Genomic DNA, 121,896 nt, shown 5'->3' with positions numbered 1-121,896 from the left:
AAACCCTGGAGGAAAAATGTGATTGTCTTTTAAAGGAAGAGGAAGAGAACTGAATTGATATGCTCATCCTTTCCCAGCAAAGTACTTTTCTAGAACATTCTTCCTCTGTACATTCAGCCACCTTACAGGCACATTGGGGCAGCCCTATCTCTTTCACCCCAACTTCCCCTTCCTCAGGCAGACAGTGAGTGGTCTCTATGTAAAACTCCATGTCTCCCTCTGTTCAGGACCATTCCCAGTAACCCTGGAAATCTCTCTTAGTCACGTCTGCACTTACAGATCTCCACACAGACTGGTGGCATTGGCCACATGCTGGAGATTTAGGAGAGTGATCACAGCACAGTTAAGCACGCTTCCAAGACCTCCATTCACTGCAGCACATGCTGCCTTCCTCTGCCCTGACACTAAATCAACTACTCTCATCCAGGACTATGTTGCTCCCAAGAAACATGAGCCAGAGACATTTAGGACTGTCATCATTGAGGGCCAGAGCAGGTGCTGCTAAGCATCCTACAATGCCAGGGACAGCTCCAGTCACAGATTCACCCAACTCCAATGCCAGTCATGCAAGGATGGTTAATATGACTTGGTAAGCAAGCCATGCCTGGGCTGGTAAAGCATCACTTCTAGATATGTCTGTGACAGCATCTCTGGGAAAGATTAGCATTTGATTCCATAGACAAAGTAAAGAAGACCCACACTCTAATGTGGTGGACATCTCTGATAGATCCTGGTCAAACTAGCAAAAAACAATGGAGAAGGATGGGTTTTTTCTCGTCATCCGGGACCTCCATCTTCTACCCTCAGACTTCAGGCTTTTAGACTCAGAATAAATTACTTCACCAAAGTTTCCTGGGTCTCTAACTTGCCTATGGCAAGTTATGGGACTTCCATAGTCACACAAGCCAATTCCATACTACATTCCTTCTTCTAACCCTTACTGTATCTCCCATTGGCTCTGTTTTCCTGAGAAGCCCTAATTGATAGAAATGTCCAGGTTCATATACCTGTTCTAGTTTCTCCTTTGGATCCTAAACCTCATATTAATCCCCATAAACAATGGGAAAGACAGAAAATTTGAAAAGGCATTGCTAGAAATGGACATTATCTTCCCACAGAGATTTATAAGCTAGCCAAAAAAGTATAGGTCAAAATGACACTGCTCACTAGTTCTCTTTATGGTTTTGTAATTGTTTAAATCATGTTTAAAGCAAAATGTTAAAAATCATCTGTTCTCTAAAGATGATTTTACACATTCCTAGTCTTCCAAGTATCATCTAAACATTTTCCACCTACATACGTACAACGTTAGCTCTTATCCAGATTCTCTTCTGATCTATGTCTACCGGACAGCTTCACCTGGGTGAAAGTGAGCATTTAAAATTTGGTTCGCACACTGAACTCTTGGTTCCCATTATTTCCCCTGGATACAGTGCTGGTACTTACTGTTATCTTCCTCTCCCTCTATGACTGTCACCCTCAGTCCTCTGGCTTTGTGTATCCTGTCTCATTCTTCCCTCTTTTCTCAGCAGCCTCACTAGTGTATGGGAACATATGTATGCACACACATGTACATACATGTCTACAACCCTACTATCTTTCTCATCTCAATGGCTTCCCCTTCCCCAGCTTAACTCAAACTCCAAGTTTCTTGGATTTGTGTACTTTCTCCTAGCCAGTAGAGTGGGCATTATGTCTGTGCTCCATCTTTCACACAAGATTCAGAGTGAGCCTGGCCACAGTGCCTTGTGTCTATATACTGTAGCTATTCGAGAGATCAGGAGGAACTTGCCTTAAGGCAAGCCTGAGTGAAAAGTTCATCAGCCCTCCATCTCAATCAGTAGCTGGGTATCGTGATGCATCCTTGTCATTCCTGCTACATGGGAAGCTGATATCAGGAGGGTCACTGTTTCAGAGAAGCCCAGGCAAAGAAAAGTTCATGAGATTCCATCTCAGTAGAAGAAGCTGAATATGATGACATACCCCTGTCTTCTCAACTATAGTAAGAAACATAAAATAGGAGAAAACCTATCCAGGCAGGCAAAGTGGCTTAAAAAGCAAGACCATAGCCAGGTGCTGGTAGCTTATGCCTGTAATCTTAGCTACTTGGGAGGCTGAGCTCTGAGGATCCAAGCTCAAAGTCAGCTGAGGCAAGGAAATCTGCAAGACTTTCTCCAAGTAGATACCAAAAAGCCAGGAGTGCAGCTGTAGCTCAAGTGGTGAAGTGCCAGCCTTGAGCACAAGTGCTCAGCAAAAGCACCCAAACTGAGCTGAAGCCCCGGGATTGGAAGAGAGAGAGAGAGAGGAAAAAGAAAAAGACAAAAGAAAGTATGTGAGAGTCTTAATCTCTAATTAATCACCAAGAAGCTGGAAGAGGAGCTGTGACTCAAAGTGGTAGAGCTCTAACCTACAGCATAAAAACTCAGGGATAGTGCTCAGGCCCTGAGTTCAAACCCCAAGACTGGCACAAACAAAAAAAGAAGCAAGACCTTACTTCAAAATAACTTATACAAAAGGGCTACAGAAATGGCCAACAGTAGAGTGCCTATCTAGCAAGCCCAAAGCCTCTAGCTTAAACTCTAGCACTTCAAAGAGAGAGAGAGAGAGAGAGAGAGAGAGAGAGAGAGAGAGAGAGAGAGAGAGAGAGAGAGAGAGAGAGGAGGGAGGGATCTTAACAGATAAATAAAATAGGTACTCAGCTGGAGATGCAGCACATTATCTAATATGGTTCTATGGTTCTCAACCCCCTCTATCCCTGTACCCCCACTTCATTCCTACCTCTACTGCATGGAGTCTTTTGACTTTGGCTTTGTTTCAGGGCCAGGAAGCCATTAGCTCTTTCTAGACTCAGAAACTTTGCAGACACTCTACTCTATAGCCTTCCCTGGCTCTTTCCCTTGCTGAAGCCCATGGCTTCAGGTCTCACCAGGAAGACACTAATTGTGAGGCACTTGGGTGTGTCCCTGCAGGGCTACTTGCTAGACATTGCTTCGTCCTCTCATTCTCTCTTTCCTCCAATGGCTCCTGGAGAGGCATGAGGTATCCCTCTGCTTTTCTCTCAGCTAACAGCATAATCCTTGGCTCCTAGCCCTTCCCTCACCTACCTTCCAGGCCCCAGAGTTGAACAGAGAAAGCTCTTTTCTACACATAACTCATAACAAACACGTCTGGTGACAGCCATTTTGTCCTCCACTTTACCTAGTCCTTTAATGAGTTACTGAGCACAGCCTTCCAACCATTTGCTCTTTGTCCCCACTGGCTTGAGTGTGTTGCCACTGTGGCTATGCCTATCTGCTTATCTGCTTGCTGGTTCAGCAGCCAGGCTCTCTATGGGCTTTTTCTGTGACATTCTCATTGTGGCTTTGTGCTCCAGTAAAACTTTGCCAACTTGGGCTTTCCTAAAAACCTGCCTATATTCTCATTGGGAGGGCTATTTCATCCATCTCAACTAGCATTTCAGTGGGTTAGGGTGAAAGAAGGTGGGTTAGGTACTTAAGGATGGATGATTATCTGGCCCTAAGAAATCCCAGCTACAGTTTTAAAGCTTAGTTCTGAGAATGTGCAGGCACCCCTGGGGGGTGGGGTGGTCTGTCAGCAAGGGCAGGAGCCACCACAGAATGGAATTTATGGGGCAACCTAATGGGACTGACAACGTGAAGTCAGGGCTCTTTTCAATAATAGAGATAGAAGATAAGTAAGTCTGTGTAAGAAAGATCGGAGCTGCCAGGGTTGGGATCAAATACACTCACCAGAATCGGTCTTTCCAGGAGCCCAGAGACAAGCTGGCCCACTGGCCTTCTCAAGTTTGACCTTTATCACCACCAAAATTAATATTTAACCAGTACACAGGCAAAAACATGCAAGGCCAGAGAAAGGGGTAGGTTCCAATTTACAGAGAATAACCGGCCCAACCACAATCTTTCCAGTAGCTTTTCCCCAAAGCTGGAGGATTACTAAAAGGACAGTGGACCAGTGAAGAAAGCAAGTAAGTCTCTGGGTCCATACTTTATCAGATGGTCATTGATGGAAATGGCGCCTCTTGACTCTTCGGGCCCATGTTACTGAATGGTTGCCAAAAGGCTAACTAAAATCCTTGTTGTTATTGGTGGAACGTTTCTGGGATTCACAGAGTTTTCAGGTCTGTGGGTACACATGGCATAGGTGGTTGTGCTCACATGAACACACACACACACACACACACACACACACACACACACAAACACACACAGAGAAGCAATCCCACATAAGTTATTGGGAAAGATTTCATGCCTGTGGCTCAATAGCAAGTATAAATGAAATGGATTTTCCTTTACCATGTATCACCATCTTGGTATAAAATGGTTGTGTGTGTGTGTATGTGTGTATGTGTGTGTGACTATACTTAAACTTAGGACCTCGCACTCTCACTTGGCTTTTTCTGCTCAAGGCTGGTGTGCTACCATTTGAGCCATACCTCTACTTCTGGCTCTTTGTTGGTTAATGGGAAATGACAGTCTTATGGACTATAATAACATTGATGGCTCTGTGAAAAACTCTCTCCTATTGATATATGGGATAGTCCATTCAAAAATAAATTACTAATCTACCCAAGCAGTGTGATTCTGAAGATAATTGAGATCTTTTTCCCAAAACTTCAAAGTTGACTACAAACTCCATCAGAACACATAATCTTTGAGAAGAAATCATGGGTTTGTATGAGGTACAAGTTACAACAATAATCGGAGTGTTCAGGTTATTCTAGTCTCTGTCTTTATCTCTAATCATAGCCTCTATTCAAAAGTGGGCAAACTAAGACAGAAGAGGTAAGAAAGACGGTGAAATCAGAACTGAGTTTGTTCTTACCTCATGGACAAGCACACTGTACTCTAACATTCTAGGTAACTTGATTTAACTATGAACTTACTGGATCCCAGGCACTGTGCTCACTTCACAAAATGGCTCATCAGAGCCCCTTGGAGATAAAGGGGGAGACACAGGAAAGACATGACTATGGATTGGACAGGAAAGTGATGAGGAAATAGAAAGTTCCAAGGGTGGAGCAAGGGCACAGCGAAGATAGGGAAGGCCAAAACTGGATGTAGGGTGGGATGTGTTACATTTCCCAAGGTGATGGGTAGAGTAACGTCTTCAAATCAATCCAAATTGCATTGTCTTCTAGGAAGGTATTCCCACTCAGGAAGCTAAGGGCCAGAGGATTGCAGTTAGAGTCCAGCCTATGCAGGAAGGTTTGTTAAGACTCCATCTCTAAGCTATCCAGAAAAGACTGCGCTTGAGGCTTGTGCTCAAGCAGGAGAGCATCAGCCTAGCCAGTGAGAGAACCTGAGTTCAAACCCCAGTGCCACAAAAGAGAGAAAAATTCTGAATAAGTCTATAATAATTACATAAATTGAATAGGTTCATAATAATTATACAAACTAATTCTTTAAAAACATGTCTTCAATAATAAAGGAAAAGCACAAATGATTTTGTGTGATTTCTAACACTCTTCTAGGGATTGAAGGATTCCAAATTTCAAAAGTATGCAAACTGTTTAGAGAATCAAACCTAAGAGACTCTCCTTGGATCCATGTAAAGGAATCTAGAATCTGATACTTGTAAACTCAGGAGAACCAGGCTTTTGTGTTATTGTCGTTGTTGTTATTTTTTTTTTTTTGGAACCATCCTGGGGCTTGAACTCAACATCTGGGTGCTGTCTCTGAGCTTTTTTGCTCAAGGCTAGCACTATATCACTTGGGCCACAGCTCCACTTCTGGCTTTTTGATGGTTTATTGCAGGTAAGACTCTCACTTTCCTTCCCAGGCTGGCTCTGAACCACAGTCCTCAGATCTCAGCCTCCCTAATAGCTAGGATGACTGGTATGAACCAATGGCACCAGCCTAAGGAAATCAATTTTCAGAAGGATAACACAGTTTTATTTATAAGACAGGTGTGACAATTGTACCTAGAAGGTTAGTGCATCATAGTTTTATCTCAAGGATGAAAAGAATTTTGAAAATTAGAAACTTCACTAATGTCATCATTAATCAGCTTTCAGTTGCTGTTGCAAAATACCTGAGTTGATCAATTTCAAAACAGGGAAGGGTACTCTTTGGCTCCCAGTTCTAAAGTTTTTCTCTCATGGTTGGTTGTTTCTGTTTCTTCTGGACCTGTGGTGAGGGAGCTCATCCTGGCAGAAGATCACATAGCTGAGGAAGCTCATTTGCCTCAGGGCCAGGTGCAGAAGAGAAGAAGAAAGAGTGAGGATACAAATTTCCCCATCAAGGGCAAAGGTCGAGTGATGTGACTTTCACTAGGCCCCAGCCCTTTTAAGGTTCTACCACTTTTCAATGGCATCGCGGGCTGGAGAAACCAAGCCTCCAACACACAGGCCTCTGGGGGACATTCTAGATCCAAACTGCTGCCAGCTATTTATCACAGTGGCAACTGAGATGCGGGAGAATACATGGCTTTCTTTTTCAGTGCAAAAATGCACTTGGTGAACTTAAACAGTCATTAATTATAGAAGAATTTTCAATCCAATGCAGCAATTAATCGTGAAATGTTAGAAACACTCCATTCAACAATGTCCTGGAAGGATAGGAATGCTAGAATGGTGCCAAAAAATGGATGAGTTAAGTTCTCGAATCTTTTAATAGCCATATTATAAAAAAGAAAACTCATGTTTATACTACAACAGAATGAAAATAGACCTTTTATGATATAGCAAAGCAAAGTGTAGTCTTATACTAAAATTATACAACTTCATGGAGAAAATGTGTTCACTATTTCAGTTTTCAGATTGTAAATTCATCACAAAAGTAAATTACACACTCATTTGCTCTGCAGCATTAGTTGCATTTCTTTAATTTATGCTTTAGCTAGTGTATATTAATAATGTGATCTTTCTATACATGTATCCAAGGTAATATGAGCAAGTTCACCTTTCCCTTATGTTTCTATTATTCCTTTCTCTTTTTCAAAGTGTTTGATGGGTTTCATTATGCTATCTACACACATAAGTGTGTGGGCACATGCATGTGCACGCACACACACACACACACACACACACACGGTGTTCTTTGATCCTCTTCTTCTCCCTGTCCTTTCCTTTTTCCTCCTTCCCTTACCCCACTGGCTGCTGATCTCCCTTTGACAGTCCCCTTTTGTATTCTTGTTCTATCATCATCATCATCATCATCATCATCATCATCATCATCATCATCATCATTTGAGGTCTAGATTCTCCAAATGAGTGAAAACATGCAATGGTTTGTTTTTTGAGGTTTCCTTATTTCAGGAGCTCAATAGCCATGTTTTAGGGCTGGCATGGCAACAGCTCAGGGAGAAAGAACCAAGGTAAGAAATTAAAAGAACTAAAATAAGCCACATTGTCACAGTTCACAGATAATAGTTTTGTTCACTCAGGAATCCACCTGAATCAACAAATAAGTTATTATAACTTTTAAGAGATGATAGTTAAGTGGCCAGGACAAGGAACTGTATATAAAACTCTGTTGCAATCCTACATGTTTGCAATAAACAGTTACCTTCTTTGATTACCAATCAAAAAGAGACCTATTAACATGCTCATGAGAAATCACATTTCTATTTCTGAAAAATACTTGCTTGCCTATGGAGTTATCTTTTTACATCATAAAAGTCCATCCATGGGCTTCCTTCTAGTTTCTAATATCTATAGTTTAGAAATGAATATCTATAGTAAGGACAAATATACTTGTTTGTCAGACTTTCATGATTAGCTCAAGAAACAAATCATATCAAGAAATCTCTCTGTCCCAACATGATGAAAATAGGCTCCTCTGTGTTCTTACAAAGCTTACCTTTCACGATCAAGGCTTTAATCCATCAAAGCTGGCTCTTTGTTAATAGTATAAAGAAGGGATTCAACTTCAGATTTTCCCAAGTGGACAAAGGGTTGTTCTAGCACTTTTTCTAAGCCATCTTCTTTTTCTCTGTTGGTCTCCAGTACCACACCTGATAATGTTCCATATTTGATGGGGAGGGTGGATTTTCTCTAGGCTCTGTGTTCTGTTTAATTAGCCATGTCTGTATCTACACCACACAATATAAGCAGCATCATTGTAGTCATGACTGTAGAACAAGATGCTCCATCATCTCCATTCTCAGACACATGCTGCCTTTCTTAAATATTTCTGCTTTTCTATTTATATTTCAAAGTCAAAGACCCATGTTGAGATTTTGATGACAATGGCACTGGCTCTACTTGTAAGAATGAGGAAAACTGAAGCATTCGTTACAGTAGATGCTCTTAAGAACTAGTGAACATTTATCTCCATTTATTTAGGTCTCCTGTGTGTTCCCCAAAATGGCTTCATGCTTGCATTATTTAACCCCTATATATCTTTTACTAGATTGTGTTTGACTAGTGGCTTTTGTTTGTTCTGTTCTAAACTCTAACTTGTGATCAAGACAGGATTGGAAAAAACACAAGGCTAAGCCTTGTAGTTGGCAAAGGTAGATTCTAGCCTAGACCTGAAGCCTGCTGATGCTATACCCACCTCATGCCTTTCACACTACCTCCCATCTTTTCATTCTCTGTCTTTCTCTGTCTCTCTCTCTGTCTCTATCTCTGTCTCTCTTTGTCTCTGTGTGTGTGTGTGTGTGTGTGTGTGTGTGTGTGTGTGTGTGTGTGTTGATAGCAAGGCTGGAACTCAAGACCTGGGCACTGTCCTTTAGCTTTGTAACTCCAGGCTGGTACTCTACTGCTTGAGCTACATCTCTACTGACTTTTTACTGGTTAATTGGAGATTAACAGCTTCAAGGACTTTCCTCTTCAGACTGGCTTCAAACCATGATTCTTAGTCTCTTGAGTGCTAGAATTACAGGCTTCAATCACTGGCATCTTCCTTCTTTATTTCTACTCTTTATCAATCTCATAATTACTGATGCTCTCCCGTTCTTGCCCACTCAAGCTTCAATTTCTCTCTCCAAGCATGAGATTCTAAATACATACCTGAGTCAGGTCTGTGGTGCTCTTCAGATTTGTCTCGGGCCTCACTTTCCATCCAGGCATCTAACTATGTCCCCTACTTGGCTTCAAAATCAAGGCCCTCCTTTCTGGCTGTGCCATTATGTTTTATTTTGTTAAGTAATTCATAAAAACATTAAACGTTTGCACAATAATGGGGTAGCATATAATTATTTGACACATGCAGGCAGCGTGTCACATTAAATTAAGCATATCTATCTCCTCAAACATCTCCTAGTTCTTTACGGTGCAAACATCCAATATCCTTTCTCTTGGCTTTCTGTGAAACACAATATATTGTCTTTATCTTGGTGACCATCTTGTGTGGCAGCAAACCAGGGTCTCTTGCTGTCATGGAATTGTAACTTAACCCTCACATTCCTGCCCCCCCCCCACTTCACATCCAGCCTCTGGTAACCACCGTACCCCCACCCCTACTTCTGTGAGGTCATTTTGTTAAGCTCTTCCTATACATGAGATCACAGAGTGGTGAAGAGACAACATTTGCAAAATTATGCACCTGACAAGGAAGTCATGTCCAGATAGTATAAGTTACTCAAAAATGCAAGAGCGGGCTGGTAATGTGGCTTAGTGGTAGTGCTTGCCTAGCATACATGAAGCCCTGGATTCTATTCCCTCAGTACCACATAAACAGAAAAATCCAAAAGTAGTGCTGTGGCTCAAGAGCTACAGTGTTAGCTTTGAGCAAAAAAAGAAGCCAGGGACAGTGCTCAAGCCCTGAGTCCAAGCCCCAGGACTAGAAAAAAAAAGAGCAAGAGGAAAAAAAAAAGACCTGATATATAAAAGGTAGATATCATTAATCATGAATGAAATACAAGGAGGCAAAGCCATGGCAAGCCATTTCCTCCCTTTGCCTACTTCACTTTACTCTTCAAAGCTAGCATTGGCTGATTCACACTGATTATTCTTCTACCTGTCACCTCCAACCTGCAATGCAACATGGCAGGTAGACCTGGCTATACCCAGCCGACACTGGCCTTGTGCTAAAGATGGTGCAGGGTGCCCTATAGGGCATATCTTGGTTCTGTGACCTACAGACAATTTCTTCACATCACTGGGCCAGTGTCTTCATCTGAACCATGGGACTGATCATAAATAAGAGCTACCTCCTAAAGCAGTTGTGCAGGAAAGATGGAGTCCAGGTACAAATGGATATGGCAGAGATACACAATGCAAGGCACTCTTGATACAGTGGAAGATTTACTTGGTGACTAGAAATCTGGCTCCTTGTTATGTCCTGAGTTCTTGTGCAGAGGTAGTGTTTATCAGAGCCTTGGTCTGGCTGGGCTATAGGTGCTTTTTCAGAGAGAGGGGGACTGGTCCTGCTGGTGTCCTGTATATACCTGATTACCTCCCTCAACTTCCAAGCTCCTGGCCAATATCACTCTTCCTCAAAGGGTCATTAGCCAGGGAAAGTCTGGGCTGCTGTGCCTTAAGAGCTCTGGAGACATCTCTCTGTCCAGTTTGTGCTCCAGGCCTCCCCAGCAGCTGGCTGACTCAGTTTGGAGGGTGAGCCAGCCTCCTGCTGTCCTTGTTCCCCTGGTGGTGGCTCCAGGCATGGGGAGCTCCTTTGTGCACAGAATGACCTAATCTCCTTATAGCCATTGTAGTCCTAGTGCTTGCTGCCTGAGCTGCAGTGGAAGGAGCCTCTCTGGCTAGCTGGGCAGCATCCAGGATCCTTGCCCATGCTACCCACCCTCTAGCTCGTCACTGTGCAGCCCTCCCCTGCTGCCTGGGAGTGGCTGCCTCTGCCCCAACTCCTGCTCCTTTAGAGAGGTGCTGTTTTAACTACAAAATGGATAGTTATAGGGGATTTCTTGACTCTCAACTGTACTGACACAGTGTGGGTGTGTACATGTACGATGCTCATGGTGTGCACATTGTGTGTGGTATGTGTGCAATCAGGTATACTTGATGGGCATGTGCTCACACACGTGTCTATATGTGTGCCTGTGTGAGTGTGTTAAGTTCCTATTGAGCACCTACATGCTGTTTGTGGGTGCTTATATGTGCATCCACGTGTACATTTTCATGCACATGTGTGTACATCTCTGTGAGTATGTATGTGCTTGTGTGCCCCATCACACACATGTGTTTACATTGTGCTTTTCTATGCATTGTGTGTCTCCAGGCACATGCACTGTGTCTCTCCATGCATATGTATGCACCTCTCCTTGTGTGCAGCTATGTGAGTTGTGAAAGTGCCTATGTGTATACATGCATGCTGTGAATGAATGTTTATGTCTACATCTGTGTGTGCATGTGTGTTCCTTGCTGTGCATGCATCAGGCCCATGTGTGTACTTCTCTATCTGTATGTGTGTGCCTCTCCATGCACATGCATTTATTTGCATTTGTGTCTTTCCATGGATTGCATGTGCTTTCTATGCACATATGTGCACCTCCCCATGCACATGCGTTGCATCTCTGTGCTTGTGTTTGAAGTCAAGGAGGAGAACCTGCAGTGTGCCGCTCTTCTGAATGGATCATGTTTTCTGCTCTTTGCCCTCTGCAAGCCACAGGCTTCTTTGCCAAATTCCTGGAACGCTGTACAGCCCTTAAAGGAAAACCAAATGTGGCCCCTGGAATCTTGCTGACCAGCCAGTGGGCAGGCACTTTCCTCATTAGTGTCCAGTGAACAGAATAGAGACAGACCTGGCAAGATCAACAAGAAGAAAACAGACTTGTGCCAGAATGGCCCTGGGTTCAAATCCCAATCTGCCCCAAGGCTTTGTAGTCTCACTAAGGACCAATAGACTAGGTACCATGAGCCTCTCAGACCTGTGTCAGACGGGCTCCCAGCAGCCCCTCTTGGAAGTAGCAGACCCTGAGCAAGGCTCCTTATGGACCACACCAACCCCATCTTCATCCCTGGAATGGAGTCTGGGGTTTCTCAGTTTCCAGGACAATCCCTGAGTCTGTGTCTGCACTCTGACCAGAAACACCCAGGGTCCATTATCCCAGCGTCTCCTCAGACCCCACATTTTCCTCTTCTCTCCTGCATCCCTCTGGGCTCTGGGAGGGTGCTTATATCCTGTGGGGGCAGGAGGCTGGGAGATCAGAAGATGCTCTGAGTAAATAACGCCAGGCAAGCCACGCTGATTGGCTTTGGGAGGCAGACACTTGTCTGCATAAATGGCAATCGCATCCTCTGCCTTTCAACTGTCACCGAGGAGGGGAGAGAGCACAGACAGAGAAAAAAGGTGACTCCCAGCTGCCTGTGAGTACTTCTCTTTGTCCTCACAGCGTCCAGCTCCTGGATGGCTGGGTCCCTGGGGTTAGGGTGGGAGTATACAATGGCTTCTGGCTGTGTTGATTCCTTGTATATTAGTGGGAAGAAGACACTGCTTGCTGGACACTCGCAGCATGGACAAGGGGCAGAGCTGTTGTGGGGGAACTTTCTAAGAAATGAGACTGTTGCTTACCTTTTCTTTTTTTTATCTTTGAGGCATCTCTAAGCAACAAGTCCACCAAAGCATCAGAAAATGTTGGATGATTTTCAGTCTTATTCTTTGAGTCTGGGCTGTAAGCTGACTCCTTTGAATCTGAGCACCCAAGGTGGCAGAGGGGAATGAGAAGGAGGGTGTGCTCTGCAGGTGGAGGAGCGATGAGAGGTCTTCTCAAAGGGTTGTAGTAGAGCCCAGGCCTGATCTTATCAGAGACAGGCACATAGTAGCTGCTCAGGGAACTGAAGTCTGTCCTGAGGCATTGGAAATGCTACAGAATAGTTTACAGCGATCTCTGCACCTTGCCTCATTTCCCAGGGAAATTCAGGGAAAAGACCTGATTTTCCCCTTAGGTAATCTTCTATTTCTTCTTCAAATAAGCAGTGGTTCCCCTCCCAGAGAGAACCAAAGTACCAAGAAAAGCTGGTCCTCTCAGAAGTTGTCAAGGATGCCGGAGAGAAGCAGATCCTGTTCAGATACACCCCCAAACTCCAGCTGGCAACCTGGGGGTTCCCCCAAGAAATAATAAGGAGAAATAAAGAGCAATAAGGAGGGAGCAGGAGAAGGGTGTCTAGATTTTTTGTTGCTGCTCATGGGGCTTGAACTCAGGGCCTGGGCATTGTCTCTGAGCTTTTATTCTCAAGGTTAGTGCTCTAACACTTTGAGCCACAGTGCCATTTTGGGATTTCTGGTGGTTAATTGGAGATAAGAGTCTCATGGACTTTCCAGCCCAGGCTGGCTTTGAACCATGAATATTCATATTTCAGCCTCTTGAGTAGCTAAGATTACAAAGGTGAGCCACCAGTGCCTGGCTTGTCTGGATATTTTTGAAGGAGTCAAAAATCATGGCATTCACTAAGCCTCCTTTTCTTCTTTCCTGGTCACATGGCAGGTAGACCCTGGCTCCCAGCCAGTGTCGAATACAATAGTGAAAACTTCCACATATCCCAAGCCATAGCTAGGTTCCATTTATTGGCTATTCTGTGAGCTGTTGATTATTCTGATGGTTTTGCAACTACCATGCTCCTAGCTCTCTGAAGTCATTGTGGGTCTGGGAGTGGTTTTGGAAAATGCTTTGTGGAAATTAGGTGTGTAGGTATTTCAGAAGAGCCACTCTGGTGACTCCCTTAGGGCTTGTGGTGTCTCTAGAGGAACACACAGGAGTATGCAAATGCACTCTGCCTACCCATGGAGCAATGGTTGGCATGGGCTCAGAGGAAAGGTTAAAATCCCTCTGGGTTCTGAACGGCAGCCGAGGGCCCACCAGCAGAAGGAAACAGTAGCCTTCCACTTTGGATCAGTAGACAAGCCACTTGCTCTCCAGAGTCTATTTCCTCTCTCTCTGAGAGGGGTAACTGTATGATTCTGCAGAGCCAATATACAGACAGGGAACAAAGACAGGTGCTTGAACCTTGCTCCCTGGGCAGTTTGCTCCCATTGAACACTTTTTATGAGGTGGGAATAGATCCTTCTCTAGAATATCAAACAACCACAGGGTTTGTTCTGCCTCTGTTTCTATGGGGAACCTCTCCAGATGTGAAGAGGTAAGTTGTAGGGGTACAGCCATCTTACCTGAAGCAACAATCTCCTTCTCTCCTGTGTGGGAATGGGTAGGACCCCAGAACTGTTCTTGGCATTGCAGACATTATATCCACAACCCAGGTAAGAGCTGCTGTTTAAGCCTGTGGTTGAACCTTTGACTCACAAGCTATGGTGATAATAGAGGATAGCCAAGCCAAAGATGTAGGAGAAGAAGTTGGCTTTAGAGGGAGAAAGGATGCCCCCACCCATGAACTTGCTGGTTGTGTTGCCTTCGTATGACTGATAGCAATTTCTTTCAGGGTTTTTTGAGAATGTTAAATGAGCTAGTACATACCAAGTACTTATAAGATGTCAGACAAATTTACTTGGATTCTTATTGTCAATATATTCTCAAAAATAACTTGGAGGATCCTCAAATGTAGTCTTCATAGCAATAGTGATGAGAGGCTAGCAATGCACATAACAAGGCATAAAATACCAGTCCTGGTGGCTCAAGCCTGTAATCTTAGCTACTAAGGAAGCTGAGCCTTGAGGATCTTAGTTTGAAGCCAGGCTAAGCACAAAGCTGGAAGTAGTAGAGGTGTTGCTCAAGTGGCAGAGTGCTAACCATGGGTAAACACTAAGCTAGAGAAGGAAGCCCTGAGTTCAAGCCCCAGTACTGACATGCGCACGCACGCACACACACACACACACACACACACAATCACACACACAATCACACAGTCACACAAATAAGGAATAAAATCAATTTATAATGAATGGCAAAAAAATCAATGTTTTTGGTTCATGGGGGAAAACTGATTTTCTTCAAAAAATATGCTGAAGTATACCAAGTAAGCCTCACACCAACTAATGCCAGGTATTTATAACAGGTAATAAACAGTGTGACATAGTCACAACTTGGCAACTGGCTGGATCACAGCAGGAATAGCTTCCAGTTTGCAGACAGGACGAGGGGTGGTGATCACTTATAGGTTGGTAATATGACTTTTAGAGTATCCAACGAGGCGGAGAATGAGGAGGAAAAAGAAGGTGACTAGGAAGAAAAGTCTTTCTCGCCTGGGCAACTTTTCTCCTGGTAATCTACAAAGGAGAAAAACTGGGATTCTTTGGTTCTTATTTAAACTTAAAAAATAGTGAACCCAGGCATCAGAGGCTCATGCATGTAATCTTAGCTACTCAGGAGGCTGATTTGAAGATTGTGGTTTCATCAGCCTGAGCACTAAAGTCAGTGGGACATATCTCCAGTGACATGACAAAAAGCCAGAATTGGCACCGTGGCTTAAGTGGGCCAGCCTTGAGCACAAAAGCTCAGGCACAGTGACCAGGACTCAAATTCAAGGCCCAGGAGACACACACACACACACACACACACACACACACACACACGAAAAACACGCTGGGCACTGGTGACTCATGCCTGTAATCTTAGCTACTCAGGAGGTTGAGATTTGAGAATCACAATTCAAAACCAGCTCAGCCAGGAAAGTTCATGAGACTCTTTTCTCCAATAAACTAATGAGAAAAACTGGAAGTGACACTGTGGCTCAAGTGGTAGAGCACTAGTGATAAGCATAAGAAGTTCAGGGACAGCACCCAGGTCCTGATTTCAAGCCCTAGGACTGGAGGAAAAAAAGAAAGAAAGAAAGAAAAAGAAAGAAAGAAAGAAAGAAAGAAAGAAAGAAAGAAAGAAAGAAAGAAAGAAAGAAAGAAAGAAAGAAAGAAGAAAGAAAGGAAGGAAGAAGGGAGGGAGGGAGGAAGGGAGGGAAGAAGGAAGGAGGGAGGGAGGGAGGAAGTTGGTCAATATGAACAGAACATGATTAAGATTCAAATTTCAAATGAGAAATCTCAATTTTTAATTGGACATTGAATGGAAATGTTCAATTTTAATGTTAACTCTGACAGAAGAATTGGAGCTACAGAGATGAGCACTGATATTCATTCACAAAGCTTCCATTGTGGTGAACCTTTTGTAGTTTCTAGAAAGAAATTTGGCCCCAGACAAAAAACGAACTGTGGTCCTCCCACCTTATGTCCTGAGGAATTAGGGTCCTTGAAGGACAGCATAGGCCTGGGTTCTGATGCCGTGCTCTGACATCTTGACCTTGTGTGCACACCAATCAGACCTGGGAATGGCCAAAGCTGGGATATGAACTCCTTTCTTTGTAGTTGTGAACTCCTTTCTCTGCAGTTATACTGGCAGAGATGGGATATGTTTACAGAAGTCTGCATATTGTATAACTGTATGCAGGGGAAATGTCAAGTGCTAGAAGGATCCTAGTAAATATGTATATTCTCATTGCAACTATTTGAATTTCTATGGTCAGGGCTGAGTCAGAGGATTTTCAATGCTTCAGGCATTCTGGTTTTCTTTTGAAATTGTATGTGTTAGGGATTTTTGCAGTCTTTTGGACTGAATTTTTGATATGACTCCATGCCATACAGATTTGCAGGTTAGAAGAATATTTAGAGGGCATTGTTTATTTTTTTTCAAATTTTTATTATCAAACTGATGTACAGAGAGGTTACAGTTTCATACGTTAGGCATTGGATACATTTCTTGTACTGTTTGTTACCTTGTCCCTCATACCCCCCACCCTCCTCCGCCTTTCCCTTCCCCCCCCGAGGTGTTCAGTTCACTTACACCAAACAGTTTTGCAAGTATTGCTTTTGTAGTTGTTTGTCTTTTTTTACCCTGTGTCTCTCGATTTTGGTATTCCCTTTCAATTTCCTAGTTCTAATACCAGTATACACAGTTTCCAATATACTCAGATAAGATTACAGAGATAGTGTAGGTACAACCACAGAAAGGTAATACAAGAATATCATCAATAATAGAAGCTACAGATACACATGGGACGTTGAAAGTAGTTACAACTGTGATATAACAATTGTTTCCATAACGTGGAGTTCATTTCACTTAGCATCATCTTATGTGTTCATAAGGGTATAGCTATTGGGCCTTGTGATGTTCTACTATGACTTGCCTAAACCTGTACTAATTATTCCCAATAAGGAAGACCATAGAGTCCATGTTTCTTTGGGTCTGGCTCACTTCACTTAGTATAATTTTTTCCAAGTCCTTCCATTTCCTTACAAATGGTACAATGCTGTCGAGGACATCATTCCTCTACTGGGGCAGAGATCCACCAATACAGCCAATGCCAGTCAGACAGGAGAAGGAGGTTTCCTGGGCAGAATGGGTGGTGGGGGTGGGGAAGGGAGGACTCATTGCTAAGGTTTTGTGGGATTTCCTCTCGAGACCAAGAATGTGGTTTCCATCCATCCTGTAGAGGCCAGGGGCATAGTGTTAGAAATAGCTCAGGATGTTGGAGTATCACATAGGAATTTGGACACCAACTTGAAAGGAACTTAGCAAGGCAAAGCTTACTTCTGCAGAAGGGTCCTCCATCAGCCACAAATTTGGCAAGCAAAGACAGGACAGGCTGTTCCTTTTTATCCCTAGTCCAGCAGCCCCCACTCCTCTGCACATATTGGCTGATCTCAGTTTCACAAAAGGATGTGGCTTAATTAACAGAACATGCAAGGAGCTTTTAACAGGATGCCTTAATACAGTGCAGGGAAAAGGATGCAGCTAAAATGTAATCAACAAGGGCCAAGCCACCTGGCCAAAACCCAAACTTTTTCAGACAATCCTCACAATATTAACAGAAAGGAAAGCAAAGTACTTTGATAAAAAGAGGCTTTTCTCACAATGGATAGAGAAATGACCTGTTTTGAGCATCTGCCATGTAAATTATTAGCGATGTGGGCCTGGCTACTTGGGCATTTTGCAGATTAGAAACGGAGGTGCAAAGCAATGTTTGGGCTTCCCCACACCCTATGTTGAAGTCTCATTCCAAGGCAGAGTGACATGAAATGGTGCTCAGATGATGGAGGTGATCCTTGAGGATGTGATTAGCACCATGTAAAACACCTCAAAGTGAGACTCACCTTTTCCTACACACTGTGAGGAGTCAGAGGTCTGCAGTGCAGGACTGATGAACCCACTCATGATCCAGCCTTCCAGCACAAGGGACTTTGGGGTTTTCAGGCTATGCAGGGTGGGCTACCTCGAGATCACCACAGCCCAAATGGACCAATACAGGGGCTTGGAGGGCTCACCTGGCTTGGCCATGATCACACATCAAGGACCGGCTGTCCAAGCCCATTCACTACTGAGTTTCATTAAAAGTGAATATTAGCTGGATGTTATTGGATCACAATGATAATTCTAGCAACTCTGGAGGCAGAGATCTGAGAATTGTGATTTGAACCAAGCCCAGGCAAGAAAGACTCTGAGACTCTTATCTCCAGTTAGCCACAAAAAGCCAAAAGTGATGTTGTGGCTCAAGTGGTCGAGCACTAGCCTGCAGGGGAAAAGCTAAGGAACAGCACCCAGAGACCGAGTTCAAACCCCAGGACTGCAGGAATAATCATGTATATTTCTTTGCAGTTGTGGCACCAGGAAATTTCTGTGCCTTCACACAGCCCTAGGGAGCCCTTGTGGCTCAGGGGAAGCTGGGTTTTTCTTTTCAGTCCTGAAGCCATCTAAGGCAGGCTTTCCTCAAGCTTCAACAACCTGTGAGCAGTGGCACTTTTTTAGGAATTCTCTGGGTCTGTGTTTGAGGCTTGTCCCTCCCCAGTGCTTTGTGAGCAAAGTTGTTCAAATCCAGTACTAGCCTGAGCCTGCTAGCTATGGGGTGCTGGTTACAATGCTTAGCTTCTCTGTGCCTCAACCTTCCCACCTGTTGAAACAAATGAGTCTCAACAAGGAAATGTAGTTTCTCTGGTTGTCTACCAAAGACATATGTTAAAAGCTTGTTGGAGGTGGCAGTCTTTAGGCAGAACCTTTAGGATTCTAGAGGTCTTTAGGTCATTTGGGCATGCCTTTTTGTTTTTCTTTTGTGTGCCAGCCCTGGGGCTTGAACTCAGAGCCTGGTCACTTGGCCCTGAGCGTTTGTTGTTCAAGGCTCAAGGTTTGTTGCTCTACCACTTGAGCCACTGCTCCACTTCTAGCTTTTTGATGGTTAATTGGAGATAAGAGACTCACAGACTTTCTTGCCTAGGCTGGCTTTGAACTGCAATCCTCAGATCTCAGCCTCCCAAGCAGCTAGGATTACAGGCATGAACCACTGGTGCCTGGCTTAGAGCATGCTTTTAAGGGGAACCGTGGGAGTGTGGTCTCTTTTCTGTTTGCATCTTAGCTCCTCAGGTGACTAGTTTGCTCCATGCTAGACAGTCTGAACAAGGGGCCACTCCATTCCACTGGAACCTCCAAATTCTTGAGCACAAAGATCATCTCAGGTAGTTCATTGTAGTCACATGAGGCTGACCTACACACAGGTTATTATGAAGATTAAATAAGAGAACACATGTACAGATTTTATATAGTACTGGGCATAGGTAATTTCATATAAACAGTAATCCTTTTGCAACCAATGGAAGAGTCATTCTTAACACCCAGATTTACATTAAAGTAATAATGTAAGAAAGGGGAGAGTGTGTGTATGTGTGTGTGTGTATGAGAGAGAGAGAGAGAGAGTGTGTGTGTGTGTGTGTGTTAGTAGGTACACAGGTTTAATTTGTTATTATTGTTTGTTAGTCATGAGGTTTGAACCTAGGGGCTGGGCACTGTCTACTTTGAGCTACAGCACTGCTTCTGACTTTCTGGTGATTAATTAGAAATAAGAGACTCATGGACTTTCCTCATGGGTTGGCTTTGAACCATGATCCTAGAGAGCTCAGCCCCTAAGTAGGTAAGATTACAGGCCTGAGCCACCAGTGCCTGGCAGGTTTAGGAACAATTTGATATAAAGGACAAAGCCAGGCTTGAGCCTCAGCTTTACTACTAATCAGCTTAAATATCCAGCAAGGCCTTGTATTTCACTAGATTTCAAGTTCCTCCTTTGTAGAATGATGACAGAAAACAGTGTCCACCCAACAGAGCACTGAGTTAAAACTACCACCCTTTGATCTCTGCCTGCAGATCCAGCCCCCTACCCCTCCTTTCTGATTCTTGTGGGCTGTTTCTAAGGCTACCATGACCCTAGGTTTCAGGGAGGGTTTTGCCAACTGTAAGATTGATGGAGGGCAGAGGGCAGCCCCTGCTCAGCCTCCTCCTGATAAGGTGTCTGGCCTTGGCCCTAGGAGCAGAGCCAGCTGTGGTGCTCTGCCCTCTGATATAGTGGGGAGGGGAGAAAAGGGGTGTGCATGCTCAGAAAGTTTCCTTATCATCCTCTTACCTGAAGTGAGAGGGTAGGATGGAAAATTCTGGACATTCCCCCTATTTCTCCCACAGCTTCAGGCATCTCTCAGAGCACTTATTTTTTTGGTTACTGTGACTTCGGCTTCCACCCATGTTCCTGTGAACTTTCTCTTTCTGCAGTTGTTAAAGCTCACGTGTGGGTCCTCAGACATTTTTTCAGTCACACTGACATTCCTAAGAGCTCCACAGGAGCTGTAAGTGGCCTAGTGGAACAGCAGACTGAGAAACAATCCAGAATGGTAGTTAGATATGAGTACAGGTCTGAGCTTTAAAACTGTTCTCCACTTCTGGCTCCGATCTAATGAAAAGGATGCACCCATTGGTGTGCCAAATCTGTTAGTGTGAACCAAATCTCCATGAAACAACACTGAACCCAAAGTTCCAGAATTTCCACTTTGCAAATGAATGCATTGGTGGAGCCCCACAGCAGAAATGCAAGTAAAACTATGTCTCTGAACAGGAGCTGTAGAAGATGACTTCTAAAGCTAGAAAATGAGGTTCTTTTGCTCAGTTATTGTTTTACTTAAACTTTTTTAAGATATGCAGAACTGTTTCAAGCTTATAGAAAAACTGAGCAGGAAATAGAGAAGGTTTCTTTATATCCCCTCTTTCCTCCCAACAAGGGCAGCCTCTGCTTAGGGCAGCACTCCAGGGAGATATTTCATGCATGCTTGGGCTTTGCAAACTCCCACAGGAAGCCTTCACAAGGTCAAAGGTCACAGTTGATGCAGAAGTACCCTTGACCTCAGCCTGTCTGTATATACCCCAAAGCCTTTCCCGAGCTGGTTTTGATTATTCCTACACTTCATGGTCACCATCAAAAAATGCTCCCATAAAGTTCCTTCATAGCATGTTATGTTCTTGAACTGGGATTTTAAGACTTAAACATAACTTGGAGGATTTTTTCTTTTTTAGACCAAGGAATCAGATAGGCATTCTTCCAATTAGTCCAAATCTTACATGGCTAAAAACTTCTATGGTTTGATTGGAAGCACACCCAGAGAACATGTTGATCGAGAAGCCAGGATTTATGCAGATATGCTCAGGGGAATACAAAGAGACACAGTTCCTCACGGTCCTGGGGCAGGGGCGGCGGGGGGGGGGGGGTGGGGAGGTGGGCAAATCTGTGGTTTGGGAAATAGAAATTATGGTTTCTTTCCTTTTTAGATAAATACCGAGAGAGAGAGAGAGAGAGAGAGAGAGAGAGAGAGAGAGAGAGAGAGAGAGAGAGAGAGAGAGAGAGAGAGAGTCAATGCAATTGTTTTCATCAAGATAGGAAAGTTTCCAGAGGCACAAAATCTCCAGGGTCCCAAAGTTTGAAGTAAACCAGGCCCTGTGTGACATAGAGGACAGGACCATGGACAGATACAGATACAGGGCACCTGGGATGGTCTTCCCTTTTGCATGCCAGGAGCTTTCTCACCTGCACTCACAGTGGTGCCTGGATGGTTCTGGAACTTTCAGATTTACAGTCACCAACCAAAGCTCCTTATCCAGCTCCCATGGAAGCAGAATTCCCAGTCCACTTATAAAAACATACCCTCTATTGGACTTTGGTAAGGTTCAAGACAAATGGCAATGTATGGAGTCCAAGGATTACAATCTTCATGCTACAGGGAGTGAAGACTGGGGCTCAGGGTGCTGGAAATGATCAGAGTCCCAGAACTGCAGCAATCTGTCATAGTTGCATTCTGATTGTCTCTGTGATTCTTTTAGTGGCAGAGATATGACCAGTTGGTGGATTGGCTCTAGAGCCCAATTCGCTATATAGCAGTATGCTGGTGGCTCCCACCTATAATCCTAGCACCTCAGGAGGCTGGGATCTGAGAATCCCTGTTCAAAGCTAGTCCAAGAAGATAAATCTGGAGACATTTATCTCCAATTAGCCAGAAAAATTCAGAAATAGGGGAGTGGCTTAAGTTGTAGAGCACCAACCTTGAGCAAAGTAGCCAAGTAAGAGCACAGCTCCCTGAATCCAAGCCCTATTTCTGGTACCAAAAAGGTTAGAAAACTAAAGCCATTCATTCATCTTCCTTCCTTCCTTCCTTCCTTCCTTCCTTCCTTCCTTCCTTCCTTCCTTCCTTCCTTCCTTCCTTCCCTCCTTCCTCCCTCCCTCCCTCCTCCCTATCTTCCTTCCTTCCTTCCTCTTCCTTCCTTCCTTCCTTCCTTCTTTCTTTCTTTCTTTCTTTCTTTCCTTCTTTCTTTCTTTCTTTTCTTTCTTTCTTTCTTTCTTTCTTTCCTTTCTTTCTTTCTTTCTCTCTCTCTCTCTTTCTCTCTCTCTCTTTCTTTCTTTCTTTCTTTCTTTCTTTCTTTCTTTCTTTCTTTCTTTCTTTCTTTCTTTCTTTCTTTCTTTCTTTCTTTCTTTCTTTCTTTCTTTCTTTCTTTCTTTTTTTTTCTTTGTCCTTTTTCCAGTCGGGGGATGGACTCAGAGCCTGGGCACTGTCTCTGAGCTTCTTTTGCTCAAGGCTAGTACTCTACTACTTGAGCCACAGTGCCACTTTCAGCTTTTCCTGTGTATATAGTACTGAGGAATGCAGCCCAGAGCTTCCTGCATGCTAAACAAGCACTCTACCACTAAGCCACATTCCTAACCCTCATTCATTCTTATTCAGCAAATCTCAGCAGCACTTCTTGGGCTCTAGTTCCTCGGGATTTTTGTTGAAGAACTTACATGGGGTATCCTCTGGTTAGCAACAGATTTCAGTGGAAAAATTACAATAGAAAATAAAGTCATGTCATGAGTAAGGGGTGATTGGGAATTTGGAGAGAGTTCAGGGTAGTTCCTAGCTTCCTGAAGCATGTGAGTTTGGAGGTGTGCTCTGACTGCCATTGGTGCAAGACAATGTGGAGCCAGAAATCCAAGGCAGTGACTGACTCACTGTGCATGACAAAGACTGCATGTAAAACCTGTGGATGGCAGCTGTTACTCCACAGATCAGGTTATATCAACAGAAGCTCTTTCATCGACTTGGGAAAGCATAAACTATCACCATCATTGTACTCTACACCTCTTAGCTAATATTTGCCCAGCTTGAAGGCACAAATGATCAAACAGCTCCAAAATGAGCACCAAAGTCTCCATGGGTTTGCACCAGGCACCTTCTGTAAAGGTCATGATGGATAAGAATCCGCAAATAAAAGACAGAGAGCAATTTATAAAATATCAACCAGGTATCATTGTACAATTTCTCTGGGAATGCTTCTTTGATGGCAAGTTGGTATGTATTTATTTCATTTGCCACATTTTGGCCATGTTCTCTTGTTCCCATGAGAAAGAGGTTCGTGTGGCTCTGGGAAGCCAGTGTATCTTTCTTTATTTTGTTCAGTTCCTAATTCTTAGGCTTTGGTGTGCTTCAGAGGACAAATATAGCTTGCCAGCATATTTACTTAAAAGGCATTTCTAGAGTGTAATCTTAGCTACTCAGGAGGGCTGAGATCTGAGAGTCAAGGTTTGAAACTGGCCCAGGCAGGAAAGTCCATGAGACTTGTACTTCCAGTGAACTACCAAAAACCTGGAAGTGGAGCCACAGTCCCCAGCTGATTATTTCTATTTTGTAACAGAGGTTAGGTGATTATCTAGTAAATGAGGGAGCTGGATTCCACTTCAGATCACATGAATTCCCAGGGCAGGGCCTGGGTTTTCTCCCAAGGCTCCAGGAGCCTCAGGCCCTGCTCCTGTGGGGATGCTGCTCTGAGGAATGAGCACTGGTAAGCTGATTACAGATAACTTAGGCCCCTACCAAATGAAACATTCACCCTATATGTCTATCAGAGAGTAAATCTCATGTATTGTGGAGGGAAAAAAAACCCAACTTTTTTGGTTTGGAATAGGCAACATAGTGCTTCTTCTCCTGGAGGGCACAGACCAACAGCCTAGCTTAGAAGGAAACAGGTCTAGTTGCCTTCTCTCAACCTCAATCATGCTCTTCCCTGCAGGTCAGTGTAGCTACCTTCATCTCAAAGGCTTGTCTCTGTCAAATGGCTAGGTAAAATGGCAGAGGTTGAACTTGGCCAGTATTTGTCAACAGTGTTAGAATGGGTCATGGATGTCATTGTGTTTTTCTGTGTCTTTTTTTTTATGTCAGTCCTGGGGCTTGAATTCAGTGTGTGGGCACTGTCCTGGAGCTTCTTTGCTCTAGGCTAGTGCTCTACCACTTTGAGCCACAGTTCTACTGTTGGCTCTTGGGTAGTTACTGGAGATAAGAGTCTCACGGATTTTCCTGCTGAGACTGGCCTCAAATTATGATCTTTAAATCTCATCCTCTTGAATAGCTAGGATTACAGGCATGAGCCACCAGTGCCGGGAGGTCCTATATCTTTTATCAATGTGAAAAATGAAATTAGGAGGAGCCATGCTGTCATCTATGCTGTAGCTGATGAGGAAAAGGAGGATTTTTGTATAGAATGCTAATCTAATATCATGTCCACCTTATCCAAACATGGAAGCCCCCTGGTTGAGGGTTGAATGGCCTCTAGGGTAGAGAACCCTGCCCAGGTGGCCCTAACCTATCTCCTTGCTTGGAATTGTGTGCTCTCTAGTTCTGAGGCTGTACAATGTTTTGCAAGCAAGATTTTTTTTGTCTTTCTATCTCTGACAGATCCCAATCATCATGAATGCAAATGAATTTCGGAGGAGAGGGAAAGAGATGGTGGATTATGTAGCTGACTACCTGGAAGGCATTGAGAAATGCCAGGTCTATCCAGATGTGGAGCCTGGCTACCTGCGGCCCCTGATCCCTGACACTGCTCCGCAGGAACCAGAGACATTTGAGGACATCATCAGGGATGTTGAGAAGATAATTATGCCAGGGGTAGGTGTGTGCTTAAGGTCACAGAACAGAGGGGTGTGTGCTTATGTGACACACACTATGACCCATGCAATGTGTGTTATTTTTACCAAATCCTTACAAAAGTTACATTGCAGAGAACCCTTTCTCATTTTGGGGGGGGGGTGCGGATTTTAAAATTGTTATTATAATGGTAATGTACAGTTACAGAAGTCAGATGAAGAATACATTTCATTGGGAAAATGTTACCCCTTCCCTCTCTCTCACTCAGTTTTTCTTTCCTGTCCCCACCCACAAACTGTATAGTTCATTTTCAATATAGTGGCTAGTGGGTACCAATGGTGCACTTGTTTACCCTTTGTCCCTCCATTTCTGTGCCCCCTCTTACCCTTCCAAAGACAGATAAATGAACAAGCCAAAAAGAAAAGAAAACAGAAACAACAACAACATAGAAAAATAACCTTGTTTCCATTTCCTGGAGTTCATTTTGATAAATATTATTTTTTATGCATAGCGGTATCTAGACATTGCACCTTTAAATCTTTCTCACATATGTTTTGCAAGGGAGGAAACGGTGGCTCAGAGAGATCAGGCGATCCACTAGTAAGGACAGAACCATGATTCTAACTCAAACCATGTTAACATCCAGGGCAGGGCTTGGACTTTTCTCTAAGGACTTCAGAGACTCAGGCGGCCCTGCCCCATGATAAAGTTTATGACTATAGTGTTCCATTAAATGCTGAGTAGAAGAAATGAACCTCATGTTTGCAGATGACTCAGTGCCCCCCTTTTTGTTTGTGTGTCTGTCAGAAGGTGAATCACAGGTACGGATGGAGGAAAACACTTCATTTTGTTTAGTGTGACCAACATGGTATTCCTTCTGCCCCAAGGGTACAGAGCAGCCCAGTCAGAAGTAAAAAGAACCAGTCACTACTGCCGATCCTCAGGGGGGCAGAGAGTTGGCACTGAAATGTCACTTCCTCCTTCTGTCTTTTCAGGGTAATTTTCTGTCTAAAAGGCTGTCCATTAACCTGCTTTTGTGAGTAAGCTGGTCTGGTCAGTCAGGGCATTGACAGGGTAGTCAAACCTGCCAAGGGGGCCAATTCACCTTCAACAGATACTGTGCAAAGTCCCGGCCTGGCATTGCTAGGAACTGGCAGGTTGCCCGCCTCTGCCACAACACTTCTGTGGTTGTAAAGTTGATGAGAAACAAGCACATGCCATGCAGTGCAGGACAGATCTGGCATCATTACAACTCTCTTGCTGGAAGCTGGTGGGTGAATCACGCTTATAACCTAGCTACCCAGGAGGCTGACATTGATCTGAGGATCATAGTTCAAAGCCAGCTAGGGCAGAAAAGCCTGTGAGACTCTTATCTCCAATTAAACAGCAAAAATGCTAGAAGTGGAAAAAATGTGGCTTGAGTGGTGGAGCATCAGCCTAAAGTAGAAAAGCCAAGCAAGAGTGCAAGGCCCTGAGTTTGAAACGAAACAAACAAAAAACAAAAACAAAAAACAAAACCTTAGTTTCTTCTTTTCAGACAGAATGCAAAGGCCCCATAGTCTGGGGCCTCTGAATGGGGCTGGGCCTCAGGCCCTGAGCTTCAGAGTTCACAGCCTTCTCATTTTTCACCTTCCAGGAGATTTTCCACTGGTATTTATGCTTTGAGTAAGCACAGGATTCTGAGCTTGCCAGAAAGCTGTGCAAATACACCAGGCTGCTCAGCATAAAGCCTCCATACAGAGGAGGGGAAGTCAAATGTCAGGTAGATGAGGAGTCTGGGGGATAGGAGACTAGAAACTGCAGACTTCCTGCTCAGATTACACTCTGCAGAGCAGAGCTGGGAAACTGGCTATGGAGCCAGGCCCCTGGATGGCTGTCCCAGCTTCGCCTGCTGCTGGCTTGTGATTGATGGCAGTGAGACCAGAGCAAGCATGAGGCCTCCCATCTCCAACCCCCTCTCCCAGTCCACAGCTGCTCTCACTTTCTCCAGGTTTCCAGGGGCAGGGAGGGAGGAAACAGAGCCGGAGGCAGTGTGGGGCCTCTAGGGCTGCTGAGAGAAGATGAAGATGGGGCCTGACCTTCCTCTATGGACCCTGGGCACTGTCTTCCCGGGCTTTTTCTTTCACTAAAATATGCAAAATTGCTCTTTACAAGTGCCACGACATAGATGAATTCAATAATAGTATAGGTGCTTTTTTTCCCCTTTGACCTAAAAGTTCACTATGTCTTCTGGGTTTAAAAATAAAGCATTTTCCTGGCCTCTAAAATGCTGTAGGGTCCAGGCCAGCTGTGCTGAATACATCATCCTGTCGGTGCGTTCCCTTGGGGCCTCTGAGATTCACCAGCACTCACCCTACCTCAACCCTCAAGCCCAGCTGCTTGGCGTTCTTTCTTCCTTCCCTCCTTTCCTCCCTCCTCTCCTCCCTCTCTCCCTTTTTCACTTTCTTTCTCCTCTCTCGTTTACTCTATCTCTGTCTTCTTCCCTCTGTTTCTATGTGTCTTTCTTTTTCTCTGTCTCTGTCTCTTTCTTGGTCTCTCTCATTTTTCTTCCCTCTGTTTCTCTCTGTGTCTTTATCTCTCTATTTCTGTGTCTCTATGTATTTCTCTTTGTTGTCTATCTCTGTCTTTGTCTCTCTGTGTCTCAGTCTCTGTGTCCCTCTTGCTGTCTGTCTCTCTTTCTCTCACTCTGTCTCCTTCTCTCTTCTCTCTGTATCTCTGTGTTATTCTGTCTTGACTAGTTCTATTGTTCTCTTTTTTGTTTCCTTCTCTGTCTCTATTTGTGTCTGGGTCTGTCTTTCTCTCATTCACTCTATCTCTGTCTTCTCCCCTCTGTTTCTCTCTGTGTCTCTCTGTATTTTTATCTTTTGTCTGTCTCAGTCTCTTTCTGTCCCTCTGTCTCTCTGTCTCTCTCTGCATGTCTCTGTCTCTGTCTCTCTCTCTCTTCTTCTAGTCCCCTCCCCTTGTCCTTTAGCTTCTCCTCTGTGTCTGACCAGGGTGCAGCACAAAGGAGAGGTTCAATGCCTGTGAGCTAAAGAAGGTGTAAGTCTACAGTTCAGGCAGGAGACAAGGCAGGGGGGCAGTGGTCTGTCTATGGGACAGAGAAGGGGAGAGGTCTGTGGGACACAGAAAAATGCTAGGCTGGAAGAAATAGGAAAAATACAGGGAAGTGTGGAAGAAATAGTGAGACTAAGTATACATTTGGGACCTAAGTGAAGAAATTTCAAATATCAGGCATTTAAAACAAGAAAAAAGACTCCTAAGAAAGTACATTTCTTTTTTTTGAAAGTACATTTATTTACAGAGCTTTGGACTCTCTCATCCTCTGGGCCTTCTGCTGGAAAAGTACAATCAAGTCTCAAAGAATGCCTTTTAAATGATATCCTCTAATATTAGAGACATAAGACAGTACTGTATCATAACTCCATAAAAGTGAAACACATTGTACCTGCTTTATGACATGTAGTAGTGACTGTGCTCTATCCAAACTGATGTCACTCAAGAATGTGTTTATCCAAACTGATGTCACTCAAGAATGTGTTCTTTAAGGTGATGATTGAGAAGCTAATAATAAAAGGAGGGGGGCTTGCTCATACCCGAAATCCTAGCTATTCATGAAACAGATCTGAGGATTGGTTTGAAGTCAGCCGGAGCAGGAAAGACCATTAGTCCAATTAGACCAATTAGTCACCAGAAAACCAGAAGTGGAGCTGTGGCTCGAAGTGGTAGAACGCTAGCCTTGAGCACAAAAGCTCAGGGACAGAGCCCAGGCCCTGAGTTCAAGTCCTATGACCAACTAAACAACAACAACAACAACAAACAAACAATACAGGTAACACACACACACACACACACACACACACACACAATTTGTTAGAGCAGCTTTGAAAACACCAAGCAGGTTCAATGCCTTCCTTTGATCAGAGGACTGGGCTAGATACTAAATCACTGTTGTTTTAGGAGACTTCATTTCCTCTAAGCTAGAAAATACCAAGCATACCAATAGTCAGCTGACATGTTGTAGTATAGTGAAATAAGGTTTAGGTTATCAGGAGGTATGGGAGGAAGGTGAGAGATGCCTGAAAATTTGGGAGACTAAATCTAAGTCAAGGTCTTGAGATATCGAAAGGAGCTTGGGGCGTCCTAAACAGTGTGCAGCCAGACTCCCTCACCTGAGTAAATGCTTCTTCTCTCTGCAGGTGACCCACTGGCATAGCCCCTATTTCTTTGCCTACTTCCCCACAGCCAGCTCATACCCAGCTCTGCTCGCAGACATGCTGTGTGGGGCTATTGGCTGCATCGGCTTCTCCTGGGTGAGTATCCCACTGGTCCCTGCATGGGAGGCGGTCCCTATGCACATGGGAGAGGAGGAGGGGGCTGCAGGGCCTGTGGACCATGAGGGCCACCTTAGAAGGGAAGGGCTCAGACTGAAGGAGGTTGCCTCTAGGTTCTAGAGTCTAGAGGGAGAGAAATTCTGACTAAAAGAACACACACACACACACACACACACACACACACACGGGGCTTATACACAGATGTCACTTCTACATAGATGCCATTTCTACACAGATGTCATTGTTTTGTTTAATGCCAATACTGGGGCTTGAACTCAGGGCCTTGCACTCTCATTTGCTTTTTTCTGACAAGAGTAGAGCTCTACCATTTGACTCACATCTCTATTTCTGGCTTTTGGATGGTCAATTGAAGATAAAAGTCTAATGGACTCTTCTGCCAGGGCTGGCTTTGAACTGGTATCCTCAGATCTCAGCCTCCTGAATAGCCAGGATTACAATTGTGGGCCACCAGCATCTAGCTAGGTTTCATACACACACACACACATACACACATATATATATACACACATATATACACATACACATGTGTATATATGACCTATTATATAGGTTATATATCCTATATGCCCTATATGTATTTATATATTATATAGGTTATATATAACCTGTATTTCTATCTACATATCTATGTATCTCTCTATATATAGGCTAAGATATATATATATATATATGCACACACATGTTATATATAGGCCAGGATATATGCATATAGATTATATACAGGCTAGATTGTGCGTATGTATATGTGCGCATTCTTAGTTTGGATAAAAATCACAAGGTCACAAAGTTTCACAGCCCAAGCCTCAAGGCTGAGAGCTAGAAATATCCCCAGAGGATGTTTTGGCACTCCCAAAGCCTGAGCAACCAACTTCCAGCAGGTTGTGCCTCCTGGAGGGAGATGAAGGGAAGAAAATCCACCTACCAACCCAGCCCTGTGCACAGAGATGGAATGTCTGGAAATGGACCTAGCACTTGCCTGCATGCCACCCATTCCTTCTTCTGTAGGATGAAATGCCTAGAAAGGTCCCTGCTCGGAAGGTAGTCCTCAGACCCAGCCCAACACTTCAGGAGAGACCGATAACTATATGTGGAAAACTTGGAATCTGGTCCCACTGGCTGTCAAGCATCCTGGGCTGCCCATCCTTTGGGGACTTCTTCAAGGCTAAAGTCCAGAATTCTTAGGAGCTAGTGCACATTAGGGTATTGGCTCATGTTCAATGAGGGCCTTGAGGAGCAGGAAGAACCATTAGCTTTTGAATTCATAGCACCAGCTGAGTTAGGTGCTTCGCCCACCTGGACCTGTTCTTCAAGCTAAAAGTCATCAGATGCTCAGTGAATAGGACTCACAGATGCATGGGAAGGGAGAAAAAATACAACCACCCTGACTTCTGCCACAGCTGTCTGCGCTGCTCTTTTGCATGCACTCAGGGCCTCCTCCGCTTGGTGGAGCTGGTCTGGGTGTGGCATTATGGCCTACGCTGAGCTCAATACTTCTAAATGATATTACCTTTTATTAGATATTACAGCAGGCTTTGTGGGGCTCTGCTGACTTAGAGCCATCTTCTCCCTTCAGGGTGACTCAGTATCGATCTGTCATTGTGTCTGCCCTTGCCTCCCTGTCTCAGAGCCTGTCTTGTTTGATACCTGTGGCTTTTCACAGAGAGTGCTAGGTCTGTTGGCTGGAGCTAGAGCTTAACCAGGCTGGACTAGAACCTACCACAATGGTTGATCCAAGCAACAAGGAGCAAGCCCTCATTTTCTCTTGCTGGCAACACATTACCAAATTGATATGCACAGATAGATATGAGAATCTGTTGGTCGCCATGGGACTCCTTAAAGATAGATCCAGATGCAGACAGAAAAAGTTAACCTTTGACCTCTGTGTGCACTGAGAAGGGGAGGGCCCTCTGGGTAAAGTTACCAAAATTGTTATTAAAAATCTACTGTTATAGTAAGGGTAATGTATAGAGAGGTTACAGTTACATATGTCAGGTAAGGAGTACATTTCTTTCTGGACAATGTCCTTTCTCTTCTAGGGGTTACCAAAAATTTTAATTTGAGATATGAAAGCACATGATGCTTACTTCCTCAACTCAATACTGGGCACTTTCCATTCCCTTAAGTCCAGGGAGGAAGGTCTACCAGCTTTTCTAGCTCCTTCTATAAGCATACAGATGAATGTGTGAGCAAGCATGTACCTGCCCAATAGAGCAAGATGAAGGAAGTTTCTTGGGATGCCTGTGTGCACCTTCCAGCTAATTCTCCCATGCCAATCTTGGTCAAGGAGTGCATGACTGAGATTTGCTTCAGGCATACGAGGCCCATCTAAGATTGAGTGACTTTAATCTGGGATTTAGTGGAAGGTTACACCCTATTGCTGCCCCCACAATTTTGCAACACCTAGCCCCTTGCTCCAGCCCCAGCCCCTAGAGAATGCATGGCTGTCTCTGCATAATGGGTGGATGACATCTTGAAAGACAGTTAGGTCATAGCTCACCTCCTGTGACCAAGTTTGTGTGAAGGTTTGATGAGGATGGTGTGGTCACCATGTCTGTTGGGGCCCATGGAAACATACGGAGCCTTGCATGCAGGTGATGCACTGCTTCCTGTCACTGAGCTGGGGAGTACCCAGTGGAAAGAGAGGGGGCACATGCTCTCCCCATGAAGCTCTCAGTACTGCTTGCCTGGAGTGCCCCTCAGCAATGAGTTGGTGCTGTGAGGAACTCAGCCTCACAGTTAAAGCAGAGTCTTTGCTGCCACTGTGGAGTTGGGGGAAACCAGAATCCAACATTGTCTGTCTTCTGCTGCTAGAACAAGACCACAGACTGGGTAATGTCTAAGCCTTAGAAATGTGCCCAACTCTTGATCCTAGAGGTCAGGAAGTCCATGAATATGGCACTTGTGCCTGGCAACAAAGGTCCCTTGCTGTGTGAAAATGGGGTGGAAGTCAGAGCACTGTGACATAGGAGTTGGGCTAATCTTCTACCCTTCATGTTTATATCTGACTCACTCCCTCGATGGCAGCCTTAATCAGTTCAGGAGGGAGGAGGCCCCAAGGCCTACTCAAGGCCTACCCTTCAAGGCTTCATCTCTTAATTCCCTGTCAATGGAGATTCTGTTCCCAACACAAGAATTTTCAGAGACTCATTTAAACCATAGCAACCATGGAATTAATTCCTACTCATGGGTGTTAAGTTGATCACAACAAAATCATCTCACATTTTTAGTGTGTCAGTACTGGAATTTAAACTCAAGCCTTGAATGCTGTCTTCCTAGCTTTATCACTCAAGCCTAATAATGCTCTACCACTTGAGCCACAGCTCCACTTCTGGCTTTTGATGATTAATTAGAAATAAGTGCCTCATGGACTTTCCTGCCCAGGCTGGTTTCAGATCTCAGCTTCCCGAGAAGCTAAGACTATGAGGCATGAGCCATCAGCACCTGGCCTCTCATCTTTTCATCCAAAGCAGCCAGGAAACTTAACTCTCTCTTTCCCCACAGGCTGCAAGCCCAGCATGCACAGAGCTGGAGACAGTGATGATGGACTGGCTTGGGAAGATGCTGGAGCTGCCAGGGGCATTTTTGGCTGGCAGTTCTGGAGAAGGGGGAGGAGTGATCCAGGTAAGGTGGTACAGGGTGCAGGAGAGCATCTTTCTGGTAGGCACAGGCTCCACAATGGGCCACAATGGCAAATGGAAAAGTGGGTGCCTATAGTGCATCTTGCTGTGACCTGATATTTCTTCTAGAGAAGAAAGCTGAGCTCTGGAGAAACCCTTGGTGCTGGAGTTGGCAGGATGCAGGTATGGCTGTCTCTCAGTAGCTACAACAGCACTCGGGTCTAGTTGTGGCTGAGAAGAGTAGCTGTCCCAAAGCCGGGAATGGAAATAGAAACACACAACATTAATATTGAGACCTCCATAGTGGGCAAATATCCTTAAGTCGTTTCAGGGCACATTGAAATATCACTATGACACTATGAATTAGGGGCATATTTTACACATGAGGGTATCAGATAGCTTTCCTCTTGACTCCCAGGAGGTAAGTTGACAGATTTCATATCTTGTGACACAACAACTACAGGACAAGTGACAGTTGTGCCCATGCTTTGATGGCTGTAAGTGCTGCTTGTCTGTCAGCCAATAGTTTAGCCAAGGATGCTGCTATTTACCAAGAATGCTGTTTCTATGTGTACACTTCATCCATTGTTTTTTTTTTTTTAACTTAGGCCTGGGCACTGTCCCAGAGTGCTTTCACTCAAGGCTTGTATTCTACCACTTTTTAGTCAGAGCTCCACTTCCAGTTTCCTGGTGGTTAATTGGAGATAAGAGCCTCATAGACTTTTCTACCCTGGCTGGCATCAAATCACAGTCCTCACATCTCAGCCTCCTGAGTGGATAGGATTGCTGGAGTGAGCCACCAGTGCCTGACTTTTTACCTTGGAATATAATGTGGAGAATATCTATGTGATCAGGCTTATTTAAGGGAATAAGACAGCTCCACATGGTAGTCATGACAAGTTCCCCATTCTACCTGATCTGTAGGACAAATGTCTTTGGGATGAGTTGGACTTTATGAATTTAAAAGGTCTTTTGTTTTGTTTTGTTTTTGTAAAATGGAAGTAGAACTATATTCATCTACCCTCCTCTCTCACATCCTTTTTCTCATGTCAAGTTAATGGTCACGCCCGTGACACTGAGCACTGCTAACTTTGGAGCAAAGGGCTTTTTTTTCAGAGATTGTCTTTCGGACACTCTGACTAAGCAGTGATGGCTGCACCCCTTCAGTGGGTAAGAACACTAAGTCCATCCTGGACAATGCTTTTTATGAGATCACAAATTCAATTAGGAAACAAGCTGTCTGGTGTCTCATCCTGACACTGTGGCTGCTGTAACAAATTACCACTACTGTACATATTCAAGTGGCTTCACAAAGTTTATTTTCTTACATTTCTGTAGGTCAAAAGCTAGAATCAAGGTTGATACCCAGGAGACCCAAATGGAGAATCTATTTTCTCACTTCCTCCAGCTTCTAGAAGCTTCTGAAAATCCTTGGCCTTTGATTCTGTGCTCCTCCATTCTTTTCGTCTTGTATCTCCCAGATCCTTCTTTCATACTCACATCTTCCTGTGACTGCAGATGAGAAAGTGTGTCTCTACTCTTAAAGGCTCACGGAATTAAATTGGGCCCACTCAGATAATCCAAGATAATCTCCCCAAGTCAAAGTTCTTAATGTAATCACATCAGTGAAGTCAACTTTTCTTTATAAACAGTCAGTTTCTAGGTATGGAGACCTGGACTCTTTGGGGGTAGAAGTTGCATTATCTGGCCTACTACATTATGCATGTATCACCTATCTTTAGAGATTCGAATTAAGCAGGTTTTAGGTAAGCCCAGGGATATGAATTCCAAGTCAGTCTGATGTAGGTGTCCCTGAGCAATGTTTCCTGTGACCAGCAGGCACTAACAGTTGGGCTCAGAATCCTTCCCTCTGTGAGCTCAATTTATCTCTCCCATGCTTTGGTTATCTCACTTTATCATACATAAGATGTTAGAAGTAGAGAGCTGGTGAAAATGAAATATTAGTTCTATTGCAAATAAAACATCAGTGGGATGCTGTGAACCATACATTAAAATATCACAGTAAGATGTTCTACTGAAGTGATAGCTTCTTTTTGTCAGAGGTTATACAGCATGGCCAAGAAACACACCACACCTACGTGTCCTGGCTTGGAAAGGGGCTTCATATGTCCTCAAAAAGCAGCCAACTGCTGAGGAGGCTTCTGGGCTCTGGTACAAGGACACTCCTATCATGTTTATCGATAGAAACAAGCTTGACTGCCCAAAGGGGAAGAAGACAGCCAGTCAAGGCCTGGGAGACCCATCAGTGTTGCCTGCAGGGGTGTGGCTATGAGTTCTTAAGTAAGGACTGGTCTGGCCCTAATGGTATATGTAGTGCTGGAAGCACTTTCACTTACATTCTGCCATTATCCACTTTTCCATTTGTCCTGTTCATTTTGGTTTAAGATCTGGCAACCTGAGACTCAGTTTTTCTTACAATCTGGGGGAACTTTTCCTTCATTTTCATCTTAGTTACTATCTGTGGCCACTTCTACTCTGGTTTCAGGTGCTTCAATTCTTCAATGCAGATTTGGATGCCTCTTCTTGAATTTCTCTCTTAGGATACTTTCCTTTTCTGCCATTTTTCTCTCTTTGTTTTTGACAAACAGGTCTTATAGTTTCCTCGAAATCATTTCAATTTTTCAGCATAGCCAATTTATTTATCTTGGTTCCAATATTTCACTTGGAAAAAGTATCACCCTTTCCATTTATGGAAACTGGACATTCATTGTAAAGATAGAAAATACAGTGATAATATTTGTCATAATTCCTCCCACTCCAGTGCTACCAGTGTTATTTCAATATCTATATGTGTGTATGTTAAATTCAGAAGATCAATATTTACAGAATTTTGTAGTGTTTTATTTTATTGTACTTTTCATTGTTTAAATATTCATTGAGAATAATATTACTGTATGTTCTCCTATGATGTATCATAATGTGTAAATCAATACCTAGGATATGATGTTACATTAAATTTTTTACTCTATAAATAACATTTCACCCTTTAGGATGAGAGGCAAATACCTTCCAAGATAAACAGTTTCTGGGGCTGTCCTGGTGATGTCTCTTGTTCCTGATTTTGTTCCAACATCCATGCTCCCTGCAAAATCCAAGCCAATTTCCCACAACCACCAAAGGGAACATTTCTGAGTCTGGATCTCATAAGGAAAGCAATTTCACATTTAGTTCTTGGTGGTACCTCCAGACGGGTCCTCTAGTTTGACACTTCTCAGAGTTTCACCAATTGACACTGTCAGTTATAGTAATGACTACTTTCCTTTGAACATCTATGAACTTAGCTAGGTCTAAGCCTATTTCTTGTACTTTCTGTCATCATTCTTTTCCCCCAAATATTTACTGACAGTCTTTTTGCACAGGGAGGAAATTGAGAGGCAGAAAGGTAAGATATCTAGCCAGCCAGGGACAAAAGCTTACACAAGATAAGGTTAGTGAGTAAGATAGAGGAGCATTGTGAGTTACATCAGCTCTCTGGGTTTAGAGGTGTGCCTGCTATTATGGGTTAAAGAATCTTTTCAAAGATATTGCTATTATCAGAAGTCCTCGCATTTGAGTAGAACTGGTCCTGGCATCTCTCTACCTAGGCTTTAGTACAACCTCCCTATAAGCCAGACTCACTCGGTTTTGCTAGCAGGAAAGCAAACTGCTAGGACAGTGCTTGCAGTAGGAGGCTTGCCCTTCCCAGATGATAAGGCTGATTGTCTGTAATTTGTAAGGCCCCAAAAAGCATCAAGCCTGGTGACAGCCCAAGAGCCAGCCTGCCTTATCGATCCACTCAGAGCTGTGATCACAGCTGCCAGGCAGGCAGGCACGCTGTAATGACGTCTGAGCCAAATGGCAAATCATTGTGTGGCTAGACAAATGTGGCCTACAAAAAAAAAAAAATAGTCTCTTAATTGGGTTTGAAAGCTCTTGTGGATGAAAAGCTGCCAATTTATCTCCCCATGTGACGTGACACTTGGAAAAACCAGAAGATGAAAGGACCTTTCTGCTCATGGCTGTTTCCTTGCTCAGTAGCATCCTTTCCTGCCTCTTAGCCGGCTTGCCATGGCAACCTTTGTCCCCTGAAGCAATAGCACTGGCCATCATCTCTGCTCTCTTACTAAAGAATCTTCGGCTTCTCCATTCTTCCCTCAGTAAAGATCTGCTTCCAGCAAAGTGCAGAGAGATCTCCTGGCCTTTGTGCTCAAGTTCGCTGCACCCTCTTGGCTGCTTCAGATCTATTGTGGTTTGAGTACTCTAGTGATGATTTCTTTCATAGGCCTTTGTTACTATTGTTAAAAGTTATTTTTCTTGACCAAAGGAGGAGACTTTTCTCTGAGGATATGGCCAATGTTGTTCTTCTCCCATCCAACAAACAAACAAAACACAATAAATTGGCATGGTGATTCAAAGGCATTCATCAGACTGGTTCAGAGGATGAACAATGCGGTTCCAAGGTTACAGGTATGGAAGCTGCCATCACAGCCACAGTAGTGTTAAGGGTGAGAGCAGGGAGCTGTGCCTCTCAACTTGTTTTTCTATTCTCTCTTCCAATGGTGGATCTTTCATAAGGGAATGGGTCTTTATTGCTCCCTTCATGGGAATAAGTAGAAGTAAGCCATGAAAAAGGAAGAGTGAAGTGGATAGGAGCAATGTAAAATACAGTGCCTGAGCTGGGTGCTGGTGGCTCATACCTATAATCCTAGCTACTCAGGAGGCTGAGATCTGAGCATCATACTTCAAAACCAGCTTCGACAGAAAAGTCTGTCCAAGAAAAGACCCTTAACTCCAATAAACTACTCAGAAAAAGCCAGAAATGGAGCTGTAGCTCAGGTGGTGGAGCAATAGCCTTGAGCACGAAGTGGCTCAGGAACAATGCCCAGGCCCTGAATTCAAGCCCCAGGACAGGCCAAAAAAAAAATGCAGTGCCTGTACTTAGAGAGCTTGGATTTCCTGTTGAGCTTTACCATACATATTTCCTTCGCATGGTCTATAACTATGTCTAAAAGCCCTGCTTATGAAAATATAGGCTGAAGGGAACATAAGGTCCATTTTAGATGCTTAATTAAGAGGATAATATATAGATATATTTGAACTCATTCACTATATCTAGGAAAACATGAATAAATGATTTTATTGTGTGTGTGTGCATGTGTGTATGTATGTGCACCCACACCAATACCGGGGCTTGATTTCAGGACCTTGTCTGCCTGGGCTAGCTTTGCATCTCAGTCCTCAGATCTTAACCTCCAGAATAACTCAGATTACAGTTGTGAGCTATCGGCACCTTGCCAGAAATAATTTTATCTTTATGGTCTGTTCATTTCCCCAAGGGACGTGAGTTGGTTCTGAAGAATAAGTAAAAGCAGTGGAATGGTAACTCAGAACGAACTAAGGGTCCATAAATGTTAATATGTGAGCATTTTTGCATAATTATTTCATTGTGTATTTCTTTTCTGGACCTCTTTCATGTTCAATAAATACCTAACTTCTTTTATTTATTCTTTCTAATGTTAGCTCTGGCTAGTTGGTAGGCTTCTTCTGGGATTTGCCTAAGAAGGGAGCTATAGCTGGGTGCTGGTGGCTTACACTGATAATCCTACCCAGGCCAAGCAGTAAAGTCCATGAGACTCTTATCTCCAAATAACCACCAGAAAGCCTGAAGTAGAGCTGTAGCTCAAGTGATGGAGGGTCAGGTTTGAGTGAACAAACTATAGGATAGTGCTCATACACTATGTTCAAGCTCAAATACTGACACAAAAAGGGAAGAGGGGAAGGAGAGGAAGGAGAAGGAGGAGGAAGGAAAGAGGAAAGGGAGAGGAGGAGGAAGAGGGCCGGGGAGAAGAGGGAAGAGGAGGGGGAGGAGGAGACTGAGGAGGGGGAGGAGCAGGAGGGAGCTGCACACAATGTAGGGAGGCCCATGCCATCAAGCCAGCCAGCATGGGTTTATTTCCCACTATGGTACTTTCTAGCTGCCATTTTGGGAGAAAATTATGGAATCCCTCTGAGCATCATTTCCCACACCTGAGGACAAAAATAATTTTAGAGCTTTTTAAAAAAAGAACAAATTAAATGAATAACATGGAGTGCATTGAATCCATACCTCTCAGCCACTCTGAACCTCAGAGGGTAGATTTTGATTTGCAGAACAAACTGTTGACAGGAGTTGCATTCATTTGCTAGGATTGCCTTAACAAAGCATCAGAGGTTGCGTGACTTAAACAGAAACTTACTATCTCTGAGATCTACAGGCAAGTAGTTCAAGTCCCTTCCAAGGCTTCTTCCTGGCTTGCCTGCATGCAGCTGCTTCTCCCTATAGTTTCAAGATAGCTTCAAGTTCTCTGTCCTTGGTGGGGCTAATGATGGGTGGATAATTTTAATTTGTTATCAGCACACCAGTGAGATTGGATTAGGGCCTACCCTAAAGATCTTCTTTTAACTTACTTATCACTTTCAAGATCTTTTCTAAGTACAGTTACATTCTGAGATAATATTGTTTAAGGCTATGATTTGTGAACTAGGGGTGGGGACACAATTCAGCCTTCAGCATTAGGGATTAAGCAAACTCTTACACAACAATCTCTCAAGAAAAGTGGACTTCATTTTAAAAACAAATACAACTTGCTCAATGGATATGTTCACAGAGCTTGTGTGGCTGCCCTAGCCAGCCTCCTCCAATGGAGATGAAAATCATAGGCAGGAGAGGAACACAGGAAAGCATCCTACAGGCCTGGTGTACACTATGAGGTGTGGGTGGTTCACACCTGTAATCTTAGCTACTCAAGAGCCTGAGATCTGAGCATCACAGTTTGAAGCCAGCCTGGATTAGAAAGTCCATGAGATTCTTAACTCCAATAAACTACTCAGCAAAGGCTGGAAGTAGAACTGTAGTTCCAGTGGTAGAGTTTCAGGCAAAAAAAAAAAAAAAATTAAAGGACGGTATTGGGACTTGAGCTCAAGTCCCAGTACTAGTGTACCCTCCATGCACACACGTGTGCACACACACACACAGTGGAATAGGTCTTCACAGATCTTGGATAGTTTTTGAGTAAAAAGAACCAATTTATCCTTTAATAGCTTGCATACTGATCACTTTGCTGTATTTTGGATTTCATTTTGCTCTTTCTCTTGGATTTAGGGAAGTGCCAGTGAAGCCACTCTGGTGGCCCTGCTCGCTGCTCGGACCAAAGTGACCCGGCGGCTGCAGGAAGCCTACCCAGAGTTGACACGGGCGGCCATCATGGAAAAGCTGGTGGCCTACTCATCCGATCAGGTGAGTGAGCTGGGGTCGGGGGCAGCCTGAAACCTCATAAGTTTTCAGGATGTGAGTTCTAGCCAAACCCAGCACCACTTCACAGCCCAGAACAGTTTCAAGGCTAACTAGGGAATAGATTTGAACTGATTCTCATATGGGAACTCGATAGAGCAAATAAACAAGAAAATGTATGTCTTAGTGCCCCTCCTACCCCAACCCACAATTCATTTGTCACCATCTTCACCAGCATAGACCAACAATGTGCCCACCTGTCTCCCCTTCAGAAAAAATGGATGTGGACTTGAAGACCTGACCTCAAATCCAGCTCTGCTATATTAAGTTTTGTGTTCTCAGGCAATCACATAATTCTCAGACCCTCTGTTTCTTTACTCACAAACAGGGATAAAGCTCTAGTTCCTTTTTATAGCTGCTTAGCTTCACTTATGGCTGTGCATGAGAAGAAAATTTTAAAGTGCTTTCTCAGGACTGGACATGGTGGTACACACCTGTAACCCTAGCTGCTTGGGAGGCAGAAATGGGAGGATCATGCTCCATGTTCAGCCTAGGCAAAGTAAAAGGCCTTGTCTGGAAAAGAAATTAAAGCAAAAATGACTGAAGGTATGGCTCAAGCAATAGAGCACTTGCCTACCAAGCACAAGGCACTGAGTTCAAACAGTATCATTAAAACAACGTGCTTCGTATGGTTCAGAAAACCTTCCACCTAGTATGATTCCACTGGTTAACCCATGTGAAAATGGTAACCAATGACAACAAAACAGAATCCAGAACTGTGTGAGAAGGAGCAAGTGGAAGAAAGATTGATTAGTGAGAATTCCTTAGGGAACCTGCTCAAGAGGACACAGAAAGAACACAAGCTGAGCCAGCTGCAAGAAATTGGATTCCACAGGGAGTCACTGAGCTTTGCTAACATATTTATCTTCGGTGGATTTTTATGTCACCCATTTGGACTGTAGCAGTTTTGTTCCAGTTAATACTTAGCCTACAATAAATATGATATCTCTGTATTCTAATTCCATTCTAGTTATACACAAAGAAATTATTCATGTGTGTTTACATCCCCTTTGTTTCTCAGAAGGCTTTACAAAGAAAAAGCAGAACCAAAATGAACATATAGGTACTCAGGTAGTAAGTGTGGAGGTAGGCTTCTGTGAAAGCTCAGCTCTTCAGAAAGAGGCCTGGTGATGTATTCTCAACTCTCCCAAGGATGGAGGATTGGTAGCACCATTCCAGATCCATAAGAGTTTGGAGTGCCAAGAGTGTAGGAGGGCCTGATGGGCTATACATCCACCATTTCTTGATGGACACTCACTGCAATCACCTGTGAGGAGTAAGGCCTGCTATGAGGAGACAAATGCAAGAATGTGGTCTCTGGTGGAGGGATGGGGGAGGTCAAGTTCAGCCTGGCTCAGAGGCATTGCTGAGTCCGCAGGTGAATTGTCCAGTCTTTGGGCCCAGTATTGTCTCAGCCTTTTTGTATGTGTACAGTTGGTCCTGTGATAAGCAAAATCCTGGGAGGCAAAATCCCTTTGTCAGAAGAAGGTTTCTTCCCAGAGGAGAGGGAAGCCAGGAGCTATGGATCAGCTAATACCCGCTGCAGCAGCTCTATGTGGGTAACACAGACTGCATCCAGAGGGGACACTGGAGCATAACACCAATAGTGGGGGGTGCATGCAAAGAATTCTCCTATAGAGACAGTTTGTATTCCTGTTGTCCCTGCTTCCCAGGTCTCCCATCTATAGCCCTACAGGCTCCTGTGACTTTCTAACTCTGACTGCCTTCTCCTGAGTTGAGTTTGGCATTGCCTGCCAGCATGAGTTGCAGGAAGCAAAGGGTCAAAATGTTCATTGTACCTGTACAGACTCCTCACCTCATGTATCCTCTCAAGTTTGAGATGTTCATGAAAAGAACAGTTACCTTCATTGTCATAAGGTGATTTCATGGCTGATTCTTCAAACTAAATAGGCAAAGAAAAGGAATTGTAGTTTGTCTTCTATGTTTCCACCCCTACCTGGCTCAGATTGTTTTACACTACTGTCCTTTAAAAGAAGTGTTTTTTTATTTTCTTACTGGGCACATGAGACTACAGAGGGTCACTGTCATTCAGTCTTACCTGCAAGGGCTGGGGCTTCCAATCCAGTGGTCTTGAAACCTAGCTTCAATGTATTGGGACCACCACCTCTGCAGTGACCTAGAGAAAATCATGCAGCAGCAGCCATACCAGGTCCCAGGGAGGATCAGGCCAGAGATAATGAGGGTGGGGGCTGCAAGGAGGGTAGCAGTGATGCTCATTGCACCATCTCTACAGATCCTGCAACCTCAAACAACTGCATCTGTAGTGCACATGTGCAAGTCTTTTATCTAGTTCTTCTCTAAACAATACAGTAAAATATTTCTGTAGAGTTTACATTGTGTTAGGCATCATAAATAATTGAGAAATGATTTAACATATACAAGATCAGCTCAGCACAGGTGGTTCACGCCGTCAATCCTAGCTACTTGGGAGGCTGAGATTGTTGGGATAGCCATTTGAGGCTAGCGCAGACAGAATGAAGTTGTCAAGACTCTCAATGAAGAGAGCTAGATGCCGTAGTGTGTGCTTTTATCCTACCTTCCAGGAAGCTTCATATAGGTAAATTGTACCCAGCTGTGTGCCTTGGCAAGAAGTGAGACTCAATCTCAAAAATAACATGCAAAAGTCAAGGCTATGGGGCTCAGTGGTAGGAGTGCCTGCCTAGCAAGTGCAAAGACCTGAATTCAAACTCTAACACTGCCTAAAATCAATAGATGATAGATAGATGGATAGATAAATAGACAAATAAAGCACACATAATGATGCTATAAAACTTTGTTTTATAGAAATCACTTTGGCATTCAATGATTTTTGTATCTGCAAAGGTCTTGGAGCCAGAACCTTACAGATACTGAGGAACAAATGAATTTACTGAGCATCTATTCACTGAATTTGGCCACCAAGCTTCCCAAGCAAGAGACAGAGCCTGAATCAGAACCCAGGATTTCCAAGTCTATCTGTGGGGTGCATTTGTCAGGGTCTCACTGCTTGTCCTTGATGCCAAACAGACTCAGAACTTCACTGATATGAACCTGGCACTTGATCCTTAGAGTGCTTTATCCATCAGACTTAAGAGCAAGATCTCAGGTGAAAAGAAACAAGTCTAGGAAAAGGGAGCATCCTGAAGGTATAGGGAGAGAGAGGAAAGATCATCTTCAGGGTATTCAGGGACTCAAATTCTGATTTATCTCTTTCAAGGCACACTCCTCTGTGGAAAGAGCTGGATTAATTGGTGGAGTCAAAATAAAAGCACTTCCTTCAGATGGCAACTTTGCCATGCGTGCTTCTGTCCTGCAGGAGGCCCTAGAACAAGACAAGGCAGCCGGCCTGATTCCATTCTTTGTAAGTTCAACAGCATTTGGTGTGGGATTGTGTGTGTGTGTGTGTGTGTGTGCGTGTGTGTGTGTGTGTGCATCCATGAGCATGAGCATGCATTTGAATGTGCCAGCCAGAGCTATGTTTCAGACATCTGTGATGGCCAGACATGACTCCAATTACTTTCCGTTCCATGTACTTTCATCTCAGGCACAGTCACCAGAACACCCTAGGGTAGAGGATTCTGCTAAACCAAAGCTTGTCAGAGGGTTACCAGGTTGATCATCAAGGGACAGTGTGGTAGATGCATTAAGTAATAATGAATGTACAACCAGTGAACGAAATTAAAACTAAAAATCCAACAGGCTTTCCTGTTGATACAAAGACTTGTATCAACAGATACAAGCAGATACAAAGACTTGTCATTTGTAAGAAGCTCATTGCAAATAAGCTGTGACCAATATCAGGCACAATATCTAAATAGCCAAACTGGTTTTCTTGTGCCTGATACACATTTTCTAGTAGAACAGGCGGTTAACATTGTACCTCTAGCATTGAAAAGAGTTTCCAATTCTAGTGAGGAGAAAAAATGCAAAATGTATGAAACTAGTGCCAAATAGAGTCACAAGAAGCCAAATATAAACACAAAATCAATTCTGATACCCTAATAGTGAAATAATTGAAAATTACTTACTGTGCTATGTTACACTATAACTGTAATTTGCCTACTTCTTTTACACAGACTTTGAAGATTAGTGGCTTGAGGGGGATTGGACTGAAAATTGTCATCTTTCCATTTCAAATGGTCATCTTAACAATCACATTGTTAGGAAACACTGTCTTTATGTCTAGGATGGAACTTGCCTGACTTTGTCTGATGTTGCAATGATTACATCAGATTTCCATTGTTGGTGTTTGCATGATGTGCTTTTCCATCCTTTTTATCAGCATTCCTGCTCTCATACAGGAAAATCTCACAAATGTAGCATATGACTATCACTCTTTAAAAATTTAAATCTGCTGGGACTATTACCTTTTTAAAAATAATTTGTTTTGTCCCAGCCTTGCCTTTACTTACTTATGTTTATTTTTGCTGGTCCTGGGGCTTTAACTCAGATCCTGGGTGTTGTCCTTGAGCCAATTTGTCCTTAAGGCTAATGTTCTACCACTTGATCCACAGCACCACTTCAGGCCTTTTTGAGTAGTTTATTGGAGATAAGAGTCTCACAGGAACTTTTCTGGCTTTCAATCAGGATCCTCAGATCTCAGCCTCCTGAGTAGCTAGAATTACAAGTGTGAGCTACTGGCAGCTGGCCAATATTGAAGTTTTTAACTTATTACTTAGAAGTAATGGCAGACTCCCTAAAAATTGTAAAGTTAGCATACTGGTATCTTTAAATGTTTTCCCCAGTTATTATTGCCTACATAACTAGAGTGCAATATCAGAACTAGGATACTGGCATCTATTTGTGTTTTGTAGTTCTTTATCTGGTACCAGGTTCATGAAACCATCCCTTCCACTGGACTTTTGATGTATTTTGTCACCACCAGGTCCTGCTTTCTGTGACCTCCTCAAGTCACCTTGTTTCCCACCAATCTGTTTTTTGTTTTTTGTTTTTAATCCTGCATGTCCTTCATTCTTGTCATTTTGAAAATGTTATATAAACAGAATGATACAGTATATGAATTTTCTAATTTTTTGGTTTCTTTTGGTTGTTATTTGGAAGTACTGGTGTTTGCCTAGAGGACTTTGTGCTTACTAGATAGGCATTCCACCACTAAATCATGGCTGTAGCTCTTTGGCCCTGGTTACCTTTGGGATAGAGCCTATCTTTTTACCAGCCTGAACTGAGATCATTGTATTTAAGGTTCCTATTGTAGCTGAGATAACACACATTTGTCACCATACCCAGATTTTTCTGTTAAGGTAAGGCTCTCTGAGTTGATTATTTATTTATTTATTCAGCTTGGGTTTTCCTGGAACAGTAACCCTTTCAATGTCAGCTTCTTGAATAGGTGAGATGATAGCTGTGTACTACCACTTCCAGCTATTAGTTGAGATGAAGTCTCCTGAGCATTTTGTCCAGGCTGACCTCAAACTATAATCCTCTCCATCTCTGCCTCTTAAGTAGCAAGGATTACAGGAGTAAAGCATTCTTGCCCAGCTCCTTATGTAAAAGTGTGAGATTAGAGTTTCTTCTCTTGTAAACCTATTACCTTGGAGATTCAAGTTGCTGTATATGTTCTCCTTTCTGTGGATGCACCATAGAGATTTGGTATCACACGACTTGTTTACTCATCCATCTACTGAGTTGTTTCTTTTTTGCCTATTACCAGTAAGGTACCTGGGGATACTAATGTATAGGTATGTGGGTAGAGATATATTTTCCTTTCCATGTGATGTAGACTCTAGAGTATACTTGAGGCTTATACTTTAATTATATATATCTTCAGTGTTTTAAGAACCTGACAGTATATTTCCTAGGGTGGTTGTATTGTTATATGTTCCTACTAGCAACAAGCTATTCAGATTTCTGTGATCTCACCAGATTTAGTACTGCCACTAATTTTTTATTTTAATTATTTGGGTATATGTATAGTAATATCTCTTACAATCATAATTTTCATTTCTCTGGTAACTAGTGATGTCCAACATCTCATGTACTTATTCACCATTTTTATGCTTTCAGTGAAATGTCAATTCACTTTTTCTGTCCATTGTCTACCTGGATGATTTAATAATTTTTTTTTTCTTTTTTTGGCCAGTCCTGGGCCTTGGACTCAGGGCCTGAGCACTGTCCCTGGCTTCTTCCTGCCACCTGAACCACAGCGCCCCTTCTGGCCGTTTTCCATATATGTGGTGCTGGGGAATCGAACCGAGAGCTTCATGTGTTGGAGGCAAGCACTCTTGCCACTAGGCCATATTCCCAGTCCTAATAATTTTTTTAAAGTAACATATTAACTTTGTTGGAACAGTTTCATAACATAAAGTACAATTTCCAAATATATATGCTTTGAAAATGCTTTCTCACAGTGTGTGGCTTGTCATTTAATTCTCTGAATGGTGTCATTTATTTCTAATTTAAATGATGCCCAGCCTTTCAGTTTCTTTCATGGATCCTGCCTTTTGTGTTAAATGTAAAAGCTTACTTCCTAACCCAATACCATCTAGATTTTTCTCCTATGTAATCTTCTAGAGGATGTATAGGGATTTTTATGTTTTAGAAGTAGGAAATTGAAAGGGAATACCAAAATTGAGAGACACAGGGTAAAAAAAGACAAACAACTACAAAAGCAATACTTGCAAAACTGGTGTAAGTGAACTGAACTCCTCAGGGGGGGAAGGGAAAGTGGGAGGAGGGAGGGGGGGTATGAAGGACAAGGTAACAAACAGTACAAGAAATGTATCCAATGCCTAACGTATGAAACTGTAACCTCTCTGTACATCAGTTTGATAATAAAATTTTGAGAAAAAAAGTCTATGATTGGGGCTGGGAATATGGCCTAGTGGCCAGAGTGCTTGCCTCATATACATGAAGCCCTGGGTTCGATTCCCCAGCACCACATATGTAGAAAATGGCCAGAAGTGGCGCTGTGGCTCAAGTGTCAGGGTGCTAGCCTTGAGCAAAAAGAAGCCAGGGACAGTGCTCAGGTCCTGAGTCCAAGGCCCAGGACTGGCAAAAAAAAAAAAAAAAAGTCTATGATTTACTTTCATTTAGTATTTGTGAAAGGGGTTATGTCAGCATCTTGACTCATTTGTGTATGCACACACACGCACACAGAAATCAGGCTTGTGCATCTCTGTGTGTGTCTCTGATAGTTGCGATGTCCAGTTGTTGAGAGGCCACTTTTGCTCATTTGTTTAAGATAGATGACTATAGGTATGTGCACCTATTCAAACCTATATGTCTCTTATACCATCTTGTTTAATGCAGGTTTATTTATTTATTTTGCTAGTCCTGGGGCTCGAACTCAGGGCCTGGGAATTGTCTCTGAGCTTCTTTTGCTCAAGGCTAGCACTCTACCACTTGAGCCACAGCTCCTTTTCTGTTTCTGTGGTACTGAGGAACTGAACCCAGGGCTTCGTGCATACAAGACAAGCATTCTACCACAAAGCCACATTGCCAGCCCTACAGGTTTATTCTAACTTGAGTGAGATCAGACTTCTGATATTAAATTCAAAATAGTGTTGTCAAAAAATTTTTGAGTCTTTTAACTTAGTAAAACTCTGGAATCAGTTTTCTAAGTCAACATCTATCAATATCTCAAAGGTGCTTTAGGTGAGATCACATGAACTTTATGGATTAAGTTTGGAGAGGTGGTAACTCTGTGATGTTAATTATGTGTCCTAATTATGTGCATGAAACATCTCAATACTTAGTTAGATCTTTTAAAAACTGCTTTCATATGGGCATGGATGGCTCATTCTTGTAATATTCAATACTTCTGTTGGGAAGCCAGCCTACAAGGAAAGTTTGTGAAACTCTTATCTCCAATTCACTAACAATAAATCTGGAAGTAGAGTTGTGGCTACAGTCATAGAGCACTGGTCTTGAGCAGAAAAAGCACCCAATCCCTAAGTTAAAGTCCTAGTAGCAGCACAAAAGAAAATACTTTCTTCAGAATTGTGTAGTTTACTTCATAAAAACCTTAGAATTTAGATTTATACTTAAGATTTCTTTCTAGTGCCAAAGTAAATAACATTTTTATTACAAATTCTCATTTTTATTGCCAAAATATAGAAATAATTAAATTTTGTCTTTTGGCCATGTATCCTGTAGCTTGCAGTATTTACTGATTAAATCTAGAAATATTGGGTTTTGGTTTTTGGTTAATTCTTCAGAATTTTTTTTAATTCTTCAGAATTTTTACTTAGACAAGCATGCCATTGCAAACAAAGGAGTTTAAATTATTAATTCCCAATTTGCATATCTTTTTAGTTTATTTTTGTTATTTGAATTTTCTCATATCACATATTGTGACTTGGATCTTAAATGCAAATGTGTTGAAGTCTTGTAGTAGTGTTCAGAGGTGGGGCTTTTGGGAAACCATTGGACCAAAGCGTTCTGATTTCAGCTATGAATTAATCCACTGATGTCTTCACTATCAGATGGACTGGCAGGACGTTCCTAGAACCTGGCATATCTTGTCCCTGGTTCCTTCTTCCTTCCTTCGTTCCTTCCTTTCTCTCTCCTTCCTTTCTTCCTTCTTTCCTTCCTTCCTTCCTTCCTTCCTTCCTTCCTTCCTTCCTCCCTCCCTCCCTCTCTCCCTCCCTCCCTCTCTCCCTTCCTTCCATAATTCACACACTCTCCCCTTCCTTCTTCTTTCTCCCCTCCTTCTTGCCATCCCGTCCTTTCTCTCTCTGTCCTTCTGTCTTTCTCTCTCTTGTCCCCCCTCCTTTCTCCCTTCCTTTCTTTCTCTCCTTCCTAGTTATCACAAGTCAAGGGGCTCCTATCTACTTCCTCCATGATGCCCTGCCTTACCAAAGGTGCAGAACACAGAGCCAAATGACCATGAATATCTCCAAAACCATGAGCCCAAATAAATCTCTTCTGCTTTTAAATTATTTCTCTCAGGTATTTTGTCACAGTGACAGAAAGCTGACTAACACATTGACTAGACTCCTAATAAAAATGTTGAATAAAGTGGTGAGAACAGGCATCCTTGCCTGGCTATTAATCTTAGCAGAAAGATGTCTCATTTCTCACCATTAAGTGTGATGTTGACAGGAGATTTTTGTAGCAGTCAGTTATCAAGTTCCACTGTGATCTTAGTTTCTTAGACATACTTGCCTTTTCAGCCACAGATAGATGTTAGATTTTGTCAAATGCTTTTTTCTGTAGCTATTCATAGAATTACATAATTATTTCTTTATCTACTTGATATGATATATTAATTTTTTCAAGTTCTGAATCAGACTTTATGCCACTTGATTTGGAAGTACATTTCTTTTTGTGTATTGTTGGATTTAATTTGCTAATATTCTGTGCAAGAACTGGGCTCTGTATTCGTGACAGATGTACATTTATAGTTTCCTTTCATGCAATGTCCTTGCCTAGTTTGAACATTAGGTTAACAACAGCCTCACGGAATGAGTTAGAGATTTTTTTTGTTCCTATTTACTAAGAGAGATTGGAAATATTTGCTATGATTACTTCTTCAAATATTTGGTAGAACTCATCATTGAACCCAACTGGGCACAGTGCTTTCTGTTTTCCCATGTTATCAATTACTAATTAGTAAAAATTTAACTGATATAACTGAAATGAGATTATCTATTTCTCTGTGTGACTCTTTGTAGATGGACTCAAAGGAAGTTTGTCCATCTGTCATTACATTTTCAAATTTATGGTCATTAAGTCCATTTATTATCCTTTTACTGTGTGCGGCATTGGTAGTCATGGTTTCATTTTTATTTTTGATGGAGGTACTTTGTGTCTTCTCTGTCTTTTCTTAGTTAACTTGGCTAAAGTGTATCAAACTTACTGATATTTCAAAGAACCAACCTTTTCTCCGTTAATTCCCTTTTTTCCATTTTATCAAATAACATTTTTATTTGCTTCTGCTTACTTTGTATTTAACTTGTTTCTTATTCATTTGTGAAGATAGTTTAGATTATAAATTTTATATTCTCTTCTTTTTCTAATATATGCTACAGTGTTTTCTAAGCATTTCTTTTACTAAATCCACAAATATTAGTGGGCTGTGTTGTTAATTTTCCTGAAGCTGAAGTATTTTTAAACATATTTTGATATGTAGAACTACATTGTTTGACAATTGTAAGAGTTTAGAGATATTCCAGCCACATTTTATTATTCTTTCTAGTTTAATTCCACTATGATCTAAAAATTATATTTTGCAGGATATGCATTTTTTAAAATAGTACTGGAGTTTGAACTCTGATCCTTGTGCTTGGTAGGCAGGAACTCTTACCATGAGTCACATCTCTAGCCTTGGTTTTTACTCATTATTATTATTTTTTTTATTTTTTTTGGCCAGTCCTGGGCCTTGGACTCAGAGCCTAAGCACTGTCCCTGGCTTCTTCCCGCTCAAGGCTAGCACTCTGACACTTGAGCCATAGCGCCGCTTCTGGCCGTTTTCTGTATATGTGGTGCTGGGGAATCGAACCTAGGGCCTCGGGTATCCGAGGCAGGCACTCTTGCCACTAGGCTATATCCCCAGCCCCTTTACTCATTATTTTTGACATACAATGTTGCTTCTTTCCTGGGCACATATTTGGATAACAGGTATCTATCATAGCAACCAGCTCTCTTCATTGAGAGATTGTCTTGGGACCTGTTTTCTCTCTTGGCTTGCTTTCATTGACTATCCCAACAATCTTAGCTTCCCAAGTAACTAGGATTTCAAGGATGAGCCACTGTGCCTTAATATACACTCATTAAAATTTGTTGAAATACGGGGCTGGGGATATAGCCTAGTGGCAAGAGTGCCTGCCTCGGATACACGAGGCCCTAGGTTCGATTCCCCAGCACCACATATACAGAAAATGGCCAGAAGCGGCGCTGTGGCTCAAGTGGCAGAGTGCTAGCCTTGAGCGGGAAGAAGCCAGGGACAGTGCTCAGGCCCTGAGTCCAAGCCCCAGGACTGGCCAAAAATAAATAAATAAATAAATAAATAAAAATAAAAAAAAATTTGTTGAAATATATCTTATGGCCCAGTATGTGGCCTATTTTGGTGAATGCACCATGCATGCTTGAAAAGATATGTATTCTTTTCACATTGCATGCAATATTTTGTATATATGAATTAGAGCCACTGCTCCTTTTACTTGTTTGTTTGTTTGTTTTTGCCAGTCCTGGGCCTTGGACTCAGGGCCTGAGCACTGTCCCTGGCTTCCTTTTGCTCAAGGCTAGCACTCTGCCACTTGAGCCACAGTGCCACTTCTGGCCGTTTTCCATATATGTGGTACTGGGGAATTGAACCCAGTTCTCTTGCCGCTAGGCCATATTCCCAGCCCCCACTGCTCCTTTTAAATTCCACTACACTTTTGCCCATTTTCTGCCTATTGGATGCATACATTTCTGATACAAAAGTATTAATGTAAAGATATATTATAAGAGTGGGTTCATCTATTTCTTTTTGCAATTCATTCTATCTCTGCTCCACCCATTTTGATGCTTTATTGTTAGGTACATGCAGTTGTAATGTTCCCTTGGAGAACTGACCCTTTGGTTATTATGTAATGATCATCTTTTGTTGTTATGTTGCTCCTACATGCCTTCAGGTGGGTGTTTAAAAATAATTTTGATATTTAAGATAAAAGTTTTATCTTAACCACTTTCAGGTGTACAGTACAGTGGTGATAATGCATTTATATTTGAGTTTCTAATGAACATGGATCATTCACACTATCATATATCTGAAAAGTCTGTGGGAAAACCATTGTAAGTTAGGAGCCATCTGTGTGTATGTCTGCTTAGGTATATAATGTTAGCTTTTAGATAATAATTGCTAGTCCATTACTCTAAAAGCTAATATTGTAGCCTTTTTTGCAATTGCATTTTTATACATAAGAGACAAATGCATTTTTAAATGGCTAGATTATGTGTGACAATCACCACTCATCAATCTCCAAAACTATTTTCATCTTTCAAAACTGAGACTTTGCACTCATTACAGAATAGCTTCCTGTTCTCCACAGCCCCTGAGAACGGCCCTTCTATTCAATATCTTTCTTTCTCCTTTGTAATACATATAAATGGACTCATGTGATACTCATCTGTATGACAGGCATACTTTGCTTAGCAGTGTTTTTATGGTTCTTCCATGTTGTAGAATATACCAAAAGCTTCTTCCTTTTTAATGCTGACAAATAAGTGAAGATATCTGCTACTGTTGCTGCTATTTTTTTTCAGTGTGATTTATAGAATTTCCTCTAGTTTCTAGAATTACTGTTTTGGTTTGTGTTCAGTTTATTTACGGTAATGAAATGTTTTCAATTCATTTGTCATTTCCTTTTGTGTATGTTCTACACCTAATTTCTTGGTTGTTAACATAGGGATTACATTTAATATCCTAAAGTCATATATTAAAATTTGTATCCAGACCAGCTTAATTTAAATAACACAAAAACCTGGTTATTTATCTCTCTCTCTCTTTCTCTCTGTCTCTCTTTCTCCTTTTAGTTGTTTATGTCACAAAATTAGATCTTTATGCAATGTGAGTCCAAAAACATATGCTAGTCATTTCTTAAAATATAATTATCTAAGTTATATACAAAAATATGAAATTGCAAAAAAAAAGTTATACTAGATTTCCAATAAATAGTTGCACACTTACACAGATGGTCTATGATAAATAATGGTTCAACTTATGATTTTTTTAACTTAAGATGATTTCTAGTGGAAAACATACTTTTTTTTTTTTTTTTTTTTGCCAGTCCTGGGCCTTGGACTCAGGACCTGAGCACTGTCCCTGGCTTCTTTTTGCTCAAGACTAGCACTCTGCCACGTGGGCCATAGCGCCACTTCTGGCCGTTTTCTCTATATGTGGTGCTGGGGAATTGACCCCAGGGCTTCACGTATATGAGTCAAGCACTCTTGCCTTTAGGCCATATTCCCAGCCTGAAACCATACTTCTGATTCCAAGTTTTCACCTTTCTATTGGTTAGTGTTTTGGTATGATCTTCTCCTATGGTCCACCTAGCAGCAGGTTCCAATCAGCTACATAGTCATGAAAAGAAACAACTCTTACCCTACAATGTCCCATGTGGATAAAACTTAATATTTCATGGATTCAGTAACTGGGTCTGTTAATTACTTGAATGCAAAGTTTGGGGAGTACAGTTCTCCCTCTAGGACTCTGCTAGAGGGAGCCTGGCTTGTTAGAGGAGGTGACAACTTCCTTTTGATGCAAGTTGTCATTGAAGTAGAGCTGTCTACCATGACTGTTGGGTTCACAGAAGAAGCAAAGCTTGAACTACAGACAAAGGTATAAAGGTATAAGACTCATTGGAGTTGGGAGGTCTTAGTGTCAGTAGAAATGATGAGGTGGCACATGAGGTATACTAGAAGGTCACAGGGAGGGAATATACCGACATTAAAGGTGGAGAGAGAGAGAGAGAGTATGTGAGTGTGTGTGTGTGTGTGTGTGTGTGAGAGAGAGAGAGAGAGAGAGAGAGAGGAACCCTCGAAAGGGGACTGAAGAAGAACTGTTAATGAGGTAAGGGGAACCAGAACTGAAGCTGAGATCCAAGTCAGAATGCTCCAAAGGCTGGAGATATATTAGTTAATTAATCACTTAATTAATTACCAAGAGTAATTTATGATTTTCTTTGCAATTGATTTACTAGACTATTCATGGGTAAAATTCAGATTCCCTTAGATGAATGAGGGAGTGAAATAGTAAATAAATTCCTTTATAAAGAAGTTTTTGTGTGAAGGGAAGAAGAGTACACTGGGAACTTTAATGGTATACATTGGGCCAATGGGAAATGTGCAGAAATGAGATATTAGTGTGTAGCATCTCTTACTATCCACATGGGGTATTGGTTCCAGAATGCCCAAGGATACCAAAATCTGTGACCACTCAAGTTCTTCCTATGAAATACCATAGCATTTACATAAAATCTTCAGACAACATCTTGTGCACTTTAAAGCATCTTAACAGTACTTATGATACCTACTTCAACATCTCTGTGTCTCTTCATTCACGTGTATTCCAGATTGCACTATGTCCAAAAATTTTCTTGGAACTTTCTGGACTTTTTCCTAGGTGTTTTCTGTTTGTTTGTTTGTTTGTTTGTTTTGTCCATCATGGGGCTTGAACTCAGGACCTGGGCACTGTCCCTAAGCTTTTTTGTTCAAGGCTAGTACTCTACCACTTTGAGCCACAGTGCCATTTCTAGTTTTCTGGTGGTTAATTGGAGATAAGAGTCTCACAGACTCTCCTGCATGGTCTGGCTTCAAAATGCAATCCTCAGATCTTAGCCTCCTGAGTAGCTAGGTTACAGGATTGAGCCACTGGTGCCTTTCCCTAGCACTTTTTAAAATATAATGTTATCACTACTATTAAGGTATTGTTCAGAGGGTTCTCATCTCCCAATTCAGGTAATGTGCACATTTCTCTTTCTGGCAATGTCCCTTCTTCTTTTGCTTTCCCCAGTTCCCCCCCCTACTCTTGCCTACCAGTTGCACAGTTTATTCTCTATATAGTGTATACTGAATAACTCTGGTATTTTTTAAATCTGACTCTGATTATATCCCTGAGTACCAAACTCACAGATACAAAGAGGCAGCTGTATTCACATGCTGGTGGAGGAGAAATTCAAGTACTGAAGAGAAGACTTCACCTTCATTGACAGAGCAAAGCCAATTTTTATTTTCCTAGAGAAAGATGCAGGACTGGATTCATACACTGTTAGAATTATTCTCTAAAGGCCCAATTTGCAGAAAATATTAGAGGACAACATTGTCTTTCTGCTGACAAAAGCCAAAGGCATGAGCCAATCCTGTGTACTGGAGCAGAGGGAAGGTTCATAATTCACCCATTTGTGCTTTCATGTACTCATCAAACATTTGTTAATGTATTAACATTACCTGTGGCTCACTGGCCCATGTGTTAGCCCTGGGGATGTGAGAAAGTCACGATCCTTTTATTCTTGGAATGGTTTTTGGTGTGGAAAACAGATGTGTTCCCAGTCTTTGCACTATTCAAAGCGACTGTGTGCATCAGCAAGGGTAATAGATGCAATCAGCTCTTTAGAGGGGATTGTGGAGCCTGTTGCTAAGATACAAAATAGAACTTGTATCCTAGAGGATGTACAGGCAGGTGCTCTCAGCACATTGTGTTTCTTGTTAAAAGAAAAGAAAATTGTGGCTCTTCGGAGATGTGAAAGAGCACAGGATATTAGAGACAATGCAATCAGCTTGTTATTTTAAATGAATAGCCATGGGGTTATACAGCTGGGGTCTACATTAATGGGTCTATATGGGAAAGGAGTGACTGTGTAAGCTTTGCCTTAGTGCTCAGAGGTTTCCCGATGGTCATACCTATGTGCATTTGTAATGACCACTTGCTCCCTTCTGGGACTCAGAATCACTGCCTTTACTACATCTCAAAATTCAAGACCCACCACTAAGCCATGGATACATTTGGCCAAGTCAGAGCCAGGAAAGCTGAATCTTTGTTCATCCATCAATTAGCTTAGTCTTGTGATAAAGTCCCCCCGCCCTTTCCCCCCTCTCTCCTGACAGTTTACTTTTCAAACAAGCCAGATGTAATCAGGCTACAGACAAAAGGCAGAGCCTGTCAAGCACGTGTGCTTGAGGAGAGAGGGCTGGAGGAGGGAGCAAGGACAGTAGGGGAGGAGGTCATGTAAGCTCTGCCATCCGTGAAAGGCAAGGCCGCAGACTCTGCAGACTAAGGCCTGCTCAGCCTCCTGCCCCCCTCTCCCCAGCACAAATGTGATTAAGCCCCTACAGAGCACACTGAAATCAGGTTAGCGACACTGAGCAATGCTGAGCCTGGGTAATCAGAGCCCAGAGTGAGGCAGGTGTTAGGTTTAATGTGGCTTCTGAGAATTAGAACAAGCTGGCTCAGTGGCACATGGACATGTCATTTAGAACACAGTTCACACAGCCCCCTGCTGCTTCGCTAGCCTGGATCCACCCCAGCTTCCTCTTGAGCTGCAAAGCACAGGGACCAGCAGCAAGCACTCTGACATGGCTTGAGGCACTTGGTTCTCTAATTGGTAGTTGAGGGCCTGGGGGCCAGGTGAGGCAAGATAGTAAGAGGTATCTAAACCCAGCATCACACTTGCTCTGTTCCTGCCCTCATGTGCTCATGAGCAATTTCCCACCTCTGCATAATTGTTGGCTTAGGCCAAGTGCACAGTAGGGGTTATGGGTGCCTGTCGCCCCTAAAGTCATTGTGCTGAGTACATATAACTTACAAAAAGCTCATAGCAGCAAACAGCAAGTGCTCAAAAATTATCACCTGTTTAGTCTCTCAACCCAGGCCACTACCAGGATAAGAGATTTTATTCTTTCTCAAACTATGTTTCCTGATCACTTACATAATTAATCTAAGAATAAAGGCTTATATTAATCAAAAATCCAACTGAGGAAATAAGTAGTAATAGTATTTGATGGACGTCATTCAAGATGTTCATTTACACAAAGATAAATGGAAAGCAATTTTAACAAGAGGACATTTAATATATTTAATATGCATGTACTTTTTTGCATGTGTGCTAATACTAGGGAGTCTGAACTCTGAGTCTAGGTGTTGTTCTATAGCTTTTTTTTTTTTTTTCTAATCCTGGAGCTTGGACTCAGGGCCTGAGCACTGTCCCTGGCTTCCTTGTTGGTCAAGGTTAGCTCTCTACCACTTGAGCCACAGCACCACTTCTGCTTTTTCTGTTTATGTGGTGCTAAGGAATTGAACCCAAGGCTTCATGCATGCAAGGTGAGCAATCTACCACTAAGCCATATTCCCAGACCTGCTCCATAGCTTTTGTACTCAGAGCTAGTGCTCTGTTGATCTCAGACTCTTGAGTAACTAGGATTATATAGCCATGAGCCACTGGCACCTGGGTACATGAACTTTTGAAAACAGAAGTATCTACCTTAAGTTCAATTAGCATTTAGCAGAGAAAAAGATGAAACTGGAAGAAATGCTACAGTACAAACATCATTTCTAAGAAATTGGTAAAAATGAGAAAATAAAATAACCAACAATACTGATGACAAGTCATTCTACGGTTACTCTTGGTTTTTTCATTTGTTTGTTTGTTTGGTTGGTCACGTGGCTTAAACTCAGGGCCTGGGAAATGTCCATGAGCAATTTTGCTCAGGTGTAGCACTCTATCACTTTGAGCCACAGCACCACATATTGTTTTCTGGTGGCTAACTGGAGATAAAATTCTTACAAACTTTCCTGTTTGGGCTGGCATTGAACTGAGATCCTCAGATCTCAGCTTCCTGAGGAGGTAGGATCACATCATTAACTGTTTTGTTTTGTTTTTTAAATATCATCTTCACTATCCTTTTCATAGCATAGACAAAATATTTTACCAGTCTTATGTTTACCAATTGAGCTAGCTTGGTTTCTCAAACAAAGCATTTTGATAGCTAATTAAAGATCAGGATGAAATTGTAAATACCAAGGAAAGGTCACAGGTTAACCAAAATGACAGTGTCAACATGAAGCAAGCATGAAATGCTGGATTCATGGAGTGAGGCTCCTGGCAGTGATGTGGAGAGGGAGCTGAGGGCTATAGGAAAGGGAAAAGGTGAAGATTATTAAAGTTCACCACTTCTACCTTCCATACTGGGCAGGACCTATGTCCACTGTTAGTAGTATAAGGAAGCCAGAGTGTAGAAACTTGTCTGTACACCCAGTCTTTTATTCCCTGAAAACACTATCTAACTGTGTCAGTGCTGCCATGGATCATTTATGTCACTGATGCTTTTTGTTAAAAAATCATTTTGGGGTAGGCCTTACAGATCTTGGAGGGAGGACCTGACTCTGCAATTCAAGCCAGTTTCTCCAGATTCAAAGGTTCCCTTATTTTATTTTTATTGTGTTTTTTATAAAGGTGATGTACAGAGGAATTACGGCTAAATAAGTCAAATAATGACTACACTTCTTTTTGGACGATGTCACCCCTCCCCTTGGATTCAGTTACTTTTTAAAATACCTTTCATATGCAAGTAAATAAATGCAAAATTCATACCCACCATCTCCAAAACTCTCCTACTCTGGGTTTCTGTCCACCTGCCCAAGTCATCTCATAGCTGGGTACCAAACAACTACAGGCAGCCCCTACAGCTGTGCCCCAGAGCCCAACCAAGCAATCTTAAGTCTGCTTAACTTGTCTCATCTGTAACTTCCCATGAGACCATAACAATGGCTCCTAATCACATTTTCCCTCTCCCCTCTGTCTTCTGGTCTGGTACTCCATGGCATGTCAAGTACCTTTGGTAACTGCAAATAACAAATTACCTTTATATGTATGTATGTGCTAGTACTACGCCTTGAACTCAGGACCTCTCCCTTTCACTTGGCTTGTTGATGAAGGCTGGTGGTCTACCACATGAGCCACAGCTCCACTTCTGGCTTTTGGCTAATTAACTGGAGATAACAGTCTCATGGACTTTTCTGCCTGGGCTTCAAATGAAGGTCCTCAAATCTCAGCCTCCTCAGTAGCTAGGATCACAGGTGTGAGCCACTAGAGCCAGGTGACTAACTCTCCTTATTGGCTATTATTTCCTGGTCTCTTGGGCTCCCCATACCTGAATAACAATAAAACCCATCCTTGCAAACAGTCTGCCTCACTGGGATTGAGGATAGCCCCTTGGAGGCTGATTGTGCTTGGCACAGCTCAGTGATGCAAGAGTCTGCCGGGACCCAGCCAGCACCTCCTCTGGGACTATGTCTTATGACTAGGCATGGGAAAACTCTGGTCCTTGGCAAAGGCCTCTGTCTCTGAGACAGTGCCAAGAACCTCCTTCAACACAGGCCACTGTGGGAGCAGCAGTCTGGGGCAGCCAGACTACCCACCCACAGCAAACACCAGGCTATCCTGGCAAGAGCATTGTGACCCTTACCAAGAGGTGAAGTGGGCTTTCAGGTCACCAGTGAGAGAGAACCTGCCTGGAGTTCTTCTGTGTGAATTTGTCAGTGTCCAGCCTTATGTGCTGGTCCTATAGCATAGCTGAGAGCGTAGTGGGGGGTTCATCAAGTCACACTAAATGCACCACATTTCATACTCGTGTCACATCTGAGAAGGTTCATTATCCAGACGGACATGACTTCTGCCAATCAATTCAACTCTGCTTTTGTGAACATAGCACGTTGTTTAATCATTTGGACAGAGTTTCAAGTCAACAAATATGTTTCCACATCTATTCTACAGCCAGCACAGTACAAATTTCCAGCAATGATGAAGAAATAACGCCCAGAACCCTAGTTTCAGAAGCACAGTGGGCCTGGAGGGAGAGACAGTAACTTGTGTGGGGACCATATGGATTATTTCCAGTATTGTCTCAGTGTCATGATGTGCTCAAAGGACAAAGTGCCTCAGTTCCCCATTACATGTGACACATAGAATGCAATACCGTCTTGGGACACCCATTTATGTTTTCAATATCAGTATTTCATTTTTCTCTTTTTCCTTCCTCCTTCCCTTCCTTCCTTCCTTCCTTCCTTCCTTCCTTCCTTCCTTCCTTCCTTCCTTCCTTCCTTCCTTCCTTCCTTTTGTGTGTGTGTATATGTGTGTATATTTATCCTATAACAGTGATTAACATACATATAAGGGATTTACCTTTTACCTGTGCACATGCCAACATGAGGCTTGAATTTAGGACCTTGATAACTTGTTTTTTTGTTTGTTTGCTCAAGGCTCATGCTATATACCATGCAAGCCACATCTCCACTTCTAGCTTTTTCCTGGTTCATTGGAGATAAGAGCCTCAGATCTGACTGCTTGAGCTGGCTTCAAACCTTGATCCTCAGATCTCAGCCTCCTGAGTACCTAATAAATATTACAGGTGTGAGCCACAGGTGCCTGGCTCACTAATGCTTTCTCATGAATCTTTGAAAGGTTAAAGTTAATCTTTGGAAGCTGTGTCATTGAAGAGGAAAAGGACAGCAAATTAAAACTAGTGAAAGTCACTGTTGGACTCTGTTGGGTGTAGTTTTAATGACCCTCAAGCATGTTCTCAGAGGATCTTTCCACTGTGCCTAGGGCAAGCCCAGCCTTGATGGAATGTGCATCACTTTAGGATGTGTTGGTTCTGTGTTCTGTGTAAGTACCCCCCCGCCACGTACATACATACACATATACCCCCCCACCTATGTACACACATATGCAGACAAAAACACACACACATACAAACACACCCCAGAGTAGGAAAAAAAATGCCCCAGGTCCTTACGTCAGGGTAGGAAGTATATCTTTATATTCAACAGATATATTTAATAAACTAGAAGGCAGAAAACCCTAACTTATTCATGAGAATTTATTATCACACATGGTTTTTATCAAGTCTGCTAAAAAAAAAAATCAAACAAAGAAATTTGGGAAACACTGAAAACTGAACGATTTTATTCAGAGAAGCCCTTTGTCCTTTATTGACATCAGTTGTGATTAAATTTGTCATCAGTTGTATTTAAATTGTTACGTGACTTTATTAAGCATTTCCCAGCCCTTAATTTCATGAAAATACCATATGCAAATGGGACCCCCAAAAGCCTGATGAACATTATGGCAATTTCTCCAAGCCAAAAAGAGTCTAAAAATGTGAGATATGTGGAAGGAAAGCAATGTCTGTAGCACAAGATGGGCAGTGAGAAGTGAACCCAGTACCTGCAGTGCAGCACTGAACTCTGCATCCTGAGTTTTGGGAGCTTCTCCTCAGTGAAGATCACCTTGAACCCCGTCCCAGGGAAACTAAAGGTTAATGTCACAAGAATAGCTATCCATGTGGCTGAATGCTTCATTTTTCCCAGAGGAGCCATCCGTGAGGAGGAGTTCCCCATTTCTAACCTACTAGCTCCGGTTTTTGTGCACAAATTTGTTTCTCTAATCTAATAGGATGCTTTTGCCTGAGGATTAAATGGGTTTCTGCTCCATATAGATTTTCATGAGCACCTTGCTGAACACCTGGCCTTAGACTGGTGTGTGTGTGTGTGTGTGTGTGTGTGTGTGTGTGTGTGTGTGTGTGTGTTTACCCTATAACAATGATTAACATACATATAAGGGATTAACTTTCACCTGTTTTTGTTCTCCAGGTAGTTGCTACTCTAGGGACTACATCTTGCTGTTCTTTTGACAACCTCCTAGAAGTGGGCCCGATCTGTAAGTACTCATTCAATTTTCACTTGAGAAAAGGTTCTTACCACTAGAGAATTTGGCAAACCTTTCTATTTGTGTTGTCCTCCTACTCATTCAATTGATATTACAGTGACATTCCAAACTCTTTTTATGTGATGACAAAACCTCATTGATTTCAGTTGCCAATTTTTTTTTATTTTTTATTTTTGGTGGCAGTACTGGGGTTTGAGTTTGGGGCCTTGTGCTAGCTAGGCTGGTATGATAACACTGAGCTAAACTGTAACTCCTTCTCCAAACATGTTGAGCTAATGAAACAGGAGCCGAGTTTAACTATGCCAACACACTATTTCTAAGGGAAAAAATATCCCAAGAAATACCACAGTGATATAAAACTGTAATCCATATTGGCAATAAACTCTTGAAAATTTTAGAGAACTACCCTCCCACCTAAGTGTTGAACATATATAATATACACATGAAATGAGAATTACCTTTTTTAAAATTCAGTCTTTTGGCATATCCTCTCAAAATCTTATTAGGAATTACAGTGATGTGCTACATAACCTTTCCACGGAAGGTGAATCACATAGAGGATGAAAGTTGGCACAGCCTGTGTATACAGTTAGCTGGTACACCATCATCTTGATGTAGCATCAAGGTTTGCATGAATCTGCTCTATATATTTAAAATGACAAAAAACACACCGAATAACACATTTTTCAGAGTAGATCCCAGTATCAAGCAACCTGTCACTGTACAGATGCAGTTAAGCAAATTGAGATTTAATAGCAAAGGGATCATTAAAAGTTGCTTCTCCTCTTCTTCGGATGATTTCCTGGTTAAACTCACTTTCTCCATCCCTCAGTCGGGTCACATGGGTTTCTCCTGAAAACTAGCATTCTGTGTTTTCAAGCACAAATAGTGGCTGTATTTCTCCAGTATAATATTTAGCATGAGGCTCTGGGAACTCAGAGCTGTCTCTTTAGACAAGACAATTCCCCTTGGGCACCCAGGACACCCAATCAATGAAAGTGCCCCTTCTGTATTCCTTAGGAATGTGAAAGCTCCAGGTAGAGCTGTCCAGAATCAGTTTCTCAAACCACACATCCATAGCTTGTGCCAGACGTAAGGCCCACCTGATTGGCATTCAACTCCATTCTCAACCCACATGAGCCACACAAGTTTCTCACCTCTTTTAGCACTGTCATCTATTCTCAGAAGGGACCCTTTCCAGCAGCTGGCAGAGATAGTTACTGCAGGTCCTCTAGCATGATGGCAGGGTCTAGCTTTTGGTGACTGAGAAGCTATGACCCAGTCCAGTCCCAGCTGTATACCTTAAATTCTCACTTCCTTTTACCTTACGTGAAAATTGGAGAGAAAAGCATTACTCTTATTGGGAAAATAAGATTCCCCTCAGAGGATGTTTTGGAGGTGAGTTAATGCAGGGAAAAATATTGCTTATGTTGCAAAAGATGGATGCTATTCATCTGCTGTAAGAAAAGCAGGGGGCACAGACTTGCCATTCTCCCATGATTTTGCTCCACCTGATACATGCAAGTATCTGTAATTATGACTTGCTGGAGGTGGCCTCACACAGTGTGTTGAAGAGACACGGAAGTAGCTGGCTGCTGCAAGACTGTGCTATTGGCCTCATTAGCTCTAAACCTTTGCCAGCTGAGTCTAGCAACTTGAAGTCCCTCTGACTCACATATCAAGCTAAGGACTGAATGTCCTGGCCAGCAGCCGGCTGATGTAATTCCCCCAGGCTTTTGGATTTAAAGGGCTGAGGTCTTCTGCCAGATAGAACCCAAGAGGCTGCAACCCCCTAAGCCCAGTGCCAAATGCCCACGGGAGCAGGGTGATGACAGCCAGCGGGTGGCCGCTGACATTCAGAGTACCCTAGTGATGGACACTCAGGCCATTGTGCTGTCCTGAGTTCCTTTATATTGGTGGGCCTGGGGACTATGGATAGACTCTGACCTATACTATGTTTAGATTGCAGCCCAGAGTTTGTTTCTGGGGCTGTTGGGGGGGGGGGATCTGATGGGCAAATGACAAAATTCTTTACTTGATGGCCAATATTGAAACTTGAGGATGGTACACTAACCTTTGGTAGTCCCTTCATGAGTCTTTTTAACCCACTTTCCCTCTATCAAAACTTTTTATTTAACTGTAGTCAAACAGTGTCATTCAATACTAAGCAGCTCAAACTGAGAATCCTGAGTTGATCTTATCCAACAGAACAACAGAAATAATCTATTGCAGTAATGTACTCATCATCCATTGATGAAGTGATTTTCTTCAAATTTTTGCTTTGGGAAGTATAGGTTCATTTTACCCCTTTGAAAATCATTCTCCACAATCCAAGGTATTTGGAAAGTAGAGATGAGTGAGACCAAGGTTCAAAGGCAGCTTGGTAAAAAAGTTAATACAACCACATTTCAACAAACCTTCCAAGTATGGTAGTAAAATACAGAGGTCAGGCAGATCATGGTCCAAAGTCAGTCCTGGGAAAAATCTCAAGACACTGTTTGACAAACAACTAAAACACAAAAGGGACTGGGACATGTATCAAGTGGTAGAGCATCTGTCTGTCAAGCACAATGTTTTGAGTTCAAATCCCAGTATGACAAAACATAAACAAAGATAAAAATATGATTCCCCCAGGCCAGTTGGCCTGGTCCCCTAGAAGGGAAGGTGTTCTTGAAATGAGGCTGAGGTGCAACTGGATTATTGATGACCGTTAGGATCGATGAGCGCAAGCAGGGGAACAGAATAAGGTATTGGCTGAGCAATGGAGATGGATTCTATCTCTGGGAAAGGAGTGTGGTGCTGGGCCAGGAGGGAGGCAGGAGAGGGGCAACGAGACCTGTTGCTACCATCTGAGGAAGTACTGAACAGATACTGTCTGCTGGAGGCCAGGACTGTGGAGGATGCCTCTGCCCTCTCAGCTCTCTCAGCCTGACCTCTGTGCTAGGTGTGTACCTGGCATAGGCAATGCCCAGTGGTGGCCATGGGGTCTGTGTTCACTTAGCTGCCAGATGTGTGAAGAGGTGTGGTTTGGCTAGAAGAACAAGTGTGCTACTACCTGGCCACCTATAAAGTTGGGAGCCCAGAGCAAGGATGCTGGCTTCCCCATGGGATCAAGAGAAGCCCATACAAAGGCCACCTCTGGGGGGTGGCATGATGCACCGGTAATTTCCCTTCTATTGGAGTTTTGAGCTGAACTCGAAGATGGAAAGGGATGCAATCTCCTTCCGGTGCCCTGGCTTTTGGCTATCCTTGTTGTGTCTTAAGCTTGTAATACAAACTTCAGTCATCTGCTACAAGATTCAAAAAACTCACTGAGAACTATGCTCACACAGTCCAATGAAATACACCAGGAAGTGGGTGCTAGAAAGGAGGGGTAAAATCAAGAGAATAAAGAGAAGAAGATGGGGAGAGTACAGTCATAAAATTCAATGCATGCTTGGTGACAGTGGTTCATGCCTGTAATCCTAGCTACTCAGGAGTCTAAAATCTGAGAATTGTAGTTTTTTATTATCTTTTTAAATTTAAATTTTAAACTTACTTATTGTCAAAGTAATGTACAGAGGGGTTATAGTTTCATATGTAAGGCAGTGAATACATTTCTTATCAAATTTGTTACCTCCTCCTTCGTTTTTCTCCCACCTTCCCCCCTCCAGGTTCCCTCCCCACCCTACCCCAAGCTGGTTTACAGCATACTCTCTTCTAAGTATTGCTGTTGCATTGGTTTGCCTTTTACCCTTTGTCTCTCCATTTTGGTGTTCCCCTTGTATAGTTCCAATAAATGTACATACAATACCCAGTGTACCAAAGTCAGTTACAGTGACATCAGGGGTAAAGCCATGGGGAAGATAGACAAAAGAAAAAGACATAATTTCATATGGTACGTTGAGAATAACAACAACAAAGATAAACCACTTATTTCCAAATCTTGTAGTTAATTTTGCTTAGCATCATCTCCCCTATGACCCAGAAACCCCGCTTTTGGGCATTTACCCAAAGGATTACAAGCAAGATCACACACTAAAGCTACAAGCACAACTGTGTTTATCGCAGCACAATTTGCCATCGCTAAAATATGGAACCAACCCAAATACTCCTCAATAGATGAATGGATCAAGACAATGTGGCATATATACACAATGGAATTCTATGCTTCTATTAGAAAGCATGACTTGACCCCATTCATGAGGAAATGTTAAGACTTGGAAAAAAATCATATTAAGTGAAGTGAGCCAGACCCAACGAAAGATAAACTCTATGGTTTCACTTATTGGAAACAATTTAGTACTTGTCTAGGATAGTCCTAGCAGAGGAGCACAATAGCTCAATAGAAATGTACATATGATCACATGAGAACTGTAGTTTTAAGTTAGCAATAAGAGTCTATAAGATTCTTATCTCCAATTAACTACCAAAAAGCCAGAACGGCTTAAGTAGTAAAAGGCTAGGGACAGCACCCAGGCCCTGAATTCAAGCCCTAAGACCAGCACACACACACACACACACACACACACACACACACACACACTCCTAATCCATAGCCTACACAATTAAGAAAATTGAGAGAAGGCTGGGGAAAGTGGAGGGGAATAATGAAAGGGTGACAATAATTGAGATGCATTGTATTCATAAACTGCTTTGTTGAATGCCAACTCTTTGTCCCACTCTAACTGATAACAATAATTTTTAAAAATCAGCAAAAGGGGTGATCTGGGAGGTGCACAGATAGCTTCTGGTGTCCTTTTCTCTGGAATCATGAGGGTGATCTGCCTGTCAGATGGTCAGGATGTGTGACCTGGGAAGGTTCACTTCACCAACAAGCCAGCTCATTAGATCAGTTTTTATCAGGGCTTGATCCCACTCAGCCTCCATGACTCCATGCTGACTCCCATCCCCAGCCCCACATAATACCTTCAGTAATCAAGTCCCTCTGAGGTCAGGACTGAAACAGCATGGCCCCATCGTAAATCACAGCCTTAGACTGTCTGGGGCCAAAGCATTTTACAAAGGTACTTAAATCAGACAGGATGTCCCAGGGTCCCAGAGGTCAGCTCCTTGGAAGCGGGGCAAAGGTTAGCCCTCTTAGTGGTAAATTTGATTCTTGAAGGCAGACTTTCTATCTGATGAAAAATTCCCTTTTCCCCTGAGGCTGCTTGGTCTTTTTCCACCCAATTCCCCTCAACCCCCAGTCTGATTCATTCTAGAGTGAGTTGCCTTGGCAGCATTCCTGTTTTGAAACTGCTGCCACAGGCCAGCTTACTGTCCTCTAGATGGTCTGAGCTGTGGTGGCCGATGGCTTTTTGATCTATGTCCCCAGCCCTGCTTCCTCTCAATGGTGGTGTTAGTGGGATGAGGAGTGGGGTGGGACTGGGGGAACAGAAAAGCCCCTCAGCCCCTTCCAAATCTCCCCCTTTTCCTCCCAAGCAGGACTAATGTTGTTTCCTGATTTGCCTTCCCCTTCAGGCTCAGGGGCTGGCTCTGCCTTACCTTTCTTAAACATTGTGTATTAAACACAGACTTTTGCACCTATCAAATTCCACTGAAAGGTCCCTCCATCAGGAAAGGAAAATCCATGGCTGAATAATGTGTGTGGCCCAAACAGCCCCATGAAAAGCACAAAGATCACCTTTTTGTTTATTTGGGCTTCTTTAACAAAATATCATAGAACAGGTGGCTTGTAACAACAGGAAATTATTACCCACCCTCTGGTGTCTGGAGGTTCAAGATCAAGGAGCTGATAGAGATGGTGTGTGGTTTAAGATTGAGGATCCATTTCCTGATTTATGGATGGCATCTTCTTTTTTTTTTTTACTTATTTATTGTCAAAGTGATGTACAGAGAGGTTACAGTTTCATACGTTAGGCCTTGGGTACATTTCTTGTACTCTTTGTTACCTGGATGGCATCTTCTATACTCTCAGGAGGGAAGGTATGACAAAAAGATCTTCTAGGGTCTCTTTTGTAAAGGCCCCAATCACATTTCACCCTAATAACCAAATTACCTCCCAAAGCCCCAGTTTCCAATGCCATCACCCAGGGGTGATTTTGAGAATACAAATTCATATTAAAGCCTATCCTATCATATAATGTAGAAGTTAGGAACTATTTATTTGTTTATTTAGTTTTGCCAAGGGCTATGTGAATATCTATAACATAATTCTCAGGCCATACAAAATTATCAATACAGGCAAATGGGCAGCTGACAAGAAGCCCATGTGGTAGCCCTGCTGGTATCTCACATCTGTAACGTTAGCTATTCAGAGGCTGAGATCTGAGGATTATAGCAGTTCAAAGCCAGCCTAGCAGAAAAGTACAAGAGTCTCTTATTTCCAATTAACCACCAAAAATCCAAAAATGGAGATATAACTCAAGCAACATACCACCAGCCTTGAGAAGAATAGAAAGCAAAAAAAGAGGGCAAAGAAGGCTCTGAGTTCAAAATCCAGTCGCCCCCCACCACCAAAGAAAGGAAGAAAGAAGGAAGGAAGGAAGGAAGGAAGGAAGGAAGGAAGGAAGGAAGGAAAGAAGGAAGATTGAAGATTGGAAGGAAGGAAGGAAAGGAAGAAGAAGGAGATATGTCTGTCCTATTATGTACCAAATTATTTTTGGCCTTTTACAGCCTGCTCCACAAGCTGGAAATCCCCGTCCCCTGTTAAAGTTTCTACAGATCCCATAAAGTATTCAAACTGTGTATAAATGGTTGTCCTATTATTCTCCAGCAACTTCTCAGTATTTCCCTAAGTATTACCCTCAGTATTACCCTTTCTGTTTCACCCATTTGGTATCATTGAGCACCAAGTGGGTTTGACTCAGAGAGGTGTTGATCCTCAACATCTCACTAGCTTCAGGTGACAGAGACCTCCCCATGCACCATGGGCCTTTGATTATGTGCCCTGGTATGAAGGCACTCATGTTCTTGGGGCACATTTGACCTTGATTCTACTGAAGGTTTTAATCCTAAAGGTCAAATTCAATGTTTTTTATGCCTTTTATCAGCAGACCTCAGAATCTCATCCCTTCTTAATAGCACATGATTATGAGCAGCATGTATGGAAAAATCAAGGAATATATGCGCTAATCTGAGCCAGGGAAGACACTGAACCCACTGATACTTGGCGTTGGTATCCACGTGTGCCTAGGGCAGGACCCTCCCACCTCTCTCAAGTTGCTCCCTCTTCAGTTCTTATCTACCACATGCCTATACTAGGTAGGTGTCTAGGGCCATGGAAATCACATTTATTTCTCGCTGACTGTCCTGAGTGCTATGGTAGTCATACTAGGAATATTACCTAATTTATTACTTGAAGCTATGGATGACACTTTCATCTCTATGTTGCCGATAAAGTAAATGAGGCTCAGAGGAGATGGATGAGATCCTCCAGCTGCCGAGCAATTAGAGCAAGAGTTGAACCCAGATCCGTCCATATTTGAGAGCTTGCTTATATAGGGTGCTCCCTCCCGGTCCCAAAGGAAGGTGCCCAGGTGAAAACTCACGAGTTGCTTCTGGCTTTAGGCAACAAGGAGGACCTGTGGCTTCACATCGATGCTGCGTATGCAGGCAGCGCCTTCATCTGCCCTGAGTTCCGGCCTCTTCTGAATGGAGTAGAGGTGGGTGTACTTTTTGCTGTGTGTGTGTGTGTGTGTGTGTGTGTGTGTGTGTGTGTGTGTGTGTATGGAGATCCCACATTTGTCCTCATGTATATAAAGTAAGAACTCTATTACTGAGCTACTTCCAGCTCAATATCATTAAAAACATTTTACATCATCAGTGACTTCTCCCTTTATAAGAAACACTAAAGGAAGCTAGCCACCAGTGGCTCACCCCTGTAATCCTAGCTACTCAGAAGGTTGAAATCTTATGACCCTGGTCAGGAAAGTCTGTGAGAAGTTTATCTCCTATTAAGTACCAAAAAAGCTAGAAGTAGAGATGTGGCTCAAGTGGTAGACTAGTGTCTTGAGCAAGAAAAGCTCAGGGACAGAGCTCAGCCCGGGAGTTGAAGCCCCACAACTAGCTCAAAAAAATCACTTAAGGAAATGAGGAAGTGGAAGCATATTTTAAATGGTCAAGTGCCAGCTGAGAACAAAAATATCCAAGGCCATGACTTCAAGCCCCAGTACTAGCCCCAAAATATGGGGGAACTGCTTAACTTCTCACTGTTGTGGTTTATTTCAACAAATTATTTTCCAATTATAGTGATTATTGCAAATTACACTTCCTCAAGGAGAGGGGCTGAGATCCTTTTCTAGTGGTGTGGCTGGTCTTGAAAAACTCCCATGACTAACAACGATTTTCTACTCTAGACCAAATCCCAGGCAGACCTGTGTTTGACAGGTCTACACAACTGTAGGAAAATATTTAAGGACCAGATAAAATGTGAATGTACTTCACCCATAGGTTCATTTAAAATACCAACCTGTAATTCCCAACTGTCCACCTCAATATGGAATTTACATGGTGCAATACATCAAACCATTATGGCCAATTTACCCATGGCCACAATGCATTTTAATGCCTCCTTCTCTCTTCCAGAAATGGTAAAGCATAGCATGTAATGCCAAGTGAAACACCTGCTGCTTTTGAGAAATAGCAATCAAAATTATTGACCAGGGTGCTGCTTCTCCACAGAGCTGCAAAATGTAAAATGGTACACTTGCCACAAAGCAATGAGCTATGGGCTCATTTGTAGTTATTTGTGTTATAGTTATTTCAGACTCAAGACAGGATTTTGTGTTAGCCACAGCTCATAGGGTACAAGTCCCCTTCTCCAGGAACTCATTCATTAATGCAACAAAAGGTCCTAAGAAGCTACCTGTAGCAGTGTGTCCAGGGAAGGAAATTCTAAGTTAGAATTGACATTGACTAAAGAGGAATCAATTCTTGCTAAGGGTTGAAGGCAGTGTGATCTGTCACCCTGCAAGTAAAGTAGGATGCAGATGCAGAATTTGGCATAGACTGCTGGGTGTGAATCACTTAAGACTGGTTGTATATCCTTGTGCAGTTTGGATGTCCTCTGTATGCCTCATAAAGTAAATATCATAATGATAATTGTATTTAAGAGGCATAGCAACCGTTTAGCACATGGGAAGTACTGAGCATGCATTAGATGCTCTCATTGTTTTCACCCAGGCTTAAAGAAAGTGTTCCTTAAAGCCTCTCTGTTCTTGTAAGTCAGCCTTGCCAATTGGTTTTCTAATTACTACTTGAAATTCTCACAATGCTCTAACACCAGGAAAGTGAATGTCAGAGGTATAGAATACAAATGTCTTCATCTTTGAAAAGAACGATCTCCTCATTGCTAATGAATAAAATGACATTCTGGTTTATATCTCCATCTTTTCATTCATTCCCTCGGTCTTCAGTAATTACTGATCAAGCACTTCATACATGCTGGGGGCCTCAGTGAATCCTCCAAAGACCTCTGTAAGCATTGCAGGTTTGTTAGCATGGGAGAAGTTTTTATCATGGGATTGCTGATACCAAGCCCTCCATGGTTCTTGGCTGAGAACTTGTTTCATGAGTGTTTAGTGTTAGAAAATGAAGAATAAATCTCTCATAGAGGTTGAGCATTCCCAACCCCAAACTCCCAAATCCAAAATGTGAAACTTTTAAAGCATGTTTATATGGTCACAAAAGGAAAGTTCTATAGCATGAAACTTTGTTTTATGCAAAAAATTAAATATTATATATTAAAAATCACCTTCAAGCTATGTGCTAACACTGTATGGGGTATTTAAATTTCATGTTTGACTTGAATCTTATCCCATGGGGATCTTATTACATAAGTGCAAATATGCCTGAGCCAAAAAAAAAAAAAAAGAAAAACATCTCAGATCAGAAATGTTTCTGGTCCCCAGCATTTTGGATAAGGGATAATATACAACATTTTTATAGAGAGATAATATACAACACTTGAAATGTCCCTCATACTAGGAGACTGTATATCCACCTGGGATTTATGTGCTTCTCCAGGTAGGACTGGCTCTGATGCTCCTAGCTCCTACTAGGTATTTTGTCTAGGGTTTCATGATCTTCTTTTCCCCTAAAGATGACAATTTGAGGTTTCGCCTTTCATAGGTGACTGACAGCTAGACCACCATGCAAGCGAAGGGCACCCAGGGAGAGCCTATCAACAGCAGACAGAGTTTCATGCTCTGACAAGGAGTCATTTCAATTTTTCCTCCATTATTGTTCCAGGCTCTCTCCTTGCCTGGCTGAGGGTTTTGCTGCTCGCTGGGTCAGATAAGCAAGCAACTGCAATATCCTGTTGTGGCCCTACTCTTGGAGATAAGGGCCTTCCTCTCTGTCAACAGCAGGAAAATATCACTGTTGGGTAATGAAAGGAGTTTAACAGACCAGCCCCAGAGGAGGGAACTAATAAAATCCCTAGCAAACAAACCTCCTCTTTAACCTTTTGTTTCCTTTTATCAACAAATGAAACTTGCTGTAATTTCCTGTTCCTTTCTCAAAATTACTTTTTTTTCCTGAAACGTGGGAGGAAATGAATCTCAACCTCCAGAATGGGTGGATATTGGAAGGCTGGCATCCACTGACCAAATGGCTCCTGAATGACGCCAACCTGGGCCCTTAAACCTTTGTTGCCTGCACAGGAATTGTCCCTGGATTATGTTAGATAGAGAAGAAGGGTCTGGAAGGCTTGGAAAGAGTAAACATTTTCCCTTTGGGAGACTGAGCCAGCCTGGGACTTGCATTGGCAGTTGTCTTTATTTCCACTTCAATAGGGTCTGAGCCAGTAAGCAAATCCTTGTCCTTTAAAATGGAGCCATTTGTTTACCCCATTGGGTAATGAGGGGTGCATTATGAAAATGTTAAGAAAGTACCCTTCCTGACAGTGTGATGGAAATATAGGTGTCTTCCTCTGCCACTCTGGGTACTTGAAATCTCATATTTTCTCCTTGCAAATCCTATGCATGGAACTTGAGTCCCTTACTGGCAATAGTTATCCACAGTATTCCAGGCAAGGAATGATAAACTTGGATACTGCTTTGAAAAGCAAAAAAAACTGCTCTCAGATAAATGGGATGATAGATAATCTTACATCATCTTGGCAAAGGAACATACCAGTTAAATGGAAAGCGAATGTCTCCTGTAGAGTGTCTCCCATTGTGTAGGATGATATGTATATTCTTGAGAATTTTGCTGATTTATGAAGTTGAAGGAATAGTGGCTATTCAATATTTCACAAATCCATGCAACTTCTGGACATAGGACTTGTTCATTAAATATTTCAAATATTCTAATACTTATCAGATATGCAAAACGTTATGTGACTTTATGTCAATCTGGGATGCTTTTCATTGGGATTATATTTATGTGCAGGGTCTTATTTTATATGTAACTAGTTATGACTGAATGGTTTTCTTGTGATTGTTTTTATGCTTTGACAGTTTGCAGATTCTTTTAACTTTAATCCCCACAAATGGCTCTTGGTGAATTTCGACTGCTCTGCCATGTGGTAAGTTTCTTCCTTGGTAAGGCCTGGGTTTGGAAGCTCCAGGTTCTGCAGAGATAGCACCTACCTGAAAGAAAGCTGCCAGCGATGACTGCGAAAGCAGGGGGTACCTGCCAGGTCGCCATGTCACTACTTCCCTCCTCTTCTGCATCACTAAATCTTACCTTTGGCTGTCAACTTTTATCTAGAACATACTCTTACCACATATTGGCACAAGAAAAGAGAAGGCGAAGAGAGACAATCTGCCATTTGATTTATCTAGCAGCTAGGGAAAACAAATCCAAGAAAGTCTCAGTACATGCGTGTTTAATTCAGCACATATGACTTTCATTCTCAGTTTCATCATGGGTCCAATGAATGCTGAGCTAAAGCAATGGAAATCTAAATGCTCACAAGCACTTGCTAAACAGAAAGAAAAGTAGCCCTTGGACTTTCTTTGGAAATTCTTCATAACTGCTTCATAACCAGTTTAGTTGTATTAAAAGTAGAAATACTCAAACATTAAAGTAAGCAGTATTACACTGCATACATAATGCTTTCAGAAATAATGATATAGCTGGGTGCTAGTGGCACATGCTTGTAAGGCTACCTAGTCAGGAAGCTGAGACCTACGGATCACAGTTCAAAACCAGCCTGTGTAGGAAAGTTTCTGATTCTTCATCTCCAATTAACCACCAAAAAGTCAGAAATGGAGCTGTGGTTCAATCCGTGAGCAAAAACAGACAGAACCTAGTGCTGAGTTCAAGTTCTTGTACTGGCAGAAAGGAATGGGAAGGGTAGCACAAAGGAATGGGAATGGTAGAAGAAAGGAAGAAGGCAGGGAGGGAGGGAAGGAGGGAGGGAGGGAGGGAAGGAGGGAAAGGATGGAGGAAGGAAGGAAGGAAGAAAAAAAGGGAATGATTTGGTTAATTAATCATAGGACTATGATTAACTTACAGGAATTTTGTAGTGTATATGAAATGACAAACTTTGGAGATTTTTCAAAAAGGTTTATATGAATTATTTACAGATTACAAATTTTTTTAGTATATTTACACCACAAAGTTACTCAGACATACTGAACTGTGTATTTTTTTTTACCTTAAAAGAAAGGCAGAGAGTACTAGATGCCAGTGGCTCATGCTTGTAATTCTAGCTACTCAGGAGGCTAAGATATGAGGATTGTGATCTAAAACCAACTTGCACACAAAAAAAATAAGCCTGGAAACTCTTATCTACAATTAACCACCAAAAAGCCAGAAATGGAGCTGTGGTTCAATCCGTGAGCAAAAAACAGACAGAACCTAGTGCTGAGTTCAAGTTCTTGTACTGGCAGAAAGGAATGGGAAGAGTAGCACAAAGGAATGGGAAAGGAGGAAGGAAGGAAGGAAGGAAAGGGAGGGAGGGAGGGAAAGGAGGGAAGAAGGAAGGAAGGAAGGAAGGAAGAAAAAAAGGGAATGATTAGGTTAATTAATCATAGGACTATGATTAACTTACAGGAATTTTGTAGTGTATACGAAATGACAAAATTTGGAGATTTTCAAAAAGGTTTATAGGAATTATTTACAGATTACAAATTTTTTTAGTATATTTTCATCACAAAGTTACTCAGACATACTGAACTGTGTATTTTTTTTTACCTTAAAAGAAAGGCAGAGAGTACTAGATGCCAGTGGCTCATGCTTGTAATTCTAGCTACTCAGGAGGCTAAGATATGAGGGCTGTGATCTAAAACCAACTTGTACAAAAAATAAGCCTGGAAACTCTTATGTACAATTAACCACCAAAAATCCAGAAATGGAGCAGTGGCTCAAGTGGTAAAGCACTAGCCTTAAACACCAAAGCTCAGAGACAGCCTGGGCCCTGAGTTCAAACTCTACAAAAAAAAAAAAAAAAAAAAAGGCAGGGGTTGGGAATATGGCCTAGTGGCAAGAGTGCTTGCCTCCTACACATGAAGCCCTGGGTTGGATTGCCAAGCACCACATATATGGTAAACGGCCAGAAGGGGCGCTGTGGCTCAGGTGGCAGAGTGCTAGCCTTGAGCAAAAAGAAGCCAGGGATGGTGCTCAGGCCCTGAGTCCAAGGCCCAGGACTGGCCAAAAAAAAAAAAAGGCAGAGAATGAAGCGCTCATACAGCCTAAATAATGGCAGATTTCCTAGACAATCATTTTGTCCTTTTACAAGGCTATCTACGGGCAAACCACACATTCTGTCCTTCTGTTCAGATGAGTTTTTTTTTTTTTTCATCACAGTCTCTCTTCTCCCAAAAATATTTGCTAAAACTTTAAAATCATTTATCATATGTGCATCTCCAATCCTGTGTTATCAGCAGTACTAATAAGGCAGTGAACCATGTGGCTCTCAGAAGCATGAGTGTGCTTTGTACATTCTTGTACACTTGTGGTTATGCCTTTGTTTTATCGAAGGTGAAACATGCTAAGGATAGCTTGACAGGGTGCCAAAATCTCTTCCTTCAGAGTTTAATTGTAGGGGAGATGTATTTTTGTTTTTCTTTTAAATTAAATTTTGTATTATCTTTAAGTACTTGTAAAAACAGATCCAACATCTTGATCAGTGTCACCCTAGTGATATAGTTTTGTTGTTCTGGGAGTACTTGGTCTCCTAAGAAGATGCAAAACTGTTTGGTGTAAACCAACTGAACAACTCATGGGGGGAGAGGGAAAGGGGGAGGGGAGAGAGGGGAATGAGGGAGGAGGTAACAAACAGTACAAGAAATGTACCCAATGCCTAATGTATGAAACTGTAACCTCTCTGTACATCACTTTGACAATAAATAAATAAATAAATAAATAAATAAATAAATAAACAAGAAAAAAAAACTCTAATAAAAAAAAGAAAGCTGGAAAGTAGAGAACCCCATCAGAGAACCAGCCCAGGCTCCTGTACCTGAGCAAATGCAGAGCAGCCTTTAATGTCAGCCAGGCATTCAGACCCAGGAACCACAAAGCCAGTCTGAAAAATGCATGAAGAGGGCTACTGGAAAAGTGTATAGATGCTGGGCAATGCCAGCCAGAGGAGGGACTTTTAATATGGCAGCTATCTCTCATCACCTCCAATATAAAACAACAATGCATACAATATCTATAGTTTAGCTATGGTGATAGAGGCCAATTCCCTTTGGAGCTCTCTTCTTTTTAAAAAATATTGCTATTATATTGGCGAAATACAGAGATGTTATAGTTACATAAGTCAGGTAATGAGTACAATTCTTTTTTAACAATGTCATCCCTTCCCTTGCTCTTTCCCTGTTATTCCCTCCTGTCCCCACCCACACATAGTGTTTAGTTAGTATCACTGCTGCATTTGTTCACCCTTTGTCCCTCCATTTCTTTGTCCCCCATTACCCTCCTGAAGACAGATAAACAAACAAGACAAAAATAAAATAAAACAAAAACAATGGCAAAGAAAAAAACCCTCTTGTTTCCTCTTCCTGGAATTCATTTCGATAAATATTTCGTATCATCAGAAGTACATAGGCATTGAACCTCTGTGTTTCTACCCTAAGTGTACCCTCCTTTGACCTCACTGTGCACAAATGCCTAGAGTCCTATATAATTTATCATGTCCTGATGCATTTTAGATCTAGTTTCCGCATATGAGAGAAAATGTAAGCTTTTTGTGTCTCTCTGAGCTTGGCTTATCTCACTTAATATGATTTGTTCTAAGTCCATCTATTTCCCTGCAAATGACATAATATTACACTTTCTAATGGTTGTGTAAAATTCCACTGTGTGTAGGTACCACGTTTTTCAGTTCCCCTCATCTTATTGTAGGGCATCCATAGAAGCCTCTTCTTAACTAGTTCTATGGACACTTGGGCAGCTCTCATGGGGGAGGACATGGACATTACCACTCCTTACAGATGAGGCAACTGAGACCATCAGGAATCACAAATGTTTGGAATTACTGGTCTACAATGCAAGTTCTAACACTTGGGAAGGAGGGATGTCATACATGCAGCATTCTGCTTATGAGTCTGGCTACATGATGCCTACGGTAGAGTTGGGAGAAAGGTTGCTTTGTTTGTGATGTGGTGAGAAACACTTGAGTTTTCCCTGCACTTTCCTGTGCTGAGTTTCTACCTGGTTCACTTAGACAGACCCTGACTGGCAGCTCAAGATCATCTGGGCACAGCCTGTAAAGGGATGCAGAAGAATGTAGAGGTGACATTGGAGGGAGACACAGGAGGTGTGGAGATGAGGCCATTCACAGGAAGGAAAGAGGGATGAAGAGTGATTGGCCTGTGGATGAAATTAAACCCCATCCTAGGTACACAAGTCATCCTGTGATGCCCAAAATGGCTTGGTCCAAGGAATGATCCTTGGACTGGGGAGGACTCATAGAGGGTGAGGTTACAATACTAAGGGTCTTCCTATTAGCTTGGCAGGCTAGATAGAAGACACACTTTACTTACTAAGTAAATGTACTAGTTGCCTCCTGAGTGGATGGGTTGTGAAGAAAACGCTTCTCAAGAATTTTTAGTGTCTATTCTGAGGAAAAGCAAATCACTGAGTATTAAATGATCAATTGTATAAATACCAAAACACAATGTTCAAGTTAATATTATGCTACATATAAAATTATACAATCCTTCTATAATCATATAAATTCAAAGCTATAATCATGTATGTTTTTATGAATTTATAATGAATAATAAGACAAGATGCAGAATAAAACAGCAGGCAGTGAGTGTTTAAAAGGGGTAGGGGAGGTCAAAGGGAAAGGGATAAACAAATGAAGAGAACAGGGTATGATGCAGTCACAAATCCACTGTATATTTTGTTTTGTTTTGTTTAGTTTTATGCCAGTCCTGGGGCTTGAACTCAGGGCCTGAGCACTGTCCCTGGCTTCTTTTTGCTCAAGGCTAGCACTCTACCACTTGTGCCACAGTGCCACTTCTGGCTTTTTCTATATATGTAGTGCTGAGGAATCGAATCCAGGGCTTCATGTATCCACTGTATATTTTACAAAATTAGGAAGAGTAGGAAGGTGAGGGTAGGGAAGGATGGCTGAGAATGATTGATACTGTCTATCTAGAGAAAAGCAACTCTGTCTCCAATCCAAGGTTTTGTCTTATGGCACCATAAAAATGGCATGAATCTTTTATTTGTTTGGTTTTGGTGCTGGTATTGGGGCTTTAACTTAGGGCAACACACTTCCACTTGGCTTTATTTTTGCTCTTGGCAGGTGCTTTACTACTTGAGCTACACCTCCATTTTCCAAGATTTCAGTCTGTGATCAACTGGCACCATTGTTTTAGGGTCTGTGGCAAAGACAGCATGCCATGGAATGAAGGAAGAGTCTTTCCTTATGCCCAGGCCTGCTTGGGATGAAATTCTTCTACTGTGATTTCCCAGCAGCTGGAATGACAGACGTGCACCACTATGTCCAGTCACTGGTTAAGATGGAGTTTCAAGACCTTCTTTTTGCCAGGGCTGGCCACAAACTGCAATATCCCCATCTCTACCTCCCACATAGTTAGGATTACAGACTTGAGTCCTATTTTAGGCTCCACCTCCCCAAACTGCCATCGACTGGAAACCAAGCCTTTATGGACTTTTGATGTTGACTTGTCCAAACACTTTACAGATAAATCAGTCTGCTCAGGCTATCACAAGATACCATAGTCTGGATGGCTTATAAACAAACAATGGAATTTATCTCTCTCAGTTCCTGAGGCTAGGAGTCCAAGATCAAGGCCCTGGCACATCCTGTGTGAGGCAATGGTGGCCTGTTTCCTTATAGAGAGCCTCATCTTAACATGTCCTAGAGAAAGGCTTAGGAGTGTCTGGGTTCTTTCATAAGGACTTCCCACAAGTCCCATTCATGAAGCTCTCCTTCATGACTCCATATCTCCCAGAGACCCTACCTCTTCATCACTTGAAGATAATGATTTCAACACCAAATTTTCAGGAGAGAACTTGGGCATCTGTGTTTTACGCCTGTGATCCTCTCTACCTAGGAGGCTGAGATATGAGGATCACGGTTCCTAGCCAGCCAAGGCAGGAAAGTCTGTGAGACTCTTGTCTCCAATTTGCCACCCAAACAGCTGGAAGTAGAGGTGTTTCTTGAAGCTATCTTACACTAGCCTTGAGCAAAAAAGATAAGGGAGAGTGCCAGGCCCGGAGTTCAATCCCCAGTACCAGCACAAGAAAAAAGAAAACAAAGTTTGGGTGGTGACATAAGCATTCAGACTGTAGTTAAGGAAAAGGTCACAATTTAATTAGAAAGGGATTTGATTTGAAGTATTATGGAGTTACAACAAGAGCAATATTGACTTTATACTCGAAGAATTTCAGCAATGAGATGAAGTTTCCAGAAATAAAATATAACCAAAGGAAGTCAAGAAATGAAATAAAATAAATTCCAAGTTAATGCAGGTTGCTGTCTGTGTAGCAAGGAAAATGTAAAGGGAAAGGCTTGGGTGAGAGTGTAAGATAAGGCAGAATACAGTGTTCTGGGGAAACGGCTGACTGGCTATCTCATCCATTAATCAATTGTGATAGAGTAGCCAGGGGAAACCTTTTGGTCAAGTGATGTTTGATCAGAGAATGACACAGAGGATGTTCACCTGGGATTGAGAAGAGCCAGTGTGTGCAAAGTCCCAGAGGTAGAGAAAGCACAAAACTGTATTAAGATTAAGTGTCAGCCTTCCTATTTCAGGCCCTGAAGCCCATCCTACTATATGTTACTTGGTCCATCTGGATTTAAATTCCTTTTAAATTTTCAGCTACTTGCATTTAAAAATTGGTGGGTTATATTTTTTGCATACATGTGCAGCTTTTAAAAAATGTTCCTTGGAATAATGAGAGCTCTTTAAAGGGTCATTTTCATAATTACAGAGGCTTGGAGGGGAGCAGCCCTGGGCAGGGAGCATGTTTTCCATTTTGGCACAACCTCCGATGTCCTGCCACACACAGTCAAGCTACGGACCTTGCCCTGGGTACTTGCCAATATGAGGCTCCTGGAGAACTCCCATTACAGATTAGCCATCGGTCACCACATGCTTTGTTTGGAAGAGGTGCTGTGCCAAGTAAGATTGCAGCACCAGGCTGCAGGAAGCAGAATGCAGCCCAAGTTCTCAGGCTGTCTGGAGAAAATTCCCCTGCTCGCTTCCAAGTCCTTTCTGTACTTGGCAAAGCAAGAGCACCTAAGCCCTCCCCAAGAGGCACAGGCTTCTGACATCTCCTACATTAATGGCGATTAGCAAAAATGAATTGTACATTCGGAATGATGCTTATTTATGCAGCACTTCACTTCCTGAGGTACCAGCACCCTGAATCCTTGCGGCAGCTTTCCTGAAGTAGAAATGTCTTCCCTACTATCTGGATCAGGCAATTGGTACTTCTAGGTGTGGTTGGTCATGCCTGAAGTCCGGACTATTGAAGAGACTGGGGTGTGAGGATTGTTGGAGTCCTGGAGTTCTACACCAGCCTGCAAAAAAAATGGAGATCATGAAGGGAAGGAGCTAGGGAGTCTTCCTAGCCAGTGAGAAGCTCTCTGAGTTCAAACTTCAGTGGCCATAAAACAAAGCACACAATTTTCCATAGCCAGGGCTGAGCCACAAATCCGATGTGCTAGCTGTAAGAAGAATTCTGCACCTCATGACATGCATGTGTTCAGGAAGCAACTGGCATCTTATAAACACCCAGGCAAAGGGAATGTGTTCCTCGTGGATGCAGAAGAAACTGAGGGAAGACAGGACTGGTTCCTGGTGTGAATGAGCCCAAATCAGACTCTCATTTTCATTCCACATTAACTCTGGCTGTTGTTGACTCTGCTTTTTCTCTCTAACTACTGAAAATAGTCCTGACTTTCATCTCCATAGGTGGAGTGTAAAGGGAATAGATGAGTAGATCCCTTTCTCCTTTGTCAGCCCAGAAGAGAGCAGGATGAGCTACACATGCACAGGGGAGGTTGGTCCCCTTTGTTTGTAGTAAGAGAAAACCTTGCCCTGTACAGTGGGGACCAGAGGTGGGTAAGTGAAGTCTGAGGGTTCACTCACACACTCCCCCCCACTGTCTTGAACACTCATGGGATAAAAATAAACATTTTCTTTTCCAAGAGATCATTGCAGAAATAAATGCCATTATAGAATGGAAGACAGGTAATAAGGACAATGTAAAAACAAGGATTCAGAATAGGGCAAGTAGCTTTCTGCACCTCTAAAAGTTTAAGGCAAACAAATATTCCTAAGATGAGAAAATTTTACAGATATGTAAAGATTTTACTAATTCAACAAATAGTGTATGAATAGATGCTTATTGCGCTTATTGGAAATTTTTTTTGTATTCCTTACAGTGTCTCTCTCTTGTTTAATGAAATGTAACCAACCAATGGTTAGTCCATAATTCAGCATAAACACATTGGTTGAATTCTTTCAGTATTGAAATGGACAAGATAATTGAAGTTTCTAGAGTTGGCAATCATAGCAAACCCAGTAAATACATTTCCTAATGAATTCATTATTCTGTTCATAGGATTTTGATTATTTACTGGGTATTTTGAATCTTTTATATCACGTGTAATGTGAACCAGTCTGTTCAGAGCTTAATATGCCTTTAATATCAAATCCTCTCTAAAAGAAAGAAACTTCTAAGTGAAACCAAAGGCAGCTAATGTCTATGTTGAAAAATGGCTGATTCTCCCCAATTCAGTATTATCATAAATTGTTTAACGTTTATACACTTCTGTTATTTGACTAGAGATTTATTACTTTTTTAAAAGTTTCAATCCAGCCAGTTATTGTAAGACAAGTCTAGACCTTGTTTAATTATTAGTTGGTATTTGTCCTCAGTTATGGTGAGATTTGACTCTAGAATTTACTATATCATCACTAGTAGGCAGTTTTCATAACCTTCAACGGTGGTGAGACTTGAATCCAGAACTTGCGTTACAGTTACTTCTGGGCAGTTTTCCATGCTTGTAGTGAGACCTAAGTCCCCTAGATCTTAGTCTTCTAAGTAGCAAGGATTACAAGTATAAACCACTGGTACCTGACATTCAACTTCTTTTTTTTTTAAAAAGTGCAAAGGAACTTTCCTGCCTCATCAGAAATGTAATTCATGGAAAAACCAATGTTGTTTTGTCAGAGTAAGTTTCACATCAATTCTAAAACCAGGTAAGAAGCTGAGCCAAAAAGCTGTGAAAGAGGCTCATCATTTAAAAGTTAAAACTCAAAGTCAGACAATAGCACACAATAAAAGTAATATAAAATGGTATTTTGAAAATAGTATAGCATTATCCAGTTGTGTTTATTCCAGATACTGTATGCTAGTGGTTTAATATTAAGAGGTTTTTAATGACACTGTGTTTGTGGGTAAAAGACAAAGTTGTCATTGTATGTGTACAAAAAAAAACAACAAGCACTAGACAAAACTCAACACTCAGGAAGGACAAAGTCTCAATCAAACAGGAGTCTGGCTTTTTTTTTTAAAGGTATCTTGCAAAACAACAACCTGTTCTTAATGGTGAAAGATTAGAAACACTATCTTTAAAATCAGAAAAAGAAGTGAAGGTTTGCACTATCAACACTTTTTTTCAACAGTGGGCTTGCCTCACCTGCATAGTTAAGACAAACCAAACATAGAAGCCAGTAAAAGTGCAAGAACCAGAGTGGAAGGAAACACTCACTATTCACAAATGAGGTAACCTGCAACAAGAAGAGCTTCTAAAAAGCATTATCACTAGAAAGAGAACTCAGTAGGATTTCTTGATTGACTTCTCTTTTTTTGGTGCCAACACTGCTCCATGAATTCAGAGGCTTGAACCTTCAGCTTTTTCTGCTCAAGCCTGGCGCTTTACCATTTGAGCCAGACCTCCAGTTCCTGCTTTTTGACAGTTAATTGGAGAGATTAGAGTCTCTCTTAAATGTTCCTGCTCAGTCTGGCTTTGAACTGCTGCTATGCTCAGATCTCAGCCTCTTGTATAGCTAGGATGGCAGTTATCAGCCACCAACACTGGCTAAGACTAACATCTTTAAGGTTGTATATTTTACATCTGCAATCAACAGCACATACAATTTAAAAAAAAAGAAAATTATAATAGCAAAAAGACAAAGGATTGCTAAAAATGAATATACCAAACAGGTCTAGAAAAATATTCCACAGTTTTTTGGAAGCCTGGTCTAAAAGGACTTAAAAAAAATCTCATTTTAAAAGTCGCAGCGGGTGCTCTACCACTTGAGCTACACCTTCAGTCCAACATTTTGCTGATTAACTGGAGATGGAATTTTATAGACTTTTTGTGCCCAAGCTGGCTTCCAAGGTTGAATGGGAAGTCCATCAGTTCTCAGCTCCTAAGTAGCTAACATTATAGGCATGAGCCACCAGTGACTACGTTTTTCATTTAAAAAAAATCAAACTCAAAAGTCAATGCCAGAGTCTGTGGAAAAATTTTGATAAAGGGCAGAGTCCTACTGATAGTAATACATATTTATATCCCTTTCTCCCTCTCTGTCTCTTTTCCTACGGCTAGGCACAGAGTCTACTCTAATACAGAAAGACTCAGTGGAAACTACTCATAAAAAGTCCAGGGTACCAGTGGTTCATGCCTGTAATCTTAGCTACTGAGGAGGTTGACATATGAGGATTGTGGCGGGAAACAAGCCTGTGCAGGAAAGTTTTCCTTTCTTTTTCTTCTTTGCTGTTTCTGTGCTTGAACTCAAGGCCTGGGCACTGGCCCTGCTCCCGTTGGCTTTGAACCATGATCCTCAGTTCTCGACTCCTGAGTAGCTAGGATTATAGGCATGAGCCACTGAGCCTCAGCTCAGGAAAGTTCTTGGGATTTTTTATTTCCAATAAACTACCAAAAAGCTGCAAGTGGAGCTGTGGCTCAAGTGGGAGTGTTTGCAATGGACCCAAAGTTTCAGTTTTGTTATCTATATTGCAGACACAGCTTCAGGAGATGCTCCATGCATTCTGGCCAACATAGCTAGAAAGTTAGAGGTCCTGGAGTTCCTCATTCTATGTTAATAACCAACCTTCCTTCCTTCCTTCCTTCCTTCCTTCCTTCCTTCCTTCCTTCCTTCCTTCCTTCCTTCCTTCCTTCCTTCCTCCTCCCCCCTGCCTCCATTTCTATGTGTCTGTCGGTCTGTCTGTCTGTCTGTCTCTCTCTCTCTCTCATGCTAGTACTAGCGACTGAACTCTGAGCCTGGTGATATCCCTCAGCCTTTTCCCTCTCAAAGCTGACATTCTACCACTTGAGCCACAACTGCATTTCTATATTCTTTTGTTGGTTAATTGGAGATAATAGCCTTACTGATTTTCCTGCCTATGCTATCTGCAAACCATGACCCTAAGATCTCAGCTTCCTGGGTAGCTAGTATTCCAGGCATGAGCTGCCTTTGAGTAATTTTCTAGTACAATGTTCAGAATTTAAAAACGTGTTTTATTTACTTTGTCAGGTTTATTATAAAAGATACAAATGAACAACCAGGTCAAGGGATGTGATGGAGAGGGATGGGGGTGAGACCGTGTCTTCTCTGGGTGCCCAGCACCTCAACTTAGTAACAAGAAGCTCTATAAACATGTAGCTTACTTTTAGTGGGACTTCTCCACTCACTAAATCACTCGATTCATCTTCCTTCCCTATATATTGGGTGATAGTACTGAAAGTCTAACCTTTAATCAATAATCCTTGGGCTTTCTGGCCAGAAGGCACTATCCTGAAACTACTTGTCTGGCCCCAAACATCAGTCATCTCATTATCATTCAAGAATTCTTATGTGTTTATATATGTGTGTGTGTGTGTGTGTGTGTGTGTCTGTTTGCACATGCGCACATGCACACGTGTGCCATTACAAGGGCTTGAACTCAGGGCCTCATGCTTTTTGCTTGGCTTTTTCTATTCAAGGATGGTCCTCTCTCTACCATTTGACCAAGGCTTTACTTCTGGATTTTTGGATGGTTAATTGGAGATAAGAGTCTCACAGAATGTTATTTCTGTGTTGGCCCCTTAAGACAGGATCCTCAGATCTCAGCCTCCCAAGTTGAATAGCTGGGATTGTAGATGTGATCCAGTAGCATGTAGCAAAACATTCTTTTCACTGCAAAGACTAAGTGTTTTAGAAGCTGTATGTTAGGATCCAAGGTCAAAGACCTAATATTGGTTTCTCTATATGCCTTCATCTCCACCCTCTACAGGCACGCGCGCGCACACACACACACACACACATACACACACACACACACACACACTTCAATGCTCAGAGCTCTGAGCTCTGGAGAGGCTGGATCCCTTGACTCAGGATGATGAATATGGATGTGATTGTGATTACAGGTATATGTCATCATACAGGGCCCTGGAAGCAGATTCCTGAGCAAAGCCAGGTCAGGGAGAGTGGGTAGCACAGACAAATCCAAGCCATGATGCCATGAACTCAACTATTTGTTCTCTTAAATTAGGGTGAAAAAAAGAACTGACCTAATAGGAGCCTTTAAACTGGATCCTGTTTATTTGACGCACAGCCACCAGGATTCAGGTAAGTGTATGTGGTTGCATTTGCAGTGTTTTCAGGGAGGTTGTTTTTTATCAGAGATACATTGGAAGTACCTCAGAACTGAGATGGCCAGGTGCCGGCCCCCTAGATTGCACTCACAGTTGCTTCCCAGTGTGCTGCTGGCTTAAAAGGTTTTGGGTGTCACTGAGGGAAGCTCTACTCCAGCAGCATAAAGAACCTAAAACCATCATCTGGGCACTAGTGGCTCATGCCTTGTGATCCTAGTTACTCAGTAGGCTGAGCTTTGAAGTTAACCCCAGGCAAGGAAGTCCATGGGATTCTTATCTCTCATTAACCACCAGAAAGCCAGAAGCAGAGCTGTAGCTCAAGTGGTAGAGCCTTGAGGGAAAAGGCTAAGTGGCAATGTCTAGGCCCTAAATTCAAGCCCCAGCACTAGCACACAAAAACAATCAAGGTGGGCACAGGTATAGATGGAGTGTAGCTGCAGACTTTCCAAATAGGACCAGGGACATACCAGGCATTGCCAGTGAATCAAAAAGCATCTTTATAGTAATGGCAACTTTAAAGACTAGATTTGCACACATTTCACCAATACCACAGAAGGGGATAAAGAGACTGTAGAAGGTTGGGTAGGGGTGATACACCAATGTGTATGTGAGTCATTGGGTGGTAGAACAGTTGTCTGTGCTGGTGTTAATGACATGATAGTAACAAAGGTCCAGCCTCTGAGAAGAATAGTGAAGAGAAGATAGACAGTTAGCAAGTGGTATGCAGTGACAACTAGCTACTTTCAGACACGTAATTGCTGAGTCATCTCAGATTTGACCACGTGCTCCTCAAAGACCAGAGCAGACAGGAGGCACAATGAGGTATTACAGATATAGTGAGTGTGTAAGTCAACCCCATATTGCTATAATCAAATGCCAGAAGCAATTAACTTCCAAAGAGGAAAGGCTGTGTAGCTCATGATTCTGAGTCCAAAATGGGGCAGTTCCATCAATTCTGACCTCTACAGAAGATATAAAGAAGCAGAGAAGCAGAGATGACTGGTAAATCCTACCATATTCTCAGAGGATACATTCCTTGATGACCTAAGAACCTCCCACTAGACTCTGCTTCTGTGTGTGTGTGTGTGTGTGTGTGTGTGTGTGTGTGTGTGTGTGTGTGTTGGTACTGGGCTTGATTTCAGGACCTTATGTTCTTGCTTGATTTGTTTTGCTCAAGTCTGACACCACAACACTGCTTTCAGCTTTTTGCTGATTAATTTAGAGTTAAGAATCTCATAGAATTTGTCTGTGGGAGACTGGCTCTGAATCTTAGGTGCCCAGTTTGACCCTACTTCTTAAAGGTCTCAAGTATGTCCCAAAGCTGCCACCCTAGAGAACAGCCTGTACCTGCGAACCTTTGGAGGTCACTGTCCATATTCAGCCTTTATTGGTGGTCTAGGATAAGGATAGATCTTTCCCTGGTACAGTGAGATGCAAAGGATAGTTCTCCAGTTTCTCAAAAATGGTGTAATTGGAAATGCTATCTTTAAATGTCAGGGATCATACACATAGTGCAATAAGTGATTCTCACAGGAATCTAAGACATCTGTAAACACAAGTACTATAAACTACTTATCTGGCTCCACCAGTCAGGAGGCTCAGCTAAGCACAAATCATTTGCAGCCTTCTCATTCCACTTGCCTTCCCATCCCTAAGAGAGGCAGAACTTTATTACTTGAAGCCCTTACCTCACTTTTCCTCCTGAATCTGTATGGTAGCGGGGCTTATGTCTTGCTGTTCCTTTGCATTTTTATTATGCGCTATTCCTTCGTATTCTGCCTTATCCTTCGCGCCTTGGGTTTTCTTTATGACTTCACTCAGCCAGAAGTGCTCCCCCTTGTGGCCGCTTTCCTGACTCATTCTAATCTCTTGGCAGTCTAAAAAAACCCATCTAGGAATTGTTTTTAAAAATCTTACAAATCATTTGAGATCTTGGCCAAGTAAATGTATAAAAGTACCTAAGCCAGCTCCCTCCAGTACATCACTTACACTAATCTCTATATACCTTTCAGAACAGAATAGACATAAGTACATCATTGTTTGAAAGGTGACAATTGGGCAATTCTTATTCCCTCTTCATCTTTCTTTGCTGGTAGTGTGGTGCTGAGCATGGGGCCCAGTGAAGCTAGCATGTGAAAAATGCATGAAGGCCACATTGGGAACATCTCTTATCTTCTGAAATTTTTAGATAATAATGTACCCATAAGATAATGGTGATAGAAAGGAATTTACAGACCACTTAATACAGACCTCACTCATGTTGGTGAGAATAGGCTCTAGGCTGGAAATGGGTTTAACTTTGGGTGATGCGGAGTATAACAGCAGTTAGGGTGATATTCTTGATGAAGCTCTCCATAGATCTGAGATACTTACCTGTATACAGGGCAGTTTCAAGTAAAAGGGGTGGAATCTTTGCCTGGTCTGTCTTTACCTTCCCAGTGCTTACAGGTACTCTGGGTAAACACACTGAGGCTCCCTGACAGACCTGTCCCTGGCCATCACACCACATCTCCATTGGTCCCAGTTGAGTGATGTCCACTAAGAGTCCCCAGAATGGACATCCCACCACTGGGGAGGCCTTCCCATCTAAGCAGCTGGTCTCTTGCCCCAGCTGGTCTCCTCTCTCAGATCCTCATGACTATGTTAGCAGTCACCTTGCTCACTGGCTTATGCATTTTTCACCCGTGTTTTGTACCAGAGCATGTAACCCACAGGGGAGCCTGGCCTTCTTGCTGGCAGCTCCAATAGGATCCAAGTGGATGGAGGGATGCAGTAGCAGCAGGGAAATGATAAAGACACGAGCCCTCCCCATTAGGTCCCAATTTACTCATGCCTCATTTGACTGACTGCCCTCTGTATACAGAGTCCACATCCACAGAGTCAACCAGCTATGGATGCAAACTATGCAAAGAGAAAAAATAAGTTTTGTCTGTATTGAACACACACAGATTTTCCTTTACTTGTCATTATTCCCTGCGCAGTACAGGATAAGAGCGAGACCGACAGCATTCACATTGTAATAGGTGTCGAAGGAAATGTAGGGATGATGGCAAAGCTACAAGAGTATGGGCAGAGGGCCTATGCAAAGTTGAAAGTGCTTTACACAAGGGACTTGAGAATGTTTGCTAATTGGTACCTGGAGAAGTCCTGGAATCAATTCCCCTTGGACTCCCGGGATAACTGTAGGTAGCCAAACATACTAGAACCAAAAAGTTGTGTTTTAAAAAATTATTTTTGGTACTGGTACTGGAGCTGGGTCTGGACACGCTCCCTTAGCTTTTTCACTCAGGGCTAGCATTCTACCACTTCAGCTACCGCTTCACTTCTACTGCAGGTAGAGATAATTGGAGATGAGAATGTTACAGACTCCCTGCTCAAGCTGGCATTAAATGGCAATCCTCTGATCTCAGTCTCCTGAGTAGCTAGAATTACAGATGTGAGCTACCAACACCCAGCTAGGTTTTATTTTTGTAGTGGGAAGTTCTGTCCTATGCTGGATCAGGGGAAGGAAAGTGGCGACTCCTATTACATGAGCTTTCCAGATGTAATCTTCATTAGTAAAGATTGACATTTTGGGCAGTAGAAAAGAGTTCATCCTCAGCCAGGAGGCTTCCCCAATCCAACTAATCCAATGGGAACACATTGTCAAAAATCTTGTGCTGTTTCTTGTCTGGTTTATTTTCGACATTGTTTGGTTGTATTGCTTTAGCTCAATGCCATTTACAAGCTGTTCATGCCAGCTATATATGAAGTTTTAAATACTTAGTAGGCACATAAGCCATCTTTAGAACTCTACAGGCCAGCCATCTACACAGGAAATTGCCTGTGTTTCAAGGAAGCTCTGGAACTGAGCAGGTTCTTTACTCTGGTCCTTCGGGAAGCAGAGGCCACCTCAGCCCTGATGCCATGCACTTGGTTCTATCAGCTACCATGTTTAAGCCCTCTTCCTTGAGTCTTCCAGGTGTACTGTGCATCTGAATTTCTGCAGTGTAGGGAACTATTGGTCTCCCCTGCCCACCACAGCAGCCACTAACCTACAATGGAAAATGAGCCCTTGAAAGGTGGCTCATATGGGTAAAGGACTACATTTTTTAGTTTCCCTTCATTTCAATGAGTTTAAATAGAAAGAGGTGGCTCCAAATCAGATGGTACAATCATATAAGCTCGAAAGGGTGTTGGTAGGGAGGGGTTATCCATCCATTACTTCTTTCTAATGCCAGTTATCTGGGTAATCAATGCCTGTGATGTAGCCAGTGACTGGGTCTCTGTGAATCACAGCCAGATTACTTTTAATGATTCTGCTGCCTGTGTTATGTCTAATAATCTGGCTACTAACAAGAGGCCACAGGTGGAAAGGAAAGCAAGGGCAGGCTGGGAGTTGCAGTGGCCGAGTGACTGCAGGCTCTGCCTCAGAGGAGCACATGGAGTTTATTCCAGAAGTCCTGTATGGCCTCCAGCATCCTTCTCTCCCAGAAGCCAGATGGCAGTCAGAGAAAGACCTCAGACTTCCTGTAATCATGACATACATCCTTGATGGAAGGAGGGAGCATTCGGTGCTGCTCCAGGCTGAAATGGTGAAAACCTGCTGCAGCCAGCCATGTGACAGCCACTATTGCCCAAGACACAGAGGGTGCTTACAAGTTACACCATGCCTCAGCAGCCTGAATTAGCAGCTCAGATTCCCACAGGAGGGAATGACTCCCTCCTCTGCCAGCCGGAGCCTTGTGATGCCCAGAGCCATCTTGAAACACCCAGGCTGCTTCCCTGTGCAATGTGGGATGTATGGCTCTGGGTACTAGAGGAACTAAAAGTTCAAGGCAGCTGAGTGCTTTTTTTGTGCTGGTACTTGAATTCAGGACCTCTTAGCTTTCTTGCTTGAGGCTGATGTTCTACCACTTGAACCACAGCTCTACTTTGGGGAGGGATTGGTGGTGGTTAGTTGGAAATAAGAGTCTCATGGACTTATCTTTTGGTAGTAAATTGGAAACAAAAGCCTCATGGACTTACCTTCCTGAGCTGGCTTTCAACCTTGATCTTCAGATCACAGCCTCCTGAGTATCTAGGATTATAGGCAAGAGCCACTGGGTCTTGGCTTTACTTCTGGTTTTTGGTGATTAATTCGTGATAACCAGTTTGCCTGAGCCGGCTTTGAATCTCAATCCTCACATCTCAGCCTCCTGAGTAGCTCATATTATAGGTGTGCCATTGGTGCCCTGCCTCAAGGCAGCCTTTTTATACTGTTGTGGAGCCACTGAGACTGCAATGGGGAAACCAACTCAGTTGGTATTCTCAGAGCACCTGCTCTGTGGCAGATATCTGAAGGAAAAGCAGTACCAAGATGGAGATGAAAACTTCCACCAAGCTTCACTTTTTTCCCTTAATATTCCAATTACTTTTTGTATAACTGAGTTGCCTTCTTGTACATGCATGAATGAATGAATGAATGATGAATGACTTCCATGAGCTGAATACTAACTTACTGTTGGGCACTAAATGAAATCACTGCTTGTCATGCGTAGGTAGCTACAGAAAGCAAAACCGACATGGCACCATTAATAATTCAACATTTCCAATAAGTGTCCTGGACCTCTTGCTCTCAGGGGATGCCTCTAAATCCATCACCTTGAGATGTATCATAAAACAAACAAAAAAAATATGTAGCCTAGCCAGCTCTGGGAGGTTTCCTGTCTGTTTCAAAAGACCAAGTGTGACACGGGAAATCTACCTGGAGGATGAAATGACACGTCCTTCTAATGGTTTCACATTTTTTTTTTCTTTCTCTTTTCTCCAGGGCTTATCACTGACTACAGGGTAAGTGGATGATGTGTATCACTAAACTGCAGGTTAGTTGGTATCCAAAATGTAAATGGAGTGAGGGGTGGGACTATTGTTGTCACTCAACTGGATTTGACTTTATTGGTTGGTGAGATCCACCAGGGGGTGGACACTTCTGCTGAGACCACCAATCAGAGGTACCAAGTGTGGGGGGGAGGGATTTGCATGATTGCTGTTAGGGAGGGGGAGGGCCTCTCCCATAGAGATTCTGAAGACTCTTCCTTTGTCTATCCTGCTGCTGTGTGCCTGGGGAAAGTGGGATCACAGAACAGCAAAGTGCTCAGATAGAAGGGGGACCATCATCTCAGCAGTCTTGCCTCAACTTCTTTTATTCTCCCTTTTGGTTCTCTTTGTCACATGTGTTTAGTGTGCTTTGAAAATGTCAGGGTGCCCTAGCTTTACTCTGGAAAGGAATTTGGGACCATAAATGAGCTGAGAGGCCAAACAACTTGCCTAGCAAGCACAAGGCTCTGAGTTCAATCCTCAGTTCAAGCTCTCCAGGGGCTTGAATCTGGGCCTGGGCACTGTCTCTGAGCTTTTTTGCTCAAGTCTAGTACTCTACTACTTGAGTCACAGCTCCACTTCCAGTTTCTTGGTGGTTAATTGGACATAAGAATCTCACCGGCTTTCCTGCCTGGGCTGGCATGGAACTGAGGTCCTTAGATCTCAGCATCTTGAGCACCTGGAATTACAGACGTGAGTTGCCACATTCAGTTTAGAGCATGCTCCCTAATCAGCTAGCAAAAAGCCTTGAGTGAAAAAAGCCATGAAACAATGAGAGTCCCTGAGCTCAAGTCCCAGCCCCCCCCCCCCCCACACTCCAACTCTTGTTGTGTACCCATGGCTCATGTCTTTAATCCTAGTTACTCAGAAGGCTAAGATCTGAGGACTAAGGTTCAAAGTTAGCCTGAGGAAAGAAAGTCTGTGAGACTCCTATCTCCAATTAATCACCAGAAAGACAGAAGTGGAACTGTGGTAAGCATTAGCTTGAGTGAAAAAGTTAAGGGATAGCACCCATGTCCTGGCATTCACACACACACACACACACACACACACACACACACACACACACACACAGCCATGAAGTGCTCTTAGGCTCAGTTTCCTTGTTCCTCCACCCCCATCCTTTATTTGATCCCTTTGTTATATTTGTAGTCAGCAGAAAGTCACACAGAATGTGAGGTGCTGGTCAGTGGATAAAGTCTGAGGGGCCTGGGGAAGCAATCTTTGGGATCAACACATGGGCACCCTGTGTTTTACGATGAAAAGGTGGGAGGCAGGACCATCACTCTCATGAGATGGTGTACAAGAAGAAAATGGATATTGTTCTCACTCACCCTGCCAGAACATTACAGGCAATAAGGATCACACAAGTATGGGGCTGAGCTCCCTCTTTCCTCATGGCCAGAAACACCAGTGCCCCCCACCCCCATGCACACATTGATGGAAAGCTCGCTAGGGCCAGCTATGCCTTCCCTGCTTGCAAACTCTACTTCTCCCAGCCTGTCATAAGCACAAAAGATAAACATCATCAGTGCCTTCCACTTGAGCCAGCCCTGTCCTGCTTCTTCTCCTGATGATACAATGAAAGCCTCTTTCCAGGGGGCCCTGCTCACACAGCAGGGGCTGAGCCAGCCAGGCTGGGAAGGCAAGGCAGAACAGGGTCACTGGGGAGAATTAGCTGCCTCCAAGAGAAACAAGCCAAATGACGGGTGGAAAAGGAATCTGGCTGCTAATACATTCCTCACTGATGTACCGTTTTCCGTTTCATTTCAGCACTGGCAAATTCCGTTGGGTCGGAGATTCCGCTCTTTGAAAATGTGGTTTGTCTTTAGAATGTACGGAGTCAAGGGACTGCAGGCTTATATCCGCAAGGTGACTGCCTTCATCTGTTATCTGGGTAATCCTGGGGACAGCTGAGGGGACTAGGAAACAAATGCAGATGTCAGAAGAAGCAAATATGGCCATATGTTGCTTAACCATGTAGCTCAGTTCTGGGGAGATGCCCTCACCAGCAGACACAGTCCTAAGGGACCACAGTGGTGCATGCGGTCTGTTAACTAGAACCTCATGATGCAAGCCATGACTGCATATGGTAACAGAACTACACTGTACTTTGAGTCTCTGAGATTAGAGCATTTATAAATGGTTCAGTGCACAATTATGGGTCTTTTAAGATACTTCTTGTAATGAAGAATATACATGATCAGCTCCAGGAAGATGGTCAAAGGAGAAACAATGCAGGTTCCTTCCTTCCTTCCTTCCTTCCTTCCTTCCTTCCTTCCTTCCTTCCTTCCTCCCTCCCTCCCTCCCTTCCTGTCTGCCTGCCTTCATTTTCCTCCTTTCTCTGCCTCTGTCTCTCTTTCTGTGCTCTGAGTCCCACTCTCTACCTTAGCTGTTTTTGGCTTATGACTAGCACTCTACTACTTGAGCCACAGTTTTGACTTTTGCTGTCTCTCAGATTTGTCTGCCCCAGCTGGCTTTGAACCTCCATCCTCAGATCTCAGCCCTCTGAGTAGCTAGGATGACAGGAGTGAGCCACCAATGGCTGTTCACATTGTGTTTCTGTGGCAATGCACCTAGTCCACACTGAAGTTCATGGAGCAGTGGCAATCGTGAGAACATAATGTGCTTTTCTCTAAAAGATTGCCAAAATGAAAGAATTTACAGTTGGTGTACATGACACCAGGCAGCCCAGCTGTTGTCCAGTACATTTCCTGCCAACCAAGCCAGCTTGGGATGGGCTCCAGTGACATCTGTCTCAACAAGCAATCCAGAGCACACTGATATGCATTAAAATGTGAGAAACATTAGCCTGTTCCCCCCCCCCCTCCCAACTGTTAGGAAATGGAGGCCTGAATATCATGAGCCAGAACAGTCCAATGCCATCCAGCTAGGCAGATGCAGAAGGAAAGGAGTGAGGCGTTTCCTTCTAAGGCAGCTACTAGAAGCCATGGCCCCATCTTAAGGATTGGAAGTCCTAAGGCTGCTTGGGACAGACATGACCCAGGGATGGCAACAGCCCTTCATTTTTTATCCTGCTGCCACGGTGTCACCCACTGTGTAGCTAACTTCAAGGCTGGGTGTCTCAGGCTCCACCCCGTGGCTGGGAAGCAGAAATGCATTTGTTGGCATTGGCTGAATTCTTGTCACATGGCCATGAACTGGCATCTATCCAACTCGTAGGGCTTCTGTAAGAAGACTGAAGAGAGCTGTGAAGCAGTGAGAATCTACAATCGGTGTAGAGGAAAGAACCAGAAAAGGAGTATAGGTGTGAACAGAGGATGAAGATATCCCTGGTTCCCAATTTGAGAAATGTAAAAAGCACAGATTCGATTTAACTTGGAGAAAGAAGGCAAAAAAAAAAAAAAAAATCCCAAGTGGCTCTTTGTCCACGATGATCACGTTCTTAAACTAGAAAACTGTGACTATGCTGCCTTGTGTTGAAAACACACACTTCCCCCTACTGAAAGAAATCCTAGTCTTGCCTTACCAGGAGAGTGTAGAAATAGTCAAAGCCTTGCTCCCCGGACAGAATCTCCAAAGTCTCTGGCACCCTCTGGTGGTCTGACGAGGGAACGGCCTTCCCAGGCCCAACGGGCCGCGGGTCCACCATTTGTGCCGAGCGCAAATGCCACGTGGCAGTCCTTGCTGGATGCAGAGCCTTGCACTTAGACCGCAGATGGCCTGCTCCGCCAGCACTTATGATTTTGAATCGTCCTTTGAGTTCAATAAACATCTAAAAGTTAAATTAGGTCTCCGACTACATTAATCTTATTGAGGAAAGCCGCTCTTGAAATGTGCCCCTGGTGGGCGTGATTCTCATTGGCCAGTGGAAAATTCCGGACGATAGCCACGCCCACCACGGAACTGAAACTTCTGCCTTAGCAAAAACTGGATTCCTGGCTCTTTTAAGTCAGTGATTTCCTTGGCTGAGCCTCCCTTGACCTACGGGCAAAATGGGTATATAATCCCAGAATCATTTTTTCTTTGTGGTCTATCATGAGGACACAGATGGATGGTAGTTTTACCTGTTCTTAAATGTCCGAATTCCTGTTTATAGTGTTCTGTCTAGAATGACAAAAGTCTTATGCCTCTAGTCCTAGCTACTAAGGAGGCTGCGATCTGAAAGGATGGCAGTTTGAAGCCAACCGGAGAGGCAAAGTCTGTGAGACCCTTTTCAATTAACCAGAAAAAAGCTAGTAATGAAGCCCTGGCTCAATTGGTAGAGTGCCAGACTTCAGGGGAAAAACGTGCTTAGGCTCTGAGTTCAAGCTCTAGGAGTGGTGCATATGTGCACAACACAACACAACACACACACACACACACACACACACACACACACATTATAAAAGACAGGTTTAGGAAGAGGGGGTTAAAACAGTTTCGCGAACAGAAGAAAATTATGATGTTTTCCTGAGGACATTAGAGCTGTTCTCAGGGTAACAAGAGAATTTCTTCTCTGCTTGATGAGAACAGCCGGTAAGGGGCCAGCAGGGGCCCTTGGAGGACATTGCTAAGAGCTCGCAGATGAAGTACAGATGTGCAGACCTCTGAGGTTTTCCAGGCAAGGAAGGTCTGAATCCGTGTGATGAGAAACTCAGGGCCATTCCTTCTTCTCTCTTCAGCATGTCCAGCTGGCTCACGAATTTGAGTCTCTGCTACTCCAGGATCCCCGCTTTGAGCTCTGTGCAGATGTCACTCTGGGGCTGGTCTGCTTTCGGCTGAAGGTTTGTTTATGTCTTGCTCATCTCCTTTGCTGAATGCTACACTGAATGCTACAGAAGGGGAAAGTGCCATGCCATCCTTCCATGTGCAAAAGCTGGCAGGCAAGCCTTGCTCAAGCCTGTAACCCTAGCTCCTCAAGAGGCTGCGATGTGAGGGTCATGGTTCCAAGCTAGTCTGGACAAGAAAAGTCCATGAAACTCTTCTCTCCAATTAACCCCCAAAAAGCTGGACATGGAGCTGTGGCTTGAGCAGGAAAAGATAAGGGTCATTGCCCAGGCTCTGAATTCAAGACTTAGTACCAGCATTTAACAACAACAAAAGCTAGACTTCCCAGGACACAGCCGTCCAGGTCCTCCCAACAAAGCCCGTGATGCTAGGAGAGGCCTGGCCTCCTCACTGGACTCAAAGACTTCTCGCTTGTGTAGATCCCTTGGCCTAACTCAAGACCCTGTGTTGCACATCTGCTCCCAGAATTCCAGCAGGATTATGCCTCACTAACAAGTCCTGCATAGCCTGAAGTGTCAGCTCCAGGGAGGAGCTGGTTAGAAAAGCAAATCTCAGGAATCCCAGCAAAGCCTGAGGAAATTCCCAGGACTTCCCCACCCCCACATCAAGATGGCCAGAAAGAAGGGGAAGGGTGGTAACATAATGGCTGACTCCTTTCTTCTGAGGCCTGATCTGTGCTACCTGTAGGTGGTGGGTTGGGGATGCTGGCTGTGGTCATCTCTGCCCTGGAAATGAAGCCAGAAAACTAAAGCCACGATTTTGATATTCCCTTTCCCTTCCCTAGTTCTAAAACTCGTATAAACATTATCTAGGGTACTCAAGTGAGATACAGTGGTAGTGGGGGCACAACCACAGGAAGGGAATACAAGAGAAACACAACTAAACAATCTAACAAACAAACAAGAGGAAAAAAAAACACAACAAAAGGTATGGTTTCACATGGCATGTTGAAAATAATTAGAACAGTGATACAACTCTTGTCTCCGTAACTGTGTTCATTTCACTTGGCATCATCTTAAATGATTATATGGGTGTAGCTATTGGGCTATTTTGATCTTCTGCTATGACTATCCTACACATGTACTAATTATTCCCTATGAAAGACACCATAGGATTTATGTTTCTTTGGATCTGGCTCACTTCACTTAGTATGATTTTTTTCCAAGTCCTTCCATTTCCTTATGAATGGGGCAGTGTCATTCCTTCTGATGCAAGCATAGAATTCCATTGTGTTTATGTACCACATTTTCCTGATCCACTCATCTACTGAGGGGCATCTGGGTTAGTTCCATGTTTTAGCAATGACAAGTTGTGCCATGATGAACATAGTTGTCCTGGTGGTTTTAGTGTGTTCTTGCTTGTAATCTTTTGGGTAGATGCCCAGAAGTGGGGCTGCTGGGTCATAAGGGATCTCTATGTTTAGCCTTCTTAGGAACCTCCACACTGCTTTCCAGAGGGGTTGAACAAGTTTGCATTCCCACCAACAATAAAGTAGGGTTCCCTTTTGACCACATCCCCTCCAGCATTTGTTATTATTAGATTTCCTGATAATGGACATTCTTACTGGGGTGAGGTGGAATCTCAATGTTGTTTTGATTTGTATTTCTTTTATGGTCAGTGATGTAGAGCACTTTTTCATATGTCTCTTGGCCATTCTCATTTCCTCTTCAGAGAAGTCTCTTTTTAGGTCTTTAGGCCATTTGTTGAGGGGGCTGTTGGTTCTTTGATTATTTGTTTTGGCGAAGTTTAACTTTTTGAGTTCTGTCTATATTTTAGATATAAGGCCTTTGTCTGATAAAAAGACAAACCATTCCAAAGCAATACTTACAAAACCATTTGGTATAAACCAACTGTACAACTTTTGGAGGGAGAGGGAAAGGGGGATGGGGTGGGGGGGAAATGAGGGAGGAGGTAACAAGTTGAACAAGAAATGTACTCACTGCCTTACATATGAATCTGTAACCCCTCTGTACTACACTTTGACAATGAAGAAAAGTTTTTTTTAAAAAAAGAAAGAAAACTAAAGCCATGACTGTGGCTAAGATTGCTTTTCATAGGAGGATAGTTACATGTATTCATTCTTTTCCTTCTGTTTTTGGCAGTGCTCAAGGGCTCACACATGACTAGGCCAATGTCCTATCACTGAACTTCATCCCCAATATGCTTAACCACTGTCCCCTACTCCACTGTTAAAATATAAGGGTCTCACTGTGTTGTCCAAGCTTGTCTGGAACTTTCCATCCTCCTTGGTATCCCAGACAATAGATGCATGCCACCAAATCTGACTGGCTGACAGCAGCAGGCCTCTGCATGTGGCTGCTTTGTTTCCATCAAAAGCAGCAGTCAAGAAAAGGAGCAGGGGCTGGGGATATGGCCTAGTGGCAAGAGTGCCTGCTTCATATACATGAGGCCCTGGGTTCGATTCCCCAGCACCACATATACAGAAAATGGCCAGAAGTGGCGCTGTGACTCAAGTGGCAGAGTGCTAGCCTTGAGCAAAAAAAGAAGCCAGGGACAGTGCTCAGGCCTTGAGTCCAAGCCCCAGGACTGGCCAAAAAAAAAAAAAGAAAGAAAAAAAAGAAAAGGAGCAAGCTAAGCCAGGCGCCAGTGGTTCACACCTATAACCCTAGCAATGTAGGATGCTGAGATCTGAGGATGGTGGTTCAAAGCCCCTTGGCAGGAAAGTCTGAGAGACTCTTATCTACAATAAACCACCAAAAAAAAAAAAAAAAAAAAACAACTCCAAAAACCTGGAAATGAAGCTGTGGCTCAAGTGGTAGAACACTAGTCTTAAGCATGAAAGCTCAGGGGACAAAGCCCAGCTAGAAAGAAAGGAAAGAAGGAAGGGAAGGAGGGAGGGTGGAAGGAAGGAAAGGAGCAAGCCTGTTGCTGTATGCGTGTATCCTCTTTTGCCCTCTCACCTGACTTGGAGCTTTGAGGGTGAGGATGAGCTGCTGGTATGAAAAGTCTGGAATCAGCAGCCCCGGAATGCTGAGAACTGAGAGCTGGAGGAGATGAAGGAGATGAGATTTCTGCAGAAGCAGAGTGGGAGCAAGGAACAGTGCAGAGTAACAGAGGGTGGGCTCTCCCAGAGGGCGAACAAAGCTCCAGCCTTCTCTGAGTTTGATATGTGGGTAAGAGTGGGTATTTTATCCAGACTCCCCTTCCCATAATCTTGTAGGACTTTTCTATTTCATCTTATTTTTCCAGTTCTGGGGCTTGAACTCAGGGCCTAGGCTCTATCCCTAAGCTGCTTTGTGTTTAAGGCTACCACTTGAGCCACAACCCCACTTCCGGCTTTTTTCTGCATAGTTTATTATAGGCATGGACCACTGGCACCTAGCTCCATTTAATGTTTTTATTGGATACAATTCATCATGTCCATTTAAATTGTTCACTTAAAACTAGACACAGTGGCTCATGCTTGTAATTCTAGCTACTCAAGATGCTGAGATCTGAAGGATCATAGTTTAAAGCCAGCCTAGGCAGAAAAGTCTGTGAGACTCATTTCCTTTAACAGCAAAAAGCCCAAAGTGGAGTTATGACACAAATGGTACAGCACCAGCCTTGAGCAAAAAAGCTAAGGCCCTGGGTTCAAAACCTAGTACTGGCATGTGTGGGTGAGCACTTGCACACAAGCATGTGCATACACACACACACACACAGACAGAGTCCAGTTACTTTCAGTATATATGCAGGGCTATCCTGCCATTAACATTCTAGAACATGTTCATCTCCCCAAAAGAAAGTCATCCCACTCATCAGGTCACAGATCTGCTTGTCTCCAGAGATTTACGAGTGTGTTCTGAACAGGGTGGCTGTCTTTCTTTGCATACTCTGCAGGTCCATTCTCCTTCACACAGTGGCCTGTGTCACTTTCACAGGCAGGGACCCACGGTGCTTTGTGCTAACAAGCCTTTGCTTTTGTGGAATTTCATGTGGCCTTCCCCCAAATCTGTTTTCTTTCTTGAAGAAGCACTTTCATCAGCTAATATAGTTCATTTCCCCACCAGTACAACTACTATATCATTCTCTTCTCCACATCCTCTCCTTTTTCTTGCCGATCAAACTCAGGCTGCCCCTGAACCTTTTTGTGCTCAAGGCTAGTGCACTATCTAATTTGAGCCACAGCTCCATTTCAGGCTTTTTCTGAGTAGTTTATTAGAGATAAGAGTCTCACAGACCTTTCTGCCTGGGTTGGCTTTGAACTGCAATCCTCAAATCTCATCTTCCTGAGTAGCTAGGATTACAGGCGTGAGTCACCTTCTGATCCTTTATTCATCCACCATTTTGGCACAAATAATGGCTCCTATTTATTAGCCTAATACACGGGAGATGGTGACAATATTATTGCATCTCATCTGCTTCATTGACACCCTGGCCATTGTGTGTGTGTGTGTGTGTGTGTGTGTGTGTGTGTGTGTGTGTGTGTGTGTGTGTGTGTGTGTGTGTATGTTGGGGCTTTAACTCAGAACCTGAATGCTGTCCCTTAGCTTTTTCACTCAAGGCTGTCACTGTACTACTTGAGCCACACCCCCACTTTCAGCTTTTTTTGTGATTGATTGGAAATAAGAGTCTCACAGACTTTTCTGCCTTGGATGGCTTTGAATCACAACCCTCAAATCAGTGCTTGGCTAAGGCTGTATCTGTGTGTGTGTGTGTGTGTGTGTGTGTGTGTGTGTAAAACTTGAGGCGCTGCACTCTTGCTTGGCACTTTCCTTTAAGGGTGATGTTCTACCACTTGATTCACACCTCCACTTCTGCGTGTCTTTGTGTTGCTCGTTATTTTATTAGATCATTTCTCTGTTTGCTTTCTTCTACTTTATAGAAATCCCATCTAAGCCAATCCATTGGAAACTGGCAAGCAAAATTTCCTTTTCTATGCTATATACATTTTAGCTCTTAGGCTGAATCTTTTTTGGTAAAATCTTTTTTGGTAAAATCCTATTCGCTTGGTACCCTATCTTCTTTTACCTCTTTCTTCCTTCCTCCTTCACCAGGACTCAGTGATGTCCACACCAACAATTTCTGATGCCTGTGGTTCCTTTACTGCACCACAGGCACTGATAAGACTCTCACTGAGGCCCACAGCTGGAGGTGGGGTGGATTTACCCAAGGCCAAGGTCAGTTCTGGTATCCAGCAGATACTCAAATGTCAATTTGCCAGACAGCAGAGACATGTCCTTCTCCACTCCTGTCTTCTACAGTTGACTGTCTTGTAAGACTTAGGAGAGAGGAGCCACTGTATGGAGCTGGACAGATAGGAGACTGGAGGAAGAGGGCAGAGGCGAGACAGCAGTCTGGCACAGCCCAGCTGGAAAGCAAGTGCCTCCAGGTACTGATGGACATAGACCTCTCATCCCTGGTCAGTTTGCAGGGCCAGGCTGGTCCCTGCATGCTGTGCTGGTGGGCTGCTTTCCAGCAGGGCTAGGATGCCATTCACAATTCCTTGTTCCAATGGTGCATGGAACTTTTTCCCAGGCTCTAGAAATGCTTGATGGCTCAACTTCATTTCCTGTAAGTGCTAGTGAGGATTTAGACAATCCTTCTCTTGTGGCCACATGATTTAAGGTCATTTGTGGATGATATCCTTAGGGAAACTGGAATTTCCATTCTTCTCTCTTCTTTCCCCTCAGTCTCCAGTTCCTACTCTTCCTCTCTCCCTTCTTTGCTTTTCTCTCTCTTTCCTTTATTATTTTTTTATTATCACTAAGTAATTGTGCAAAGGGGTTTTAATTCAACATGTCAGCTTGTGAATATAATTCATCTTGATCAGTGTCATCCATTTCATCATGCCTCTCCTCCCCTCTCCTCCCCTCCCCTTCCCTCCCCTCCCCTCCTCTTCCCTTTTCTGTCCTCTCTTTTCCCTTTATTCTTTCTCTTTGGGGCAGTACTGGAGTTTGAATTGAAGGTCTTGGGCTTGCTAGGCAGATGTTCAACTACCTGAGCCGTCACCTCCTCTTCCTCCTCCTCCTCTTCTCTTTAGTTATTTGTAGAATAGTTTTCAAGCAGATTTTTTTTATCCTTTTGATTCTCCTGTTTATATTTCCTGTGTAGTTGGGATTGACAGGAGAATACCATCATGCTCAGTTATTTATTGCTTGCAATGGATGGTTTTGAACCACAATCCTCCTGATATCTGCCTCCTAAGCTAGGTTTCCAGGCATGAACCATATACCCTGTAGCTTCTCCATTTTTGTTAAAATAAATTTGAGAGGGTCATTATTTTATTAGCCTATAATGGTTGCACATGGAGATTTCATTGTGACAGTCACATGCATGCATTCAATGTCCCTGCTTGAATTCATTGCCTCTGTTTCTCTCTCTTATCCCCACCCTATTGCTTAACACAATGTCACCAGGTTTCATTGTGCTACTTTCATATGTGCATATAAAGTACTTGGATGATATTTATGGTAGGCTTTTCTTTTGACCAGTGTGGAGAAAAATAGGAGGTCATATGCATGTATATATATATATATATACACACATTGACCTCTGATATAAATATTTATTATATGTATATGTGTACATATAACCTCATAAATGCCTACACACATACATATATACACCACATATACATGAAGTTATATGTAAGCATATAACACCACATATATGTATGCATATACATGTATGCATATGTATGAATTCATGTATGTATACATATGTGTATTAATGAGGTCATATAAGTATTTGTGGATCTGTATGTATAACAACTATTTCACTGAGAGTTTTATCATCCGTGAAAGATGCATTACATGGATGGTATGTGCGTACGTATACATACACACGAAGCCACATATGTAAGCATAAACATATGCATGAAGTCACATGCATGTATGCGCATGCGTGTATCCATATATACAACAATGATTTCACTGAGACTTTTCACATTGTCAATGACATGGCTGACCTTTTTCCCTGCTTTGTCCGGGTGAGTGGCTCCAGGCTTTGGCCTTGTTATGTGACTGGTCTCTTCCAATCTCTTCAGGGTCCCAATCAACTGAGCATAACCCTTCTGCAAAAGATTGGCAGTGCTAAAAAGATCCACCTGGTTCCGTGTCACCTCGGGCGCAAGTTTGTGCTGCGCTTCGCGGTGTGCTCGCGGGTGGTAGAGTCCGTTCATGTGCGGCAGGCCTGGGCGCACATCCAGGAGCTGGCGGGCCTGGTGCTGAGCGAGGCCGGGAGTGAGAGCCCCACCAAGCCCCAGGTAAGCTGCGGGCTAGCCTGGAACACCCGGCGCCCCTGTCCACGCACGTGGGGACTCATCCCTGGGGACCGCATTCGTCCTCTGCACCGGGAAAGTTACTGAATCCTCATGGTTCTGTGGACCTATCATTCTCTAAGACCAGAATATCCATCTCTGTAATTTCCTTCCCCTTCAGATCTCCCCAGACAGCATTTATTAAAGCAAGTCATTGCCACGACGAGCTCACCTATTCCAGTGGCAAGCTGCAGATAAATGGGAAGTGTGACCCTGACGCCATCCCCTGGCTGTCAGGGAGGACAGGGTGTGGAATTGCAGTGAAAGGCCGGCTGGTGCTGGCATCTGGGCGAAGGGGATGAGTTCCCATTGAAAAGTGGTGATTTACCTCCATCTTCCTGAGGCTATCTATATGCCACTTGAGTTTTACAATGACTATAATATTTCAGATCTTCACAAATAAAATTAGCAGTACAAACAATGTAAGATTGCATTCAGCAGAACAAGAAAGTTACACAACACACCATGTTCTACATCCTGCATGGTTTATAATTAAAAGGCAATGGAGAAACAAAGAGGGAGAGGCAGGGGAGAAGTTGAGGTGTAGGAGGCTAGGGTGGTCACAGGAAGTCCCCCCGCAAACATGGGCCAATCCCCATACAATGACATTCTTACAATAATCCAGCGAAGGGGAAGGGCAGGCAACTACCTGGGGATGCTAGTCTTAAGAAAATGCAGTGGGGGCTGAGAATATGACCTAGGTAGGGGTAGAGTGCTTGCCTTGCATACATGGGGGGGGGAGGAGGGGGAGGAGGGGGAGGGGGAGGAGGGGGAGGAGGGGGAGGAGGGGGAGGGGGAGGAGGGGGAGGAGGGGGAGGGGGAGGAGGGGGAGGAGGGGGAGGAGGGGGAGGGGGAGGAGGGGGAGGAGGGGGAGGAGGAGGAGGGGGAGGGGGAGGAGGGGGAGGAGGAGGAGGGGGAGGAGGAGGAGGAGGAGGAGGAGGAGGAGGAGGAGGAGGAGGAGGAGGAGGAGGAGGAGGAGTCCAGATTATACATGAGGGGAGCTGAAACCATCTTCAAAGCCTTCCCACTGGATTATTGTAAGAATGTCATTGTACAGGGATTGGCCCATGTTTGGGGGGGGGGACTTCCTGTGACCACCCTAGCCTCCTACACCTCAACTTCTCCCCTGCCTCTCCCTCTTTGTTTCTCTATTGCCTTTTAATTATAAACCATGCAGGATGTAGAACATGGTATGTTGTGTAATTTTCTTGTTCTGCTGAATGCAATCTTACATTGTTTGTACTGCTAATTTTATTTGTGAAGATCTGAAATATTATAGTCTTTGTAAAACTCAAGTGGCATATACATAGCCTCAGGAAGATGTAGGCAAATCACCACTTTTCAATGGGAACTCATCCAGCAACACAAGATTCTTTTCCTGGCCCAACAAGAGCCTGCTAAGTTGAGAAAGAATGTCCTTGGAAGAGCTCTGTCACATCTTGAATATCTCTGGAAGGTTCCAGAGAGAGACTCATGTTGTACAATGATATCTTGTCTTAAGCATAAAAATCTGTAAGTAAGGTGGGCTCCTGTGGCTCATGCCTGTAATCCTAGCTACTCAGGAGGCTAAGAGCTGAGGGTCACATTCAAAGCCAGTTCAAGCAGGAAAGTCCATGAGACTCTTATCTTCAATTAACTAGCAAAAAGCCAGAAATGGAGCTGTGGCTCTAGTGGTAGAACACTAACCTTGAGTGGAAAGGCTCAGGAACAGTCCTCAGGCCCTGAGTTCACGTCCCAGGACTGGCACACACACAAAAAGATGTAGACATACACGAAACAAAATGCCAGCAGGCAAACACTTCTGATGAATATTTATGCAAACCACTCTTTGCATGTAGTTAACAAATATGTATCATGTTAGCATCATAGTGCCATGTGTCCAAAATAACATACAGAGAGAGCGTAGCTCTAGTTTCCGATGAGAGCTACAACTCCTGTGGTCACTGTACTTGCTTCAAAAGCTTCAAAAGGAAAAGTAATTAGTTTCAAATTTCCTTAACTGTGTTTAGGCATGTATAATAAATTTTACTGCATGTATGTGGTTTTGGCTAGATTAATGGGAACAATGAAAATTTAGTACTCTGGGTTTACCTGTACTTATATGAGGTTATTGAATATACCCATGTGGTTGTAATTCTGAGAAAGAGTAGGAACTATTTCTGGTTTACAGAGGGTAGGAAAGTAGGCAGAGATTCTAATTGCTATGGGTCAAAATTGCTAGCTAAGCACCATCAGTTTCCTTCCTTCTGTTCAAATGATTTTACATTTCTTAATGACCTCTTCAAGTCCACAGGATTGTTCTTATTTTTTTTAAACATAGACATATGTTCATGATTTTTTTTCCTTCCCTATAGTGATTGAATGTTGGAAGGAAGTCTAGGCAAACTGGAAGAAGAAAATAAACATCATCCTAACTCTGTGGAACTGACCCTGTCTGTGGCTGCCTGTGTGTGTCCAAAGTTAACGAGAGACTTGTGACTGTGTCTTTCCTGTGTCTCATCTGTGGAAAGTTTATCTCTGTGGCTATAGCTTTTACTCATTCTTTAGCTGTGGTTCTTGTCTATTAAAAAGCCCACAGGTTTTCATTCTTATGAAGTCTCAGTGGAAGCAGGAAAGGTATATGGAAACATTTTGCAGGGAATTCTGTGATTATGACTTGAGATTATACCTGTGGTTTTTCAGTTGTCCTGTTAAGTGGCTACACATTCAGTAAATAAATGCTTGCCATTCAACCTATAGGTACTATGCCATCACGATGTACTGTGTCTCATTGTGTTGATTCTTGCAATACAGACTTGCGCCATCCCAATGGCTGATATCATATCCTTGCACATTTTTCAATGACACTCACTTATTCAGCATGTATTTACTGAGAGCCTTGGCACGTGTCAGTCAACACTCTAGATGCCCATAACAATATTTAAGTTTTACTTGGAGAACACTTCAACTCTTAAGGAAATAAATTGATAACCAAGAGAGAACCTAGAATTAGTCAATGAGATGGAGTTCTGTTATGATGCTGATTCTTATCTGAAAAGTGCATCGGCCCTACGGAGTCATGGCTAACAGGTAACAGGAATGCTACTATAACCACGAATTTGGATAACAACTCCTGGCAGAAAAAATGATGCTCATTGGTTGGTGCCATGTCATGCTTCTGTCCAAAGGAAGATTAGAGTCAGGCATTTTATTGTCCAGTAGAATCATCACAGACAATGATATTGTTTTGAACATGCCAAATAGCTACCACAGAGGATTTTGATCTTACCACAAAACAAATGGTAATAAATGTTTGAGGTAAGGAGTATAGTGATGACACTGATTTATCATAACAGTCTTCACAATGTTCACATGTATTGAAATAGCACACAGATCCATATATGTATGTATAACTTGTATGTCAATTTTAAGTATATTTAAGCTGGGTCCTGGTAGCTACTTAGGAGGCTGAGATTTGAGGATTATGATTCAAGCCAGCTAGGGATAGAACATCTGTGAGACTCTTTATTTTCAATTAACCACCAAAAAGCTGAAAGTGGAGCCTATGGCTCAAGTGCTTGCACTAGCTTTGAGCACAAAAGCTCAGGGACAGTATCCAGATTCTTAGTTCAAGCCCCAATACTGGCAGGCACACACTCACAGACACACACACACAAAACCCCAAACAACCCAAACTCAAATTAGCTCACTGAACTGTTAACAAACCCTGTTTGTCAAATATGTGAATATGGAAATGAGTAGCAATCTCACACAATCCCTTTTGTCAAAGGACTGCTACTCTGTCCACTGAAGGTGTGGACTTCCTTCCTAGAGAAGAATAAAGAGTCTGTAAAAGTATGTGTTCTCCCATGGAAAATTTAATACTTGCATATTTTATGCACTAAATTCATACAATGCTAAAATATTATTATTCTTACATGGCCTGTTTTAAAAGATGGAAAAGTCTTGATACAACATAAGTTGAATATCAATGTTTTATTAGTTACAATAAAAATAAGGTGTCAGCTGGGGGCTGTTGCCTCATGCTTGTAATCTTTGCTACTCAGGAGACTAAGAAACAAAGATGGAGCTAGCTGGGCAGAAAAATCTGCGAGACCCTTAACTCCAAAAAACGAGAAAAAAAATCGGGAGGTGGTGATGTGATCCAAGCGGTAGCACGCAAATCTGGGGCAAAGAAGCCAAGAGCCTGAGTCCATACACAAACACACAGACATACACACACACAGATATGCACAAGCGATCAGTTCCAGCTGAACGTCTGCGGCCTGCCACCTGGTGGTCATTTCGGTACTGCATCTCCTGTTGACCGCAGTGCTAACGAGAGCTCCCGAGTCTCCGACCTATATTGACTGGAGTCAGGGCATCCGCTAGGACAGAACGGGATACCGGCTAGGGCGGGAGCAGGATTTGGGGGCTCAGTGTGTGTTCTGGTATAAAGCAGCCTTGAACAGCTCCGAATTTAAAAGCACCAAAATCTCTCCTTCGCCTTGGCACAGAGGGCGGGGAGGGCACTTTGCTCACGCAGGTGAGTGCAGCAGGTGGATCATGATCCAGGAGCATCCGTGGAATTTTCCCTGAACTCTGACCACTTCCTCCGTTCACTCTGGAGCATTTGAAAAACCTAAGCTCTAGATGAGAGGCACTTCATCTCTCGCGCTGAACCCCTGGGACTGGACAAGTTCAAGTCTCCCAGACAGTACCACGCAGACGCCACCCGCCCCGCCCACAGCTCAAGCCCCGCCTACAGACTAACCCACAGTCCCGCCCCGCGCAGCACGCCCCGCCCTTACGCGCGCACGCAAGCTCTACGCTCGGCGCGCTGGAATACGTCACACCGCGCAGGCGCATTTGTGAACGCGCGCTTTTCAGAGGTTTTCGTAGCCCCGGACAGCTGTAGGTGTGCGGTGAGAGTCGCGGGTTGTGCGGGACGCCGTGGACACTGGAGGGGCCCGCGTTAAGCGGGTGGGCTTCGCGTCGGCGTGGGGAGGCGAGCGGGGTGCTGGTGGCTCTGGAGGGTCCCCGCAGGCTGGTGGCGACTGGTCCTGCGCAGGCTCCGCTGGCGGCGGGCCGAGGGGCAGTTTCTGTGGGAGACACTGGTTTGGGGTCAGCTGACTTCAGCCGGCGCCGGATCCGTTTTATCGCGGAAAGTCACCGTTGCTGAAGTGGGCGCTCTGTGGCTCACGCCTTGTAATCCTCGTTACTTACCAGGCTCAGGTCCCAAGGATCGTGGCTCCAAACACTGAGTCTCCATCTCCAATTAAGTAGCGAGAAGCCGACCTAGAGGTGTGTCTCGTGGTAGACCACTGGCCGAGCCAGCAAGTCAAACAAGCACGGGGCCTGGAATTCAGGTCCAAAGAAGTCCACATTGAGCATTCCTAGTCTGAAAACTTGACATGCTGCCATCCAGCCTCAGAAACTTGCTGGACACTACATGACATCACAAGGAGAACACTACATGCTTCCCATCTAGTTATTTAAGATATTCTGTAAAATCAATCTTCAGGCTACAGGTAAGATTTGCGGTAAAATGTATATAAACCACTAACAAGCTTGAGTCTCCCTTTCATAAGGGATCACAGAAACAGACAGATGATACAGGTAAATAATTATTTGGAAATCCAAAACACTCTGGCCCCAAACATTTGGGATCAGGGACAGCCTGTAGTATGGGGTGCATTCTGCTGAGTCCCTGAGGTATGAAACCAGCAGTTACTGTCCGTGATTACAGAAAGCAAGGCTGATAGCTTTTGATGGTCATTGTGGGAAATAATAATGTGTTTTATTGGGCATTTGTGAGTGCTTTGTGGAGTGTTGTTTCTGTACTCCTTTTATAGGTGGAAACACATAGATGAAGAGATCTACCCAAGCTGAGTATGGTGGTCCCTTCCTGTAATCACAGACAGGGAGTGGCAGTAGAAAGATTGAGGAGAAACATTAGTAGACCCTGCCTGAAAAATAAGGCTCTGGGCATAGTTCTATTGGTAGAGCATTCCAGGCTTAGTATTATCAAAAGGAAAAAGGAAAGATTTACCCAAGGTCACTACTGGCAGATAATGGACCCTGTAGCTAAACACTGGACACCTGCCTTCAGATCCATGTGCTTTTAATTCCTGTGCTATTTGGGAAGTAGAGCTCTGAAAGGCCTGTCCAGTGTGGTATAAGATAGAAGCTCTGCCAGCACTGTAGTAGGTTATTGTTTTTGTGCTAGTCCTATGGCTTGAATTCAGGTTCTGGGCACATTGTCCCTAAGCTTTTGTTGCTTAAGGGTAGCTCTACTGCTTGACCTACAGCTCTACTTCTGGCCTCTTTTTTTTTTTTTTTTTAGATAAGAGTCTCATGGACTTTTCCTTACAGGTTGACCTCAAACCATGATCCTCAGATCTTAGCCTCCTGAGTACCTAGAATTACAGGAGTGAGACACTGGTATCTAGTTTACCTTATTTTTAGTGAATCCCATATTCTAAATACTGAGATAATAGAAATGTAATGGAAATTTTGTAATAACCTGGGAGTGAGAATAATCCATGGAGGCACAGCTAAAGGTGGAAAGGAGTTTTATTTACAAAGGAGCTTTATTTACAACCCAAAACCCAGAACCAGAACAGCCTCCACTTTCAGATACTGGTCTGCGACTACCTTGTCCTGAGCTAATTACCCAGAACCCAGAACAGCACTGATCTCTAAACCTCCAAAGGAGCGAGCTTCTTTCTGTTCCTTCTTCCTGCAGCCTCACCTCTCCTCAGTCCTCAGATCTCTAGGCCTTTCCATAGGCCTCAGTCTTCAGGCTTCTCCACAGCTCAGCTCTGCTCCACTCCTTGCAGGCACTGCCAGCCCAGCGTTCTTCTCTCCTCTCCTCTCCTCCTTTTCCTCTGCACAGGCAACTTATACACACACACAGACACATGCTCTGGCCCTCTGATGCCCTGCCCCCTCCAACATCCCAGCCTACTTAGAAGTGCCACTGTGGCAGTGATGCCAGCACAGGGTGGACTTCCTAGACTGCCCCTCCCCCACTCCTGGCAACCCACTCTCTCTAGCAGCCAGGACCACTGTCCAACTGTGACTACTCCTTAATGCCACGTCCCCTCCTGCGAGTCTGATCCACGTGGCAGTGACACCAGCATGGGGCAGGACTTTCCACCCTGCTGGTTATTACAATTTAATTCTGACTGGAAGTCAACTATCCACTAAGAAAGAAATACAATCTTAAAAAATTTTAAATCATTTATTAAAGTGAGAAATATAGTTGTTGTATATCAATGCTAATTAACTGTAATTTTTAGATCTTGGAAAGACTATAAAGGTTAACTTGAGTTGCAGATGGTAAGTACTTATGCCGTTTTGCAGTGATAGGCAGTTTGGGGCTATCCATATCTGTAGTTGGATGAATGATGGAGTTGAAAGGAAGAAGATAGACCTTGGAGATGAATATAGAAGAAAAGGGCAATGGAAAGGAAAAAGTACTTTCCTGGGAATAGTGACTTTAATTGCCCTATTGGTGACATCCCAAGATTACAGATGATAAATGATAATGAAGCTACAGAAATGATGAGTCATGATTATAGTGATTGTGAAAGTTGGTGATATTTTCCTCTTTCAGTTACTTGATTCCAGTGTTGTATAAGGTCTATTAAAGTACTACTGGGTGCCAGTGGCTCAGATATATAGTCCTAGTTATTCAGGAGGCTGAGCTCTGAGAATCATGATTTGAAGCTAGCCTATGCAGAAAAGCTTGTGAGATTCATTAATTAATCATCAAAAAGCCAGAAATGGAGCTGTGGCTGAAGTGGTAGAAGGTCAACCTTGAGTTATAAATCTAAGGGACAGTGCTCGGACCATGAGTTAAAGCCCCAGTACCTCTTCCCCATACCTCCCACAGTTTATTAAAATAAAAGTTAAAATTGAGGAGTAGAATGAACTGCCTAATTTTTTTTCTTTTGCTCAAAGCAAGCACTCTAGCACTTGAGCCACAGCATTACTTCTGGCTTTTTCTGTGTATGCTATATTGAGGAATCAAACCCAGGGTTTCATGCATGCTAGGCAAGCACTCTACCACTAAGCCATTCCCAGCCCTTAAGCAGCCTGATTTTGACTGGTTATTTAGCTTTATAGCATTGGACAAATTAAAGTCTTACTCAACTTTAACCTTTATTATCACTATCATTTATATTTTTGAGACAGTCTTGCTTGAGTGGCCCTATGTAATTCTGCTTTTAATGCTGAGTTGAGTGCTATGATTGTAGGTTTGTGCTAATAACCTACTTGCTCTTTTTTTTTTTTTTTTTTGGCCAGTCCTAGGCCGTGAACTCAGGGCCTGAGCACTGTCCCTGGCTTCTTTTTTGCTCAAGGCTAGCACTCTGCCACTTGAGCCACAGCGCCACTTATGGCCATTTTCTGTATATGTGGTGCTGAGGAATCGAACCCAGGGCCTCATGTATACAAGGCAAGCACTCTTGCCACTAGGCCATATTCCCAGCCCCCTACTTGCTCTTAAAAAAAATTAAAACAATAAAAAATCCAAGAGATCCATATATACCTGCCTATAAATAACAAACTCTTTGCAAGACGTTGGTGTTCAGGGTGAATTAAACATGGCTCTTAATGGAAAGAATTTATTAGTATACTGACTTCCAGATAATTTGGAAGGTAAATTAACAATACACAAATTCTCACTTTGCTTCATTGCAGTACTCTCAGGAAACAAAAAAAATGTGTTTTTTTAAAACAATTCTATCGCTTGTGGGTATCCATGGCTTGTACCTGTAATCCTAGCTACTTAGGAGGCTGAGATCTGAGAATTGGGATTTGAAGCCAGCTCAGGCAGAAAAGCTTGTAAAGCTTATTTCCAGTTAGTCACCAAAAAGTTGTAATGGAGCTGTGGCTCAAGTGGTAAAACATCAGCCCTGAATGGAAAAGCCAAATGAGAGCTTGAGGCACTGAGTTCAAGTCCCAGTTCCAGCACACACAGGCAGGCATGATTCTGTTCAAATATAGCTTAATGTGAAGAGGGCTTAATGATAATACCCTGAGAGTAGTCTAAGGGATAAGCACTAGTGTTTTAGCAGTTTCAGTTTTTAATACTTTATATGAAATTAGGAACTAGAGATATTGTAATATCCAGTTTTCAGTGCTTATTCATGTATAGGCTACTAAGATGAATAAATATTTCAGTGCTTAGTTAATAACCCTGCAATTCAATCTGTGATCCTTGCTAGGTATCAAAGAGCACTCCAGATATGGTGAAGGGCACAGAACCTGGAATTAAACTGGACACCTGACTTCTGGCATCATTCATAACCAGCATTGTGATCTGCAGTAAGTTCCTTAATCTCTGCTTTGTTTCTACATTTTTCATAGTAGTTTTCAGGTTATCTTTGTATTCATTACCTGATTTGATTCAAGTCTTACTTCACAGATGAGGAAACCAAAGGTCCAGGTATAATAGACGGCTGGCTTGGGATTATTCATCTAATTTTTCTTAGGAACTCGACAAAACTGGTTTTTGTATCTGTGCTTCCATTTTTTTTTCCATATTGCCTTTCTTTTGCTGATTTATTAAAAATTCTTCCTATGTAAACCTTATGAATGATTTTATTTGCCATGGTGATCATTATCTAACACAACATCTTAAATAAAAGATGAGTGGATACAAAAAAATGTGGTACCTATACACAATGGCATTTTACATAGCCATTAGAAAGAATAATATGTAATTTGCAGGGAAAATGAATGGACCTAGAACAGATCATGTTGAGTGAGGTAATCCAAGCTCAGAGATACAAACAATGCATGTTTTCTCTCATATCTGGAAACTAGATCTTTAAAATACACCAGGACATGATAAATTACACAACACTGTAGATATTCACACACAGTAAGACCAAAGGAGGGTATTCTTAGGAGAGAAACCAAAAGGCGCAATGCCTATGTGCATCTGATTGTATAAAATAATATTTATCAAAATGAACTCCAGGAAATTGAAATGAGGGTTTTTCTTACATGCAAAAACAAAAAGAACAAAAGCCCCCCCCAAAATATGCAATGTTAAACCAATATCAGCTTTTCTTTATGGCTTTAATACATGAAGTCTGATTAAGTAGATATTCTATTATAGTGTATCCTTAGGACTTTACCTTATAAATAAGTGTAGTATACCTTTCATAGCAGAACTTTATGAACTATACTTAAAATGTTATATTTTTGTTCTAGATCCTGATTGCTCTTCCATTTGGTCATTTGTTGTAGAACCTTCAACATGCAGACCTCTAGCTCTAAGTCTGTGCATCTGAGTGAATGGCAGAAGAATTACTTCATAGTTACATCCGGCACTTGTACACCAGAAGAAAAGGCAGATGCATACCGTGCACAGGTGCTGCGCATTCAGTATGCCTGGGCAAACTCGGAGATCTCCCAGGTCTGTGCTACCAAACTGTTCAAAAGGTATGCTGAGAAGTATTCTGCAATTATTGATTCTGACAATGCTGAAACGGGCCTGAATAACTATGCAGAAAACATCTTAGCTTTGGCAAGCTCTCAGCAGACTGACAGTGAGAAGTGGCAATCTGGATTGTCAGTAAGTACTGTTTTCAACATGGCAAGTGTACAGAAGATGATGCAGGCAGGCAAGAAAATGAAGGACTCTCTTGTGGACTCTGCTGAGGCCTCAGTGGTGCTCCATAAGGAGGCTGCTGTCTTTGATCTTCCCAAGCTTAGTGTTGGTAGTGGTTCTGGAGAAGGTGACTTGTTACCCAGCCTAAATCAGGACAGAGATTGGGCCAAAGACAGTGCAGGGAGCAACCTTGGCTGTATCCAGCCTCAGAGTGCCTTGCTGTCCAACACCACTAAGACTTGCCCTACCTCCTCTGCGTCTTTAGGTGAGTCAGCCACTGCAAAATTCCACACCACACCATTATTCAGAAACTCCCAAAGGGAAAATCATAGCTCTTCTAAAGCCAATATGGGACTAAATATGTTCTTACCTAATCAGTCTGTCTATGCTTCTGGTACCATCAATGCCTTCTCAAATCCACCACTGAATAAGGCTTTTAGTAAAACAGAAGATAATGGCCAGCAGGAGGATGGCAGCTTGTCTACCTTCAAAACTGCTAAAGAACAATTATGGATTGATCAGCAAAAAAAGTCTCACCAGTCCCAGCGTGCATCTGGGTCTTCATATGGTGGGGTAAAAAAGTCTCTGGGAGCAGGGAGGTCTCGAGGGATTTTTGGAAAGTTTGTTCCCCCTGTGCCTAAGCCAGATGCTGGAGAGCAGAATGGAGGGATGCAGTACAAGCCCAGTGGGGCAGGACCTATGGAGCCAATACATCCTGTGGATGAGCGTTTGAAGAACTTGGAGCCAAAGATGATTGAACTTATCATGAGTGAGATTATGGATCGTGGTCCTCCAGTACATTGGGAAGACATTGCAGGAGTAGAATTTGCCAAAGCAACAATTAAGGAAATAGTTGTATGGCCCATGATGAGGCCAGACATCTTCACTGGGTTGCGTGGACCCCCGAAAGGAATTCTTCTCTTTGGTCCTCCTGGGACTGGTAAAACTCTGATTGGTAAGTGCATTGCTAGTCAGTCTGGAGCAACATTCTTTAGCATCTCTGCTTCATCCTTGACTTCTAAATGGGTAGGTGAGGGGGAGAAAATGGTCCGAGCGTTGTTTGCTGTTGCTAGGTGTCAGCAACCAGCTGTGATATTTATTGATGAAATTGATTCCCTGTTATCGCAGCGAGGAGATGGTGAACACGAATCTTCCAGAAGGATAAAAACAGAATTTTTAGTTCAGCTAGATGGAGCAACCACATCTTCTGAAGATCGAATCCTAGTGGTGGGAGCAACCAATCGGCCACAAGAAATTGATGAGGCTGCCCGGAGAAGACTAGTGAAGAGGCTTTACATTCCCTTACCGGAAGCTTCAGCCAGGAAACAGATAGTAACCAGTTTGATGTCCAAGGAGCCGTGTCACCTCAGTGAGGATGAAGTTGAGCAGGTGGTCCATCAGTCAGAAGGCTTCTCCGGAGCAGACATGACCCAGCTTTGCCGGGAGGCTTCACTAGGACCTATTCGCAGTTTACACATGGCTGACATTGCGACCATAACACCAGATCAAGTTCGACCCATAGCTTATATTGATTTTGAAAATGCTTTTAGAACTGTGCGCCCTAGTGTGTCTCCAAAAGATCTAGAGCTTTATGAGAACTGGAACAAAACATTTGGTTGTGGAAAGTAAATGTGGCTGTAAGTGGCAGTTTTTTAATCTATTCTTAATTCTATACCTCAAACAACAATTGTTCAAAATTTTACAACTTTGATGTATCTTAATATATTGGATTTGCCTTCCAATTGTGATGTGATACATAAGCCTGTTTAAATGCGGAGAAAATGAACTTTTTTCCTAAGAAATCTTTACTTTGACAAGGTTTAATATGAATAATAAGCTCAAGTTGAAACTTTAATCTGAAGGTTGCATTTATATATGAGGACATACCTAATTTATGTTTATGTTTATTGAAGAAAGTTCCAGAAGTCATAAAATTCTTAGTGTTGGCCAATATAATGGTTGGTAAACCATTTGTTATTGTTGTTTAGATGATAAAAGATCTTACCAAAGCTAGAGTGAATGTGCTAATTTTTACTTTCTGACTGGCAGTTCCTTGTGGTTCGTTCTTACTGTGACTAATAAAAATTGTGCTTAGAAGGAACAAGGTGTAATTCAGGGTTGAAGACATACATACATCCAAAGGTAAAGAATATTTTTCAGCTGGGTGCTGGTGCCTCACACCTGTAATCCTTGCTACTTAGGAGGCTGAGATTTGAGGATCCTGGTTCGAAGCCAGCCCGGGGAGGAAAGTTTGTGAGGCTCTTATCTCCAATAAACTTCTCAGAAAAAGCCATAATGGAGCTGTGGCTCCAAGTGGTAGAGTGCCAGCACAAAAGCTCAGGGATAGCGCCCAGGCCCCTGAATTCCAGCCCCATGACTGACAAAGAAATAGAATAGTTTTTCAAGATGTATAGGATGTTTGATATTTTGACATTGCTTCATGGCCTATAGTATTACTTTCTTTAAAAAAATAAATATTTTCATATTTTTATAACAACATTTTTGTTTTATAATTAGTATCTGTTCATTGTAGAAACTTTAGAAAATAGGAATAAAAACCAATTTAAATTACCACTTTGGGACACATTATTTAAGCATAGCTGTTTTTAGATGTTTTATACAGGAGAAAGAGTGTACTATGGGGGCTGGGGATTTAGCTCAGCGGAAGAGTGCCTGCCTGGTGAGCACAAGGCCCTGAGTTCTGTCCTCAGCTCTGGGAAAAAACAAAAACAAAAAAGCCATAAAAGAGTGTAGTATGTATTCTCTTGTAGTCTATTCAATTTCTTTTGTAAGTGATAAGATATAAATATACTATTTGTATGATCATTTATACAATTAATTACCTAGGAGTCTATTGTGTGGATGGGTAGATGAATGTCTCTTGTTAGATAGCATTTAGAACAATACATTAGGTTATCTTTTGCTTATTCTAAACAAAAATACGTTTAATTCTATTTAGTGATCTTTAGAAGTACATGCATATGTAAATTCTGGAGAGTAAAGAATGTGTACCTTTTAAAACTTTTGGCATGTTTTCTCAATTGTCCTCTCTACAGTTTGTGTGTTTTCTGTCTGGCAGAATCCAAAGGACTGTTTATCCCTACCATACCAGCCTTCCTTAGCATTCTTTTTCTTTTCTTTTTTCCAGTACTAGGATTTGAATTCAGGTTCACTTGGTATGGAAGTGCTAGGGAGGCAGTGTACAAATTGAGCCACACTCCCCAGCCCATTATGAATTTATTATTTTTCAAATAGTATCTCACATTTACAAGAACAGTGGTCCTTGTAGTTACACTTCTAGTGCAGGTGCACCCTGCTTTTTAGCACACACCAGTGCACCCAGCTCTTTATCCGTTGAGATGGGAGGTCTCATTACTTCAAACTGTGATCCTTCCAATCTTAGCCTAAGTAGCTAGGATTACAGGTGTGAACCACTGAACCCAACTGGTAGCATTTTTTTCATTCATTCGTTCATTCATACATTTATTTAATATTGAATTTGAGCAGTGGACCACACAAATGTGTTTCCTTGTTTTCATGGAGGTTGAGTTTCTTTTATGAACATTACAACTTGAAATTGTGATTTGTATAGTATGTTAGTAGGCGAGTTTTGATGTATTTGTGGAGCTGTATAGTTTAAATATACTTGATCTACAGTTCCAAAAGCTCTATTGCAACTTTCAGAGTTTCCCTTCAATATATGATTGTCTTTTATTAGATTATAGTTGTGTGTTAAATTTTTTGTTGGTTCATATATTTTTTCTAATCACAACATAATAGTACTTTTGTTTCCATTTCTCTATAAAAACACTACAATCTCTGATTTATAGGTATTGATGTTAAGGATTCCTCTCTAGTTCTTGTCTAAAGTTATTGATTTTCATTCAGATCACCCAACTCTCTTAGATCTTACAGTTACTGTGCTTATTTAGATTTGTCAACAGTTGCCTACTAGGTATTAGAATATTATTTAACTCTGTAAGCTAGTCTTAATGTTAGCAGTTAGCAGGCTGGCTTCTGCCAGCCTGACTTTCAGCATCATTGATCACTAACCACAGGGTTACTTCCCCAGTACAGCCTTGTTTAAAGTATGTTCACAAGAGAAGTTGCATCTCATTGTGCATTTCTGTGGTTACCATGTGATATTACATATGTGTACTCCTGTAGAGAAGTGAGTTCTCTACTAAGAAAGAATCTAAAAGGAAAATCAGAAGCAGTCTGACTCAGCCTTTTAAGTATTTTGAGTAAGAAGGTATGTCAGATTCCTTTTTTCTACATAAAATTGTCATGACAGGACAGTGTAAGTTTGCATTAAATTCTCTCCTGAGTGTTGGCACTACAACATCTCTGAAGCATTATTTCAGAGAAGTGAACCCTAACCTGACTTTTACTTTCTTTAAAAGTTATATAAGACCCTATAGGAAAACTACCTGAAGCAGAAAAGGGCAGAAGGTAGATGGTTTAAGTAGCAGACAGCTTCCTAGCAAGCAGGAGGCCTGGAGTTGAAATTCTACTACCACCAAAAATAAAAAAGCTAGGTTTCCTTTTGTCATTGATTGTGGTATTAATGCTTTAAAGTTAGTTAGATTATAGGCTTAAGCCTATAATCCTAGCTATTCAAGAGGCTGAGACCTGAGGATTGAGATTGGAAGCCAGCCCAGGCAGACAAATTCATGAGACTCTTATCTCCAATTAGCCAAAAAGCTGTGGCTTAGAGTACCAACTGTGATCAGCAAAAGCTGAGCAAGAACTGAAGGCCCTGAGTTGGAGCCCCTGATAACAGCCAACAAAACAAGAAAAACTTAAGTTTTGATAAGAGTATGGTGATTTACTAGAATTCATAATGTTAGACTATTCACTTACATTTTTGGTCACTAGCACCTGGCTGGTTTTGGTTTTTTAATACTTGGAGAATCATTCCTTAATATCCTTGATTTCCCTTTTCATCCATATAATTCTTAATTTTCTTATTTACTGATAAATATAAAATTACATGAATTAATGGAATACCATGTGATATCATATATGTATACCTTGTGCATTGTTTAGGGTTGATTCAAACATATTCTCAAACATCTGTCATTCCTTCACAGTAAAAACATTCAGTATCTTTTTATCTAGCTTTTTTTCTTAAAAGAGGCAGATCATTTACATTTATTTCAATTTTCATGATAAAAGAAAAGTTACCCTGCCACATGCCTGGATTTTGTATGCAAGACCTTGAAGCCCAGGAGTCTGCTTCTTGTCTCCCTCTAGGCATTTCCATTAAAAGTTGTTGGTAACTGTGTTTATATGAGCTTTGTGGAGTGCAGAGGGAAGCAAATGCCGGTCCCCTCTTTGCTACTTGCAGAATAGCTATGTGGGAAACAACACTTTTTTAAAAAAGTATTTTTTTAATTTGATTTTATTTTGTTGTAAAGGTGATGTAGAAAGGAGTTACAGTTACATACGTAAGTTACGAGTACATTTCTTGTCAAACATTGTCACCCCTCCCTCATTTTTCTCACACTTTCCCCCTCTCCCCTAAGTTGTAAAGTTCATTTCCAACATATTGTGGGTATTGGTTCGCCCTTTGTCCTTTTGTCCTTTGTCTATTTATTTATTTACTTATTTTTCTGGTTCTGGGCCTGGGCGCTGTCCCTAAGCTCCTTTTGCTCAAGGATAGCACTCAATACCACTTGAGCTACAGCACCATTTTAGCTTTTTCTGTGATAAATTGGAGATAAGAGTCTTATGGACTTTTCTGCTCCGACCTGCTTCAATCCATGACCCTAAGATCTCAACCTCCAGAGTAGCTAAGATTACTGGCGTGAGCCTCTGGTGTCTGGCTTATCTGGGTTTTTGAGATACACGTAAATGTAGTCTGTACTCTCCCTGCTGTGCATTGCCACACCAGAGCTTTTTCCTATTTATGGAACTTGCTATCCATTTGGGGGGAACCCTTTCCTGTCCTCTTCCTCTTTCCTACTTCTCAATGTTGACTGTTTGTTCTAGTTTTGTACTTACTGATCCTTACATGTTCTTTATTGGACTTTTCCTTTATTGTTATTCCCAGTGTTTTTAAGAGATGCTTTATAACCACTTCCAGAGGTATGGACTTACCAAGTCCATAGTAAAAAGATAAAGTTGTGCCTTAACTTTCCTCAGGTCTTTAGCTCTTGACCTCAAACCTCAAATCAGTTGTGAGCAGGCAGATGAGGCACATTTTAAAGATTGGCCCAGCAGCCTGGCTGGATGGAGGGAGTCTTGTGAAAATAAGTAAAATAGTCATCATTTTAAACCCTCACCTTTACGGCTTTTACCTTTTCCTAACAAATGACCAGTTCTTAGTGGAAAGAATATTAAAATGGGTATTCAGAAACTGCCAGGGATCCTCCTTGAGAACAATTTCTACATAACCCCTAGGATCTTAGTTCTGTTTAGTTAACAAAACAAAACAGGAGGGAGTTGTACTAGGTAATCCTTAAGGACATAGATAGCCACATTTGCTCATTGTACATTTCCTGAATGCTAGTGTGCCCTTGTGGCAGATGCATAGGTACTAGCAGGCACAGGGCACTGAACTAGGTGTAAAATAGAATGTAGACAGATAAGTGCTAACCTTTTAGGTGCACATTAATTTGGCTCAGTAGACAACTGAATGGAAAAACACGAAACTTGGTCTTTAGAAAAGAGTTAAGTCAGCACGAAGGGGAACAGAATAAATAAGGGAATCCAGCAAGGATTAGGCACTTGCTGTGGTTAGGGTTGTCAGGACCCTGATGCTTGGCAACGGCTGTCAGCAGCAGCAGAATGCTTACTGACAAACAGCTTGCCCATGTCAGAAAAACCTGGGTCTTAGAACTGTTCATCTATTTGTACTCAGAAAGTTGGACGAGATTGAGAGGAAAAACAGGTGAAGTCTGAGTTTGATGGCTGGGCCAGCTCCTAGCTAGCACATGTAAAGAGTTAATGGATGCAGAATGGTCAACCCTTCCCTATCTGATCATCTTGAGCTACTGTTGTGGACTATGGGATCCTACTTCTCACCCCTACCTGAGACCCAGGCATGGGGTCCTGGAGAGGTAGCCCTCTTGGCAGGCAGAGGGAGGGGGTCTTAGGTTCCTTCTCTTTGTCATGCAGGTATAAGGCTCAGCCTTCTCTTTCCATGTTAACAGGAAAAACTATGTTTTCTTATCAAAACATGAGCTTGAAGTGTGGTATGGAGACTTATATTTAAGATGGAGAACTAAGCTGCAGATGTACCTTTCCCAAAACACAAGTGCAAAATCCCCACCAGGATGGTAAGACAAAGCAAGCCATGACAGTAGTGGGAAAGAAGAATGCCCTTGTCAAATGTGACATTTCTGGTGGTTTTGTACTGGGTGGTTGGAATCCTAAGCTAAAAGATGGGTGATCTAATGGGCATGGGAAGACCTGAGATTGGTCTCCCTCAGGCCCAGACCTTCTCACTGGCTCTAGTACCAGGTGTCAGTTATCTAGTAGGAGCTGTGGAGTGCCCCATGGAAACAGGAAGCAAAGTTCCCTAAATTTAGTGATTTACAGCAAGTTGAGTTTTGTGGACCTTGCAGTCTGAGCAGTATGTTGTCAGGTAACTTCTGGTTGCCACATTACATGCAGCATGAATATTTCATGATGCTGTATCACACCTGTTTGATCTTGTAACTTCTTACCTATTTTTTTTTCCTCTCAAAAAAAAATTTTTTTTTGAGACAAAATCTTGCTAGGCAGCCCATTCTGGCCTGGAATTTGTAATTCTGTTTCATCCTCCCTAGCACTGGGATTAGAGGTCTGGTACTATTATGCTCAATTTCTACTTCATGTATAAGGGTCAGCCTTCCCTTCCTACAGTCTCTGAAGACACACACACACACTCCATTTCACACTTCGGCACAGAGATTAGATCATGGCCACTATAATTAACATCCCTCCCTATATGTGACCTTGCTAAGAGGAATG

General features: G+C 42.7%; 2 protein-coding genes across 4 annotated transcripts; both read left to right on the top strand.

Moving 5' to 3' along the window:
- Positions 1 to 3,860: 3,860 nt before the first annotated feature.
- Ddc (dopa decarboxylase) lies at positions 3,861 to 105,829 on the top strand. Its single transcript, XM_048339575.1, has 15 exons — positions 3,861 to 3,985; positions 24,864 to 25,076; positions 29,252 to 29,365; positions 32,909 to 33,028; positions 40,166 to 40,300; positions 43,572 to 43,715; positions 61,446 to 61,512; positions 69,031 to 69,125; positions 72,924 to 72,991; positions 85,393 to 85,469; positions 91,287 to 91,306; positions 93,107 to 93,205; positions 95,959 to 96,060; positions 103,056 to 103,274; positions 105,683 to 105,829. The coding sequence occupies exons 2-15, from the start codon at positions 24,876 to 24,878 to the stop codon at positions 105,683 to 105,685; spliced, it is 1,464 nt and encodes a 487-aa protein (XP_048195532.1). The 5' UTR covers positions 3,861 to 3,985; positions 24,864 to 24,875; the 3' UTR covers positions 105,686 to 105,829.
- A 2,429-nt stretch (positions 105,830 to 108,258) lies between these two features.
- Positions 108,259 to 115,566, top strand: Fignl1 (fidgetin like 1). 3 transcript variants are annotated; one of them, XM_048339574.1, is made up of 3 exons: positions 108,259 to 108,290; positions 112,544 to 112,643; positions 113,574 to 115,566. In XM_048339574.1, exon 3 carries the CDS (start codon positions 113,584 to 113,586, stop codon positions 115,564 to 115,566), a length of 1,983 nt encoding a protein of 660 aa, XP_048195531.1. In that variant the 5' UTR covers positions 108,259 to 108,290; positions 112,544 to 112,643; positions 113,574 to 113,583. The 3 variants fall into 3 exon arrangements, with proteins under 3 accessions (XP_048195531.1, XP_048195529.1, XP_048195530.1); XM_048339572.1 differs by having other exon boundaries at positions 113,538 to 115,566; XM_048339573.1 differs by lacking the exon at positions 108,259 to 108,290 and adding an exon at positions 108,393 to 108,838 and having other exon boundaries at positions 113,538 to 115,566.
- Positions 115,567 to 121,896: the final 6,330 nt, after the last annotated feature.

This window comes from Perognathus longimembris, chromosome 2, assembly GCF_023159225.1.
Source record: "Perognathus longimembris pacificus isolate PPM17 chromosome 2, ASM2315922v1, whole genome shotgun sequence".
NCBI classification, from domain to species: domain Eukaryota; kingdom Metazoa; phylum Chordata; class Mammalia; order Rodentia; family Heteromyidae; genus Perognathus; species Perognathus longimembris.
The sequence above is the reverse complement of the archived record's forward strand: the minus strand, read 5'-3'. Positions and strand labels throughout refer to the sequence as shown.

Bases quoted from the DNA above. Each gene is read 5' to 3' on its own strand.
- Ddc (XM_048339575.1), top strand. From the start codon at position 24,876: ATGAATGCAAATGAATTTCGGAGGAGAGGGAAAGAGATGGTGGATTAT. The intron at 43,716-61,445 runs GTAAGTTCAACA...TTTGTTCTCCAG, and splicing joins CCGGCCTGATTCCATTCTTT to GTAGTTGCTACTCTAGGGAC. The intron at 72,992-85,392 runs GTAAGTTTCTTC...CTCTTAAATTAG, and splicing joins TTCGACTGCTCTGCCATGTG to GGTGAAAAAAAGAACTGACC.
- Fignl1 (XM_048339574.1), top strand. From the start codon at position 113,584: ATGCAGACCTCTAGCTCTAAGTCTGTGCATCTGAGTGAATGGCAGAAG.